This window comes from Eumetopias jubatus, unplaced genomic scaffold (genome assembly GCF_037043125.1).
Source record: "Eumetopias jubatus isolate StellerSeaLion01/CBP00866 unplaced genomic scaffold, mEumJub1_p1.0 scaffold_8, whole genome shotgun sequence".
NCBI classification, from domain to species: Eukaryota; Metazoa; Chordata; class Mammalia; order Carnivora; family Otariidae; genus Eumetopias; species Eumetopias jubatus.
The window spans coordinates 89,140,647-89,284,825 of NW_028274814.1; the positions used below are offsets into that span (position 1 = coordinate 89,140,647).

At 37.1% G+C, this 144,179-nt stretch overlaps 1 protein-coding gene across 1 annotated transcript; it reads right to left on the minus strand.

Annotated features, from left to right (window-relative positions):
* Positions 1 to 3,107: 3,107 nt before the first annotated feature.
* TAFA2 (TAFA chemokine like family member 2) lies at positions 3,108 to 119,916 on the minus strand. The gene is made up of 4 exons (XM_088025727.1): positions 119,811 to 119,916; positions 7,330 to 7,482; positions 6,114 to 6,238; positions 3,108 to 3,293 (listed from the first exon to the last, which is right to left on the minus strand). The coding sequence occupies exons 1-4, from the start codon at positions 119,914 to 119,916 to the stop codon at positions 3,108 to 3,110; spliced, it is 570 nt and encodes a 189-aa protein (XP_087881853.1).
* Between the last annotated feature and the right edge of the window lie 24,263 nt (positions 119,917 to 144,179).

Genomic DNA, 144,179 nt, shown 5'->3' on the forward strand with positions numbered 1-144,179 from the left:
TCAACCAGTTGCCCATGCTCACTCCACTCCAGCCACACCAGCATCATTGCTGACCCTTGACTGTGACATTCCCACAGCAGCGCCCAGGGTAGGTCCTTTGTAGCAGTTCTTCCCTTTACCTGGAGAGCCTGTCCTCTAGGCAGCCATGTGCCTCATCCCCTCATCCCCTGCAAGACCTCAGGCAAATATGCAAGCTCCCTTGCTCAGCGCTCTCCATTGCCCTCCAGCTTTCCTTTCTTCCATAGCACCTATCACCATCTACCATACTATATACTTCACCTACTTGTTTTTGTGTCCCTCTATGTGATAGGTAGAATTCTAGAGATTCTATCCCCTCATATTAAAATAAACATTAATCTAAATACTGTTGTGAAGGGACTTTGCAAGGTCATTAAAGTTACTCAACAGCTGACCTTAACATAAGAAGATCATCTGGGTTCTCTGGGTGGAATCAATGTAATTACCTGACCCTCAGAAGCAGAAGAGTAAGGCAGAAGAGAGATGGGGGAAGGGTGGTCAGAGAGGTTCAGGTGTGGTAAAGACTCCACGTGTCATGGCTGGTTTCAAAATGAATGAGTGTGACCAGGAGAGCAGGCATTTTGACGGAGGTGAGAGAGGCTCCCTGATGCCAGCTACTAAAGAAATAGAAACCTCATTCCTACCCTTAAAAGGAATGGAATTCTGTCAACACACTGAATGAGCTTAGAAGCAGATTCTCCCTGTACAACCTCCAGCAAGAAACACAGCTCTGCTGTGAAAAGATGAAACACCCCATGTTTTCGGCCTTGGGAAACCCTGAGCCGAGAGACCATGGAACCAGGCTGGGGCCCAGTCTTAAATACAGAGAATAAATGAATGTTATGGTAAGTCCCAGGATTTGCAAAGGCAGCAAACGAAAACTAGTATATGCTCTATGAGAGCACGGATCCCCATCTCGGAGTTTTCTTCACGCTGTGTTGCAGAGCCTAGAATAACACCTCACAACAACAGACAATAAATACCTGTTGAATGAATGAATATACACAGTATACGCAGTCTTTCCCATGAAATCTATATTTTACGAGATGATAGAATTTTTTTTACCCCAAAACATTGAATAAAAAATATTAAAAATGTAAAAGGTGAGTTGATTTGAAAACGGTCTAATCAGTAGTTTGTATTGCAAGTTAGTGGTGGCTGGCTACCACCTCCTAAAGTACTGGTTTTCAAAATGCATGTTGTAACATATTGGCAGGTCATAAAATCAATTTATGGGGTTGAGATAGGTAAGAAGGAAGGAAATAAAACAAAGAAAACCTTAGAATTTTAATTTTAGTGTGGGGTGTATGAGTGTGTGTGTACACTGGATCATACTGTAAGATGTATTTCTTACTGTAAGTACCATCAAAATAATTGGAAAACAAGGGCCCTAAAGGTCACCATACTCTATACTGTGGACCAGGATACAATTTAGGGCCTGACCAGAGGTGAGATGAAGACAAATGAATGGTGAATGTGTCTGTTAAGAAAGGGCTGATCGGGAAAGAACTACACTATCCCGAGTCTGTGATTAAATTTGCAAGGCAAGAGAGAGCACTATGGTTGAAGAATTCACACAAATTGCACCATCTTAAGGTGAGGAAATGAACTTTTTTCCTCCTGCTTTCTTTTTTTTTTTTGGCCTTGGGGCTGGAATAGTGCCCCTGGACAGTGTTCAGAGCGCCCCCACCCCCAATCACAGAACAGTCGCTGAGTCTTGGTATAAAATCCACCAACATCTGGACAAGGATGACTTGAGGCTTTAATCAGCAAAGCATCCTAAAATGCTGTTTCTTTTCTCCCTTACAGGGAAAGGATTAAAAACCCAAATACTTATCTATCTTCTGAGATTAGCCAGTTATTAGTGTCATATAAATTTAGCTGGAGAGGAAGTTAGAAATGTCCTTGGCACGTGGAACCAAAAAATAAATCCTGGTTAAAGGAACTCGAAATTGAATCTAACTCAATATCCTCATTTATTTTGCAGATGAGGAGGCTGAACTAAAGGCTTATACTATCCCCATCATTATAAAAATGTTATATTTATCCATGATTCCAGTGTTTATTGTCAGTGGACTGCATATGGATAACTAGAATAATGCAACTGTACACTATCCATTCCCCTACTCTAGGGCATACGCCTGGTTGGCAGGGACCATACCATACATCTTTGTACTCTCATTAGTGCCTACTGTGCTTTGGGAAATTAAATAAGATAATACCTGCAATACACTTAGATTGCTTCATACACTCTAAGAGCTAAGTGAATGCCTTCATATATGCTTTTGTTGCTTTGATTATAATAAGAGCATTATTATTATTACAGGATGTTTATGCAGGGGAAATTCTTAATACCTGTTGATTTTCTTTGCATTATTTGCCAAAATGAAATCATATTTTATGCACTTAAAATCCACTTATATTTGAAGAGACTTTAGAAAAATAGAGTTCTTATCTGCTTGAGGCACTTTAAATAGTAAAGATGAAAGAATTCCAATTAGTTAAAAGTTACCCAGAAAATGTCTTAAGTATATGAAAAGTAAATAGACCTAGGATTTGTGATTCATAAAGATAATATCTCTAATGAAAATACAGAATCTTGCATACTCTGAAGGTCATCTTTCTTTACGTAAGAACCAGACTTAAGAGCTGCATGACCATTGGTGTTTAGAACCCATACGCATGGCCACGGACTGTGAATTCTAAAATCAAAATGTGACTTCCTTTAGGAGATGTTCCACAGAGAAAGAATATCACAACATTCAAAGAAATGAATCACAGTCTATTTTTTCTGAGGATCCAACAATGTTATCAAAGATTTTTTTTTCTCAAATCTTATAAGCTCTCCAGCACCTTTCCCCCCTGCTACTTTTGTATTATATAATTAGAGTATAATTATGTGCTCTTTCACACTGGAAAGAGTATTCTTTTACTAATGACTCTGAAAAGTTTATTATTTATCTTTGAAAATGAGTTTGAAAGCAAAGGGCTCTCATGACTTTTCCTTTCTTTCTTTTTAACTTTGGAGTTCTTTAAAAGTAATACAATAGATGGTTACAGAGGTCATAGGCAGTCATAAGTTTCCACCTTTAAGGTAAGAAATAGGGTTCAGGAAACAAAGGTTGCATCCTCCTCTTCCTCCAGATTAAGTGTTTGGGGTACTGAAGAACATGATTGCAAAATACTGATGTTCCAACAAAGGTTGTCTTATTCTTTGCCTTTTCTCCCTTGTTGGGACAAATAGAAAATGGATCAGAATAATAAGCTTCCTGAATCTGGTACAAAGAGAGAAGGGGGGTATAATTCACATTTATAGTAGGAAGTACAATGTAAATTCCAAATTAGTTTTAAATGCGGAATTCACCCAGCCCATAATCTGTAGCCAATTCTGGAAAGTACCACCACATCTCAGCTGAGGCTAAGCAAGTCTCATCGCTGTTTTTGGCTGACTGCTTTTTTTCTAACATTCGGCTTACCAGAGCACTCCAGATTGAATATGGGCAATTAAAAGGAAGGGTGTACATTATTGCAAATTTTAATAATTTCTCGAGCCATTTTGCTTGCAGTCATAATCCCACAAGACCAACATACCTTGCATAAGAAACTCAGATGACTTTTGGCTGCAAGCAGCTCTTCAGTTACTTTGTAACCTATTCATGCTTAACTTCTGGACTTTCCCCATTTGTGGCTGGAACCTGCCAAATAGGACTGCAGTGGCTGCTTGGCTTCCCACAGCCATGGCTAACTTATTTAAGCCTGGCAAATGAACAATAATGCCAATGAATCAAATAACGATCAGAATTCTTCTCGATTCCACTGCTGCTATTTATGTATGGCAGGAGCTACCTCTGTCCAACACTTCCATGGTGTACAAAGTAATACTGGGCCAGAACTATTTCAAAAATTTGTATCTCCTATACTTTTTGTACTATTTCAGTAGAGATAGCAGAACAGTAATAACCTGATGACCTCAGAAGCTTTGTTTTTTGAGGCCTCAGGGAAAAGTAGCCAAATTGTTTTGTAAACCAAAAATACACTCAAAATTGCACATAATTTTGCCTAGCCATTTGGAATACCATGATGTCTCTTGAGTTGGAAATGTCTACACAGCTTCCTACTCACCAGCAATCTTTTTCTTGTGAAGAAAAACAAAAGATAATCATTTACTTTAATTGTATTCAAGAAACTCCATCTCTCCGGAGGATCTAGATATGGTCTTCCTCACAAGTTCTCAGCCTCTCATCCATCTTGTTTAATAACAAGATGAAAAGCAGTTAAATGTGAAGAATTGCGGAGACTAAATTTTAAGTTTGGACCGCTGAGAATATGGCACAGCAGGGAGGGAAGCGGCACTTCTAACACAATTTACTGTGGGAATTTAGATCACATGGTCTTGACCTTTTCAACGATCCAGAAAGTTAAAGGTAATTTTAAAGGTCTACCTAATATGAATAGAACGGTAGGAAGCTTTCCTCACTATTACTTAAGAATAAGTTAAATTATCTAGTTTAAACTACAGGTTAAGAGATTACGTTCTGAAATGAGCCTGCTCGGTTTGAACCCTGGCTTCCCTGGTTCATTAGCTGTGTGACCTTGGGAAGTCACTGAAGGTTTTGAAACTTTGGTTTACTCATCTGTAAAAAGGAGATAATAATATTATCTTCCTCACTGGGCTGTTAAGAGGATTAAATGAGCTCATTCGCATGAAGTACTTTGTTCGGTTTATGGCATATGTTTTAAGTATCCAATAAATGTTAGCTTCCTCATGTCCACTGAAGTAACAAAAAACAGAGTTTAGTCGTAGAGTGCTATTTTTTTTTTTTAATTTGCTTCAGAATCTCAAATCTTCAGTGAATTTCCATGAGTGCTATTTTGGACTAAGAATTTATAGTGTTAGGGAAGGAAATATTTTCATGCTATAAAAAACCTATAAGGAAATTTCATATTGCCAGGATGTTTTTAACAAATCAATATGGTTTATATCATGTGCTAACTGAATAATACAATTATTCTAATTAACTGATCATGCACTCTGTGGGTTTGGGAAAAGTATGTCACCATTTAGCCAACAAAGAGTCATGAATAATTTGACAAAATATGAAGTTATTGTTTATGCTATTAGAAACTTAGTTACTTTTGTGTATGTCTGAACAGTCAATTCACTAAACATATTATTCAGCAAACTGAATTATATATCTGATAGGATTTAAAAATAATGCTTTTGAATATGTCCAGAGAGGTTTAAAAAAAAAAAAACTGCTATTATTAAATAATGTGGTAAATTAATCAGTCTCTGGTTTTGTTACTTTTTATAAAATATCATATCATTATTCTGTTCTCGTCCCCAATTAACCAATTCTGATCAATAGTCTGCTTTCCCCTAAAAGCAAATAGCAAAACAAGACAGAACTTTCGTTTGCTGATTCTACAGAAAATTTAAATTCTGCCAATCCAGAATATCCATGGAGCTAATTAGGAAAGCAAAGAATAAAGCTAACCATTTTTCACTTCTCTCCCATGTCCCAGAAGTCAATCAGTGCAAGCTGAAAGACGTCATTGTCTGAAGAGTATTCTTTTCGTATTGACTGAGATTTAGAAACTCCTCTCGGTAACTCATTACAAAGTTAACCATTAGAAAACCATTTATTGACCCAGAAATCCGGAAGATCAAAATAATTACTTTCATAAAAATGAAAGACTCCTAGTTGCGAAATTGTACTGAGTCATATGTAAAACAAATTATTTTTCCCAGAATATATTCAAATTATTGTCCATTAGAAGAGTAAGGGATTGAGGTCACCTTCTCAGCATTTAACATGCATCCTTGGGGGGTTTCACATTACTGTATTTCATGAAAGAACACACAACATTAATTTATTAAATAACATGACAGTTGATGGCAATCTATAGAAGATGCTATTCTGGGCAAAAAAATGTGCTATGAAAAAATGAATTAGGAAGAAAATGGGGGGAGGATGTAGTATGGAAAACTATACTCTTCATTCTACAACCATCATTTAACGATGTTATTGCACACGTCCATGCTCTATAAATTCAGAGACATGTTTGCTTTCCCAAGCTGGCTGTCCACTTACCCTAGTTGTTTTCACTTTATTCCCAGAGGAACAGCTCCACCCTTTCCGATCCGGAAGAACTTTACATTCCTCTCCCTCAAGACATGGCTGCATATGGCACCACCATTTCTGTTCCACTATTGAAGCTACAGGAGATTAAAAAAAAAAAAATCAATTCAGTGTTTTCTATTGGGCTAGTTAATTCTCTGCGTGCACATTTAAAGAGGAACAAAGGGCACCGATTTTTCCCACCACTAGGTAGATTGGGCTTTGAAGCATGCTTCCCTTTTTGCCCACAGGGGCTAAATCTTTCTAGATATTCTGACTAAAAGAATTTGTATTTTCTATTTTAGTTTATTGTGGTAAGAACACCTAACATGAGTTCTACCCTATTAACAAATAGTATTGTTAATTAAATGCACATTATGGAAGGATTTTTTTTTCATGTGAACGTACAGGCTTCATGAAAACTAATATATTGGAAAGAAACTTATGTAAACATACACATGCACTGATTTACCTAAACATAAAAGAAAATCAACCTCTGACCAGTTTAGAGTCAATGTAATACTTCCCACAAGTAGGCTAAAATTAGGAGGATACTAGAGTTAATGTAATTTTTTTTTTAACTGTGGGCAGTAACCATCATCAAGGAATGAGCCATGCTAACAGGAATATTTAAATTATTATTTATGGTAACAGTAATTAAATAGATCCATACAAAGATGTATGTCCTATTGTAATTAGGTGAACCCTCCAATAAAGAAATTAATATTTTGATGGATCTCCATAAATATCAACATTTCATGTGAATTCAAGGTACAATTACAAATTCGCTCATTTGTATGGTGCTTATTTTTTCATTCTTAAGAACCATCCATGGGTTTAGGTCACCATACTGTTTAATCCTCTATTTTCATCTCTCCTTTCCCAATTAATTTACACACACATGCCCTCCACAGGTAAATCAGTATTTCATGGAATCAAAGTAAGAAATACATGGACTTGTTGGAACCTCACTAGAATGCCTTTTATTACAAAACTGCATAAGGTCTTAGACCTTCTTCAGGAGGATTTTAGATTTCAGAATGCCCCCCCTAAATAAATAATCTCATCAACCACATGATTTATGGAATGGTCCCTCAGGACTGACCACAGTCAACAGCATTATAGTGGAGTTCCAGTTCTAACCAGTCCCCAGCTACATGACCACCATGAGCAATGGAAGAAGTCGCACCATCCACACAAGATGGAGCAGCTCGCGTGGTGCCTGCCACCTGCCCAGGGAAGCAGGAGCACTTGACTGTCTGTGATCGCTCTTCTATCTTGTTCTTATTACAGCATCTGTGGAGTGCCACCACCTCGCAAGTGCCCGTTTTAACATGGTGAGCTGCACAAACAAAAGAGATAAGACAACACTGAGAAAGTTTTGGCTTCTCCCCCCCCTTTTTAATTAGAAGTACATTAAATATAGCTCTATAAGGGATCCACCATGCATGAAACTAGAAATACAACGATGCTGACTCCATATGCAGATTTGATTTCTTTTCTAAATGTGCAAGGACCATTTCTGTCAGTAAATGCTTGGTGAAGCAGGAACAATTAGTGACCAGATTAGAAAGAGCTGTTCGAACAGTCTGAAATATAGAGACAATATGTGGCGCCATCAAAAACATACTTATTTGCATATGACTTTTTTGTCCAACATGTTAATCAAAGAAAGGCTAACCCCTTGACAAGGCGCCCTGCAATGGGGCTAAGAGCAGACCTCTTCTCAGAGTGGGGGAGGGCTAAGGTTACATTGTTCTTCTAGGGGTAAGTGCAAAGGTCAGACAGGGGACCTCTTTTCAGAAAGCAAGGAGGTAAAGGGTGGAACCCATCTCCTCAGTATTCCTCTGCCCAGTTTCCCTGGGAATGAACTAATTGGGAATTCTTGAAATTGCTGCCATTTTCCTGAAAGTCCCAGCCAGTTTCAGTCCTGAAAATGTTTTCTTCCCATATTGCCTTGAGGGAACAACTGCCACCAATAGCCAACAACTGTAGCCAGAATGTGGATAGATTTATATCTGGCCTGGGAGCCCCAGCCATAAGCTGTGGGGCTCCCCCCACCCAGCCCACTAACCTGGCAGAACGGTTTCTGAATGCTTTGGGTGCTTGAGACTTGTGGACCTCACTTATCACATTATGATAGGGTTCTAGTTTGCCTTTATTTTTTTTTTTTTTGGCACCATTTCATCTTCAGAGTATTAACCCTACTTTGAAACAATAAAGCAGAAGTTTCATCTGCTAAAAATAAAAAGTTTAAAAACAAACATTAGTTGAAACACTATGCTTTCAGAAATTTAAAAAATGTGATATAAAAACCAGATCTGAAATTGTTTAACGTTATAAACATATCAAGGCCCATTTTGTAAATGAGATCAGTACATCATGTATTTATATTAATCTTCCCCTTGGGGATGAGTATCACTGTGCAGAACTCAGGTTAGACAGCTTGCTTAGATTTTTCTTGTAAGAGAAAACAAATCACACATTGTCCATCCCTCCATGCGAGACCAAGAAACGTGGGTGTGACATATGGCTTTGACATGTGATCCTCAAAAGAACTTTCAAGAAACAGAAACCATTTCCATTGCCACAGAGATTTTCCTGCCACGGTAGATACAAATGGGGATTTCTCTATGTTTGACTCAAACATAAGGCTATCTCTGTAGAAAGTTTAAAAACTTGAGAGCCAGACTTCTTTCTTCTTGTGCTCTAGAAAATATTTTCTTAGCTAAGGATGATTCAGTTTGGTTTAATTTATTGAATGCTTTGCATTATATCATACAAGTCAATATGCTGACTTTTTGTACTGCACTGCACTTAATCACATTTTGATTGAGTCAATACCACACCTCAGGTATGGTTCTGAGTATTGGGGATATAACGATGAAAAGGAGGGACATAGAGTCTGCCCTCAGCTCATATTCCTGTGTAGAAAACAAATTATAAATACCTGTTAATGATTAAGACAATACTAGATTTTTAAGCTCCTTGAAGGAACTGCAGTAGAGTAAGGGGAGAGTAATCAAACAGGGTGGGGAAGTGTATTTTTGTGAGTGTCAGAGAGGACCCCTGTGAGATAATCAGAATGATGACCTGAGTGCTGAAAGGGAAGCATCTGTTATGAGGATCCAAGAAAGGAAGAGCATTCCAAAGAGAAGGAGCAGCAAATGGTAGGGAGCTGAAACGGAAAAATGGGTGATGTGTTGCCAGGACAGCAACATGACTAGTGTGGCGATAGTGCGGTTGAACAATTGAGAGGTCTAGCGAACTGTGTCCGAAATGTGGGGAGATGGAGTAGGGGCTGGTATGCTGAATAAAGGGACTGGATTTTACTCATGTCACAAGGGAAACAGTCTGGGTGGATCTGGTATCATCTCATTAAATGCTTTAGAAGTTTGCTCATACCGCTCTTTAAAGAATGGATTGAAGAAGCAAGAGTGGGATGAGGGAGACCGGTTATGAAGAGGTTGCAAGAGCCTAGAGGATAAGGGATGGGACTTAGTCTATACTCACAGCAGCAGAGTTGGGGAGAAGTAGCAGGTTAGGAATATTCCCCTGTAGAGCTGGTTTGACTCGCTATTGGAGTGAACATGAATTCAGAGAGAAGGAGGAATTAGGATTACTCTTCAGCTTGTCCTGAGTAATTAGAAGTGGGTGGTTCTGCAAACTGGTGTTTGCCAGAGGGAGAGGTGGATGGGAGTTGGATAAAATAGATGGAGAGCACATTAATCATGATGAGCACTGATCAACATGTAGAATGGTTGAATCATTATATTGTACACCTGAAACTAATATAGCACTGTATGTTAATCATACATGAACTGTGTGTGTGTGTGTGTGCGTGTGTGTGTGTGTGTGTGTGTGTGTGTGTGTGGTGGTGGTGGTGGTGGTGGTGGTTCTGGCAGATAGAGAAGGCCTGGGAATGGGGAGTTTGGCAGAAGCTGGGTTGGGTTAAACTATCTGTAGTTCTTGTTGTCAGTGTTAAATCTGAGACTATTACAAGGTACCCAGGTAGCAATGTAAATCAGGCAGCGACATTTATGAAGTGGAGCTTAGGGAAGAGATTTGGGCTGCAGATACGCACTTAAGAAATCCAGGCTGATAGGTGATATTTAAAACCACAGACTAAACCACATTACCATGGAAAGGCCGCCAATAGAGAAGAAGGGAACGAATAGTCCAGAACCTCAATCTGAAATGGGGGAAGCCAGTAATAGAGACTGGCAAGGAGCAGCACATGAGGTAAGATAAAAAGAACATGGAATGAAAGCATGGAAAACCAAAGAACAAAATGTTTCAAGAAGAAGGGGATCGATCAGCTGTGGTGAGTGCTGCTGAAAGGTACAATAAACCAAGAAAAATCACTGTCCCTTAAAAAAGTAAGATCATGTACTAATTAAGAGCATAGCCTTTGAAACCAGAGTAGCTGGGTTCAAATCTGAGCTCCCCCTAATAGCTGTGTGACCTTGGGCAAATTATTTAGGATATTAATAGTACCATCTTTATAGGGTTGGTTTGAGGATGAAATGAGTTAATGGGTATAAAGTATTTAGAGCACTGCCTGCCTCATAGTAGGCCCTCTGTGTTAGCTATTCTTAGCATTTGATCCAGTAAAAATCATTTCAGTGGCATGATGAAAATAAAAGCATGATTCAAGTAAGTTTATTAGAGAATGGGATGTAAAACTGCAATTATACAAATTTCTTCCAAGAAGCTTTACTGTTAAGGGAAGAAGGAAGTGAGCAATAACCAGAATGAAGCATGGTATCAAGGGAATCTTTTTTAATGAATGCCATAAAGGCATGCTTGCTTGCTGGAATGATCTGGTAGAGAAATGCACAATATAGGAAAGAAAATGGGTAATTACAAAAGAATGTTCTTGAGAAGGAAAATGGAATTGAGATTCAGGGCACTGGGGGGGGTTAACAATAAATTGATGGAGAAATAATCCATTTTAACAAGAGCGAAGGTGGGATGTGTAGCTATAGAGGCAGGTAGGTGTGAATGGATTAGGTGGTGAGGAGAGGAGGCAGTTTCTTATCTGACTTCACCTAATTTTGCTATGAAATAGGAGAGATGTTTGAAAAGAAAAGGGATATAAAATAGGTCTCTCAGAAAGAGGCAAAGTACATTTCCTGGGAAGGAGTAGTAGGATGCCTGCAGGGAGTTGGCTGGTACACACTGTAAACTCCAGAGGATGGAAAAAGATGAGGGATTTCAGAGCAGAATGGAGATGAACATCTCTGTGATGATGACTGGGGATGCTTGGACCTCTGATAGTGATTTGGGGAAAGAAAGATGTACATCATGAGGTCAGTCGTACAAGTCTTTGGATGGAAACCAGGCTGGAGACAAGAGATTATTAGGGCTTCTTCAGATACTGACGCTGTTCAGCCCAGCACTGAGCTGAGACAGCTCCGGGGACAGCCTGAGGTGGCGAGGGTTCTGCTCTCTTCCAGAGGGTTCTGTTTTCTCCCAATGCCAGGAGCACACAGTGACAGTCCACTGACCTCTCCCCTGGGAGGAGAGGCACTATTTTAGCATCCACGAAGGCCATTTTACTATTTGTTCTAAGGAGATTTTATCGTACATTGGAAAGGAATAGGGGAAAACTCGGCATCGGGTTTCCCCTTCCCAATGTCAGTATCAAAATTCATTTCTACTTTTACTGACAAAAATATAAAAGGATAATGCAGTTGTGGTAGTCATTGGTAAACATTAGTGCTGTTTGCCAAATATTTCTGGCTCTCTCCCTTCTGGACACCTGGTAATATTGTACCTCTTCACCCCGATCATTAACCTTTGACGTGATCATGTGACTTGCTTTGGCCAATGAAATGAAAGCTAAAATATTAGCAGTCACTTACGAGCAAAAGCAAAGGATATCAGTTTGTGTGGCTGCTTTAAGAGCTAGTGTGTAATTCACCACATTTTTCCTACCAGCCCAAGCAACCAAGTATGTTCTTGATAGTGGAAACTATATCGACCTGAGTCTTCAAGTGAAGAGACATGAAGCAGAGTTCCACCAACTATGATGGACTTCTGAGTGAGAAATAAGCCTTAAGCTGTAAGCCTCTAAAAGTTTGAGGTGGTTTTTTTTTCATTTTTTTTTAAATTTTTTAAGAGGTGGTTTTTATTACTGCTTCAAAACTTAGCCCACCCTGAGGACATAGTAGTACTTTCTACTGCTTCCTAGATTGTATAGTAGGATTTATTTTTTCCAAACGCATTAATTGGAGGATAAGCCAATGAAGCATGGTATCTCAAAATATATCATTCTAGCTTGTGTGAGTCAATGCAAAATGAATATTTAAAAGAAAAATGTTTGGGATGTCTGGGTGGCTCAGTCGGTTAAGTGTCCTGCCTTCAGCTCAGGTCATGATCCCAGGGTCCTGGAATCAAGCCCCACATCGGGCTCCTTGCTCAGCAGGAAGCCTGCTTCTCCCTCTGTCTGCCGCTTGCCTGCTTGTGCTCTCCCTTTCTCTCTGACAAATAAGTAAAATCTTCTTTAAAAATTAAATAAAGGAAAATGTTTATATATTATATAATTTAAAGGATTGCAAAGAGTTATTCCACAATTGGATAATTACTTTGGCTAAGTTTGGTATGTGAGGACTCTGGTGAAGAAAGTATGTTTTCTTGTTTGAGGAAAAAGGAGGTAAGAATGATGCCTGTATGGTATAATGAAGAGGAGGGTAAAGTAGGAACTGCAATGGGAAGGCTGACAGACATGCCCTCCCCTTCAGAGCACATGGCACTAAATGTGAAAAGATTAATAATAAAGCTGACCAGGAAGAGCAAGCCTGATAGACACAGGCTTTGCTGCCTTGACTTTCTCTTCATTGAAGAAAGAAAAGAAAATGTACAGACATACAGGTTGAGTTTCCTGGTGAAAAATGGGACTTAGTAAAAAAAAAAAAAAAAAAAACTCTCTCGGCCTCTGTTCTTATTAAAATTGAAGTTGTAAAGCTTTTTTTGTGGAGGAATGAGAGAGGGATAATTAACCTTTTTAAAATAGAACAGATGATAGGCAAGTAGATGGATGAGTAATATTATCCTCAAAGAGTTTGAAGGCATGGGCAGGAAGAATATTGACTTCAGTATGTTTTGATATATGCCAAGTGAAACCAGATACCTCAAAACAGAGAAATGAATCTTCTAGCAGAATTTAGTTCACCTAAGCATGGCATACGTAGACATATGTGTAGTTTTCTTATTTGTCTGTGTATCTTAACTTCTTAGGATAACCAGATTCTTGTAGACAAAGTAATTTTTCATGTAAACTGTTCAGCATATGGTATGTATTTAATAAATGGTAAACAAGCAATTTAAGAAGGTAAAACTAATTCCCATGGTTTTCCTTTAAAAGGTTAATGAGACTGAGGAAATTCCAGCAGTTACTACAATTCTCTATATGGATTCAGACAGAGCTCATGATAAACTAACCTAATCGAATATTAGGGCTTTCCAAATTAACAAAATAGGCTTCACAGACAGTTAGCATCATATTAAAATGATGCAAGACCCCCTGGAGAAGATTTAAATGAAAAAAGAACAAACAATTTTCCTCATGTCACAATTCCCAAGTCACAAACAAACCAACTAAAACCACCTTTCTTCTATTCTTCTATTTTATCCTCCCTGGATGTGATGCATAAACACCAAGGGTTGCCCCCTACATTTTTGTGAAAGGATGCTAGAGACACAGAGGTTTTATTCTTATGAAAATGGGGATACCAAGTTTTACCCAGCTCTAATTGTGGCCTTCTGGGATTATTACCCTATGTCTCATTTCAACAATAGGATTATTAGCCTTTGCCCCCAGAAGTGAGGCCTAAGATACTGCCTCTTAGAGGAACCATGAGAGACTATGGACTCTGAGAAACAAAGTGAGGGTTCTAGAGGGGAGGGGGTGGGGGGATGGGTTAGCCTGGTGATGGGTATTAAAGAGGGCACGTACTGCGTGGAGCACTGGGTGTTATACGCAAACAGTGAATCGTGGAACACTACATCAAAAACTAATGATGTAATGTATGATGATTAACATAATAAAAAAAGATACTGCCTCTTAAACCATGTCTCAAGATTTCTGAAAGTTTTCTTTTTTTTTTTCTCTGAACGTTTTCTAAAGCTACTGTGACTGGTATATTCTGATATGAAGTCCTATAAGGCATTTTAGCAAAATGTTTGTTGTTTTCAACTGCTTTTTCACTGACTGAAAGGAACTTCTCCAGAGGGAAAAATCTGAATTAAGTAACATTTGGTTCATATGCTTACATAGATTTTTAAAAACTATATACCCGCATACATAATTATAATTTTATATATACACACACACACGTATGTTTATACATGTGTTAATATGATCACATTTTATTCACCTGTGAACTATAAATACATAGGTATGAAAATTGGTACACAAGAGAATAATATTTATGCAAATCATCTCACCTTGAGTAGTGGTTGCTGGCCTTAGGTTAATAAGAACACAAAACTATGCATATCACATTCTGTACATATGAATCATTCATTCACTCTGGAAATGATGTATACAATAATGACAGCTGCTACCATTTATTGAATATTCACTGTATGCCAAGCATATGAAACTTTTAAATTGTATAACGTTACTTAAATATTAATTCTCTTTGTTTTTACTATTAATATAATTAGTGAATACAAAATGATGGAACATATAAGTTACACAAAGACATAGCTGCTAGGGAAAATTATCTACATTTTCTAAAAGTTCTAATTTCATATTTCAAAAAATCTCTAGGGGCGCCTCAGTCATTAAGTATCTGCCTTTGCCTCAGTTCATGATCCCAGGGTCCTGGGATCGAACCCTGCAGCGGGCTCCCTGCTCCACGGGAGGCCTGCTTCTCCCTCTCCCACTCCCCCTGCTTGTGTTCCCTCTCTCACTGTGTCTCTCTCTGTCAAATAAATAAATAAAATCTTTACAAAAAATCTCTATATATACTTAATTGTGTTGACATGAGATGCATGTAAAAAAATATTTAATTTGACACTTAAACTACAGAAGAGAGTAAATTCAGCATCAAGTTGTGAATTTGTTCCTACTTGGTTTCCTTTCCATTAGATTTCAGTTCTTATTTGTATTCTGATTTGTCTCACTGATTCTAAAATTTTGTTTGTCTCCGTACACTCCTATTTAATAGTTTTACCCAGCTTGACTAGCTCCCCAGAGAGTCTGCATTACACCTTCTAAGCAGAAATAAAGCATCACCTACATGCACCAATAGACATCTGAAATGCAAGCTAGTTAGTGGATTTGGGTTGCTGTAAATCACTTTGAATGGAAAAAATGTGCTGAAACAAAACTTTTTGAGACAGCTAATTTCTCACTTTAATTCATTACAATGAGAAAATAGGGCACATTTTTAGACTTTCATGCTGAAGCAATCTAATTAAAAGAAATGGTTAAAGAGCTCAATGAAATTTCAAAAGTTCACATAATTTATGAAGTCAAAATGATCAGGGAGGAAACAGCCAAGTGCAGATGACATTTTTACAGAGCCTGTTTTCTAAAGCTGCTCCATTTTTATATGAAAAAAAATAAAGTCATTGGGGGAAAAAAAGATTGTCACTAAAGGATAATAACCCTAATAATGATGGTACAGTCTCTATTAACAAAAGCAAGCTCTCAACCACAGGATGTGCCCCAGTCTGTTTTAAGAGAAAGAGGCATTACAGAAGATTCACTCTTGAGAGAATTTTAGACTCATTGCCCTTCAGCTCAATCATGAACATCTTCTACTTCCTCATTCTAAATGAGAACTGATGTTGAAGAAGGCAAATCTCACGGAATAGAGGGCCCTTTATAAACTACCAGAACTTCTGCTTGTAATTCCTGCTCTGAAAAACAGAGACTGGACAAATCAAATCCATCTGTCTGGAAATTTGAACCGAAAGTCACAGAATTGCCACGTGGAAATGGGCACGTGGCATTAGAAGTCAGGTGACTCGTGGAGAGATGGGTCTATGTCTCATGGTGGTGGGACTCCAAGGAAGCAGACAGAAGAGGGAGCTGAGCCCAGAAACAAAGAGATGTCAGAGATAAGAGAGTAGAGAGTCCACAGGCTGCCCTGGTGTTTGCCCTTCCTCCGGTCTTCCTGAAGTTTTCCAGAATTCCTGAAGTATTTTATACAAGAGGCTTCAATGAACCTCTTTTTTCCTGAGGTAATTCGATGTTGTTTCTGTACTTTGACCCAAAAATGGGCTGACTAGGGTATTTCTCCTTTTTTAAATTAAAGTTATTATTAACAAAAGCTAATTATCAGGCAGAAGCATCTCTGTCATGACTTTTAAGTGCAGGAGACAAGTTTCTACCTTCAAAGTAGGATCCAGGAAATGCACAGATCCAACAGTTGCACTTTCTACATTTCCCTCGGAGTGAAAAGTGACATTTCTAGTGATGACCCCCAAGGCCATCTCAAATTACTCAGACAGGAAAATGCCCGTTGTGCTTTTTAAAATGTTTCTAATGTCAAAGGTTTAAAAGCAGATTTTCTGCTTAATCCCAAATTACAAACACAGAAAAGATGTGGAAAATCAGAACATCCCCAATTCCTATAAACTGTGAGAGTCATGCTGTTCTTTTATGATAATCAGATTCCTGTAAGTGCCCCTTGGAGGGAGGGCAGTGCAGCCCAAGTGCTTCTTGAGGAAAATGACATGGTGAGTGGAAGAAGCAGTAAAAAGAAAGATGGGATATTTGGGCTCTCCTGCATAGTTCTCTGTCCCTGGAGAGTGTACTATGGAGTAGGTCATTAAGGTCTCTGGGTATCTTTCCTCTTCTGCAAAGTGAAGAAATCAGTTCCTTCCACTTCTAAAATTCTGTGAGTTTACAAAATGATTAATTTTCATTATAATGGGTACAGTATATTAGACCCAGCAGAAAATGAGAGTCTAAGTAAAGGATTTTTGAACTGCTTCAAACTAACAAATTAATTTCATTAAGTCACTGAGTTTAATGAGACACAGAGAAGGGAGTTTCTAAACTTTATATTTTGAATTTATTTCCTATCTGTATGAAGTTACAAATCTTAACTACACAGAAATAATCCGCACTATAAAGTCAACCTGCCTCCTTCTATTGCTTTATGTACAAAACCATTTGATTACTGTCAATTCTGTAAGAGCAATCAAGTCCAAAGTGTAATAGAGCACAGTGATTTGGGTGAGGATTCTGATGCCAGATGGTCTAGGCTCAAATCCCAGCTCCCAAAGAGAGTGCCTAACTATTAACCAAGCCTCCTTTTTTTTTTTTTTCCTTCTGGCCATACAACTGGACTACATTTTTTACTCTTTCTTGCACGTGACACATGGAAGGTAGGCAGAAGTGAATTATATTTCTTTAGGACGAGGCCTATAAAAACCTCCTACTGTGTCAGCCACTCTCCCTCTTCCTCTTTCAGACAAATGTCAGTGCCAAAGGTGGCCCTGAAGAGCCACCATCAGCCTGGATCCCTGAATGACTGTATCACGGAGAGATCCAGCCTCTGACACTAACTGGTTTCACATGCACAAGAAATAAGATGTGTTAAGTCAATGAGATTTAGAGGTGTATCTGTTACAATAGCAAGTATTAATGAATATGCAATGATATTCCTATTAATGGACTAGGAAGGAGTCAGGTATATGCAAATGCTTCTTAAGAGAATTTATACAGTGAATAAAAAGAGCAGTGGTACAGGCTGAATGTGTATGACCCCACAAAATTCAGATAAATGTTAAAAACCTAATGCCCAAGGTGATGGTATTAAGAGGTAGCAGCTTTGAACGGTGATGGAGTTTATTGCTGATATGAAAGAGGCCCCTGAGACTTTGCTCACCCTTTCTGCAATGTGAGGATACAATGTGAAGTCAACCGCCTAAAGGAGGGTCCTCACTGCACCATGCTGGCACCCTGCCCTTGGACTTCCAGCCTCTGGACCTGTGAGAAATAAAGTTCTCTTGTTGTAGGCCACCCAGTCTCTGGTATTTTGTTCTAGAGCCTGAATGGACTGATAGAGAGAGAACAAAAAGATAGGATCTGAAAAAATTATTTCAACTCTACACTTCAGCTCCCCATCTGTAAAATGATAATTATAGTATCATCTACCATAAAGGGTTGCAATGAGGATCAACTGAATCAAAATTCATAACAATGCTTATATTTGATGAAGAATAAATGTTAGGTATAATTATTATGGAGGCTAAGACAACCTTACTTAGACCCTTGAGTCTATTTATGTAATACAGGTATCTAAGAGAGAATCATCAATTTGTAGAGACTTAAAGAATAATAGAGCTAAAATCCTACCTTGCCATTTTACAAAAAGGAAATTGATGGTTAGAAAACATCTACAATTTTCACTAATTCAAGATCACAGAGCTAGAAAGTGGAAGATCCATAATTAGAACAAAAGAACTCAGCTCTCTTGATTTCCAGCTCAATGTCACTTCGATTACCTAACCCCCACATCTCTGTTCACCACATTCCTCTCATTCTACTGCCATACTCCTCCTCAATTTCCATGCCCGCCACATCTTCACTTATACTGACTTAGCTTAAGCATCTTTAGCATCTTTTCCTTGCACAACCACAAGGGGCCCGGACTGGTCTCTCTATTTGTTAGCATGTTCCCTTACACACACATAAACATATGCATTTTACTATGTAGATCTTCCTAGAGTTAAGCCCTGAGTATAAACCATTCCTGGCTCTTCATTTTTTTGTAAGATAAATTCACACTTTTGGCACAGCACAAGCATCCTTCCATAGGCCCATTTCTGACATTTCCGGCCTCAATTTCCTAGGCACTCTTGTTGCACACCCCACAAAGATCCTATAAACTATCTTTAGAATCTTATTATATCTTTGCTCAGGCTACCTACCACTCTTCAATCCTGGCCCACTTTTTACCTCCAGGAAACATCTACCCCATCTTTCAAATTCAGAACATCACAATACTTACTCTATGAATCTGTTAATCAACCCCTCAGGTAGACTGAACCACTCTGTCCTCTGATTAACACTTTTTTACTTATTTTGCAATACCTGTAACAGTTTTCTATATTTACTTTTTACATCTCTGTTTCCTTCTACTAAATTGTGAGACCCAAATTCATGATTATTCATCTCTGAATCCCCAGCTTGAGGCACAGTTTGAGATCCATAATAGAAAAATCAATATGCTTAATGAATAAATGAATAAATAAATGGTTTACTACAAGGGTTCTCAAAAGGGAAAAAAAAAACAGTAAATTTAATCATTTCTCCAAGTCCAGGCTTAGGTGAACTTATTAGAAATTATAAAAACATTTGACCTTGCTATTTTGTGGCTGTGCGTGTTTATGTGCTTAATTTGTTCTACTGGAGAGCCAAGTCAGGTTTCAGGAGGGGAGGTACACTCAGTAAGCCCCAGACTGGGAGGTGGAAAGCCCTAGCTTCTATTTTTGTACTACCATGAACTGACTATTAAATCTTTGGTAAATCGGTTAATCTCCCTACATCACAATTTATCATCTGTAAAATAAGGAAGTTAGCCATATATGACAAAAGATTTAGTATCGCGTAGTAAAGAAATAAAGTGTGATGTCAGCTAAGAGTATCTCAACCAGTAGCATTTGTACATAATAGAAGAAACTCCCAACATGGTCAATGAAAGCTTATTCATCTGAGTAGCATGACATTGTACTCTGCCCCCAGAAGACCTTGGTTTTAGTCCCAAATTGGTCAGGACAGTTCTTTGAAAAACCACTTTACTTATTTGGACTTTAGTTTCCTCAACTACAAAATTCAAAGGATCTCTAAATATCTTTTCCTCTCTAAAAATGTATTCTCTTGTGCGCTATGTAGAAATCTAGAGGGATAGAGGCACAAAAGTCATTTAATTTTAAGAGATGATTATCCCCTAAGACAAGGACAACCTTTACTGTTTCCTATATCTAATTTTGCAGATTCATAATTCTATAACCTACTGTATACTAAGAGATTTTCTACATCTGGGGTACTCTTCAAAGCTATAAACAGAAGAAATCAGTATCATTCAAGAATGAACAAAATCTTTGCCTTCCAACAAAATCTTTCTCACACATGGAAGATTTGCTTTGCTCCCAGTGATTGACATGAAAAACAAGTTTAGATTATCTTTCCTCTACACTTCAGCAATTTCCATATGGAACATCCAGGTTCTGAGTGTCACTCTAGATCAAAAGGATATAAATCTTAAGTGAAATTATTAAGGAACACTAGATGAGGCTTTCTTTTAGTTTTTAGAAGATGCTAGTAACTCTTTGAGAAATTACATGCCATACTACCCATTCACTGGATAAGGATTTTACATTGTCGTATCAATTAAGCTTTCTGTTGTTGTTGATAGCTTCTGAAAATGTCCTCTTAAAAAATGACTTTAGAATTCATTAATGATGTGAAATACAAATTAGAATAGAGAAGTCACGAAGTGTAATGAGAGGATCGCTGGTCGATGAGTTGGAAAATCTACACCTTCATTTGCGCTCCATTACTAACTAACCAACAGAGCTCTGCCAACTCATTCACACACTGAAGCATCATCCAGCACTGACTCGGTGCCATGAATTGTGCTGTCTCCCCAGAATATAAAACTAAAGGAAAAACCCTTCCTGCTTTCAAGGAGCTTAGAAGGCTGTAGAGGGAGGGCACCATATACACAAAAAGTAAATAAAGTGATAAAGGGGCCATGATGCAAAGAGCCACGGAATGTACTAAGATTTTTTTAAAAAGTCAGTTCCACCCAGTGAGGGGCAGCATAAGAAAGGAGATAGGAAATAATTTATAAAGAAGATTAAGAAATAATTTTTAAAGAAGATGATGCTTAATTTGAGTTTTGCAAGATGCCTGAAAATTGACAAGTGAAGTCAGCAATATTGGCCTCACTCAGTTTCCTGATCTAGACTACATGATCTCCAAGTTACCTCTGCTTTTAAATGTATATAATTTTATGTACATCCTTAGTAACAATACAGAAAGGTATATATTTGTGTTTTGTTTACATATGTGTACATTTAACCATAGAACATATACCATCCCAAAACCGACTGTTTGGTTTACATGTGTGTATATTTAACCATCTTACATACACTATCCAGAACCCTATATTGAAATATTTCTAATATAAAACTTTCTAAAACACTTATCTTGCTTTTTTAAACAACATCTCCTAAATGTCATTTAACTTTTCAGTATTAATTTCGGTCATGATTATAAGCATCCAGTCCTCACGTGTGTTAAGTGTAGCTTTATACAGATTAAAAAAAAAAAAAAAAAAGCCTACAAGGCATAGTGTGAAACGTAGCACTAAGTGGATACTGACCAAGTGGCGTCCCAGGAATTTATTTTCTTGAAAGCGTCTCTTGTATTCTTTTGTATTCAGGCAGCATAAAATGGACACCCCCCAGCAAAACTAATTAATGAATCAAAAGCTAAAGCAGCCCTCTGTGGGAGGCTGCAGAACGTCTGGTGCTTTCAAGGGGAAAATCTGACTGAAGCCAGCTTTTACACAGCTGTTACTGGCTGTGTGACTGAGCAAATTAACATTCAAGCTTCAGTTTCCTCGTCTGCAAACCAAGAACATTCATCCTGCTTCACATTATTGTTGGGAAGATTAAATAAGTAAGAGCAGCATGTGTAGATAGTGCTCAGTGGTTATGGGCTGTTCTTATTACCATTGTTATTACTAATCCAGAGACTCCTATTATCCTTGTGAGAACATTCATTAGGATGAGAGATACAATAGGTGGCAACGGTTTTGTTTAAGTGTAGCTAACTTAAGGATTTAGTCCTCAGCAAGTTACCTTTTTTAATAAGAATCAGTAAATAACAAATAGTTGCATAGTAGTTGAAAACACGAATTCTAGACTATTTAGATTCAGATTCTGGCTCTGCCATTTACTTCCTGCGTAACTTTTGACAAGTTCTGTGATCTCATCTCGGTTTTGCCGGCTGTAAAGTAAGGCAAAATCATAGTGCCTGCCTCATAGCATTGTTTTAAGGACTTAATTAATATATCTAAAGCACTTGCAACAGCATCTGGCCACAGTAAGTATTCTATAAATGTTTGCTACTGATAGAAATGACATTTTGCCTAACAGCGTTTGGAGAAGTAGGAGTGAGGGGGACACTGGTATTGCTGGTAACTTCTTACCTCGGGGGTTACAACATTTTCATGAAGTACCCCGGGAGGAAAAAGACAACTGAGAGAGCTCATTCTCTAGGGTCAGACAGACCCAAACTGGAAAACTGACCTATTATGCATGATTTTGCTCAAGTTATTTCACTCCAAAGTCTCAGGTGATTCAGTCATAAAAAAGGAATAGCAGTATCTACCTCATAAAACTGTTGGGAGGATGAAATGAGATCCCGAATGTAAAATGGTTACCTCTCTACTAGACTTGAGGAGATATTTTTAAAGGGCTCAACCTTAGGGTTAACTCAATTTGAAGCTCATACCTTGACCACTGCCCTGCACTGTCTCTAAGGGGCAAGGAAACTATTCAGAAAAAGTGTCAAACCGTTCTACCACCAAACCCCTCATTCACGGACCTTATTACCTCATTATATCCATCCTCCAGGGCTGGACGGTTCTCATCCAGGGCTCTTAGTGAGTGTCCTCCTGATGCCTTGTGAACACACACGGACACTTGCCACCATCCTTGACCTTGTCTTTCACGTCCGTGCCTCCCACCAACTCCAGCTTTCATTCTTATTCCCTTTCCTTCTCATGTATGATTCAATCATTCATATACTTATCAAACACCTGTGGTACGCTAAACACAGGGAAGCCAAGATCCCTGCCCTCCCAGAGAAGACAAACATTAAACAAGCCATGATGGTGGATGGTGGTATAGGGAGGGGACTGGTTCAGGACACAGGCTGTGGAATTAGATCAAGCCGGATTTGAGCCTCAGTCTTCTTGCTTCTTAGCTGTCTGTTGAACAAATTAGGTAATTGCTCTAAGCTTCAGTTCCTACTTTTGGGAAATGTGAATACCAAAGTCCACTTGTAACTAGAAGAATAACCCTCCTGTATCACCATCCATGCCCTGTCTGCCTCTGGGAATTTGCTGCTGACCAAGAAAGGAAAATAAATCATTTTACGGGTTACCTTTTGCTTACAGAGACTGGTGGGAGAGGATAACTGGCTTTAAAATGTGATCAGTTAAAAAGGAGGGAAAAAAAAAAGGAAAGTTATGTTTTCAAAGCTTTGGCCAATTTTTCTGTAATAAAAGGTCACCACCACATCTCTGTTTTTGGAGAACACAAAGCAGTGAGCTCCATGGGAGAATGAACTGTGCCTTGCATCCTTATGTGAAGCTCTGTGTTCACAGTGAACAGGGACGTTTACATATCAAGTTGTATTTAAGACAACATTTTTCTTCTTAAATTAAGCTTAAAATGTAGTCAGTCTAAAAAACACATTTTTCCCTTGGAGTAGTGGTGTGCACATGTGGGGGTGTGTGTGTATGTGTGTGACTGAGACAAACACGCAGAGAACGAGGTAATTTAATCCAATAGCACATCTGAAAGCTAGATTGAATAAGGAGGTACACCTTCACTACACACTGGGAGAGGGCCCTCAGAAGGGATCAGTGCTCAGAGTGACCAAGCTCAAGTGACCATATAATTTATTATCCAAATCGGGACACTTTTGAAAGTAAATGGATTTGCTATTAATGATTATGTTGGAATAATAGGTGTTAACCGAAGCTGTCTGGATGCAAACTGGAACATAAAATCACTGCCAATGTTCCCCCTGAACTGTTCTGCTAAAGCTTGCCCTTGCTAACTATGGTCTTATTCTAGGCTACACACCCAGGCTTTTGAAAGTGTGCTACTGTGCATCATTATGTCCTATGAACTTTCCCACTGGGGATAGGGGGAGACTAAAATCCTAGGAGAGACTTTTGATACCAAATCAATTGGTATAGGGTGCCTGGGTGGCTCAGATGGTTAAGCGTCTGCCTTCGGCTCAGGTCATGATCCCAGGGTCCTGGGATCGAGTCCCGCATAGGGCTCCCTGCTCAGCGGGGAGCCTGCTTCTCCCTCTGCTTCTCTCTCTCTCTCTCGTGAATAAATAAATAAAATCTTTAAAAAAATAAAATAAAATAAATAAAATCAATTGGTATGGAACAGGTTTTCCTACATGGACACAGGGGTCTTGTACTCTGAAAAATCAGCCACATGCTTTCTCTGAAAAGCCTAGATTGTATCTGCTGGGCTTGATGCTTTCCAGATACAACACAAGTGGTTTCCTCTTGCTCTGCATCTCCTGAGGTCCCCTTTTCCTTTATTTTGTGACTATAGATACTAATCCCCAATATGATAACATCTCTATTAATGAAGGGAATGCAGCCCGATATTATGTTGATTTGAGACAAAACCTTATAACCAGAAGTATAAATAACATTATGCTTAGAGGTGTGTTTGAGGATATCAAATGCAGAAAGTTACAATATGTCAAATCATTAAATGCAAATGAAAACAATGTCAAGTATCCCAGAACATAATGTATGTGATTCCAAGCCAGAGGGCATATGGAACAGATGGCAGAGCTTAGATTAAAACCAGGAGAGAAGGTACACAAGGTTCTGAGGTAGGATAAATGCCAACAGGCATACCTCTGCTAGGGCAGGACCTGTATCACAAAGGGAAGAAGCTAATAATGCGGAGATATCAGGTCAACTTCAGTCAATTTCAGTAAGAACCAGACACTTCACAGTGTTCTTCAGGGGGCTGGAGATCTTGGAGGTGGAGTTACAGAGGGGAAGAGTGTGGAAAGTGGATGACCAAGACAGACTTAAGGTTCTCTTCAGCTTCACTAAGCGTGAGACAGGCTTTGCCCAGACTATATGCCTCTGACCTCCCTTTTCTTATAGCACTTATTTTAGAAAACACACAATTGTAGATTCTTTCTCTGCCCCTTTGAGATATAAATCTTCTCCCAGACTCTTGCCCATTTAACAACCCAAGAACATTTTCCTCAAGGACCCTGGAGCCATCCCCCTTTGAAATGTAATCATCAAGGAAGATAGAGCCTCTGTCTCCCAGTCTCCGTGAGAGGGTAGGAGCCTAACTTTGATATTCACCAATTAACAAACACAGGTGACCACAGATAATCACATTGACCAATCTCCCCACCATGTCCTCTAATACTTTTCCACTAATTCACCCAGTGTTTAAAAATCCTCCTGCCTTTTATTTCAGTAGAGTTCAGTCTTTCCACCCTTTCGCCATAGTCTTGAATAAAGTCTTCCTTGCCATTTTCACCAAGTGTCCAGTGGAGTTTTTCTTCTGTGGGGGCTTTCTGTAGAGCATCTGCTTGGACAGCTGAAAACATCATAAACTCTAAATTAAATTTGCTTGACTACGACAACGGTGATTTCAGGAGCTCCAAAGAGCCTCCTCCTACCTTACTCCCCAAAAACAATCTCTTCACCAGTTCGCAAAGGAAAACAAAATTTTTCTAACAAGGAATCAGCCTCTCCTACGATGGGCGATAAAAGTCTGGTTGAGGTAATGCTTCAGTGTGAAGGCGTTTTAGTGGTGGTGTAATCAGCCAATCAACAGGTAAATGGGTCATTAGGAGAGTCTTTCCTGTTTGGATTGAGAAGCAGGAAGCCTGAGAAGAATGAAAGACAAGGGGGTCGGGGGAGGAGGTGCAGAGGAGGAAAAAAGGCAGAAAATGAGGGCAAAGAAATTTCACAGGATATACAGCTTTGCCTAGAGTGCCTCATCTACCTCCAACTGGGTTAGGATAAAAAGATGTTGGGGGCTGAGGTATTTTTGTCATGCAGCTGCAAACACAGGCAGCCACACTTGGCTTGATTAATGAAGATGTTCGGGGTTTGTTTTATTAAACGCTTCTGACTTCTTGTAAAGTAGCTTAGATTTTAGAATATCACTGTACTTGAAATCTGACATTGTTTTTCTGCTTTTCTTTCTAGGGCATGCGTCAAGTTTGTGTGTGTGTGTGCGCATGTACATGTGTGTGCGTGTGTGTGCCTGTGTCCATACATACACACACATCCTAGCCTTAGTCAAGGCAAGAATTACCAATCCCCCTCCATTCCATATATTGCTATTTTGAAAAAATAAATAAATAAAAAGCCCTCAGTGATAAGAACGTTAGACTGCATGGAGCACTGGGTGTTACACGAAAACAATGAAGCGTGGAACACCACATCAAAAACTAATGGTGTATTGTATGGTGACTAATATAATAAAATAAAATTAAAAAAAAAAGAATGTTAGAAATAAACCACAAGGGCACCTGAGTGGCTCAGTCGTTAAGCGTCTGCCTTCGGCTCAGGTTATGATCCCAGGGTCCTGGGGTCGAGCCCCGCATCGGGCTCCCTGCTCCGCGAGAAGCCTGCTTCTCCCTCTCCCACTCCCCCTGCTTGTGTTCCCTCTCTCACTGTCTCTCTCTCTCTCTGTCAAAATAAATAAGTGAAATCTTTATAAAAAAAAAGAAACCACAAATATGTATTTTAAAGTCATTAATAAAGCTTTTAGGAAAAATGTAACACAATTATATATTGATTCCAAAAAAAACAAAAGATTTTACTAAATAACCTACAACCAACAAAGTAATTGAGCTAACAGTAATTATAATTAAAAATCAAGAAGACCAGCAATTTTTACTTTTGCATAGGTATAGTTGCTAATAAAAGAAGTAAAAATGCAAATTTGAGATTTCATGCCATTCACCAACCAGTGAAGCTCATAAAATTCTTCCGTGTCTTTGGATTTTTTCTCATACCTCTTGAACTGGGATAGCCCTTAGGAAACAGGGAATTTGAGACCAAGAGGAATTGTGTGTTATACATAGTGGTGTAAATGACTGTTAAAAATGTCTACATTTCCAATTAAATATTTGAGCCCAAAGGTGTAAGTTTAATTCTAGGCCTAAAAAAATAAGCTTGCAAAGATTTCTTCATCCTTTTTTTATTTAATCAGGTTTCAAGCTCCTCTGTAATTCAGAAACTCTTTAGAAGAGGTTTCAACTAAAGTTGCCATTGTATGTGATGCAGTATTTATGAGCTTAGGTGAAGTAAATGTATTTATTTCCTATTTAAGATATTTAGCAAAGTCTTGAAATCTGCTTCCCCTAGGAACATTCCAAAGAGCTCTTTCATTTTCTCATAATGAAGAGCACAGCTGACATATAATTTTTTTCTAGGAAGTTTAAGAATTTAATCTTAAAGCTTGAGGAAAACATTTATTTTGGGGGAATTCATGTTAAAATACTTTACATATTTAGTTTTCAATATACTTTTACATCAAAGGGTCAGTAAGTTGTTTGAAAACTACTTACATAAAATACTGCTTACAGATCATTAACTACCTGATGGACAGCCCCAGGCAAGGCAGTCTGAAGTGCTTGGAGCCCACAAAAGATCAATCAGAAGTGTGAAAACAAAGCCAGAAAGGGATATTGTAAGGAATACAGAAATTAGTATTCACTTTACAGAGAATTGTTGAATAATGCTTCCCTATTTTGATTAAGACAAGTTCATGTGAATACGCTTTGATTTCACATGTCTAATTATACATGACAGAATCAAGTTTATTTCTGGTAATAAAATTAAGAACTTGTGACAACTCCTCTTTTGTCCCGACCCATGTGCTCAGGCAGATAGCAAACTGTATTGTAAGAACTCGCTTCCTCAAAGACTGAGATTTCTTGAATTTGGCACAGAGTAGGTGTTCAATAAACATCTACTGAATTAAAATTAATGAACACTAAGCATATGCCAGACAGGAAGTCAACAACATTGTTCTTCACTTCCTTATCCCAGGCATGATATTACGTACTTCGGTAACAGAAAACGACTTCCAAAAAGGGAAGGGGTCAGGAGGACCTGCTCTTTAAACTAGTAAAGAAATAGATGGCTAGTATTTTAAATTCTTTTAAATCTAATTCACTGAGACTTCAGTCCTAAGACAAAATGAACAAGACCTCATTAAAACTGCAAAATTCAACACCCTATATTTATATTTTCTAAAGAAAATTCAGTGCCATTAAGGAGGGAAAGAAGCATGTCTTTTATATATTTATATAGCTTAATGTTCCATTTCAAGGCTTGTATTAACAGTTCATTTAGTCAGAGGAGATTCATATACTGGTATATTTACTAAAATAACCCAAGACAATCAACTTCAGATCATGCAGAAGTGGAAAACTAAATGGAAGTCAGAAGCATACAAACAGGATGGCTCCTTTATGAAACCAGGTTTGTTTGGGTGGTCATGCTTTCTCCTGTGAGACTGAGTCCTTCTCTGGAAAAGAGAGGGAATATAGGAAAAGGAAAGGTCATAATCTAATTCTTTTAGATAGTTTGGAAATAAGCACACCCCATAGAGAGATACGAAAGCGAAGAGGGAAAAGGATATTGAGTAAGAGACTCAGGAGGATGTCTTACTTTGGTCTGCTATAGCAAGAAGATCATGGACCAGCTGGCCTAAGCAACAGATACTTCTCACACTTCCAGAGGCAGGTCTGGTATCTGGTGAGAGCTCACTTCCCTGTTTGTAGACACCTAACTTCTCACTGTATCCTCAAGTGGCTGAGAGAAGTCCTCTGTCTCATGTCTCTTATAGTATGAGCACAATCCCATTCATCAGGGCCCTGCATTCATGACCTAATACCTCCCAAAGGCCTTCTAATACCATCTCCTAATACCACCACACTGGGGACTAGGAGCTTCAATATATGAATTTGTGGGAGGAGAGAGGGAGGACACAAGCATTCAGTGCTTAGCAGAAACTCCCTCCCACTTTAAGTCATGAAGCTTAGGTGACTGGGGAAGGTCTCAGAAGTTATTTTTCTTGCTCAAACAGTAATCAGCATAACAAAAAACTGCCAAGTATATTGAGAGCTATAAAAGAAGCCTCCTCAGAAAGGGGTGAGGCATGACTCATCCCTGGTCCTCATAGTGTCTCAGATCAGAAATAAGAAGAACGCTTTCTAGCTTCAGGTTTTAACTGCTGAGTTTCACTGCCACAATGTTATCTTCATGGAAGTGGTTCCAAACCACAGTTTGGGAAGAAAATTTATGGAGAGAATTTCTCACAGTCCAGTAGAGAGAGAGAGAATATGCTAGAGATGAAAGTTTGGAGTGTTCAAGAATTTTTTGTCATCAAAAGACAACAAAGTTATGTGTGAGTGTATCATTAACTCTAATTAAACTAAATGGGGGGGTTCAGTATGTCTTGTAATATCTTCTCCCATTTTTCAAAAAATTGTATTTTAAATTTATGTAATAAAAGGGAAGCTTTACATATTTAGTCTTAAATTCTGTCATTTTTAATTATTTGATTTTATCTTTCCTTTTTAAATTTCATTTTGTGATTCTTAAGGAAAGAATCAAAGGAAATGAACATTTTACTATAGTGTAGCTTTTCTATGATACCAAAGCCCAGATTATTTCTACTTGTTGGCATAAAAAAAAACTGTAAATATAAAAGGTACCAATCATGCCTTGAACTTTCTGTAAGAATTTGGAGTATAATATCTCTGCACTTTTAGTATATGAGCAAATTTGCATTATATTGTTTATTGACTCAGAGACAGGTGAAAAATGAATGCCTTATATACACATACATGATTTCTCTCAAAATCCTATGTAAGAAATATTGGAAATAGGATATAACTATCAATTAGAGGAGATATTGGACATGTGAGAAAATCAAAAATTGAGGACAAAAGAAGAAATAAGTGCTTTACCAAAATATATTGTTTATAAGAGGATTGAAGTCTTAAAGATACTTTTTCAAGTTACAAGAAATATAGATCATATTATCAGGACTTGCTCTTCTAGCACAGAGATAAAAAGCACACATAAGGGTAACTTTCATCTCTAAGCCTCTGCAACAGTCACTCATATGTAATTGATTTGTAATGATTGAGTACTTTTTCATATTGTGATGTAAATGAGATCCTTTTCCTCAACTGATACCCTAAAAAAAACAATTAACTTTACAAAGAGTCCAGAATAGCAAAATACATTTCTTCTCTTATTTCTGTTATCTCGTATAAACTTCATAACTACATAGAGGCATAGGCAAGGAAAGCCTGGCACACTTTACACTTTTAGAAACTGAAGCTTAGAGAGGTTTAGCAATTTGTTCAAAGTCCTATTGTTTATAAGTCATAGAGCCAGGACAGAAACTGAGGTCTTCAGGTGCCAAATCCTAGTTTTACACAATTGAAAAGGATTGATTCATTTACTAAATGGCCAGGTATTTGTTATAAGCCTGATGCTACTGTGGCATATTTAAAGTTACCTAAAAATTTTTAGGTGACCAAAGAACTAAAGTTTCAGTCTTTCTTCAAAGGAAACTAATTCCCATTCTAGGAATAGTTTAATCCCTAGGAGAATCTCATTCAGAATGAAATCTTGAAGTTAAAAGACAAAAAACCAAACTAGGGAGGAGAAACCCAGATGGGGCTTGGCTGACGCCCTGACTTGAGGAGATGGAGTTGTGAGAAAAAAGCAGCTAGAATTCACAGAGTAGTTTAGCCGGGAGCACAAGTTGTACAGAGAGAGCACTTGAGTATTCAGCAGAGTACTGATCACCACATGCTTCTGAGGAAACTCTGAGGCAAGGGGAAGAAACACCCAATCCAACTATATGATATTCTAGAAAAGGCAAAACTGTGGAGACAGTACAAAGACTAGTGGTTGCCAGGGATTCGTAGGGAGGGAGAGATAAATAGGTGGAGCAATGAGAATTTTTAGAAACTATTCTGTATGATAGATACTATAATGGTAGGTACATGCTATTATACATGTGTTAAAACCCATAGAATGCATAACACAATGAGTGAATCCTCATGTAAACTATGGACTTGGGTGATGATGATGTGTCATTGTAGGTTCATTGACTGTGGTGGGAGAGGCTGTGCATGTGTGGGGAGAGTGGGTATATGGGAACTTTGTGCTTTCCACTCAATTTTGCTGTGAACCTAAAACTTCTTTAAAAAATAAAATCTATTTAAAAAAAAAAAAAAAGGATTAAAGGAAACAGTAGCCAGAGATCACACAGGACTGCGAATAGTGTCTGGTTTCAATTGCCAGACTAGAAAACATTGTAATTCTTCAAGCACTGAATAGAGTACAAGGTCTTGCCTCAGTAGTAGGGGCTGATTAGTTCTAGATTAAATACTGTTCTGGTCCTGCCTTCCTAATCTTAAAAGCAAGACCCAGAAAGAACAAAACTATTTCCAAGCAATTTAACTGTGTCCCAGAATAATATTTATGATAATTTAAAAATCCAGCTCTGAAAAGAGGTAAAATTCACAAGATTGCCATCCAGTCAAAAATTACCAGACATTCCAAGAAACAGGAAAATACAATCTATAATAAAAAAAACTAAAACTAAAACTGATCCAGAAATGACAGAAATATTAGAATAAGCAAATAAACCGTAAATCAGCTATTATTACCCTCATTCCAATATGTTCAAGAGGTTAGGGGAAAAAATTGAACACATTACATAGAGAAAAAGAAAATATAAACAAAATCTAAATTGAACTCTGAGATAGGAAAACTACAAAGTCTGAGGATGAAACAATACACTGGATAGGATTAACGGTGATTTACACATTATAGAAAAAAATATCAGTAATTATGAAGACATAGTAACTGAAGATATCCAAAATAAAACAGAGAAGAAAAGGACTAAAAAACAAACAGAAGGTCAGTGACTTGTGGGTGTAAGGTATGTGTAATTGGGGTTTCTGAAAGAAAGGAGAGTTATTGGGGTATAGAAAAAATATTATATTTATAATATTTATAAGAGCTAATGGACAAAAATCCCCCAAAGTTGATAAAAATATATATAAACTCACAGATCCAAAAAAGTTCACCAAATCCAAACACAAAAAATATGAAAGAACTTCATTTAGGAATGTTATAAATATATTATCCTTATAAACAGAAAATCTTAAAAATTGCCAGAGAAAAAATACTTGTTAGGTAGAAAGGAACAAAGATGAGAAGTAGTGGCACAAGATCTTTTCAAGGCTGAAAGATAAAGACTGTAATCCCTAATTCTATACCCAGCAAAAATAGCTTTTAAAACTGAAAGCCAAATAAAGACATCTTTAGACATAAAGCTGTTGAAATAATTCATCACCAGCAGAGCTTTACCACAAGAAATCTTAAAGGAAGTCCTTTAGACATTAGAAAAAGGCTACCCAATAGGAATATGGATCTATACAAAGGAACAAGAATCCTGGATGTGGTCTTAAGTGAAAAATATGTAAGTTTTTCTGATAACTAAATTGTCTTCAAAAGGTAGTTGACTTCTTAAACAAAAATAATAACAGTGAGGTTTGAGGTATATATAACAAATGAAGAGGTAAAATGTATGACAGCAATACACAGAGACCAAGAAGGGGAAACAGAAGTACATTATTTTAAGATTTTAACCTGCACATAAAGCATCATATCACTGGAAGGTAGAGTGTTAAAGATGTGCACTGTATACTCTAAAGCATCCACTAAAATAACAGCAGCAACAAAAAGTTACAGTTAACAAGCCAAATAAGATACGAGGGAATCATAAAAATTAATCCAAGAGAAGTCAGAAAAAAGAAAAAGAATGAAGAACAGATAGAACAAAGAAAACAAAGAGCAAGATCAGTGATTTAAACTTAACCGTATGAATAGTAACATTAAATAAAATAGTCTAAGTGCTCTAATTGAAAGTCAGAGATGATGAGATTAGTTAAAACCACAAGACACAACTATTTTCTGCCTATAAGAAATCAACTATAAATATGGAGACACAAATAGGTCAAAATAAAAGGATGGAAAAAGATATACTGTGCAAACACTTTTTAAAAAGCCTGATGTATTAATTTCAAACAAGGCTGACTTCAGTGCAAAGAATATTAACAGGGATTAAAAAAGAATATGGACATGGATATAGAAGTCAGCTCATCAATAGGATATAACAATCAAGTTATATTATTTGGCCACATGGAACTGAATTAGAAGTCAACAGCAGAGCTATCTAGAAATTGCCCAAATATTTGGAAACAAAGTAACACACTTTTAAATAACTCATGCAGCAAGGAAGATATCAAAGGGAAAATGAAAATTGTTTTTAGCTAAAAATATAATGAACATATGTCATTATATATTCGTCCAACTCAGAAAATGTACAAAACTAAGAGTGAACCCTACAGTAAACTATGGACTTTGGGTGATTATGATGTGTCAGTTGGTGTTTAACCATGGTGGAAAAGATACCATTCAGGGGAATGTTGATAATGGGAGAGTCTATGCAAGTGTGGGGGCAGTAAGTATATGGAAATCTCTGTATCTCCCTCTCAATTTGTTGTAAACATAAAACGCTGGAATAAACTGACTTAAAAAAAAATAAAAAACCAATCTGTTCTCTGTATATATGAGTTTGGTTTTTGTTTTTGTTTTTAGATTCCACATATGAATGAGATCATATTGTTTTGTCTTTCTCTGTCTGACTTAATTAATTCACTTAGAATAATACACTTGGGACGCCAGGGTGGCTCAGTAGGTTAAGCATCTGCCTTCGGCTCAGGTCATAATCCCAGAATCCTGGGATCAAGCCCCACGTCAGGCTCCTTGCTCAGCGGGGGGCCTGCTTCTCCCTTTGCCTGTGGCTCTCCCTGCTTGTGCATTCTCTCTCTCCCTCTCTCTGTCTGTGTCAAATAAATAAAATAAATCTTTAAAAGAAGAAGAAGAAGAAGAAGAATACCCTCAAGATCCACCTACATTGTCATAAATGCCAAGATTTCATTCCCTTTTTTAATGGCTAAATATCGCATTTTTCTATGTATATACCACATTTTACCTATTTACCCATTCATGAAAACTTAGGTTATTTCCATATCTTGGCTATTGTAAATAATTCCACAATAAATGTGGGGTGCATATATATTTTTGAGTTATTGTTTTCATTTTCTTCATGTAAATACCCAGAAGTAGAATTGCTGGATGTGATAGTTCTATTTTTTAAATTTTTTGAGGAACCTCCAGAGTGGCTATACCAATTTACATTCCCACCAAAGGTACACAAGGGTTCCCCCCTTCTCTCTACATCCTCTCCAGTATTTGTTATGTCTTATCTTTTTGATAATTGCCACTCTAACACATGTGAGGTGATATCTCATCGTGGTCTTGACGTGCATTCCCCGGATGATTAGTGATGTTGAGCATCTTTTTAGGTACCTGTTGGCCTTCTGTATGTCTTCTTTGGAAAAACGTCTATTCAGATCCTTTGCTCACTTTTTAATCAGATTGTGTGACTATAGTTAGTAATACTGCATTGCATATCTGAAAGTACTAAGAAAGTAAATCTTAAAGTTCTCATCACAAAAAAACAATTGTAACTATATAGAGATGAAAGTTGACTGGACTCTTTGTAGTGATCACTGCACAACATATAAATATCAGATCATTATGTTGTATAGCTGCAACTAATATAATGTTATATGACAATTATGTCTCAGTAAAAATTTTTTTTCAGTTAAAAAAAATCAAGTCATACAAAGCATATTTTCTGGCCACAACTGAATTAAATTAGAAGTCAATAATAGAGAGCTATTTAGAAATTGCCCAATTATTTGAAAAAAAATACATTTCTAAATAACTCATGGGTCAAAGAAAACGAAAAAAACAAATAAAACTTGTTTTTAACTGAATCTTAAAATGAAAATATAATCTATCAAAATTTATGGGATGCTGGGAAACATAACAAAAAGCACCAATATTATAAAAGAATAAGGATCTCAAATCAATGACCTCAGCTTCCATCTGAAGGAATTATAAAAAGAAAGGGAAATTAAAACCAAAGTAAGCAGAAGAGAAAAAATAATAAAGATTAGAATTAAAATTAGTGAGCCAGAAAATATAAAAACAATAGAAAATATCAACAAAACCAAGAGCTAATTCTTTAAGCAGTTCAGTAAGATTTATAAACTTCTACCCTGGGTTATCAGAAACAAATATGAGGGGGAAAATTACCCAAAACAAAATGAGAAAAGTGATATCACTATTGTTTTTATAGATATTAAAAATTAGGGGAAAAGTAAATAACTTTGTGCCAATAATTTTAACAATGTACATGAAATGGAAAAATTCCTTGAAAAATATAAACTGCCAAAGCTCACTCAAGAAAAACTGAATAACCCAAATAGCCCATATCTATCAAAGAAATTGAATTTTTAGCAAACACCCTTCCCACAATGAGAACTCTAGGCCTAGATGATTTCACTTAATTCTACAAAATATTTAGGGAAGAAATAATACCAAAACTGCCAAACTCTTTTAGAAAAATGAAGAGGGGAGACCACTTCTCAACTCATTCTATGAGGCCCTGCCCTCATTATCCTGGTAACAAGGCCAGCAAACACATTATAAAAAAGAAAATTGTATCAGTGAGATCATATGTTGCTCGAGTGGTGGGGGGTGGGAGGGATGGGGTGGCTGGGTGATAGACACTGGGGAGGGTATGTGCTATGGTGAGCGCTGTGAATTGTGTAAGACTGTTGAATCACACACCTATACCCTCTGAAACAAATAATACATTATATGTTAAAAAAAAAAAAAGATAGCTGGAGGGGAAGAATGAAGGGGGGGAAATCGGAGGAGGAGACGAGCCATGAAAGACTATGGGCTCTGAGAAACAAACTGAGGGTTCTAGAGGGGAAGGTGGTGGGGGATGGGTTAGCCTGGTGATGGGTATTAAAGAGGGCACATATTGAATGGAGCACTGGGTGTTATATGCAAACAATGAATCATGGAACACTACATCAAAATAAATTAATTAGAAAAAGAAAACTATAAAAAACTGTTCTTCATGAACATAGAAACAAGAATTCTAAACAAAAATTTAGTAAAACAAATCTAACAATATATAAAAATGATAATATAGAATGACCAAGTGGGGTTTATTTTGGGAATTCAGGGTTTAGCATTTGAAAAAATCAATGTAATCTGCCCTATTAATAAACTGAAAAATGATTTCAATAAATATAGAACAAGCATTTAACCTATTCATGGCAAACTCTTACAGCAAATTAGTAATAGAAGACAACTTCCTAACCTTGATAAAGGATATTTATAGAAAACCTACAACTACCATATGCAACTGTGAGAAACTAAATATTTTCTCCCTAAAATCAGTAGCGAGACAAAGATGTCCCATTTTCACCACTTCTACTGAACATTTTACTAGAAGTTCTGGATAGTTCAATCAGACAAGATAAAGAAATAAAAGGCATCCAGAATGAAAGAAATAAGTAAAACTGTATTTGCTGACAACACGATCAGCTATGTAAAAAACCCTATGGAATCTACAAAGAAGATTCTAGAACTGAGTGAGTTTAGCCAGGTTACAGAATTCAACATTAATATATAAAAATAAACTGTGTTTCTATTTATGAGCAATAAACAATTAAAAACTGAAAATGTTTTTAACAGCATTTAAAATAGCATCAAAAACTATGAAATACTTTAGGGATAAAACTGAGGAAAAAAATTGCAAGACCTATACCCTGAAAATTATAAGACATTTCTGCAAGAAGATAAGATCTAAATCAATGGAGAGATAGTTCTTGTTCAAGTGTCAAAACACTTAATATTGTTAAGATGCCAGTTTTCCCCACAGTGATCATTAGACTCATTGCAATCCTAATTAATACTAAAATCCTAGCAGGAGATTTTGTAGAAATTTACAAGCAGCTTCTAAAATTACTACAGAAATGAAAAGGACCCAGAATATTCAAAATGACTTTGAAAAAGAAAAGCAAAGTTGGAGAACTAGTATTTCCTGATCTCAACATTTCTTACAGAGCTACATTAATCAAGACTGTAGAGTACTGACTGTTAAGACAAATAGGTGAGTGAAACAAAATAAAGAGTCCACAAATAGATCCCCATATATATGATCAATTGATTTTTGACAAAAATGCAAAGGCAATTGAGTGGGAAAAGACAGTCTTTTAACAAATGGTATTGGAAAATATGGCCATCCATATGCAACATGGACACTTCAATAACAAAAAAAACATATGAGTGGTGGATGTGCATGTGAAAGGATGTTCAACATCAGCAGTCATTGTGGAAATGCAAACTAAACCATGATGAAATATCATTACCCACTATTAGAACTGCTAAAACTATTGCTTTAGACCAAGTATTGGTGATAATGTGAACAAAATGGAAGACACTGATGTCTCACACATCCCCAGGATGTTAAAATACAACAACTACTTTGAAAAGTAGTTTGACAGTTTCTTAGAAGGCTCAACATACAATATGACCCAGTCATTCTACTTGGAGTATTTTCCTGAAAGAAATAAAAGCATGTGTCTGTATAAAGACTTGTAAATAAAATGTCTATAGCAGATCCACACATACAGTAATCACAAATGGCCATCAGCAGGTGAATAAATAAATCGTGGTGTAACCATGTAGTATAATACTACTGAGTAATGAAAAAGAAATGAACTATTGATACAAACAATAATATGAATGCTTCTCAAATAATTATGTTGGGAAAAAAAGAAGCCAGATTTATAATAAATTATAGAAAAATTCTAACTAATTTATAATGACAGAAAGTATATCACTGGTTCCTTGGAACCGGGAGCTAGAACAAGATGGGGAGGGGCAGAAAGGAGAGATTTTTAAAAAGAAAACAAAGAAAGAATTATAACATTATTCTAATAATCTGAGAAAGGAATTTCTTAAATGGAAAAAAAAGAAAATCAAGAAATGAGATTTGAAAGTTATTATTACAAGCATGCTTTGACTTGAAAAGTCATGAGTGTTTAGTAATTTTTGTGTTCGTGATGAATAGATGAGAAAATGGTGGCTTCATTCATCTTGTCTTAACTTCAGTGAACAATTCTGTCAAACACCTGCTTGTTCCCAAATTATGGGAAGTGGCAGGGAGTCTTTGTGAATCTGAAATTTACTGACCTCACAGTTTGACATAAATAAAAATGCAGAAACATATCTAACAACTAGCAAGAAATACAGGTAAAGGGGATATGCTTTATCATACCTTTTTCAATTAGCTGTTACAGAACTCTCTCAATCAGACTTCTAATTCCAGGGAGAGCAGTTATGAATTCAAAGAATTCTTGGTAAGTGTTTACTATATAGATATAAGGCCAGTTACATCAGAGGAGCTGATTCCACCGAGCACTTAACCCATTTAGTCCAGTTGGATGTAGAATGTTGAACAGAATTCACACAGAATCACACACCAGCAGCATCTCTAGTAGCCTTTAAAAGCAAAGCTAACAAATGGTTTGCCTGATCCACATTGCCAAGCGCTCTCCACTGCACAATGCCAAAGGAAAAAATTCTCACCCATCAGTTTGCCTGCCAGCCACCAGTAACAGCCATCTGTCAAGGAAGACTTTTCCTCTTTGGAAAAAAATCCAGGAAAACTCAGATGTAAGCAATTCTCTAAGGAGTTTACACACTAATGACCTAGTGAAATTAAGCCCCAAGTAGTCCCAGGACCCTGCCCATGAGTTGCAATGCAAGTGGGATGGATTTATATCTGCTGAGTCGGGAAAAGGTTTATACAAATTACAATGGCAAATTGGCCTAGACTCAGCTGGGCACAAAAGTACATTTTAAACCGCCCCCCAAAAAAGTAAAAAACATAAAGCCACAGATGGAATACTCCATGTAGACACTCTAGGACGTGGCCAGTTTTCAGTCATATGACTTCAGCCTCCTGGCTTTACAAGGACTCATTTTATTCAATCAGTCCTTCAGCACTGGGGAAAGCATGTTTCTCTGAATAGGTGATCTCATTCCACAAAATCAGGACCCCTCCATGGCCACAGGGACAGATAAAGCTTTATTGCCAATGCTGTAATTAAAGGTGCAGGCACGGGCTGACACCGATTCCCTATACCTGTCGATACAAGAGTCTGCTGCCAATTAGACTTTCTCCAGTCTGGAATTTTTGTCTTTCAACTTTTTGACTCTCAACCACAATAAGGAATATATTTTATATCATGATCCAGTACACAATACATAGAGAGGTGATTTTCCAACTACTTAACAGTGTGTTATAGGCATCAATCTATTAGAGTAAGGCATTAACTAAAGAGACCAAAACATCAGCCATACACAGGCTATTATCATACCAGTGTCGACTGGGTAAATTATCATGAAATGAAGTTTGAGCAATACTTATTCTTACTATGAGCAATGCGTTTATAGGTTGTTTCTTGTTTCCATTCTACTCTTCCTTTTGTTTGTTCAAATGCTGATCATGACCTAATAAATTGCTGTTAGGATCAACTAATGAATTGTGGCTTGCAGTTCAAAAAACACTGCTCTTGACAATGGGTTTCTTTTTTTTTTATTGTGGTAAAATACATGTAAAATTTACTGTTTTAATGTGTACAGTTCAGTGGCATTGAGTGTGAGACCAGCACCACCATCCATCTCTGGAACTTCATCCTCCTAAACTAAAACTCTGTACCCATTAAATACTACCCTGCTCTTCCCCCTCCCCTGGCAAACACCATTCTACTTTCTGTCTTTTTGAATTTGACTACTTTAGGTACCTGTGACACATTTTTAAGGCATAATGGTTCTATGAAATAGGACAATCAGAATATATGTGCAGTGAGGATAAAGTGAAACTGGACAAGGAGTGAACAACATATAATAGAACCACCACCAAAATGCAAAGTTCTGTCATACTTACATATTGTATAGTTAAATGTCTTATAAAAAGATATTAAAGATCAGTGATACAGAGATCTACTAGGATACATGAGATATTTAAAATGCTCTAGAGAATGCTGTTCAAGATAACTAACTCAGTGATCTTTCAGGAGAAATGCCCAACATCAACAGTGTTTATTCTCCATTTTTCCTTACAGGGCCGTGTCAAGAGTTTGAACCCAACAAGCAGCAGCATATCCTAGGACAGCCTTCAGCCAAGAAACAAAAGCAGACAGAAAACACAGCTCCCTTCATTTCAACTCCAATGGATCTCTATACAACTGGCACCAAATTTGCACATATGCTTTATTACCAAATGTGTAAGATGCACTTTTCACTTTTAAACTCATGGGACAGATAATAATATCTTGTGGACAGAGAACAGTATTATAGAGTCCATTTGTGATTCTAACAGCATGTGTTTGTTCCCCTTTTTTCTTCTTGTAACAAATTAATATTTTGTTTCTAGTTCACTGTTTCAGGAAAAAGTCACATAATAGGTGTTATCAAGCATTTAGACTCTGTCATCTTTGTCATTAAAGACATTGGTCCTACCTTGGGATGTTTTGGTATGTGTGATGAGAGGGGCTTGCATGAGAACTGAGGCAAAGGAGAGAGCCCTCCGAGGGCCCAGAACCAAGGCTCTTTTTGGGTGGGACCCCTGTCTGAAGCTCATCAGACCTCTCTGAGGCAAACAATCAAAAAATACTTTCTATCTCCAATTTAGTGGTGAAAAATTAAAAATCCAGAAGATAGAGTGATTCACCCAAGTGTTGGAATCCGAACAAATGCAGAGGTTTGGGGGTTCTAGTACAGTTCTCTTTCCCTCTGGAAAAGGATCTTTCTATTCCTTCTAGATTAGCATTGCATAAAACCAAGGAAATTACATTGCTCACAAATAAATACTACCATTTGGAATTGTAAGCAAGTAATGGATATTCTTATATAAATGAGAACTGAGAAGACAGAGAATTAATTTAAATGTTAAGAAGCAAATGTATTTGGGGCTCCTGGGTGGCTCAGTCAGTTGGGCATGCGCCTTCAGCTCCGGTCATGATCCCAAGGTGCAGGGATTGAGCCTCAACATCGGGCTCCCTGCTCAGTGGGGAATGAGTCTGCTTCTCCCTCTGCCCCTTCCTTTGCCCCTCCCCCTGCTTGTGCTCTCTCTCTCTCTCTCTCAAATAATTTTTTTTAAAAAGAAGCAAAGTGTACTTGAATTAATAAAATTAATAAATTAATTATAAAATAATTAATAATTAATAAAATCAATCAACCATCATCATGAATAATACATTGGCTATTCTGTGTGCCAGATATAATGTTGGTCACCTGTACCTCTGATGTCTTTGTCCATCTTCACTACAACCCTAAGAAGCTGCTAATATTCTTGGCCAGGTACTCTGTATTCAAATTTAAAATTTGCTGAAGAAAGAAAGTGCATAACTGAAACCTTCTTTCAGAAGATGAATTTGACAGATTTATGCAATTTATATTTATTAGGAGGAAGCTGCAGGTGAGAACCTTTGATTCAATAACTGAAATCAGGAAAACATGAGAGGGCTTTATCTAAACATATTGAATTAGTGGTAACAGCCAATACTGGAAGAGAAATTCATCAAACACTTGGGAGCAGGGGGGGCAAATTTTCAGGAACTTGACTGGCCTGAGAAATGAGATGGGAAGACATTTGCTACAAAGGTGCAATCTCTGACATTTTAAGAGTACAGAAGGCATGAGCAATGATAAGGGTTAGGAAGGCAGAATTTCAGAAAGGCAGGAGAAGGAGCAGCAAAAGAGAAGGAATGTTTAGAGATATAGGAGAAACAGGATAATGCCAGGTAGAGAAAGAAATGGAAGACAGATTTGAGAAGGAGGCTGTTGGCACAGAATGTCAAATGCTTCAGAAAGGCTAAGGAGGACCCTATGGAAAAAGAGTTCTCTGCTGACCCACAAGAGAACACTTACAAGTTATAGGATCAGAGCTAGACTCTACATGGAGCAAAAAGATAAAAGTTAATGAGATGCCATCTATCACCCTCTTACTGTAAGACAGCAAGGGTCACTGTAATACATGTCCATTATGAAGAATGCCTCACAGGAGTCCACTGGGCTGGATATTTTCAGTGAAAGAGACCTCCTGTGTGTGTTCTATACTGCAAGCAATTATACCTTGAACCTTGAAACTTGAATCTCTTAACAGCAGTTTAGCATATGAAATCTAAAAACAAAAACAAATGAACAAAAACAACAAAAAGCCAAATCAGATATGTAAATACAGAGTACTGATGGTTGCCAAGGGGAGGGGAACATGGCTCTAGGCAAAATGGATGAAGTAAAGGAGGAGATACAGCCTTTTGGTTACAGAATGAGTAAGTCATGGGAATAAAAGGTACAGCATGGGGAATAAAGTCAATGGTATTATAATAGCATTGATGGTGACTGATGGTAGCTACACTTGTGAGCATAACATAATGCATAAACTTAACAAAGCATTATGTTGTACACCTCAAACTAATGTGACTTTGTGTGTCAACTACCCTCAAAAAATTTTTTTGAAACTTCTTTTTCACAAGTCCAGTGATAGTAATTAAAATGTTAACCAAAAAATAGATAGCATGAATAAAATAGTACTCTTCTTCCTATGGAATATAGATATGACCAACAGTTTTATCTATGGATTAAGTAATGATAAGTAAGACAAACAAACTGATAAGAATAAAAGACATTAAAAGGCTGGCAAGACTCACTATTGAGTATGCCTACTATTTCATCTCTAAGGCCCAAATTTCTATTACTTCAGAAGCTCTGACTGGAGAGAAGCTACCTTGGAGTTGTAAGTCTATCATGCAATAGAATTGGAAGTATAAAAGAGAAATCATTAGTGGAAAACTAATAAAATTCATTGTCTAATAACACAAAACAATGTCTGATTTCATATAGGGTGGACTGCATTCAGATTCTGCAACCAACTTTGTGCCCAGCTTTAAGCAATGATGGTCCTTTCCATCTATATGTACTAAATAAGAATTTTCTATTATTAAAAGCGACAAACTCTGTCAGTTATTATACATCTTATGGATAACAAAATTAGTCTAAATTCCCTTATGCGTGTTATATCAATCACCTCTATAGTGGCATAAATACTTGAATAGAACATAAAAAGAATTGTTTTTTTTTTCTAAGATTTTACTCAACTTTTTAATGCATAACTATCATTCATTGACTTATTCAAATTAATATGTTTATTAATTTTTAAGATATGAAGCATAACTTCTTCCTTTATGGCTAGCTAAATGAGTTCTCAAGAGATTTGCTATTAGAAATCACAGATAGAACAAAGGGCACGTACTCTAGAATAATGAGAAAAACAATAGCTAAGATTTATCACTCCCTAAATGCCAACTGTAATATTATGCATCCTATATATATTAACTCTTTCAATACTTATAATAAGCCTACAAGAAAAGTATTATTATTAAATACACTCTTATTCACTCAGTAAACTTGAGGAAGAAAGATAGTACTGAACTCAGTGCATTTGTTCAAAGTTTCCTACTCAAAAGACTCAACATCTTCAAGTGACAATGTGAAGACTTCTGAGACCTGGAGTACCATTCCACAGTTTTCCATCCAAGTCAAGACTAGAATATAATAGCCTTGCATACTTCAAATTTAAAAACGTGTAACTCATATTTCTCTTTCATGAGCCTTCAATAATTTAACAACAGACACAAATGTTCCATTCACTATTAATGTTGCTAACATATAAGATACTATGTCCATCTTCAAAAACATTTGTCACTAATTCCAAACATTTACAAGCATATCTGTCAAGAATTTGCTATAAACAAAGCCATATGGTTTATGCTGCCCCCTTCTCACCATATCAAATTCAGAGAGACTCGAATTAGCTCAGCAGGCACACTCTCCTTGGTCCTCTCTAAGAGAGAGAGAGAGACAAGAACAGTACTTCAACTACTTCCTGCTTTTTTAAATTACTGAAGTAGAGTTGACATATGTTATATTAATTTCAGGTGTGCAATACAGTGATTTGACAATTCTATACATTCTGCAATGTTCACCATGACAAGTGTAGTTACCATCTTTCACAATACAAAGTTATAGCAATATAATTAACTGTATGCCCTATACTCTGCTTTTTGTCCCCTTTTTCATTATTTTGTAACTGGAAGTTTGTACTTCTAAATCCCCTTCACCTGTTTTACACATCCCCCTACCCCTCCCCACCCCCAGCAACCACCAGTTTGTTCTCTGTATTTATGTCTTTTTCTGTTTTATTTGTTCATTTGTTTTGTTTTTCTAGATTCCACATATAAGTGAAATCATACGGTATCTTTCTCTTTCTGACTTATTTCACTTAGCCTAATACCCTCTAGGTTCACCCATGTTGTCATGAATGGCAAGATTTCATTCTTTTTTATGGCTGAGTAATATTTGGGTGTGCGCACGCGCGCGCGCGTGTGTGTGTGTGTGTGTGTGTGTGTGTGTGTGTGTGTAGCTCACATTTTCCCTATCCATTTGTCTATTGATGGATGCTTAGGTTGCTTTCATATCTTCAGTTTTGTAAATTAGGCGGCTGTAAATATAGGGGTGCATTTATCTTTTTGAATTAGTATTTTTGTTTCTTTGGGTGAATACTGGAGAGTATGATTTTTTTTATTTTTAATTTTTGAGGAATCTCCATACTGTTTTCCAAAGTGGCTGCACCAATTTACATTCCCACAAACAGTGCATGAGGGTTCTCTTTTCTTCACATCCTTGCCAACACTTGTCATTTCTCGGCTTCTTGATACTACCCATTCTGACTGATGTGAGGTGATATTTTATTGTGGTTTTGATTCGTATTTCCCTGATGGTAAGTGCTGATGAGCATATTTTCATGTATCTGTTGGCCATCTGTATGTCTTCTTTGGAAAAATGTCTAGTCAAGTCCTTTGCCCATTTTTTTTTAATTAACTTTTTTGATGTAGCATTCCATGATTCATTGTTCGCGTATAACACCTAGTGCTCCATGCAATACGTGCCCTCCTTAATACCCATCACCGGGCTAACCCATTACCCCATGCCCCTACCCATTTTCTAATCAAACTATTTGTTTGTTTGTTTGTTTTTGGCATTGAGTTGTAGTTCTTTATATATTTTGGATATTAACCCCTTGTTGGATAAATCACTTGCAAATCTCTTCACCCATTCGGTAAGTTGCTTTTTCATTTTATAGATGGTTTCCTTCACTGTGCAAAGCTTTTTAGTTTAATGTAGTACCATTAGTTTGTGTTTTTGTTTCCCTTGCCTGATGAGACATATCCAGAAAAATGTTGCTAAGGCTGATGTCCTATATTTTATTTTAGGAGTTTTATGGTTTGGGGGCTCACATTTAGGTCTTTAATCAAATTTGAGTTTATTTTTGTGTAATAGTGAAAGAAAGTGGTCCAGTTTCATTCTTCTGCTTGTAGTTTTTCAGTTTTCCAAACACTAGTTATTGAAGAGAATGTCTTCCCCATGGTATATTTTTGCTTCCTTTATTGTAGACTAATAACCATTATAAGCATGGATTTCTGGGCTCTCTATTTGATTTCATTGATCTGTGTGTTTATTTTTGTGCCAATACTACACTGTTTTGATTACTATAGCTTTGTATTATTGCTTGAAATATGGTTCTTTTTTTTTTAAAGATTTTATTTATTTGATGGAGAGAGAGACAGCGAGAGAGGGAACACAAGCAGGGGGAGAGGGAGAGGGAGAAGCAGGCTTCCCGTGGAGCAGGGAGCCCGATGCGGGGCTAGATCCCAGGACCCTGGGATCATGACCTGAGCCAAAGGCAGACGCTTAACGACTGAGCCACCCAGGCGCCCCTTGAAATATGGTTCTTGATACCGCCAGCTTTGTTCTTCCTCAAGACTCCTTTGGCTATTCAGGGTCTTTCATAGTCCCGAATGGATTTTAAGATTATTTACTCTAGTTCTGTGAAAAAAATACTGGTATTTTGATAAAGATTGCATTGAATTTGTAGATTGCTTTGGGAAGTATGAACATTTTAACAATATTAGTTCTTTTAATCCATGAGCATAATAGATCTTTACATTTGTTTGTGTTTTCTTCAATTTCTTTCATCAATGTCTTACAGTTTCAGACTACAGGTCTCTCACCTCCTCTGTTAAATTTATTCCTAGTTGTAATTGTAAATAGGATCATTTTCTTAATTTCTCTTTCTGCTACTTCATTATTAGTGTGCAGAAAACGGATTTCTATATATTAGTTTTATATTCTGCAACTTTACTGAATTCATTTATTATTTCTTGAGTTTTTGGTGGTGTTTGTAGAGTTTTCTATGTATATTACCATGCCATCTGCAGATAGTTCCTACTTAAAACTTGTGCTAATACCATCCAGGAAATAGATTAGGTCAAGTTTGGAGCAGAGAATCAAGTGAGAGATTGCATTTTATATTACAATGATTCTGAGTGCCATTTATAGAATATATGTGGGACAAGATTTTTAGCCAAGTTAAGTTCCTATGAAACAAGCTTCTACAATAAGTGCTCCATAAAATCATTACTCCTGGAACTCTTTTAAAAATTAATAAACTCTAGGTGGAGCAAGATGGCGGAGGAGAAGGAGACCTGGATTTCGTTTGGTCTCAGGAATTCAGCTGGATAGGGATCAAACCATTCTGAAAACCTATGAACTCAATAGGAGATCAAAGAAGAGAGTAGCAACAATTCTCTGAACAGAGAAGCGACCACTTACTGGAGGGTAGGACGTGTGGAGAAGTGAATCCGGGGTGATATTCGGGAGGATAGACGCTGGGGGAGGGGGCCTCCGTCGGCCGCTTTTGGCAAGTGATAGAGCAGCGGAGCACAAAATCGTAACTTTTAGAAGCCAGCTCCGCTGAGGGACGTCGCTCCAGTAGCTAAGTGGGGGGTGGAACCCTCACGGGACAGTGTGGTCTCAGGACCCTTGGGGTCACAGAAAGACCAGGGGTGCCTAAGTGCGGCAGAGCTCCCAGGTATCGGAGTGGGGAAGCCGGCTGCAGAGATGGAGCCAAGGCGCGGGCTCTCAGCTCGGGGTGGCCATAAACTGTGATCCGCGGCCCAGTCGGGCCACTGCTCCTCCAGCAGGGACCCAACAAGCGGCAGAGCCAGAGAGACTCCCCTTCTTCTCCCGGGGAGGAGCGGCGCAGGAGCACACCGCAGGGATCTGCTGGGTTTGGAGACTCCACACAGGGTCGGGTGCAAGAGATAGAAACGCTCGGTCACAGGCCGGGTGAGCACAGAATGTGGCCGGAGACCGGGGAGACAGGAGTGACGGACTGCTTTTCTCTGGGGGCGCACTGAGGAGCGGGGCCCTGAGTTCTTGGCTCCTCCGGGCGGAGATTGGGAGGCCACCATTTTCACCCTGGGCCTCCAAAGCTGTACTGAGAGCTTGCAAGGAACAAAAGCTCCTGAGAGCAAACCTGAGCAGCTTGCTTAGCCGGGACCGACAAGGGCGGGGCAATTCCACCTCCGCCAAAGACATTTGGGAACCACGGCAACAGGCCCCTCCCCCAGAAGATCAGCACGAACAGCCAGCCAAGACCAAGTTTACGGATCAAGAAGAACAGGAGAACTCCAGCACTAGGGGAATACTGCACATAGAATTCATGGCTTTTTTACCATGATTCATTAGTCTTTCAAAGTTAATTTTTTTAACTGTTTTTTTAATTTTTCTTTTTCCCTTTTTCAACCAACATCTTATCAATCCCTTTTTTAAAAAAACATTTATTTTTCATTTTTAGAGTCATATTTTATCCCTTCATAGTAATTACCCTTATTTTTGGCATATATATATATAAGTTGTTCTCTCTTTAAAATTTTGAGATACAATTTCTTCTAACAGATCAAAATATACCCTAAATCAATACTGTATGGCTTTGTTCTAGTCTCCTGCCTGATCACATTCTCTCCCTTTTTTTTTCTTTTCTTTTTTTTTTAAATCTTTCTTTTTTTCAAACAACTTCTTATCAATTCCTTTTATAAAAACTTTTATAATTTTCATCATTACAGTCATCTTCCATCCCTTCATTGTATCAACCCTTATTTTGTACATATATAAGTCTTTCTTCCTTTAAAATTTTAGGAGACACTTTCTTCTAACAGACTAAAATACGCCCAAAATCTAGTGTGTGGCACTGATCTATGCACTAGCCTGATCATATTTGATCATATTCTGTTTTTTTTTTGTTTTGTTCTGTTTTTGTTTGTTTTTATCTTTTTCTTTTTGTTTTTTTTTTTTCTCTCTCTTTCTTTTTTCTTTCTTTCCCTTTCTTTTCCCCTGCTTTCAGGTCTTTTCTGATTTGTATAGAGTATATTTCCTGGGGACGTTGTTAACCTGTTAGCATTTTGTTCTCTCATTCATCTATTCTCCTCTGGACAAAATGACAAGATGAAAAAAATCACCTCAGCAAAAAGAACAAGAGATACTACCATCAGCCAGGGACCTACTCAATACGGACATTAGTACGATGTCAGACCTAGAGTTCAGAATCATGACTTTAAAGATACTAGCTGGGCTTGAAAAAAGTGTGGAAGTTATTAGGGAAACCCTTTCTGGAGAAATAAAAGAACTAAAATCTAACCAAGTTGAAATCAAAAAGGCTATTAATGAGGTGCAATCAAAAATGGGGGCACTAACTGCTAGGATAAATGAGGCAGAAGAGAGAATCAGCGATATAGAAGACCAAATGATGGAAAATAAAGAGGCTGAGAAAAAGAGAGATAAACAATTACAGGATCAGAGGGCAGAATTCGAGAGATAAGCGATATGATAAGACGAAACAACATTAGAATAATTGGGATCCCAGAAGAAGAAGAAAGAGAGAGAGGGGCAGAAGGTATATTGGAACAAATTATAGCAGAAAACTTCCCTAATGTGAGGGAGGAAACAGGCATCAAAATCCAGGAGGCAAAGAGAACCCCTCTCAAAATCAATAAAAATAGGTCAACACCCTGACATCTAAGAGTAAAACTTACGAGTCTCAGAGACAAAGAGAAAATCCTGAAAGCAGCTCCGGAGAAGAGATATGTTATCTACAATGGTAGAAATATTACATTGGCAACAGACCTATCCACAGAGACCTGGCAGGCCAGAAAGGACTGGCATGAGATCTTCAGAGCACTAAACGAGAAAAATATGCAGCCAAGAATACTATACCCAGCTAGGCTGTCATTGAAAATAGAAGGAGAGATAAAAAGCTTCCAGGACAAACAAAAACTAAAGGAATTTGCAAACACAAAACCAGCCCTACAAGAAATATTGAAAGGGCTCCTCTAAGCAAAGAGGAGCTTAAAAGCAGCATAGATCAGAAAGGAACACAGACAAGAAACAGTAACAGTCACCTTACAGGCAATACAATGGCACTAAATTCATACTTTTCAATAGTTACCCTGAATGTAAATGGGCTAAAAGCCCCAATCAAAAGACAAAGGCTATCAGATTGGATTAAAAAACAAGACCCATCAATATGCTGTCTGCAAGAGACTCATTTTAGACCCAAAGACACCCCCAGATTGAAAGTGAGGGGGTGAAAAACCATTTACCATGCTAATGGACACCAAAAGAAAGCTGGAGTGGCAATTCTTATATCAGACCAATTAGATTTTAAACCAAAGACTGTAATAAGAGATGAGGAAGGACACTATATCCTACTTAAAGGGTCTGTCCAACAAGAAGATCTAACAATTGTAAATATCATGCCCCTAAATGGAAGCAGCCAAATATATAAGGCAATTAATAACAAAAGCAAAGAAACACATTGACAACAATACAATAATAGTGGGAGACTTTAACACCCCCCTCAATGAAATGGACAGATCATCTAAGCAAAAGATCAACAAGGAAATAAAGACATTAAATGAAACACTGGACCAAATGGACTTTACAGACTTATTCAGAACATTCCATCCCAAAGCAACGGAATACACATTCTTCTCTAGTGCCCATGGAACATTCTCCAGAATTGATCACATCCTAGGTCACAAATCAGGTAGGTATCAACCAGTACCAAAAGATTGCGATTATTCCCTGCATACTTTCAGGCCACAATGCTTTGAAACTGGAACTCAATCACAAGAGGAAAGTCGGAAAGAACTCAAATACACGGAGGCTAAAGAGCATCCTACTAAAGAATGAATGGGTCAACCAGGAAATTAAAGAATTAAAAAAAATCATGGAAACCAATGAAAATGAAAACACAACTGTTCAAAATCTTTGGGATACAGCAAAGGCAGTCCTAAGAGGAAAGATTATAGCAATACAAGCCTTTCTCAAGAAACAAGAAAGGTCTCCAATACACAACCTAACCCTACACCTAAACGAGCTAGAGAAAAACAGCAAATAAAGCCTAAACCCAGCAGGAGAAGAGAAATAATAAATATCAGAGCAGAAATCAATGAAATAGAAACCAAAAGAACAGTAGAACAGATCCACGAAACTAGGAGCTGGTTCTTTGAAAGAATTAACAAGATTGATAAACCCCTGGCCAGACTTATCAAAAAGAAAAGAGAAATGACCCAAATCAACAAAATCATGAATGAAAGAGGAGAGATCACAAACAACACCAAAGAAATACAAACAATTATAAGAACATATTATGAGCAACTCTATGCCAGCAAATTAGATAACCTGGAAGAAATGGGTGCATTCCTAGAGATGTATCAACTACCAAAATTGAACCAGGAAGAAATAGAAAACCTGAATAGACCTATAACCACTAAGGAAATTGAAGCAGTCATCAAAAATCTCCCAACAAACAAAAACCCAGGGCCAGATGGCTTCCCAGGGGAATCTATCAAACATTTAAAGAAGAATTAATACCTATTCTGAAACTGTTCCAAAAAATAGAAATGGAAGGAAAACTTCCAAACTCATTTTATGAAGCCACCATTACCTTGATCCCAAAACCAGAAAAAGACCCCATCAAAAAGGAGAATTACAGACCAATATCCTCGATGAACATGGATGCAAAAATTCTCACCAAAATACTAGCCAATAGGCTCCAACAGTACATTAAAAGGATTATTTACCATGACCAAGTGGGATTTATCCCTGGGCTGCAAGGTTGGTTCAACATCCGCAAATCAATCAACGTGATACAATATATTAACAAAAGAAAGAACAAGAATCATATGATCCTCTCAATAGATGCAGAAAAAGCATTTGACAAAGTACAGCATCCTTTCTTGATCAAAACTCTTCAGAGTATAGGGATAGAGGGTACCTACATCCATATCATAAAAGCCATCTATGAAAAACCCACAACGAATATCATTCTCAATGGGGAAAAGCTGAGAGTTTTCCCCCTAAGGTCAGGAATGCGGCAGGGATGTCCACTATCACCACTGCTATTCAACATAGTATTAGAAGTCCTAGCCACAGCAATCAGACAACAGAAAGAAATCAAAGGCTTCCAAATTGGCAAAGAGGAAGTCAAACTCTCACTCTTTGCAGATGATATGATACTGTATGTGGAAAACCCAAAAGACTCCACCCCAAAACTGCTAGAACTCATACAGGAATTCAGTCAAGTAGCAGGATACAAAATCAATGCACAGAAATCGGTGGCATTCCTATACACCAACAACAAGACAGAAGAGAGACAAATCAAGGAGTCGATCCCATTTACATTTGCACCCAAAACCATAAGATACCTCAGAATAAATTTAACCAAAGAGGCAAAGGATCTGTACTCAGAAAACTATAAAATACTCATGAAAGAAATTGAAGAAGACACAAAGAAATGGAAAAACGTTCCATGCTCATGGATTGGAAGAACAAACATTGTGAAGATCTCAATGCTCCCTAGAGCAATCTACACATTCAATGCAATCCCCATCAAAATACCATCCTCCTTTTTCAAAGAAATGGAACAAATAATCCTAAAATTTGTATGGAACCAGAAGAGATCCCGAATAGCCAGAGGAATATTGAAAAAGAAAAGCAAAGCTGGCGGCATCACAATTCCGGACTTCCAGCTCTATTACAAAGCTGTCATCATCAAGACAGTATGGTACTGGCACAAAAACAGACACATAGATCAATGGAACAGAATCGAGAGCCCAGAAATGCACCCTCAACTCTATGGTCAACTCATCTTTGACAAATCAGGAAAGAATGTCCAATGGGAAAAAAAGTCTCTTCAACAAATGGTGTTGGGAAAATTGGACAGCCACATGCAGAAGAATGAAACTGGACCATTTCCTTACACCACACACAAAAATAGACTCCAAATGGTTGAAAGACCTAAAGGTGAGACAGGAGTCCATCAAAATTCTAAAGAACACAGGTAGCAACCTCTTCGACCTCAGCCACAGCAAGTTCTTCCTAGAAACATCACCAAAGGCAAGGGAAGCAAAGGCAAAAATGAACTATTGGGATTTCATCAAGATAAAAAGCTTTTGCACAGCAAAAGAAACAGTCCACAAAACCAAAAGACAACCGACAGGATTGGGAGAAAATATTTGCAAATGACATATCAGATAAAGGGCAAGTATCCAAAATCTATAAAGAACTTATCAAACTCAACACCCAAAGAACAAATAATCCAATCAAGAAATGGGCAGAAGACATGAATAGACTTTTTTTCCAAAGAAGACATCCAAATGGCCAGCAGACACATGAAAAAGTGCTCAACATCACTCGGCATCAGGGAAATCCAAATCAAAACCTCAATGAGATACCACCTCACACCTGTCAGAATGGCTAAAATTAACAAGTCAGGAAACGACAGATGTTGGCGGGGATGTGGAGAAAGGGGAACCCTCCTACACTGTTGGTGGGAATGCAAGCTGGTGCAACCACTCTGGAAAACAGTATGGAGGTTCCTCAAACAGTTGAAAATAGAGCTACCATACGATCCAGCAATTGCACTCCTGGGTATTTACCCCAAAGATACAAATGTAGGGATCCGAAGGGGTACGTGCACCCCAGTGTTTATAGCAGCAATGTTCACAATAGCCAAACTGTGGAAAGAGCCAAGATGTCCATCGACAGATGAATGGAGAAAGAAGAAGTGGTATATATACACAATGGAATATTATGCAGCCATCAAAAGGAATGAGATCTTGCCACTTGCAACGACATGGATGGAACTGGAGGGTGTTATGCTGAGTGAAATAAGTCAATCAGAGAAAGACATGTATCATATGACCTCACTGACATGAGGAATTCTTAATATCAGGAAACAAACCGAGGGTTGCTGGAGTGGTGGGGGGTGGGAGGGAGGGGGTGGCTGGGTGATAGACATTGGGGAGGGTATGTGCTATGGTGAGCGCTGTGAATTGTGCAAGACTGTTGAATCACAGATCTGTACTTCTGAAACAAATAATGCTATATATATTAAGGGAAAATAAAAAAAGAAGAAGATAGCAGGAGGGGAGGAATGAAGGTGAGTAAATCAGAGGGGGAAATGAACTATGAGAGACAATGGACTCTGAAAAACAAACTGAGGGTTCTAGAGGGGAGGGGGGTGGGGGGATGTGTTAGCCTGGTGAATAGTATTAAAGAGGGCACATTCTGCGTGGAGCAGTGGGTGTTATGCACGAACAATGAATCATGGAACACTACATCAAAAACTAATGATGTGATGTATGGTGATTAACATAACAATAAAAAATTATTTAAAAAATTAATAAACTCTAATATCTTTGAAGCACTTCCTAGGTCCCATTCTTCTAAGTGTTTTATACCTATTATCTTATTTAAACCTACAGTAACCTTTCACATCTATACCTATTATTATTCCACTTTTTTTAAAAAAGCTTTTATTTATTTACAGAGTGTGTGTGTGAGAGCAGGGGGAGGGGCAAAGGGAGAGAGAGAACCTCAAGTAGACCCCGCACTAAGCACAGAGCCCAATGTGGAGCTCAGTCCTACGACGCTGAGATCATGACCCGAGCCAAAATTAAGAGTTGGACACCCAACAAACTGAGCCACCCAGGCGCCCCATTATTCCCACTTTTCAAATGAGGAAAAGATCATACAGTTCATATTTGGAAGAACCAAGACCCAAATTAACAAAATTTCAAAATCCCAATGGTATTTAGAAAGTTACCTATACCATTCTTATTTCTACAACTCTTACTTGACCTTGTAAACCAGGTAGTAGGACAAGTTTGACTATGCACTTTCACATGTGACCAATTAAGCCTAAAAACAAAATTGGCATATAGCATGAATGCTAAGATTCCTTGCACAAAATTAAAAATTTTATCTATCTATAAAAGGGTATATATCCTGAATTTATAGGTGATAACACATATTGTGACCAAAATTTTATTTTAAAGATGATTTAGTAATTTAATTTAAAATAGTGTCTCAAGAAGAAAATGGATAGAATAAAGGCAAAATTCTTTCTAATATATAAGATTTGGCCACAGCATTTAACCACTAAATAGGCATTTGTCAAAACACACCAGCAGTTGGCATTTCTAAGGATTATTACCTTATAGCAACAGAGACCTATAGCACAATACCAGTGATAGAAGAGATTCTGTTCCTTCCCCCATTCATGATTTATGTGAAAATATCTCATTTTAATTCAAAAGCTAAAACTTCAATGAATATTAAGATTTCATATTGTAAGACTTAGAATAATATATTTATTATTTTTAAAAAATGCTCTACAGTGCATTTTTATTTTTGCCAATAGTTTTTTAAAGCTTATTGCTCAAATGTTAAACACTGTTTAATATTGTGATAGATATTATGGCAACTTCATCACCATGCTAAGTAATTCTTTTGTGCAGGATATGTCCATCAAGATGCCCTAGGCAAAACTTTTTTTAATTTCCAGAGTGGATTCATACCTGCAGAAATAAGAAACCATATTCACTAGAATGTGGAAATAGCAACTTATTTAATTTTACCTCTTAAAAGTACAGAAATACTAATAAGCAGAACTCATTAATATGTTTTTAGTAGGAAAATAATCTACTTATAGACCCCAAAGCTGGGATGGGATTTTACCCTAAATTGCTGATGGTTTCATCTTGGTGGAGTTAACAAATTAATAGATTAAACTGTTTGCTATTATGTACTATAGTGCTAAAACAAGCATCCTTAAGATATAGTCCCTATAATTGAAACACGTGGAGAAGAAGAAAGAAGGGAGGAACAAACTATTAACATTGGTTACTTGGGTGTGAAGGATGGAGAGGGTGAAGAAGACAGCTGGTTTCTCCCACATTGTGTTATATTTTTGCAGGGAACATGTATGGTTTTTATTGTTCTATTTTATACTTTATACAAATATACACCGTTTAGAAAATAGTATATAATTATATATGTGTGCATTGCCTGTTTTGTAGGGAATAGCAACCCCATGGGAAAACCTTAAAAGATGATTAGAATTTAGATAAGCTGAAGAGTAAAGCAATGTATGAAGGCATGAAGGTGGAAAAGAGAGGAAAGGACATGTCGTTTAGCCCCTAATTAAGATTGGATCAATATTTTAAAAACCCATTAAGTTTGGGGCTCCTGGGTGGCTCAGTCGGTTAAGCGTCTCCCTTCGGCTCAGGTCGTGATCCCAGGGTCCCAGGATTGAGTCCCGCATTGGGCTCCTTGCTCAGTGGGGAGCCTGCGTCTCCCTCTGCCTTCCACTCCCTCTGCTTGTGCTCGCTCGCTCTCTATCTGACAAATAAATAAATAAAATTAAAAAGAAAAACCCATTAAGTTTAAGCAGAAAAGCTTAAATTTCCAGAATGAAAGCAACATTGAAAGATTGTTGATCTGGAAGGAGTAATGCTAGATGGGTTCTAGGAGGGAAAGACTGGAATCAATGAATCAGTGTTTTTCACAGCAACCTCACATCCCTACAGCATGCCTGCAGCACAATATGCAATCAGTAAGTATATACTGAATGAAGGCATAAATGAATGAACTATGATATCAAGATGGAAAGTCTGGTAAAGATATCTAGAAATGGTGGTTACAGGAAATCGATGAATCACAGACACTTGAGTTTAAAAGCATGTGTGCACAAGACCACACCTACAGAAAGGCAGAGAGCACAGGGTTCAGTGAGCAACTCCAAAGTAAGGCTTCCTGTTTATCATATTGGAGCCCTGATACATACATGTTAGCTAATATTGAGCAAGTTCTTTAACCACTGTGAGCTTCAGTTTTATCATATTTAAAACACTGATAATGATAGTAACCTCCTTATCTTTGAAATGGCATTAAAATAGTACTTAGAAGATCAGTTGGAATAATAAAAGTATTTGTCAAATTGTCTTACACATAGTAAGCATCAATAAACATTAGTTACTATTCTTGACATTTTTTTTTCTTTTTTCAAAGAGCTATATTCACGTGAAGATTGTTCTTTCAGATGCACTTCAGGTATAGTTGTTTGGGTCTTAGAGCATATGTCATAATAAAACTATGCTTTTTAATTTTTTAAAAAGTAGCACATGCACTGACACGCATACATTATTATCTAACCTATGAAACTAGCAAGAATCATGATAAGAGCATTTTTTAATTAAAAAAAAAACATTACTCCTACAAGATTTCAACTGATAGTATTACTGGATTTTCTTTCTACTTTTACATCTTAGTTTTTTTTTACACTAAGGGAAACCTAACTTTTACCTATGGTTGAGTGAGGAAAGCCTATTGAGGATAAATGTGTGAACTTACTTCACCCTACTGTCATCAGCGCAAAGCGCCAAGCTCATCTCAGCCTTGACAGCCACCCTGCCCCAGAAAGGCAAATTGCAAGACTTCCAAGCACAGGTGACTTAAGTTTGATAAGTTCCAACATTTCCAGGTGGTAATTTCCATACCATTTCCCATTCCCACAGTGTTCTCTGTACACATAATGGGCCAACCTCCCCCTACATCTGCAAGGGAGTCATAAGGAATATTAGGGTCCTCCTGGGAGCCTCATTTCTTCAATCACCTTTGCCATCTGATCAAAGATTTCCATTCTATAAAAAATACATATAGATTTCCCATTCCTATTCTTCTATCTTTTCAAGTTTTTGCAAATATTGGTAAGTGAACATTTAATATTTTTCCTTAAAATGAGCCCTGCCCAACATTTTAAGAATTCTGCCTCTGATTTTCAGTGTATCAGACTTAAACCTAGCTTCCTAAAATGAGTTCTGCTTTTCCTCTAATAGGGAAAAAAAAAAAGTGTTTTAAAAGAGGCATCACCATTATTTCGAATTTCTTTTTTTTTAAGACATTTAACTTTAGATCATGACTTCTGTGTTTTTAAAATGTAATATATTTCCACTTAAGTATATTTAAAATTAAATGTAGCCTCAGATAAAATTGTATGATTAGGAAGGTAGTGCTTGCAATCAAGAACAGATTAGAATTATTGTTTCACATGATTCCTACTATTTTAAGGTGACTATTCTAATAACATCTAAATATTAGTAAAGTTGAAATAATATGACAGAGGGGCGCCTGAGTGGCTCAGTCGTTAAGCGTCTGCCTTTGGCTCAGGTCATGATCCCAGGGTCCTGGGATCGAGCCCCACATAGGGCTCCCTGCTCTGCAGGAAGCCTGCTTCTCCCTCTCCCACTCCCTCTGCTTGTGTTCCCTCTTTCGCTGTGTCTCTCTCTGTCAAATAAATAAATAAAATCTTTTAAAAAATAAAAAAAATAAAAAAAAAGAAATAATATGACAGAAATAGCCTGACTAGACACTCCATTTCCCAACTTCCCTTGTGTCTTGGAGGGGTAGGTGACTAAATTGCAGTTAGTGGAATCAGGGTAGAAATGAGGTTTTTTTGTTTGTTTTTTGTTTTTTGTTTTTTGTTTTTTGAAATGAGGTTTGCTACTTCCAGTCCTGGGGCATTACAATCTCCTGTACAATCCTCAGTGATCTTTCTCTCTTCCACCAACAGCCAGATGGAAGTATCTGTCTAAAGTGACCCTGTAAACCAGGTACTGCAGAAGGCAGAATTTACTCAGCCTGGGTTTCTGAAAGACTGGGTGAGAATTAAAACCAACCTAACACTATTCCTGCCACTGGGAGGAAAAGGGGTGGATAAACTTTTATTGTATTAACCTATTGAGATTTGGTAGTTAATTCTTTATAGCAGCTAGAGTAACCCTAACTAGTCCATGTATTTAAATGACTACACAGTAAAGGAAAATTATATTAACGCTATATAAGTAAAAATAAACATTTCTCTCAAAGGGAGATTTCTAAATGGTAATGTCAACAGATTAACACACAATTACTATAAACAGCACATAATGGAAATTATTATAATTTGTCTAACATGTATTGACTGCTTACAATGTGCTGCTCTACATACATTACCACATTTAATTCTGAAAAACCCTACCAGTGAAAAACATAAAGCATAGAGAGGGTAAGTGACTTGCCAAAGATTATATTGGTATTAGTTGGTAAGAGAGGGAATTTAAAACACTCCTCAAGTAGAAAATAATCATGTGGCTAGTGAACAAAGAGAATATTAAGAAACCCAAACCAAAAGATTAAAGCAAATTTGTAAGCTCATTATTCATTCTATTAGGAAGTTTTTATGTGCAGGGCATGATAATATTCAAGGACTGTGGGAAATAAGAATATGTAAAGGATATGAACCATGACATGAAGCATATTAAAAACTAGTTGGGGACATAAACCATGTACAAAAATAACTGCAATAAAATTTAGTATATAGTAAATGTCATAATACTGCAGAATATTATGATAGTTCAGATGAGAAAGATCATTTTTAACAAAGAGTCAGATCACACCGTAGAAAATAGCACTTAATCGGCCCTTCATGAATAGGTAGAATTCAGTAAGCAGAGATAGGAAAAAAACCTTTCAAGTGGACAAATATATAGCATGATGGAAAACAGGAAATGAATGTGCAAAAAGCTAGAAAGACAAGTTGGGATCAGTTCATAGTGGACCTTGAATATCAAGCTAAGTTTTTACTTTATTAAGTATGTAACAGTAACTATTAATAAAGTTCTATAGTAGCTAAATAAATGTAATGATTGAGTATGGATTGAACTAGAGGATTAGAATCTGAAGAGCCTCATCTTTTTCTCCCTATTAGTGTAATGGCTATTTTGTCTTACATTTTACCTTTCTTTTTCATAAATATGTACTGAAGACCGTTCAGAAAATTCAGATGAATAAAAACCAAAACATACTCTCCTAACTCGTTTGCCGCATCTCCTTCCCTAATCTTCCCTTAAAAATATACAGAGAAAAATATTTTACAAAAATAGCATCAAACAACACATACTGCTATGTAACCTTCTTTTAAAACTTCATCATGATTGTATAGCATCCCATCAATTGACTAAATCATAATGTTTTAAACACCTTATTATTAGAAAATTGGTTTTTACTCATTAACTATCATTGATAACTGTGATAAACAGTAGAGTAATTCCTCTTCTCCACAATGATGTCCACATCCTCATCTGCAGGACCTGTCAGTATGTTACCTTATATGGCAAAGGGGACTTTGAGATGGGAGTATTATCCTGGATTATCTGGGTTGGCCCAATGTAATCACAAGAGTCCTCTGAAGAGGGAGATAAGGAATCAGCATCAGAAAAGGCAATATGATAATGGAAACACAGGAAAAGAGACTGGAAGATGCTATACTGCTGAGCTTTAAATTTACAGAATGGGGGGTGGGGGGGCGGCGCCCGCGTGGCTCAGTCGTTAAGCGTCTGCCTTCGGCTCAGGTCATGATCCCAGGGTCCTGGGATCAAGCCGCACATCGGGCTCCCTGTTCAGTGGGAAGCCTGCTTCTCCCTCTCCCACTCCCCCTACTTGTGTTCCCTCTCACTGTCTCTCTCTCTGTCAAATAAATAAATAAAATCTTTAAAAAAAATAAAAATAAAATAAAGATACAGAATGGGACCACCAGCCAAGGAATGCAGATGGCTTCTAGAAGCTAGGAAAGGCAAGGAAATGGACTTTCCCCTAGAGCCTCCTGAAGGAACAAAGCCCTGCCAACACCTTAATTTTAGCCCAGCGAGACCCATTGTAGGCTTCTGACCTCCAGAATTACAAGATTATCAATTTGTGTTGTTGCAAGTCACTAAATGTGTGGTTATTTGTTAGAGCAACAATAAGAAAAATAATACACAAGACTTTTACATTAAGTAATTAATGTGGGAGATGACAGTGTCCTGAAGTGGAGTGGTGGTGGCAGAAATAGTAGAGAAGTAAATAAGCCTGAGATATATTTATTTCTAGGCAGATCTGATAGGATAGGCATTGGATTAGATCTAAGAGTTTTGACTCAAACAAGTAGCTAGGTAATGAAGATATGTGTTAAGTTGGGAAAATTGTAGAAGAAACAGGTTGGGCAAAGAAGGAGGGAAAATACAGTTTTATTTTGCAAGTGTTAAGTTTTTGATGCCTATTAGATATTCAAGAGAGGATAAGAAGTAGGCAGTTGGTTATATTCATTTGGGGCTCAGTGCAGAGGCAGGGGGTGGAGATTTAAATTTTCTTTAGGGGGCACCTGGGTGGCTCGGTCAGTTAAGCCTCCGACTCTTGATTTCAGCTCAGGTCTTGATTTCAGGGTTGTGAGTTCAAGCCCCGCGTTGGGGTCCATGTGGGGCATGGAGCATCTACTTAAAAAATAAAAAAGTAAAAATAAATGAATTTTACTTAGAATTTGGGAGTCATCACTATTTAGGTGGTATTTAAATCTATGAGGCTAGCTAAAATTACTCCTTCAAGCACTAAATATTCATTAAGCAACTGCTTGTCTAAGATCAGGACATACAGTAGTGAGCAAGACAAAACTGTCCCTACTCTCATGAAGATTTTATTCCAGTAAAATGAGTCATATAGTAAATAAACCACTTAATAAATAAGTGTATAAGTAGGAATAAGTGTTATAATGAAAATAAAGCAAGATGGTGGGGGTCTTGAGACATTTTAAATAAAGCAGTTGGAAAAGGTCATTCTCCAGAATTGGCAAAATATATTAGCATATGGAAGAGCAGAGCATCCTTAGAAGACCAGAGACTTCTTTATTGAGAAAGCATTTAAACTGAGACTTGAATGACAGTAAGCAGCCATACTTATTATCTTCTCCCATGACACTGAGCACTTGGAGAACAAACATATCGCCTTTTCTTTTTTTGTATGCAGTCTGACACCAAGGAAGCTATTATTATGATATATATTATTATGTATGCCTTTGAAAAATTATGAGCAAATAATAAGTATTTACTGTCTACAAGGTTTGGGAGACCAAAAGAAAGAAAAAGACTCTGTTGCCATTTCCAATAGCTCACAATCTATTTGAAGAGACTATACATAAACACAGTGATCCAGATGGCAAGACATCAAGGAGCATGATGTGTACCTGCTACAGTGTGTGCTAAATGAAGACATCCTGATAAAGTGAATGAAAAATGTACTTGTATTAAGAAGACAAGATTCTCAAACCTGACCTTGCACATAAAAGGACTGGAGACCTTGACAAGTAACTTAACTTCTGAGGCTTAAGTTTCTAGTCTGTAAATAGCAGTAAACCTATCCTCCCATCCTACCTGCATGTGACAGGGCCAAGTCAATCACCAAGTGAAAATAGTAATTATTATCATAGTAAAAATAATTCCTATTAGGATAATCACTAGGATAACACCATTAAGAACCTAAAGAGCCAAAAAATGCCCTGGAGATATAGACTACCTGATGAAGAATTGATATTATATGGTTTTGATTTACTAGAAATCTTAAACATACACAATCAATTCCTAGACACGAATTTTTCCCCCAAGAGAGAGCTTTTTATTTTTTCCTACTCAAAAGTCATCTTAAAGTTAGTGCTTTAAAGATTTTTTGTGTGTGTGTTAAGTGGCAGCTAGGTATGCCCTGGGTCTTTGAAGACTGATTTCTTAGCTCTTTCCAGTTCTGATGCAGATTGGTGCAGCACAGAGCAGCCATAAAAAGGCCACAATGAATGAATTTTAGCAGAAAGCAGTAACAGCGATATATAAAAATGGCTAAAATAAGCATAAATCAGCTACCTCAAAATGACATACTGACACAATTCTGTGGTCTACTGAACCAACCTCTACCTTCCTGTAGGCATTTTTTCCTCCCAGTGCTCCAAACTTCATTCTCAGAAACTTTAAATCACAATGATGGCTCTGGGGAGCCTCTGCTATTCAGTTACCTTCTCTTCTTGCTTCCATCATTCTTCAGCAACACCCAAGGCTGCCAAGTAGCCAAAACAGGCTCTCCCAAGCGTCCAACATCAGCTACATCATTCCTCCTCCTAAGTCAGCAGCAGGATGCCTGCCATCCTCACCACAAAAATGGAATGCACATCTTCCTCCATTGGGACTTTCAGCCAGTTGACTCTGATCATTTTTTATGAAGCGCCAACTTTCTCTATTCTTCTTACCTGTCATTAAATCTTCAACTCATTCTCTCTGTTCTATATTGTCACATCTCTCTTTTCCTTTACCAAACAGAATCTGCCAAAGCCCATTCCATGTACAAAAAAAGTATACATTTCCGTGCTCATGTTCTTTTCCTGTGTTTAATAGGTCATGTGCTAAAACAGTTATTCAATTTGGGTAAGTAATATAACATCCCTGGGTCCTTCTCATCAGTAAAATTGGGGTGGAGTGGACTAAAATTACTGGATTTCACACTTATATTAAATAGTGAGATTCTTTCTTTAAATGCTATTGTATGCCTATGTATATAAAAAAATCACTCAAATAGAGCACCACCTGATACAGGTTGGAATGGGATTCCAGAGCCCTGCCCCCTTGGTGTATCATCACCCTTTCTTATGGTGGTCCCTGAGATACTTCCAACCCAGAAGACTCCAAGGAGCACATGGTCATCTTTGAACTAAGGGATCAATAAGTCACTTTCTAGCTCAACTATCCAAAAATTCTATTCAACATAGTTACATAGCAAGAAAAATTGAGTGGGAGAGGTGCCTGAGTGGCTCAGTCGTTAAGCGTCTGCCTTCGGCTCAGGTCATGATCCCAGCATCCTAGGATCGAGCCCCACATCGGGCTCCCTGCTCCGCGGGAAGACTGCTTCTCCCTCCCTCTCCCACTCCCCCTGCTTATGTTCCCTCTCTTGCTGTGTCTGTCAGATAAATAAATAAAATCTTTAAAAAAAAAAAGGAAAGAAAAATTGAGTGGGAAAGAAACCATAATATTGTTGAGTGCTAACTTTTGCTTTATTGAAATGTTCCATAAGCAGTATTTCATTTAACTCCCCTCAATAATGGTATCATACTCATTTTAACCAATGGAAAGACAGATTAAGGACTGTACCTTAAGTTAACCTATTTTGTAAGAAGTCTGGGATGGGATTAAACCTTTTCTTCTTCCACTATTGTTCATTACCTCTACACCCAATCACCTCTTCCTAACCTAGGACTTATCCAACAATTATCACTAGTTATATTCTCCTACATATTGTGTCGTGAAGTTGTTCAACATATCTGATCCATGGTGGATGTTTATATTTACTTATCCTAGTAAAAAATAGAACAGCAGCAATGAGTAGCTTTGCAGAGATCACTAAGAAACCACTGTTTTGAATGAAAGAAATGGGGAGGAGTGTATTGATAAATTTATAGTTAGAAGTTTTCAAACCTAACATTGCTCTTAAAAAAAAAAAAAACTAAGGCTTTTAGATGGACTAGACAAATTCTGATTACCTGAGCATATTACTTCAAAGAATATATTGTTAATTCATATTAACCCATCCAATACCATTGGGTCCATAGCATAGATTGGATTTCTAGCACTTGTAAAATATTTCCAGTAATAAAATATAAAAATAACCAGGTTTCTTCTCATAATCAGCTGAATTCCATGTCTTTAGAACACCTCTTCTGCAAATCCAAATACCTCTGGATAATTACAGAAATAGCATAGTTGTGGAAAATATACTAGGGATCCGAACTCAAAAACTTGTTAGATACTGCATTATCATTCCCTGTTTATCAGTTTATATCTTTCCTCAGATTCTATGTTATCTTTGCTCTTTTTCCTCTGGCAGATGTTCAGGGTGAATTATACAATTTAGAATCCAAAATTCCACTCCGTCCAGATGCTTAATTTGCTAACTATTCACTTGTCAAAAACACATGTTTACTGTCTATTACGTAATGACGACAGCTCAGAACAGCTTCTGGTTTCCATTTCATGAATCGATACAGAGAATCTGACAAATGTCCCGGAAGGCATTTTTCACTGCACATTTCCATGAAATTTTATTAAATTTCATAAAGGCACCAACATCTGGGATAGAAAAACTTCCTCCCCAAAAGTTTTAAGTTTCAAAATTATTGTACATTTTTCTTTTCAAAAATCCATGGACAAATTTTTGGAATAATGATAAAATTTTACCGAGTCTCCGAGTTTTGTTAAAAGTTTAGCTGATCTTGAAAAGAGCCATTCTACCCTACCCTGAAAACATGAAAAAAAAAATGTGTGCATAAGTTTTATTGGTGATTGTTGGAATTTTTTAAAGAAAAGTGCATTTGTATTAGTTTCTCCTACTCCAATAGTTGCTAACACCCTTCATAGTATTAAGGATGACATTACTCTGTGGATCAGTGATGACATAGTGATAGAGCATCTATGTAATTTACTTTAATGTGAAAAATTTATAAAACAGTGGTGGGGGCATGGGCAGTTGAAATAAGTGGACACTAACAGTAATTCTATATTGTGTTCTCACCTTAAATCTGTTTCAGTATATCTAAATAATATGGGAACAGCTTTTGTTGACTGTAACATCTACCTTTACTCCCTCATTGATTTTCACTAAACTCTAATAAGCACTAATATAAGTAATGTAAGAATAATAATATTCTTTCTATCTATCTACCTTCCTACCTGCCTACCTGGCTTTCTTGAACTCTACCTAACTGTGAGTTTTAGAAACTCCCAATACCCAGAATAATGTCAGTTAGAGTAAGTAATTCAAAAAGAGGAAGAGAAGTTGGAGGGAGAGAGACAAGGAGGGAGCGATATCAAGCTTTATTATACCACCTTTTCCGTCCTACTAAACAAGGTACTCACTGATTATTTGATGACTCCGTGAATAAATGAATATGAAAATACAGTGAAAAGAATTCTACTTGGGAAAGGAGATGGATTTTAATCCAAGGTGTTTTCTCTAGCAAGAATATTCAGAAACTCATTGGCCTCTCTGGATCTCATACACAACATGAAGGACTGAGACTACATGACTTGTAATTCTAACATTAACATTCTATGAGGGTGTATATATATGGGGATATATGCATATATGGAAACTCCTGTTCTTTGTTTAGAAATATTATGCAATCACCGGGTATATCTATATACCAAACCTTGGGAAGATGTCTGTACCTTTGCTAATTTGTTGGTGGGAGAGACAGCTTTTCTTATTGCCTGCACACATTAGGCATTCATTCAATGATTAGTTAGTTCCTTTTATTTCCTCAAGAATTACTACCTATTTGATAGAGCTTTACACACACACACACACACATCACATAATTAAATGAGTTCACTAAAACATCTCATTGCAATTTGAACTAATTGCTGTATGTTAAATGAACATATATCCTACCTTACTTCCTTTAGCTAAAGGATAAAATGTTGACATAGTCATAATGATGACTCAGTATTTATAATACAAGTGAATGGCTTGAAGATTCTCAAATTTTTATTAGGTGGAATCTTTTTTTTATTAGTTCTTTTTAATATCCAATTTAGGAAGTAGTTAGGAAATAAAATCAAAATACATCTACAGTTAAGTAAGAGTACCCTTTCAGAACCGAAATTGAAGTTTTCACTTTGAGATAGCTTACTGAGGGTTATCTTTTAATAAAGTGGATTGCAAGAAAGAGGGAAGAAGAAAGACAGGGAGGGGGGAAGAGAGACCCTTAGAAACAAGTGTTATTTAAGAGCTGTTCTAGGAAACTGTGTGTCATTTGGACTGTGACTCATATTAACATAAATTTGCAAGTAAGAACTCTAATAAGAACATATTTATCCTCCATCCTTAAAATTCCACCAGCACCTCTCCAAGAGAATGTTAATTATAACAATGTATAACTGACTTTACGGGATTTAAATTCAGAGAAAGTTTTTTTAAATTAACTCATTTTCTGCCATGCTTAAAACTTGTTCTCAAAACTTAAGAAATGAAAATTCTGAACTCATATTTCTAAATTTTGAATGGTTTTCCTTTTTGTAGAGCTTTTAATTTGTAGGGAATTTTCCTAACCATGATCTTTGAGTTTCACAATCCACCTACAGGGTAAATCAGAGTTGTTAGCCCCATTTTATAGATAATCACAGTTACAAGTGATTAAATGAATTAATTTAAAAATTAGCTACACTTTTATAATTGAATATCAGTTATAAAGCCACAAATATAAGAAATTTTATATATTTTTATGAATAATCTCTCTTTTGAATATATTTTGCAAATTTAATTTCTTATTCATTCTTAGGGAGTCATTTGCACTAAAAGATATAATTTGTGTACTAATTCAGTCTGTGGCTACTATATGTAAAAACGTTCATCTTATTTTTCACTGATGATGAGAAAAACATGAATTCAAGATACTCAGAAATGGTTCTCTCACCTCTAAATCTCATAACTTGAACACCATAGATCTAAAATAAATCACCTATTTATTAGGCACATCAGTGTATATACCCATTTGCTATGAGGTCATGAATAGCATTAAGTTGGAAGCAATATCAAGTTGTAAGGGTAATAAGTGGTGCTTTCTTCCCTGTCCCCCAACTCTAATCTGTCACAACTTCAATGCCACCTAAATACTCTAAATCAGGATAAATATGCAACCATGAAGAGGCAAAATGCAGTAAGGTAAAACTGCTAGAAAATTAAGAAACCAGTAGGGAAGACAAGATACTTGTTCACCGTGCACCTTCCCAATGTTAAATGTCACTTCTCTGAAGGTCTCTAATTCTTCAGACACAGAAGATTTGCCTATGGATTTGTACCAGGGTTAGTTCATATCACCACACTCTGAGCATACTGTATAATAATTTTGTTTATGCTTCCTTCTTCCCCACTAGGCTATGAAATACTTAAAAGGACTGAGTCTTGACCTTTTTATTCCTAGGGCTAGCATAATGTCTAGGATATAGTATATACTTAAGCTACATTAATATGTAATTAAGTAAATGAGTTGATGATTTACATGTGGGAATCACAAATACATTCTCTAAGGAGTAGAGCCTAACCAGGATCAGAAAAAGAACCAGGAGTATAATCAAGATTCAGATCAAGGTATTTCATGTATTTATGATTGATAATTTTGACCATTCAGAATGAATGGTCATATTTTTTCACTCTATAAATAAGCTAACAGCTATCATATGCATAAAATATTATTTAAAATTGATGTCAAAGAATCTCTTTATTCTTTGTGTATCAAAATAAGCATAGTATGTGTATAATTTTTACTCTATTACGCCATTTTAAAAAATGTTTATCAAAAATGTTCCAGAACCTGTTTCTTTGGATCAAAGCCAATCTCCATAAACTATATTTAACTGAATTAATTTCAGTGCAGGTACTCATTAACTTTGCTATCTCAGAGCTCAGCTCAGGGTCCCCAGGTAGGTCACATTTTCAGCTTCAATCCTAGACAAACCACTCAACCTCTGAGTACTTCTGTTTGCAAGTCAGTAAAGTGAGTAGTTGTATCAGACGACCTCACAGGTTCTGTCCTGCTCACAGCACTCTGTATTGACATATCCTTTTCAGGAATCTTAGTATGACTTTGCAGTAGTTTCAGTTCTTAAGCTATCAGCAAATAAAGATTATCTTCCTGCCCCCTGCAAACCTATCAGGTCCTTTGATTTTTATGTCCTTTAATTATAAATCCATGCATAAAATTTTAAAAAACACAGAGGTAGGGGAGAGTTTTTAGAATGAACTTACAATAGAACTTGAAGCAGGACTTATGCATGAACAAACGGGAGCCACATGCCAAAACCATCATTGTGGTGAAAGACTTGAAGTTGGCCCTGAAGATAGCCAACTATTGGTGCTCCCAACCTTATAGATTCCTCTCCCTTTGAATGTGGGTGAGACCTGTGGTTTGCTTATAACCAGAAGAAGATGGCAGAAGTAACAGGATGTCACTTCATGACTATGTTATGTAAGAAGATCTTGTTAGCAAAGTAGCTGTACAATCTCGTCCTTGCCAGCTGTGAAGAAGCAAGCTGCCATAAAGTAGATGCTCGTGCTGCAAGGAACTGCTGGTAGTCTCTAGGAGCAGATGGTAGCCTCAGCCCTAGGCTGCAAGGAAATGAACTGCCAATAACCTGAGCGAGCTTGGAAATAAGTTCTTACCCAGTTGAGCCTCTGATGAGACTAAGACCCAGCCAATATCTGGACTAAAGCCTGATGAGATCCTGAAGCACTGAACCCAGTTATATCCTGTCTGGACTCCTGACCCATAAAAACCATGAGATAATAAATGTGTGTTGTTTTAAGTTGCTAATTTTGTGTTAATTTTTCATGGTGCAATAGATAACTAATACAACTATGAAGGTAACCTCGGTCTTTTCATGCTTGCATTTTGTGTAGGGTGCTCATTAGTGCCATACACTTAGGAAGTAAAAAGCATACTGACCCATTTTATCTCCTCTAGAAAAAAGAATACATATAGCTATTTTATTTCTTAAAAAGTCATTACATTTTATTCTCTCAGAAAACTGAAATAAAACACATCTTAGAAAATGAATGAAGAACTTATTCTCAAAGTAACAATGAGGTCTCTGGCCATTCTTTGCATTTAAGGTCCAAAAGTACCGATAGTAACAAGTCTTAAATGCATTCACTCATTCATTTATCAAATATTTAGTGCACTTCTATTTTGTGGAAATTGTAAAAAGTGCTCTGGTGAATACAGATATGAATAAGACATGGCTCATGCCCTAAGAGAAATTACAAGTTATTGTGCTAAGTCTTTTTTTTTTTTTAAGATTTTATTTATTTATTTGACAGAGAGAGACACAGCAAGAGAGGGAACACAAGCAGGGGGAGTGGGAGAGGGGAAGCAGGCTTCCCGTGGAGCAGGGAGCCCGATGCGGGGCTCGATCCCAGGACCCTGGGATCAGGACCTGAACCGAAGGCAGACACTTAAGGCCTGAGCCACCCAGGCACCCCGTTGCGCTAAGTCTTGAGAATATGTTGTCAATATTAGAAAGTTTAAGTTGTTTGTAATACCATGTATCTTAAAGGATCATAGCTTCAGAACAGCAGAAAGTAAATTCATTATAGAAAAGCAAAACTGCTTGTATGAACTGATCTATACCATCTTTGTGGAAAAATTGGCTTCAGTTAAATGACCATAAGTTTTATGAAGGGATGGGTAATATTTCAACAACTGGATATATGGAAGAGAACGTTCTATTTCCCGTAGAAAACAGTGTATGAAGGCACTTAGAGGTAAAAAAAAAAAGGGGGGGGGCATGTTCAGAGAATAAGTGATTTTGGCTAGAAAGGCATCATCGTTTATTGGAAAAAGCAAGAGCACAGGATATAGCATCAATTAAAAAATCATGAAGGCTTGAACCAGGCTGGAATGGAAGAGGATATCCCGATAGAAGAGAAGAACATTGTGGACCTGGACCCTGCAAGAAGCAGGACAACTGACTGCATGAGACAGATGATAGAGACAAACTGAAAATGACTGAAATTTCAAACCTGCATGAGAGGGAAGAGAAGCATCATTAGAAGATGTGGAAGAGATAAGAGGCAATACGGGTTTCTACAGAGGGAACAGGTGGATCTGGTACGTGCTGGACTTAAAGGAAGACCTGAGTGAGAAGAGAGGTGAGGAGAAGGAGGTCAAGGAGGTCTGGCAATGAGGAAGCCTGGTAAACACAGTCTCACTTGAGTATTGGGTGTAAAGTGAATAAAGACACAAGTTCAGAGAGAATGTGGACATTCATTCGCTACATATAAGACACTTTTAAGGCAGCAAAGCAACAAGGATCTTGAATAAGAACATGGAAAAAATAAAAGGAGTTTGGAGTTACTTAAATGCTTTTCAGGGTATGTCTTCCTACAAGTCAAAGGAGAGTTCTGGTCTGAGTATTTTCAAAAAATGAGAAGTATTGTATCTGGAAGAGTCCATTGAAATAAATACACACAGCAAAAATCTTAAATATAATTTGGTTATTTTTGATACACATGTCCTTTGGTACATAACAGCTCTCTTGTCTGTTAGGGAAAGTTAAAGGAAAAAATAGACGTTCGGTCCTGATTTTGGATGTAGTATAAGACAGACACATCTATAAAAATGGAATATACGCATAGCCGTTATGAGTGTAAAAGGATTGGTGAAAGTTCAGAAAAATATGGAGATATTTTATATATATCTTCTTTGGGCAATTTTCTGACATGCTTTCCATTTCTTAATACAGCACCCAGAATTGAAGCAATGACAGTTAGATGTAAGATTATAACACCTATGTTTTCAGTTATGAAAAGCAAGTTATTTCTTGATGATGAGTGTTAGGTCCAGACAAGCAGATAACACCATGCCTACTAGTCCTATAATTTGAATTTTGTTTTAGAAAATTTTGTTTTCTATGCTATTTTTAGGGTATTTGTGGCACACAACCTAACAGTGACCAAGTGCTACCTTTTTTCACATATTCCAGAGCATTTAGCACAATTCTATACAGAGAAGGTGCTTACAACTACTTATTAGTTTATATATATATAAATATATGTTTATATATACATTAGTTTGTATATTATAGCTTATATATATCCGTTTATATGTATATTACTTGATGGTTTATATATATTAGTGTATATATAGTTATAAGGTGTTTATAACCACTTATTAGTTTATATATGTATAATATAGAATGTGCATATATATATACAAATGTGTATGTATTGGTAAATTTGAAATTGTGTGTTCAGTGAGGAAATGGATGTCAAATAACAGGCAAAGTAATTCTTCATTAAATACTTAGAAGAAACATGCAATCTTAAAAATACTGAATGACAAAAAGTTTTGAAGTTTACAAAAAAATTAGGGAACAGTCCTAAGCTTAGAATCAATGCTATGTATAATACAAAGTATTAACACCATCATAAATAAAATAATTTATGAATATTTGAGTGGCTAGGAGTCAGACAGCACATGTGGCCTTTTGAAACAGAACATATGAATTTTCCAGTGGCCAGGGATCTTATATGCAACATGTTACTCTCAGCATTGACTCACAGCGAGATGCATTTTGCATGTTCTAGCTAGTGCTCCCCTTATTCATTCATAATTTCATTTGTTCATTTCCTCTCTTGTGTGTTTGCACATTCTCTCTCTCTGAGATCTACTATAACATTGTATATTTTGCTAGATTTTCTTGGATTTTAGATGTATACTTAAGGGAATAATAGAAGATCAGTAAAGAAATATAGTTTTAATTTCTAGGGGCAATGTTTCCTTACAAATATTATGTCATCAAGATGGCCAACAGACACATGAGAAGATGCTCAACATCACTCATCATCAGGGAAATGCAACTCAAAACTACAGTGAGAATCACCGCACACCTGTCAGAATGACTAAAATTTAAAACACAAGAAATAACAAGTGTTGGCAAGGATGGGGAGAAAAAGGAACTCCGCTGCACTGTTTTTGGTGGGAATGCAAACTGGGGCAGTCACTGTGGAAAACAGTACAGAGGTTCCTCAAAAAATTAAAAAGAGAACTGCCCTACAATCTAGTAATTGCACTATTGGGTATTTACCAAAAAAACACAAAAACACTAATTCAAAGGGATACATGCACCACTATGTTTATTGCAGCATTATTTATAATAGCCAAACTGTGGAAGCAGCCCAAATGCCCATCAATAAATGAATGGATATAAAGAAGATGTGGTGTATAGATACAATGGAATATTACTCAGCCATGAAAAAGAATGAAGTCTTGCCGCTTGCAACAACGTGGATGGAGCTAGAAGTATAATGCTAAGTGAAATAAGTTATTCAGAGAAAGATAAATACCATATGACCTCACTCACAGGGGAATTTACGCAACAAAACAAATGGGCAAAGGACAAAGAGAGAGAGAGAAACCAAGAAACAGACTCTTAACTATAGAGAACAAACTGATGGTTACCAGAGTGGAGGTGAGTGGGAAGATGGTGAAATAGGTGACGGGAATTAAAGAGTATACTTATCATGATGAAAAAAAAATTTTTTTAATTTAGAAAACAATAAACGTTACATCATCAGAAGGAACTGCACTGACAATATGGCTCATTCAGCAGAGACTGCAGGTTGTTCTCCAACATCCATGTTCTCCTACTTTTATAGTAAGAGAACATTCTCAATCCTTGGCTGGGCATATAATCCCCCAGAATAAACCAGGTCCAGTCCATTGATTGCAGTTGCAGGTAGCTATAAGATGCAGTTGTAGCCAAAAGGATGCCAGTACAAGTATTATCTGCAATTTATAAGCTGTGCCCATAAAACAAAGTGGCTATCCTCTCCTTCCCCTTTTCTCCTAGCTTAGACCACAGAGATGAAGGGATTGCAGTAGGAGGCTGGAGTGACAAGGCAGAAGAATCCTCAGGCTCAATAAATTCCTGCAGCAGATCTCTAATACCATTTCAGAATGTTATGAAATAACCTTCTCTCTTGTTTAAAGCAGCATTATTTTGGATCTTGTCATGTTGCTGAATGTCTATCCTTTTAATTCTAAAAAGCTCATGAATATGACTGAGGAAATTAGGAGGTTCTCCATCATTATTTGTTCTTAGACACCATGCTCATTTTATTTTCCTTCCAAATTCACAGTTCCACTTTGAAAAAAAAAAACTATTCTATTCAAAAAATCTTAGAGCTGTAAGGAGCTTTATGTAACATGCAGTCTGGTGTTTCCTGATGTGTATTTAATTGGGTAGGCAGTAGCCTCATGAGACACGAATAAAGGGCATCAAAGTCAAAAAAACTTTGGAAAACACTTAAAATTAATTCCCTTCTTTAAGATTCACAAGGCGTATTAGCATATCAAAAATATGAGCATTCCTGAAATAAAGGAACATGTTTAACTTTTTCCCCCTAGCAATGGAACATAGAAACATTTTAAACACAAAATATATTAACATTTTATAACTGCTATTCTGCTTACATTCTTCAGGGAATTTTTAATCACTAGATAATGCATAAGTTCCTACATGTTCAACAAACAGTTCTTCAACTCTTGCTAAGATAACATTCCAATAACAGAAGACTTGCTACTTCACAGGATGGTCCATTTCACCCACTTTTCACTTCTCAAAGTGAAGACATGAATTAAAACAGATATTAATTGGTTCTGTTAAATGTGTCCATGTTTACCCTTTTTTGGCCACAATGTAGCAAGGATTATTTGCTAGTTCAGTGATGGCATCTGAAAGTTCAATGAACACACTTGAAGCAACTAGCACCTAATCACTCTAATGTTCCCAACCCCCTGCTGCAGTGTTTAATCAATTGATGTCAGTTTCATGGGCATCGTACAGGCCAGACAGAAAGGAGTAAATTGAGGAAATTTTGCTTTCATTCAATCATCTAATAACATAACAAATATCATTGAAAGAAAGTCATTATTTTCTGATAACCAACATGATCAGTTTCATTACTTGCCATTTGACTAGAAACTCAAGAATTGCAAGACCAAAGAATTATATAACCAAAATACATTTAGTCTTCTACATTCATTCTCCTAATCAATAATTGTTGCCTCAATACACACTCATAAATTCATATGTGTATGGGCTACATTAATATTTCATTAGTCATGTCAGTAAAGTATAGTCTCTTAGAAATTTTAAAACATAAATCTACCAAAATGATAGGATTTACAGTATAACTAACGTTATTTATGTAAGTCTACAGAGTAATATGTGTGGCAGTAGAAACTAACTATACAATTAAAAATTGCTTTACCAAAATAACGAATTTTTGAAAAACAAGTATCTAAATTATTTGTTGTGACCAATTTTCCAATAGTATTATTGTCTTGGCTAGTTTGTGTGTGACCAAGTTGCTTTCAGTCAAATCATGTGCTACCCTTTCATGAATTAACCAAATACGCAGTTCTCAAAAAAAATTTTTTTAAACTGCATTCACTAAGTTTAAGTAATCAAATTGATTTCAATCAAATCTCTTGGACCTCACTAATGGTAGCTTTTAACATTAAATGTCAGAAGTTTAATGAAACAGAGTTAATAGTGATTCCTCTGAGCTCTGAGTAATATGTAAACTTTTGAATAGCTATCTAATGACTCCACATGGACAGTATGATTCTGAATATGAATATATTCTTGAATAAATTAATAGTGTTCTTGTTTCTTTTCCCGATTATAATTTCAAATTAAACTTACTCAAATGTCTTGTCACATTGGTAAGATATTTGTGGATATTAATTAATTCTATTTAAAAGAAAAAATGGTCTCATGATACATTTGGTTCCTGAGCTGTTTGTTTGATATTTAATGTTTTTACAAGGAGATGGGCACTTAAAAGGGTGGACTAAAGTTTAGCATCAGCCTCAGTATTACATCCAAATCTGCTATTAGGTCTGGCTTGAGACATGACCTTGCAAATACCAAGGGGTCAAAAGCCTACTTCAATGCCATTTCTGGCCTCATTGAACTTGTATGTGATCAATGATCATGTAGTGGGTAGATAACCATAATTTCTAATCATAATATTAATATAAATTGATTAAAGACAAATCATTTCAAACCATTGTTACTATGTGAATATGTAACTTGGAGGAAATCTTCTTTTGTGCTTTTTATTTAAACTATTTTCTAAAAGTAAAATGCTGTAACAATTTATATTGAATAATGAAAGTGGCTAATTTTATGTTAAAAATGATTAAAAAACATCCAAAGAGTTAAACAGGGAAATACATGTGATTAATAAATATCAGGGAAAAACACAGTAGCTAGATAATTTTAGGAAGAACATATCTTCTTGATCCAAAAGTTTTTATGAAATGTACATAATAATAATGTAAAGAATAAGGTAGAATAGTACAGCTGATATCATCATTCCAATCTCTCTAGAATTATTTAGTGTATAAGCATTGATACCACTAAAAAAACTGTAATTACTTCAAGTCATCTCCCATCCAAACATAAATAACACAAAGTACAAAAAAGAAGAAAGTCTGAGAGAAAAATGTAGTACTCTAAAATATCTTGCTCCCCCACCTACTTCAGTTCATGTTCTAACAAAAATAGAGTTCAAAAACCTTTAGGAGCACAGTTTGGAAAAAAAAGTCAAAACAAAACACAACATAACACAACCATGTATTTATTGCAACTGATTGCTATGAATAAAATACTTGTTTAGGTGTAAAAATTCTTATGTGTCTGGTAGAAGTGCACTGCATACACATTTGGCCCACTGAAGCCAAGGCCAAAGTCATATTTCACAATCACAGAATTAAATTAAATTCTGAGGTGTGATCATAAATCTAAAGTTTTATATTGCATAAAACAGTTGACACTCACTTATAGGAAAGTGAAGATTATTCTACTGAATGTGAAGTGGACCATGCAGATTTCTGTATGGTCTCAGTATGCAGCACAAGATAATGAAGTCTTTTGTGAAGAAGGAAGGAGGAAAAAAAAGAAACTGATTTAGTTTTGAATCACTGAATGACACTAGACAAGCGATCTGAATTATTTGAACCCTTTGGATAACACCTATTTTGCAGGAGTGAAAGGATTTAAAGGGATCACATCTGTAAAGACCCTAAGTCAGTGCTTGGTATGTACAGATCTGCAACAACTGGTACTTTTCACTTTCTTCTTCCCTGGCCTGTCCTCAATGTTTGGAATTGCTGTCAATGTCAGTTTGTGAACCATATAGAAAAACAGGAACATAGAGAGTTGGAAATGAAGAGAATTTTGAGAACATCTACTTTGTTGTTTTCATGTTTTTTTAGCAGCAAAATACAATCCCAAATGAGACCCCAATATAAAACTGATCAACTCAGAGCTGCTCTGGTTGAAGAAGAGATGGAAGGCCCTGAGTCCACCTTTACCCTGACCAGAGCAGATTCTGGATCATAGAACTCCTACAGAATTCCAGAGTATTACAATGGAATGGGAAATCAAAAAGCATGAGGGGTTCTGAGTACTGCTTTCTGGAAACTGGCTTTCCTCCAAATTGTGTGCCCTCACTCAGGTCACTTAATCTCTTTGGTTCAACTCATTGGTTTTTATTACTATTATTATTATTATTTGAAAATAAGAAGTTGGAAATATTCCATTTAAGTCTAATCCAGCCCATCTCTTTTCTTTCTTCTACCACCAAACTTAGAGAAATCTATATACATAAATAGTTTCATCAAAAAGTTGTCAGTTGTGGCAAATTGTATTTTCAAAGATGGTAGCAGTAAAATCTCCCTCCCCACATGCCCTTTTTCACTGTGGTCTTGCCACTTGCCAATCAAGAGATGGAATCTCCTACCCCAACCCCTCAGTTTTGAGTCTAATTATCCTCTTTCATTTGCACTGGTCATAGTTACTTGATTATACCCAACATCATGCAGCAGCACAATGACACTGTGTGATTTCCTAAGATCAGAAAGGCCATGCAACTTACATCTGCTTCTCTTGGAAAGCTCACCTACCAGATGTTCCCATTCTGGACACTTCCTCTCAGAGACAACCCTGGCACCAAGCTATGATAAGCCTACAGGTGCCCTGGTCAATAGTCCCAGCTAAGTCCCATCTTCAAGCTATGCTAGACCAGGCACCAGACATGTGAACGAAACCTCCAGATGATTCCAGTCCCAATCCTTAAGTCACTCTAAGCCAATCGAGTATTTCCAACTGAAACCCCAAATAAGTTATCCCCATTATGCCATGTCCAAATTCCTAATCCAAAGAATTGACGAGCATATCAAAATTATCTTTCTGCCACTAAGTTTGAGATGGCTGATTATGCAGCAATAGGTAACCAGAACATACATAGCTTTATTACTTAATAAGCCCAATGTCTTCTACACATTTTTCATCCTCTTAAACCTTGCAAGCACCCAGGCTTTAAATCTCTGTCCTTGCGATGCCTGGGTGGCTCAGTCGGTTAAGCATCTGCCTTCAGCTCAGGTCATGATCCCAGGGTCCTGGGATCAAGCCCCACATTGGGCTCCCTGCTCAGCAGGAAGCCTGCTTCTCCCTCTCCCACTCCCCCTGCTTGTGTTCCCTCTCTCACTGTGTCTCTCTCTCTCAAATAAATAAAATCTTTAAAAAAAAAATAAAACTCTGTCCTACCTTTACATTCATGAGAGAATCAGATACTACATTCTGATTCTCTCCCTACCTCAATCTTTTTCAGTGGTGCATTTCCTCTAACAAACTCTTGAAAGAAGGCATCCCTAGAGGTCATTTCTTTAGCCCTCTTCCCTGCCATCTCCTCTTCATTAGCTCATCCACTGCTAGGATTTAAATTATCACTTCATTTATTCATTAATTCATTCAATAAATATTTATTGAGCACCTACAATGTGTGTCAGACACTATTCTAGGACCAAATATATATAGCTATACACCAAACAGATAACATCCTTCCTCTGATGGTGCATAAATAGAATAATAATTAGAAAATAAATTGGCATACAATAATATAATAGCCCAAGTAGAAATAAGTGATATGAAGAAATATAAAGCATGTTGAAAAGGACAGAGAGGTACTATTTTTATATAGAGTGGTAATGGAAGATATTTTTTAATAGGATGTATTTAATCAGAGACCTACATAAAATGAGGGGTCCAGTCCTATACATATAGAGAGAGCATTCCAGGAAGAGGTCTGTGACCAGAGCATTCAAAAATAACAAGAAGGCAGGAATAGCTGGAGTGGAGTTAGGAAGTGGGACAGTGGCAGAAGATGTAGCTAGAGTTATCCGGGAAGCAGATTATATGAGATCTTTTGGCTATCACAAACTATCACTTACTTAGATTTTATTCTGAGTAAGATGATGTGTGAAACGTTAAATATATTCATGAATCTCCAGTTTTTCTCTCCTTTTTGGGTCACAGAAAATATATTTCTCAGTTGGGCAAGACCTTTTGACTAGATGTCGCCAACTGAATATGAGTAGGAGCAACAGGTTACATTTCAGCTGAGAAAGCAAAAATGTCATGCAGAATCTTCAGCCTCTCTTTTCATCTGCCTGAGCCACCAAGATGGCTGCAAGTTCCAGGTGGTTGAACCACAAGGTAAAGTCTCTATTAGCTTGGGTCCCTGACAGACTATTGGGAACAGAGATCACCACTGCGTTCCCCAGACAGACACATAATGGACATGGTATAAGAGTGACAATGTTTGGCAGGGGGAAGGGGCTCATCACTGGGATGTATTTCTGTAGTATAATCTGGCCTACCCTAAGGATGAAAGGCACTGTAGGGCTTGAGGAGTGACTTGATTGTTTATATTCTAAAAAGCTCATATTGGCTACTGTATGGAGAACAGACTATAAGGCAACAGAATAAAATCAGAGAGACTAGTGAGAGTCAATGGCAATAGTCCAGAAGAGAGATGATAGTGATGTGGGTTAAGGTGATAACTAAGATGACCATTAACCAAATTAGGTCACCTTTGAGAGTAAAAGAGAATGCTATTAACCCTCATGAACTAAGAATACCTTGGAAATCAATGGTAGCTGTACAGGTGATGAAAACAAGAATCTAAGAATATATTTTGAAGATGTCAACAGGATATGCTGATGAATTGAAAGTTGAATGTGAAAGAAAGAGAAGTGTCAAGGATGATTCCAAGGCTTTATCTTAGCAACTGGAGAATGGAGATGGGGAAGACAGAAAAGAGTAGATTTGGAGCAAGAGTTGTGGAGTCAAAATATGATATTAGAAAAGTTAGGTTTGAGATGCATGTTAGATATAAATGGGAGATGTCACTTAAAGAGTTGGATGTATGACTATAAATAAGGGGAAAATTTGGGGCTAAAAATAAAAAATTTTTTGGAAGTCATGAGTGTATAGTATTCAAAGCCACGGGACTAGCTGACCACACTGTAGGAGTCTAAACAAAGAAAAGAGGAGATCCAAGGACTGAGTGAGAAAGATGAAGAGGATTCTTCAAGGAAATGGAGGAAAGATGGCCAAAGAAGTCAGAAGAGAACTAAGAAAGAAAGGGTCTCCAAGAAAAATAAGAAAACATCTTAATAGAAAGTGTGTTCTGTGTCAATATCTGCTGTTATGTCCAGTAAACTGATTGCTGGAAATACACTATTGGTTTTAGCAGCATGAAGATCCTTGGTGACCTTGATGAGAGCAGATTCAAAAGACTGATGGGAACCAAGGCCTGACTGAAGTGGTTAAAAGAGAAAATAGAAAGATAAAAGGCAGAGCCAGCACATTCAAACAACCCCTTCAAGGAATTTTGCTCTAATTTGGAGCAAATAAATGAAGCAGCAAGTGAATATGGGATGTGGAGAAGTAAGTGTGTTTTTATGTTAATAAGAATGATCCAATAGAGAGGAAATAGTTGATGATGCAGGGGAGAAAAATAAAAAACTGAAGAAGTCCTCAAGTTGGTAAGAGAGGATTTATCTAGTGTTTATACGCAGAGTCAGCTTAAAGAGGGATCAGGGGCATGGCTAGTTCATCTGCTCTAGGAGAAGAAAAAGGATTGTTTTTATTTTCTTAAAAAAAAAATAAAGAACAAAGCCAACACCCAAAAGTCATGAGGTAAGAAGAGGAAGAGCATTCAGAAAGAAAGAGAAATTGTGAAATACTTGTACCAGTATCCAGGTGAATTGACTATGGCAGAGGTTCTCAAGCCTGGTTGCAAAGTAGAATCACCTGGGAAATCTTCACTCGCTTCAACACCAACACTCCATGACCATAACAATTATATCAGATCTTCTGGGATTGGGACCAGGGCATAGTTACTGCTTATGAGCCATCAATGAGATTATTAATTGCAACTAAGTCTTAATTAATTTGATAACCATGACTTTAAAGGCAGCATTGTTCTTCCTACCCACCCTCAAGAAGTGTTCAAATTTATATTCCTGATTCTCAGGACCAAGAACATCACTCTTAATCTCTCCTCAATCTTCAGTGAATCTCTATCACCTAGCCAGTAAAGTCACATCCCTCTGGCATAGCACCCAAGATCCTTTATATAATAACCCAAACTACCTTCTCGAATTTGTCTTCCTCTATAGTGTTCCAGAACTCTCTTCCTCAAATAAACTGGAGTGACTCACTACAAACATCACACAAACCTCCACACTTCCTTGCATTTCATTATGCTGTTGTTCTCCACCCACAGCTCCAACTTCAATGATCTCAAACTGGGCTGTGCATCAGAATAATTAGGGGAGGTCTAAAATGCACAGGATATAGCCTTGTTGCAAGATCTAGGGTAGAGCCTAGAGATTCTCCATTATTAGTAAATTTCCCATGTGATTCTTACACAGCCAAGGTTGGTCCATACACCAAGGATGGAAATCACTGCACCTACGGAACCCATTAAAATTCTGCTCATCCTTCAAACCCAGGAAATATCCCTTTACCATGATCCTTTCTCACTAAAATTTATTGCTCCCTTTTCTCACTTACACTGTTTATTTCATATGCCAAACACTGATCTAAACACTTTCATACACATGATCTCACTTGATTCTCACAAGCACCATGAATCAACATAGCTTAGCTATGGCTTCTGCCCTATTTCATCATTTTGCTCCTGGGTCCAGCTGTGGACATGTGTCTCATTTCCAGAGATCTGCTGCTTCTTGCTACTCAAGAGAAATGAAAATTTGGCAGCATGAGCAGGAAGTCAGTAAGATCAATAGCATTGGGCTGTCTGGTGCTGTGGCTTGCTACTGGATTCCTTACCTGCACATTAGCTCTTGTTTCTGCTATGAATAACGGCTCTGATTCACAATGTTGACCTCAGTCTGACCCAGTGACACTGGCTTCTGCAGAGGGAAATCTGGCTGACTGATAGGGCCTTCAGGCCAGTCTGCAGCTCCATTTGCAACAGAGCACACCCGCAGGTGGTAAGTCTCTTTACGGTTGTGTACTGACCTAGTATACGGAGCTTTGTACAATGTTTTGCTAAGAGGTCAGTACATGTTTTCCCACGTCCCTTCCTGGGAAGACATCACCTCATGGGGGAGTATCCTAATTAGATCATTTCAAACCATGCACAAACCCTGCAGATAAAAGTAAGTGGGAAAAACTGCAAGAAATATCCAACTTTAAAATCCTACCAACAGTTGATTTTATCATTTGACTGGAGTCTTATTCTTTCTGGATGAAATGACAGCCATTTCTCTTTATTATCACTCTCTATTCAATAAAATCAATAATACTGTGTAACTTATTGAAGCCACAGCAATTATTCCTTACGTCAAATCATGTAATTTATTTCTGTCATGGTTCTAGTCACTCCAAACTTAATTTTTGGAACACGATCTTTTTTTTTTCCTGTCACTTTGTTAATTTTTCTTTCTCTGTGACTGTGATCCTCCATAATTGCTTTTGTTGTCTCAGCTGCTCTGTCTTGACTGTTTTCTGCATTTCTAACTAAAGGCTAATCCATTTCCTCTCTTTGCCTGAGGAAAAAAAAATCTGTTCTACCCCCAAACTATTTTCTTCTTCTGACTATAAAATAGTACATAAAACCTGTGAACAGGTCTCAAAATGAAAATTAAAATTACACACAACCCAGACTGAGCCACTGTTAATAGTAATATGTTTTGCATTCTAGGCTTTGATATATGTAGATATAAATGTTTATTAGAATTAGGATAGTGCTATATACAGTTTTCACTGTAATTTAAAAAAATATATATCCAATTTTGAGCATTCTCCATGTTCTTTGAAAAAAAAGGACTTTAATATTTTAAAAACAATTTATTTTTAATGATGGTATAATATTTTACCAGATACTACCACAATTAATTTATGTTAATACCATTGAATATTTAGGATATTTTCTATCTTTTAGTCTTACAAACAGTGCTTCAGTGAGTAAGGATATAGCTATTTTTAAACTGTCAAAAAAAAACTTTCAATAAACATTTTGAAACATAGATCTCTGCCACAGGTCTAAATTTTTCCTAAGACAGATTTATGGAAGTGCAATATTACTGAAAGAACAAAGACATTCTGTTTCCTTCCTTCATTCAACTTAAAAAAATAGGTAAACACCTATTATGTGCCAGACATTGTAAGAGGCTCAAGAAATATAGCTATGGACAAAAGGGGACATCCATGCTGAAGGGCTCCACAGTTCGGCAGGAGACAGAGGCAACTGTAACAGTGCACTTCGCATCTTCAGTACTGAAATAATGGTAAGTACAGTGGATGTTCCCTTAACTCATGTCCACGTAGATAACTCTGGATGATCTGGCATCATCCATTCCTAGCCTGTGATTAATGGATTCCTCAACAGCAAGACTGCATACTTAGTTAATGGCTACTTGCTTTTCCTACTGGTTAAATTGAGTACCTATCAGAAATCCTTGCATGTGTACCCAAACACGTTTATATCAGTTGTACATGCCACCACACTTAGGTCATTTCATTATTATAAAAAGTGATGCTCTATGAATGTGAAAAGCTGTGGTAAGATTCAAGAAACACAAGTTACTAAAAATGTATATCTGAGGAGTGAAGTGTGAGTGAAAAACTTTTTTTTCAAAGATTAGTGAGGAGGGGAGGAGCAAGATGGCAGACCAGTAGGAGACCTAAATTTTGTCTGGTCCCAGGAATTCAGCTGGATAGGGATCAAACCATTCTGAACATCTACAAACTCAACAGGAGATCGAAGAAAAGAATAGCAGCAACTCCCTGAACAGAAAAGCGACCACTTTCTGGAAGGTAGGACGTGCAGAGAAGTGAATCCCAGGTGATATTCGAGAGGATAGATGGCGGGGGAGGGGCCTCCATCGGCCACTTCTGGCAAGTGATAGAGCAGCGGAGCCCAAAATCAGAACTTGTAGAAGTCGGCTCCGCTGAGGAACGTCGCTCCAGTGGCTAAGTGGGGGGGGTGGAACACTCACTGGGACAGTGTGGTCTCAGGACCCTAAGGGTCACAGAAAGACCGGGGGTGCGTGAGTGCGGCAGAGCTCCCAGGTATTAGAGCAGGGAAGCCGGCTGCAGAGATGGAGCCGAGGAGCAGGCTCTCAGCTCAGGGTTGCCATAAACTGTGATCCGTGGCACAGTCAGGCCATTGCTCCTCCAGCAGGGATACAACAAGCAGCAGATCTGGGGAGACTCCCCTTCCTCCCCCAGGAGGAGCGGCACGGGAGCGCACCGCAGGGATCTGCTGGCTTTGGAGACTCCACACGGGGTCGGGTGCCAGAGATAGAAACATTCGGTCACAGGCTGGGTGAGCTCGGAGTGCGGCCAGAGACCAGGGAGATGGGAGTGATTGACTGCATTTCTCTGGGGGCTGAGGAGTGGGGCGCCGAGTCCTGGGCTCCTCAGGCGGAGATTTGGAGGACACCATTTTCACATTTTCATTCAAAGGTGTATGTAAAGCGTGCAGGGAACAAAAGCTCCCGAGAGCAAACTCGAGCAGATTACTTAGCCCTGACCCAGCAAGGGCAGGGCAATTCCACCTCCGGCAAAGACATCTGAGAACTACGGGCAAAAGGCCCCTCCCCCAGAAGATCAGCAAGAACAGCCAGCCAAGACCAAGTTTACTGATCAGTGAGAACAGCAGAACTCCAGAGCTAGGGGAATACTGCACATAGAATCCATGGCTTTTTTCCCATGATTCTTTAGTCTTTCAAAGTTAATTTTTTTAATTTTATTTTTTTCTATTTCTATTTTCTTAGTTGAATTTTTCTTTCCTTTTACAACCAACATCTCATCAATTCCTTTTTAAAAATCTTCTTTAACTTTTCATCTTTACAGTCATATTCTATCTATTCATTGTATGTAACCTTATTTTTTGTATATATATAAGTTTTTCTTTAAAATTTTGGGACAGAGTTTCTTCTAACAAACCAAAATATACCCCAAATCTACTGTATGACGTGCTAGTCTCCCACCTGATCACATTCTTTTTTTTCATTCTTTTTTTCAACCAACCTCTTATCTTATCAATTCCTTTTTAAAAATCTTATTTAATTTTCATCTTTACAGTCATATTCCATCCATTCATCGTATTTACCCTTATTTTTGTATATATATATGTTTTTCCTTCTTTAAAAATTTGGGAGGCAATTTCTTCTAACAGACCAAAATACACCCAAAATCTAGTGTGTGGTTCTGATATTTTCACCAGCCTGATCATATTCTTTTTTTCTCCCTTTGTTTTCCCCCTGGTTTCGGGTCTCTTCTGATTTGTTTAGTGTATATCTTTTTGGGATTGTTGTTACCATTTTAGCATTTTTTTTTTAACATTTTGTTTTCTCATTCATCTATTCTCCTCTGGCCAAAATGACAAGATGGAAAAACTCACCTCAAAAAAAAAAAAAAAAAAAAAGAACAAGAGGCAGTACCGACTGCAGGGACCTAATCAATAAGGACATTAGTAAGATGTTGGAACTAGAGTTCAGAATGATGATTATAAAGATGCTAGCTGGCCTTGAAAAAAGCACAGAAGATACTAGAGAATCCCTTTCTGGAGAAATAAAAGAACTAAAATCTAACCAAGTTGAAATCAAAAAGGTTATTAATGAGGTGCAAACAAAATGGAGGCTCTAACTGCTAGGACAAATGAGGCAGAAGAGAGAATTAGTGATATAGAAGACCAAATGATGGAGAACAAAGAAGCTGAAAAAGAGAGATAAACAACTACTGGATCACAAGGAGAGAATTTGAGAGATAAGTGATACCATAAAGCAAAACAACATTAGAATAATTGGGATCGCAGAAGAAGAAGGAGAGGGGCAGAAGGTATATTGGAGCAAATTATAGTGGAGCACTTCCCTAATTTTGGGAAGGAAACAGGCATCAAATTCCAGGAGGCACAGAGAACTCCTCTTAAAATCAGTAAAATAGGTCAACACCCCAACATCTAATAGTAAAACTCACAAGTCTCAGAGACAAAGAGAAAATCCGGAAAGCAACTCGGCACAGGAGGTCTGTAACCTACAATGATAGAAACATTAGATTGGCGGCAGACCTATCCACAGAGACCTGGCAGACCAGTAAGGAAGGCATGATATATTCAGGGTGCTCAATGAGAAAAATATGCAGCCATGATTACTTTACCAGCTAGGCTGTCACTGAAAATAGAAGGAGAGATAAAAAGCTTCCAGGACAAACAAAAACTAAAATGATTTGCAAACACAAAACCAGCCCTACAAGAAATATTGAAAAGGGTCCTCTAAGCAAAGAAAGAAACTAAAAGTAACATAGACCAGAAAGGAACAGAGACAATACACAGTAACAGTCACCTTACAGGCAATACAATGGCACTAAATTCATATCTTTCAATACTTACCCTGAATGTAAATGGGCTCAATGCCCCAATCAAAAGACACAGGCTATCAGATTGGATAAAAAAACAAGACCCATCGATATGTTGTCTGCAAGAGACAAATTTTAGACCCAAAGACATCCCCAGATTGAAAGTGAGGGGGTGGAAAAAAATTACCATGCTAATGGACATCAAAAGAAAGCTGGGGTGGCAATCCTTATATTAGACAAATTAGATTTTAAAACAAAGACTATAATAAGAGATGAGGAAGGACACTACATCATACTTAAAGGGTCTATCCAACAAGAAGATCTAACAATTTTAAGTATCTTTGCCCCTAACATGGGAGCAGCCAATTATATAAGCCAATTAATAACAAAGTAAAAGAAACACATTGACAATAATACAGTAACAGTAGGGGACTTTAACACCCCCCTCACTGAAATGGACAGATCATCTAAGCAAAAGATCAACAGGGAAATAAAGGCTTTAAATGACACACTGGACCAGATGGACTTCACAGATATACTCAGAACATTCCATACCAAAGTAACAGGATACACATTCTTCTCTAGTGTACATGGAACATTCTCCAGAATAGATCACGTCCTAGGTCAGAAATCAGGTCTCAACTGGTACCAAAAGACTAGGATCATTCCCTGCATATTTTTGGACCACAATGCTTTGAAACAGGAACTCAATCACAAGAGGAAATTCAGAAAGAACTCAAATATGTGGAGGCTAAAGAGCATCCTACTAAAGAATGAATGGGTCAACCAGGAAATTAAAGAAGAATTAAAAAAATTCATGGAAACAAATGAAAATGAAAACACAACTGTTCAAAATCTTTGGGATGCAGAAAAGGCAGTCCTAAGATCAAAGTATATAGCAATAGAAGCCTTTCTCAAGAAACAAGAAAGGTCTCAAATACACAACCTAACCCTACACCTAAAGTAGCTGGAGAAAGAACAGCAAATAAAGCCTAAACCCAGCAGGAGAAGAGAAATAATAGAGATCAGAGCAGAAATCAATGAAATAGAAACCAAAAGAACAGTAGAACAGATCAATGAAGCTAGAAGCTTGTTCTTTGAAAGAATAAATAAGATTGATAAACCCCTGGCCAGACTTACCAGAAAGAAAAGAGAAAGGACCCAAATAAAACAATCATGAATGAAAGAGGAGAGATTACAACCAACACCAAAGAAATACAATTATAGGAACATATTATGAGCAACAATATGCCAAAAAATTAGATAATCTGAAAGAAATGGATGCATTCCTAGAGACAGAGAAACTACCAAAACTGAACCAGGAAGAAATAGAAAACCTGAACAGACCCATAACCACAAAGGAAAGTGAAGCAGTAATGAAAAATCTCTCAACAAACAAGAGCCCAGGGCCAGATGGCTTCCCAGGGGAATTCTAGCAAACATTTCAAAGAATAGAAATGGAAGGAAAACTTCCAAACTCATTTTACAAGGCCATCATTATCTTGATCCCAAAACCAGACAAAGACCCCATCTAAAAGAAGAACTACAGACCCATAACCCGGATGAACATGGATGCAAAAATTCTCACCAAAATACTAGCCAATAGGATCCAACAGTACATTAAAAGGATTATTTACCATGACCAAGTGGGATTTATTCCTGGGCTGCAAGTTTGGGTCAACATCTGTAAATCAATCAATGTGATACAATACATTGATAAACGAAAGGACAAGAACCATATGATCCTCTCAATAGATGCAGAAAAAGCATTTGACAAAGTACAGCATCCTTTCTTGATCAAAACTCTTCAGAGTATAGGGATAGAGGGTACATACCTCCATATCATAAAAGCCATCTATGAAAAACCCACAGCAAATATCATTCTCAATGGGGAAAAACTGAGAGCTTTCCCCCTAAGGTCAGGAACACGGCAGGGATGTCCACTATCACCACTGCTATTCAACACAGTACTAGAAGTCCTAGCCTCAGTGATCAGACAACAAAAAGAAAAGGCATCCGAATCGGCAAAGAGGTGAAACTCTCTTTGCAGATGATATGATTCTTTATATGGAAAACCCAAAAGACTCCACCCCAAAACTGCTAGAACTCATACAGGAATTCAGTGAAGTGGCAGGATATAAAAGCAATGCACAGAAATCAGTGGCATTCCTATACGCCAACAAGACAGAAGAGAGAGAAATTAAGGAGTCGATCCCATTTACAATTGCACCCAAAACCATAAGATACCTAGGAATAAATCTAATGAAAGAGACAAAGGATCTATACTCAGAAAACTATAAAATACTCATGAAAGAAATTGAGGAAAACAAAGAAATGGAAAAACTTTCCATGCTCATGGATTGGAAGAACAAATATTGTGAAAATGTCTATGCTACCTAGAGCAATCTACACATTCAATGCAATCCCCATCAAAATACCATCCACTTTTTTCAAAGAAATGGAACAAATAATCCTAAAATTTGTATGGAACCAGAAGAGACCCCGAAAAGCCAGAGGAATGTTGAAACAGAAAAGCAAAGTTGGTGGCATCACAATTCTGGACTTCAAGCTCTATTACAAAGCTGTCATCATCAAGACAGTATGGTACTGGCACAAAAACAGACACATCGATCAATGGAACAGAATCGAGAGCCCAGAAATGGACCTTCAACTCTATGGTCAACAATCTTCAACAAAGCAGGAACGAATGTCCAATGGCAAAAAGAGAGTCTCTTCAACAAATGGTGTTGGGAAAATTGGACAGCCACATGCAGAAGAATGAAACTGGACCATTTCCTTACACCACACACAAAAAGAGACTCAAAATGGATGAAAAACCTAAATGTGAGACAGGAATCCATAAAAAATCCTAGAGGAGAACACAGGCTGCAACGTCTTCAACCTCAGGTGCAGCAATTTCTTCCTAGAAACATCGCCAAAGGCCAGGGAAGCAAGGGCAAAACTGAACTATTGGGACTTCATCAAGATAAAAAGCTTTTGTACAGCAAAGGAAACGTGAACAACACCAAAAGACAACCGACAGAATGGGAGAAGATATTTGCAAATGACATCAGATAAAGGGCTAGTATCCAAAATCTATATAAAGAACTTATCAAACTCAACACCCAAAGAACAACTAATCCAATCAAGAAATGGGCAGAAGACATGAACAGACATTTCTGCAAAGAAGACATCCAAATGGCCAAGAGACACATGAAAAGTGCTCAATATCACTCAGCATCAGGGAAATCCAAATCAAAACCACAGTGAGATACCACCCCACACCAGTCAGAATGGCTAAAATTAACAAGTCAGGAAATGACAGCTGTTGGCAAGGATGCAGAGAAAGGGGAACCCTCCTGCACTATTGGTGGGAATTCAAGATGGTGCAGCCACTAGGAAAACAGTATGGAGGTTCTTCAAAAAGTTGAAAATAGAGCTACCATATGAGCCAGCAATTGCACCTCTGGGTATTTACCCCAAAGATACAAATGTAGTGATCCAAAGGGGCACATGCACTCAGTGTTTACAGCAGCAATATCCACAACAGCCAAACTATGGAAAGAGCCAAGATGTCCATCGACAGATGAATGGATAAAGAAGATGTGGTATGCGCGCGCGCGTGCGCACACACACACACACACACACACTGGAATATTATGCAGCCATCAGTAAATGAAATCTTGCCATTTGCAACGACATGGATAGAACTAGAGGGTATTATGCTAAGTGAAATAAGTCAATGAGAGAAAGACAAGTATCATATGATCTCACTGATATGAGGAATTTGAGAAACAAGACAGAGGATCATATGGGAAGGGAGGGAAAAATGAAACAAGATGAAACCAGAGAGGGAGACTAACTATAAGAGACTCTTAATCTCAGGAAACAACAAACTGAGGGTTGCTGGAGTGGTGGGGGGTGGGAGGGATGGGGTGGCTGGGTGATAGACATTGGGGAGGGTATGTGCTATGGTGAGTGCTGTAAATTGTGTAAGACTGATGAATCACACACCTGTACCCCAGAAACAAATAATACATTATATGTTAATTAAAAAAAGTTAAAAAAAAAAAGATTAGTGAAGATGATGTCTGGAAATATTCTACAGACAGATTATTCTGCAGATGCTTTAGATTCTTGAATCCCAACCTGGAAATTTAGAGGATGCATTATGAGTGTTGTTTACACAGGGAAGATAAGGGAAAACTCTATTTAGAGGACCCATCTCAAAGAAAAGGCCTTAGCCCTCCATAACAGTTGGGTGAATTAATATGTATTTTTGCCAGTTTTAAATTTTATAATTTCCTCCTTAAGCCAGCTGTTCAGCTAGCTAACCACTGCTGGGTTCAGTGACATTGAATAAAAAACTATTCCTTAACAAAAGCAAAGTTCTTACAAAATAGTGCCAAAAAGCTTCTTTGAAAGTTATTCTAATTATATTCCTCAAAATTAGTTTGTGTCTTTTTACCATAATTTAACTAGCACTAAGTATTCAGATTATTTGCTAACTATATATATAATATCTAATATAATTATAATTATTATATTATAATGTTAAATTATATTATATATATCACTGTTATTCTTTTAGCAAATTAATCGTGAAATGGAACCAATTTCTGTATATTTATATGTTTATTGGGAATTTGTATTCCTTCCTTGGTGAACTTCCTGGTAATCTGTACAAGTATTTGCAGGGGTTTTTTTCCTTACTGATTTGTAAAAGATTCTTATTAAGCTATTACCCCTTTATGTCATAAATATTGTTGAAATCTGTTTCATGTATTTTAATTTTATTTGTGTTGCATTTTTTTAACTGACCAAAATTTTCACTGTTCATGTAGTCAAATCCATTGTTCTATAGCTTTCATCTCTAAACTTCCCTCTACCTTATCTGTATCTTGTGAGTAATACAACAACCAACAGATTTCATTGGGACAGCAAGCAATATTCTTTTTTTTTTTAGGGGGGAAGAGGCAGAGGGAGAGGGAGAGAGAGAATCTTAAGCAGGCTCCATGCACAGCACCAAGCGTGATGCGAGGCTTGATATCACAATCCTGAGATCATGACGCTCTGCCGAAATCTGGAGTCAGACAGTTAGCCAACTGAGCCACCCACGTGCCCAGGGATGGCAACCAATATCTCAGAGTCATTTAAATTTTCTTTTATTACTATTTGAGTTTTTAACAATCAAAGATTATGTGGTACACCTTCTTATGTCCATATGAGATTCCTTCTCCAATCTTTAGCATCCTTCTCTCAAGGATAAAATGAATGTTGTTCTTTATTCACATCCTAACTTTAACCTACTGGTGCTACCTTAACAGTCACATAAATTGCAAAACACTTCTGGTATATAATCATCTTAGCAATAGTATTTAAATATGAGTCATACTCTTGATGTAGACAATGTATATATTATGTAGAATCCACTAATATTCCTGTAAGTGACTAATTTGGAATCTTTGGGCAAGTCCTTCCTAATATATCACTTCTATGTCTGATTTGCTAGGTTTGAAATTTTGTGACTCAGTCCAGGAATTCATTCCTATATTCAATAACTACTAATCAGACATGTACTTTTAGCAAGACTTTGTGCTGATTGCTGAAAATAACACAGGACAAATAGATATGGTTGCTTTGTTCCTGAAGCTTGCATTTTAGTGGGGAGGAGAGATGGCAAACAAGTCATACCAATAAAAAAGTAATTATAATTTTAATAAGCATTATGAAGAAGTGAAAAGTGCTCCACGAGCTTGTAATTAGGGTTCTTTGAGGAAATGATATCAGAGATGAGCACTGAAGGATTGGAAATAATTAGCCAGTGGAATAGACAACATTGGAGTTGGCTGGGTAGCTCACAAAATCTGGAAAAGAACCCTGTGCTGCCACATCTGTTTTACATGAGTTTAGCTCACAGCCTGAGCTGACTAAAGTAGGCATGGACATTTGATCTAAGGTAAGTCAATTCTGAGGACTAAACCTAAGAGCAGAAAATCAATGCCTCACAGGCGGTAGAATAGTCAACACAGGCAGGAGACTCAGCATACCACTGGGGGGTGGACAGGATAGCAGAGGGGTCAGACAGGTGAATGCAGGCAGCAATTAAGTTTCTTATGCCAGTTGTTCCCACGGCCCAATGACCCTGCTCTTCATACAGTCTTGTGAGATACTGTAGCATGCCTCCAATGAATCCTTTTTCCAAAGCTTGTTGAATATAAATTTCTGTAACTTTCAACCCAAAGCATGCTAACTCACATAAGCAGGTAAAGGGGTCAGTGTATTCCAGACAGAGAAGACAACATATGCCAAGGCTCAAGGCAGACAAATGATTGACACGTAGAACAAAATCCTTCAAGATGGAAACAAAAACCATCTGAGATGAGAGTAGTCAGGTAGGAAGAACCGGAATCATCTGGGGCCTTATGGGCCACACACAGTATCTAGGATGTAATCTACAAGCAATTTTCACATTGTTCCTGCTGAAGCAGAAAGAGAAGCAAACGAACAAAAAAAAAAAAAAAAGGAATTCAATGATTGAAAAATCTGTTCTTCCCAGGCGTTTTTAATACTTCCAGCAAACATTTTTGAGCATCTATTATAGAGCAGTTGGTGCAAAAGTGTATCAAAGAGTGAGGCAACAGGGAGAAGGATAGGCATTGGATTTTCCCAGAAAACAGTATTTAAAAAGTACATTTTCCAATAGTTTTGAAGAAATAGCAAGTTTGTACAGATTAAGATGAATAATCTTAGAGCAATGATTCTTGACTGAGAGAGCTCCACCTCTCAACCCCCAGGGACACTAGGCAATGCGTGAATACATTCTTGGTTGTCACAGCTGGGGCAGGGGACTGCTTGTATCTGAGGGATGGAGATCAGGAATATTGCTAAAATCCTACAGTGCACAGGACAGGCCCCCACAACAAAGAATCATCTAGCCTCAAATGTCGACAGGGCTGAGGTTAAGAAACCCTGCCTTGGAAGAAACAGGTGATATCAAAGCTATTAAATATGAAGACAAAGTAGTCGAAGAGTAGAGACTTCACTTAGGCTTCTTGTGCCAGATGTTAAAACTTGTCTACGCCAGGGGCGCCTGGGTGGCTCAGTTGTTAGGTGTCTGCCTTCAGCTCAGGTCATGGTCCCAGGGTCCTGGGATCGAGCCCCGCATCGGGCTCCCTGCTCCATGGGGAGCCTGCTTCTCCCTCTCCCACTCCCCCTGCTTGTGTTCCCTCTCTCGCTGTGTCTCTCTCTGTCAGATAAATAAATAAAATCTTAAAAAAAAAAAAAAAAACTTGTCTACGCCATTACGGCCCTGAAGCAGGCAGTTGTTTGCCCTCTAGAAACTTACGTCTAGGGGCACATGGGTGGCTCAGTGCATTGAGCAACTGACTCTTGATTTCGGCTCAGGTCATGATGGAGCCCTGAGTTGGGCTCCATGCTGGGCGGTGGAGCCTACTTAGGATTCGCCCTCTCCTTCTGCCCTTCCCAACCCCCCTCTCTAAAAAAAATAAATAAATAAATAAAATAGTTTAAAAAAAGAGTCTCTCTCTCCCTCTGTCCCTCCCTGCACCGTGCATATGTGCTCTCTCTCTAAAAAAAAAAAAAGAAAGAAAGAAACTTACAGTCTAGTGGGGAAACACAGGCCAGAAAGACAGGAAGAGGGCAATTCTGTCAATACTAAGATACGGAGGAGCACATAGTCCTATAAAACAATGAAGTGAATATCTAACCCAGTCTGGGGAGATCAAGGAACACTCTTGTGGAGGAGAGAGATCTTAGATGCTGCCTAAGAAGGTAAGAGAAGAATCGGAGTCATTATCAGGAGAATGAGGTGGAATTAGCCAGGCAAATTTGGCATAGATACGGAGAAAAGATTTCCCAAACAGAAAGAGCCTTATATGCAAAGATCGGGAGTCATGATTCAAAGATCTGGAGCTGTTAAAGCATACGAAATGCCCATGGTGCTCAGGTTCTCAGGATCTCTGAAGCAGAGAGCCCCAGAAGTGGCAAGGCTAACAGAGATCATGCTGGAGGGGTAAGTCCTTGCTGTACTTGGAGCAGCAAGTAATTCAAAACCGAATGCAGTGCTGCACTAGTTGAGTTAACAAAGCGGAGTTGTGATCTGGTATATGCCTCAAGTCTATTTTTTTATATGTGCCTGAAGTGCCTTGGTTCTGTATTTCACTGTGCCTGGGTATTTATATTGAGAGTGTGATAAATCAGTGATAATGTTATTTGGCATGTTTCACAACCAGTCAGTTTGACTGACACAGGGAATCAACCTTGCATATTTTAAAACTTCTTAAATTTACTTTGGTTATATGGTTGTATATATTAAACATCCACCTCCACTGTTCCTTGACAAACCTTCCTTTAATTTTATATACATGTTAATTTATAATATACACCATTCAACCGAAGAGTAGACAATAAGCTGCTCACATTCTCGGAAGCCTTACTAAAGGGATTGGTTGAGAGACGACAGAACGAATGAGCCAGCTGGAAAAATCTCAGGTAGAGAGCAGAACAATTTGCTATCAGTTGCCAGAGAATTATCTATGTTTCTAAGGTAACTCCCAACACAGCTTGTTGTCTTTGGTATCTATTATCCTGGGGAAAATTTTTCAGGCTTGTTTCTTTTTCTTATAAGTCTTTTACTCTTTTAAATATTCAAGACCTTTCGTTAAACAAAACATTTACTACTTCCATGACCAGCCTCCTAGTAAAGGAGCAAAGTAAAACAATGATGTTTCTTTCCTACAGGGTTTTATTTCTGTTTCTCTTCTGAGAATGTCATATCGAGACAGTGGGAAAGTAAGGATGGTGGCAGACACTTGAGGGATCAGGAGCTAGAGTCATGAGGGAAATTTAGAATTTAGGTAAGGGCAAGTCCAGCAGTCAGAAGCCAAAAATTATAGAGGTACCTGAAACCAATGCTAAGCATGGTCAACCATCAACATCAGAGCCAAGATCCCAGATATAAAAAATATCTTATACTGGCACAAAGCCTCTTTCCATTTAATTCATGGAGTCCCTAACTCACACATGTATATCCATGTTTCCTGCTGGAACAAGGATCAACACTAGTGAGAGGTCAGCCCACAGTTGGCTTCTACCAGTAGGTGAGCCCCAGGATAAACACGGCCCATAAGCCATCTGCCATGGATAGTGCGCGACCATATCAAAAGCAGCTGCTGTCAGAAGAGCGGCATTACACTCCATCAGAGTGCTCTCCCTTTACTCAAAATCAGAAGAGTCAACATCAGCCTTCTTTTCTCAAAAGAAGGGTATTTTAGAAGAGCTTGTCTCAAACCAGTGCACTTCTTAAGGATGAGCCTGATTGGAAGAATAGAAAGATAGAAAGTTAAAAGTCAACTGGCTGATTCAATTAGAATATGCAAATTGGTCAAAAAAAAAAAAATGATACAGAGAGGTGGAAGGCCAAATAGAGCCCAGATAAGCCAAGTCATGATTTGAGTTCTTTGGTCAGTGCCAGATAAAGTTTAAGCTTTAAGAAAACTACCAGGAGATTTTATTGCCACAGTCTTCATTGGGAATCTTTTTTTCCTTTTTGTTCATAGTTCAAAGGTGTATAGAAAATAATTACACTTAACAGTAGATCATGAATCTTCTCAACCACCTCCATGGATTTACTAAGTACACAGGGACGAAAAATAGGAGAGAAAGAAGAAAAGAAAATATGGTCTATTTTGTTCTATCAAAGGGCTCCTCCAACATGGGGCAACTTGCTCTTTATTTTGGGGGGATCAAAATATTGAGTGCAACTAAATGCCTTCATTCTAAAGGCAGATGCTATTTCAGCACAGTGTGTTCCTGACTTTTTTTTTTTAAGTTGAACTCTGTTGTTCTTGAAAATGTCAGGTACAAATCCTCTGAAATGCCTGACCTTTTCAATTTCCAAACAATGGATCACATAAATCTGTATGAAGAATAAGAGGGCAAGAACCTGAGTTTATTCAGGTTTGTGAGGTTTTTATAATGAGCCCATTTAAAGGATGCCCACGCCAAGGCCCAATGGATTCAAATGAAATAGTCTCTAGAAGTCAAACTAAAACATACACTCTAGGTCAGGAAAATTTGGATGATACTCAATTTTTCAAACACCTCTAGCGTATGAGAAACCCTCATTAAATAATATTTTAATTTCATCAAAAATGAAAAATATAAAATAGTAGTAGCCATGGGCTGAATATTGGAACAAATCAAGGAGCTAGTCAACATTAAAGCAGATACTCTTTCTCTTTGAAATGTCCTACACAAATTAAACTTCAGCCACGGTTACTTAGGGCAACTCTCTGAGGAATTTTCACTTGATATTGAAATGCACTAGTCTCAGATTCAATGTGTGGCTGCATCAGATGTTGTATAAACTTGAGAGCTCATGGGTGGCCATATATGCCTGGAGAAGAACAGCAGGTTCCTGAAAGGAAGAAGGAACCAGAGGAGGGCTGAGATTAATCCCCATGTGAAGAGAGAGAGTAAGGGAATGGCTGCCTTTGTATCACCAGGCCTGGCAGGAGAATGAGACTAACTTTAGAACAACAGTTAACCTCACATGAGGAAAAAGAGGGCAATCATGAAAGGTTATTATTTCAGTGAAGTCTTTTCTCTCTATAACTACAGGTCTGAGACACCTGAGTCAGATAAGGAAATTATTTCTTTGCTGAATTACTCTACTACACTCTGTTCTTAAAACAAAGTTGGCATACTATTTAGGAAGCGCTGGAACTCAAGAAAATGGGAACATTATATTTGAGGGAAGCTGGAAACGTGAGGTTGACCAAACAATCACAGAAAAAGCAATAGAACAATATTCAGAGTACTGTTATTTCCCATTTACTCTGCTTTGAACAGTTCTCAGCCCATAATTAATGCATTCTGTAATACGCAGCGCTGAGTCCTCAAAGGATCATAAGGAAAAGAGTTTGTTTTGAAGATTAGTTGAAAAAGTTGGGGGATGTTCACTCTAAACAAGAGAAGATAGATGTCTGAGATATTTAGAGGACCATTACATAGAAGCAACAGTCATGTGATGCCTCGTTATCTATTTTCAATTGCAGTGATGCAAATGTTATTACTTCTAATTTCCAAAGTAGATATGGACATATCATGTAAACAGGTAAGCAAATACGTAAATATTTAGACATGAGACAGAACTTCCAAAGAAGTTCAAACAATTTGATGGTTCAAAAAATAAAGTAGGTGGACTTTGTGAAGTTGTGAAGCAAGCTGTGATAATACATAGAAAGAGATGGAGACTAGTCAGGAGTGTTACAGAAGGGATTCACGCACTGAATTAGTGGTTAGAATATATGACCTCTATGTTTTTGAACCTGAAATTCTGGGTCAGTTGGTTACCTGGGAGAAGAAAATATTTAATGTTAATAACAATATATACATGGCTTATAAGAGGTAATGCTAAAAATATTTAGGGCGTGCCTGGGTGGCTCAGTCGTTAAGTATCTGATGTTGGCTCAGGTTCCCAGGGTCCTGGGATCGAGCCCCACATCGGGCTCCCTGCTCGGCGGGAAGCCTGCTTTTCCCTCTCCCACTCCGCTGCTTGTGTTCCCTCTCTGGCTGTCTCTCTCCCTCTGTCAAATGAATAAATAAAATCTTTAAAAAAAATTAAATAAACTAAAAATATTCAGTAATTTATGCAGACATGGAGATCATTGAGACAGGTGGTGCTTTACAAGATGAGAGTTTTATAAATTTCTCATTATTCGTTTAATAATTTCTTCCATGGAACAGCCAAATGAGACTCCATGAGAATTTCACTTTAAATTGCTTCTACACTTTAGCCAATAAAGAAATACTTTAGCCTTGTGCTTAAGACTGATACTGAGTAGCAAGCATCTCCAGTTTGAAAAAGACTTTTATCTAAGTGGTTTTCTGGAAAATATTTCAAAGAATTTGCAGCAAGACTGAGAACTGGTCAAGTCTAGCTTCAATGTTTCAGTATTCAGAACTGAATATGGAGTCATTTGTAAAAACAGAAAGAAAAGTTTGCTTTCTTGTTACAAGAGTACCAAAAAACCCCAGCATTTTCTGCATATTTTCAAATATTTTTATTTCTTTGAGATACAGAAATTTATACTACTAGGTCTTTATTATTTGGGCTAAAATGGATCATTTTTATAGGAACTAAGTTTTAAAGCTCATTACACCCAAAGATTTTCATTATGATCTAATTTGAAATGAAAGTAAACAGAAATAATTTTGTTCTGCTAAAAGAAGTCATTGTGCTTTAATAAAATATCACAAATCACAATTACAGAGAAGTAACAAATTGACTAAAAAGCACGATTCATCAACAATTATCAGCCATGTGAAAATCTATTATTAGTTTACAGAAAATCATCTCTGTCTATGAGGAATAACTAGCTATTTTCTCATTCCTAGATGGTATATTTTTGCCTTCCTTAAAAACAATCCACAAAGTCAACTCATCCGGCAGTATCACAAAACTTAGAAATATATATACAGTGTACTTTTATATGTTAATATACATATAGACAACCAAAAATCAAAGAAAGTTACTATCATGTTGAGCTCAGGACCAGCTACAGAAATGAGTCAAAGTCGTAAGGAATTAAGTATAATTAAATGGGCTGTTTGACATGGCAGCTATGGGTTTCTGGAAAAACAGGGAGCAGAGAGCAAAGATATTTCATGAAGAGACAAAAATCAAATAATAAACTGAGAAATTTACAAGGCAATTAGTTGAGTTGGTATTTTAAATTTCTGGTGTCTGAGAGAGCTCCAGCCTGGTCATGTCCACAGCAGTTGTAGCACTAACAAAAATAGAGGAGATTCTTCACTGTGACATCATTCAGTGAGACTATAAATAAATTTCTAATATAAATTTGAATTTACATTATTAATTGTTTTTCCCTATGTTCCCTTGTTTACTCAGTCAGAGATATTGTCTCTCAATAAAAGGAAAAGCATAGGGAGACACCAAATATGCCCAAGAGCTTGGTCACCTCCGGATTCTAGATCCTAATATCCAAGCCCAAAACTTCTCATTGCATTATAGGGCCAGAACAGATGACACAGAGACCTTGAAACATCGCAGCATATGAGACACTGTGGCTCCACAGTCAACCTCTGATTTATTAAGAATTTCTTTAGCATGGAAATTTTCTCTATGAGGAGTTGGTATTAGGGCTTTGAGAGAAGCCAGTTTTGAAACATTAAAGAAAATCCCCTAGAGAATTGAGATAGGTCAGTATCCCTCTGGAAAGATTACCCATTTTCCAAAGAGAGTATCTCAGCATTTGGAATTACAACTTCATATTTTAAAGTTCCCCAGTGTGTCTGAGAAGTATAAGCAATCATTTGATAACTCTAAAGTCTAAAGCCCTTTGCCCCTAGCACTCATGTAAATGATCCACAAAACATGATTCTATAAAAATACAAAAAACACAACATACCATACGGATAGAGTCCAGGATGTTCCTATTGGCAGAATATATGGTTGCCTGATCCCATTTTATAAGACCATAATTCCTTCATTAACAGTTCAATGCAATGTTTGTGTTGAACTAACCAGGCAATTCATTATATAAAATAAGCTTTTATAAAGCTTATCTTACATAAACTTTCATGATGTTATTAGTACTATCAATCTATGTTTTGAAATAAAAATAATAGGGGTGTCTGGGTGGCTCAGTTGGTTACACATCTGCCGTTGGCTCAGGTCATGATCGTGGGGTCCTGGGATCGAGCCCCACATCAGGCTCCCTGCTCACCCGGGAGTCTGTCCCTCTCCCTCTGCCCTGCTCATTCTGTCTCTCTCTCTCTCTCTCAAATAAATAAAATCTTTAAAAAAAGAATAAAAATAATACATTTAAAGCCCAGATTGGGAGTCCAGACTCTTTCTGAAATATGAAACTTTAGCTAAAGAACAACAAAGGGAATCTTGAAAAATAGCAATTCTAGGACTGATCAATAGTAATTAAGAGTATCTTTATAGGTGCTGCCATTGCTTGTCTGATATACCAGATGGAAAGACTTTTTTCTATACTTATTAATATATTGTAAATATTATTGTGGCTTGACATCTCATATTCCTTAGCATACTTTCTTCAAGTTATTAAGATTTGGGGCTCATTTTTCTTTTGATCAAATATACATATTCACTTCCAAGAGCATTTTCTAAATTATTAGATCCAAGTTCAAAAATACTTCTGAAAGATGAGTGGGAATCATTCTAATACTTCTACCAAGGTGATACAAGACAATTTCATAGAAGTTCATGACTTCCTTGAGGACTCTGTACTCTGATAAAAGAAAATCATAACCCCAAAACAAATTCAAGTAAGAAAACCATAAAGGATAACTGTTTTTAAATGTTTCTATGATATAAAGGTTGACTTTGTCAGAGCTATAGTCTTTGCTTATATAACCGGAATATTATTTCAATTAAAAACTTGATTTTTGGTTAAATGAGAACTCTAATTGCAACCTAAAACCTGACCAGAGACAGCTCTGAGAATGGCAGTCACATTTTGATAGAGATATTTAATGTCCTCCATAAAAACACAAAGAGATTCCAACAACTGTTCAGTTAAAGTGGTAAAAGTTCTACAATTTCAAATTCCAAGCTGTTACTCCAGAAAAACAAGACTCCAGTTCATCTCCCAGGGATGTTTCATCAAATAAGTTGTTTTGTGATCAAAGCTTTCAGCCATCCCTTCCTTCTTACTTCCCACACAGATTTCTCATCCTTCCCTTAGCTGCAGTCTCACCACCTACACTTTGCCTCCCACACAAGTCCTTTACTCATCCATGAACACATCAGCCATCTCCTACTTACATGGACGCCCTCAGGCTGACAGATTTATGCACTTTCTAGTAATTGTGCTTTTTGTTAACATGAATATGAACCTGTCTCTATCATTTCTTCTGCTGTTGTTATTATATACATGGGCACGTGCTTTGTCCTTAACTGTCCATGAATAGGTAAGATTTTATTAAATATTCATGGTGTTCCTACTTTCCTTACACCAACGTGTTTTTCTTTTAGTTGATGAGTTACTTAAGAGCACAATGATCTAATTCATTGTGATGATCTCCTGGTGCCTAAGTAGTATCTGGCATACAATAAATGCTCAACACGTTTGTTTGATGAATGAATGATAAATAATCTACTGAGAAACAAAATGTTTGGAAGAAAAAAATTCAGAATTTGATATTATTTCTGAAACTTGTCTTCAATATTTGATATGTATAAATTACTTAGGAAAAAACCCATTATGTATAAAATATGTAGGAGAAATATGTTGGGATATAATTACATGTCAACATGAGTGACCTAGAAAGAATGAAATTTCTTCACTGTTTATTTAAATGACCTTGCTTACAAAGTTTATTTAACAAATTTTAGGAATATATAAGTGGCAAAGAAACGAAGTGCTTCACCTGTCTTTGATCTAAATGTCTAGCCGGCACCAGCAGCCTGGAGGAGTATTTCCTACAGTGTTTTGTATTGATGTTAGAGTAGCATATCTTTGTCGGGAAACAAATACAACAGGGTAATTTTACTGAAGTAACATCTATTTTGAGATAAGACATTTGCAAAATTAGAAAATACATGTAAGCTAAAAATACTACATAAATAACCTAATAACTTATTAGTATATTTTCTCCCTGAATCCCCTATTAGTGAAGAACTGAATCCAGATAAACAATATTTATCTATTGTTGATTTTCATTTCTTTTTTAATGCAGTTTGTTTTAAATCAAGAAAAGATTTTCTCATCAACCTTCCAGTGACTAGTTATAACTTGAAAATACATTACAAAACAACATGTAACACTCTACTGACAGGTAACAGTTTCCTCAAAATACTCCCACAGATATATATTTGCAAAAGCATATTAATTTAATGTATGGGCAAAGAATTAAGGGACTGATCATTTTATGAATCCTATTTCAAAAGGGAAAGAAAAATGTTCCCTCTATGATTCACACTTTAATGTTATTTCCCAAGAAATACCTTTCAAAACAATCAGTATTTATAAAAGTATTATCAGTAAAATTTAAATTTTATATACAGTAAAAACTGTAATAACATATTTTATGGCACTTTAAAAGAAATTTCATATGCATTATCATTTTTTATCTCTCTACCAATCCAGTATAGGAAAATATGAACCTATCATTCCTACTTTATGGATAAAGAAACTAAAACGTCAGAGATAATATGTTTCACCCAAGGGCATTCAGCTCAAACCCTAAATTCTTCTGACTCAAATTTTTTTCTCTTTTCACCACTCTGATCATGTAAGGATATTAAGCACCATTTCAAATTAGTCTTTCAATCTGTTACCCAAACATGCAGTCTCACATAGTCATTGTGAACTTATAAATGATTTATTTGGAAAAGTAGAAATGTTCATCATGAGTGATGAGCTAAGTAGTCATCTTGTTTGGTAATTTAATATCTAGTTTTGTGTCCTGATTATTTTATTTTATTAACATCCAGATATCATGACTAGACTTAAATTACTAAGTAAATGACTTCCTATTATATGGACATCCACTATGTTAGTGATACAGACATGGAACTCACAATATGAAAAAGTAGAAACTAGAGAAGATGCTAAGAATATTTCCCAGTGGCCTGATAACTTATATTATTATAAAAATTATAGAACAGTATGGTTTGGTAACTTGATAAGAAAGGTGTTCACAGGACTAAGGTCAGGAGGCTGGTGCGATTAAACAAATATTCTAGTACTTAATAGGCCAAAATTTTTTCTTACCACACTCACAAAAGAAAAATAGAAATAAATCATATGATATATGAAACTTTTTCCCTCAAATACATTGTCATATGAACTCATTAAAATGTTGATTATTGATCTACTAGGTTATATTAGCTCCTCCAAGTCCTTAAAAGTCTGTTATGTCAATATGTTATTGGGGACTTTTAAAAAAATGATGATTAATGACAGGAGAATAATACTATGAAACAGGTATCATAGTAAGAAAAATTGACTAACTTTGGGTCATGCATTTTCAATAGGGGTGAAAACTGATTCATGAGAAAAAAATCTTACTCTCTAACTATAAATCATAGTCATATATACAGCACATAATAAACAGATATACAGTATATCTGTGATATTAAAATCTCAAAAGAGTGGGGATCAACTAGGAAAAAAAAAATCTAAAAAGCTCCTTAGAGGGCAAAAATGAGAAAATGGTTGAGAAACACTCCTCTAAGTAAACAAGGATTAGCAAATTCTAAATTAAATTAATTCAAGATATCTCTGACTTCCTTTGATTATTACTACATGATGAGGGTCAGTCATAGGAATACATTAAATAAATTCCCCCAAATAAGTTATAGAATGTTTTTTGATAGCTATACAATGTCCAATGTAGGCCTGAAAATAACTACATATTTTTTAATTAATGAATTATTCACAATCAAAAGAGAATGAATGCTTTATGATTTTCATCTTTTTTAAGCACGCAACTATGCAATAATGACATATAAATTCATCCAGTGACTATTAAACCCACCAATACCAGAAAAACTATATTGTATTTCTTGAAATAGTAAGATTTATTCTCCTCATAGTAGACTGTTCTGCTTCAGGTTTATTACCAAAAAATTCTTGAATGCATGAGATAGTGAAAGCCCAAGTAAATAATGTATTGAGGTCATACTAAAAATAACAAGGATTATCAATTTTTAACTTTAAATATTCAGAATTTCTCTAATTCTACACTTCCAAATACATCCTAAACTGAAAGCAAAACCCAATACCTTAAAATAATAAGAGAAAATATAGCAAAAAAGATTTCTTAAATGTAATTTTTAAACTATTTTTTAAAATCAACATTATACTTAATGCTGGAACACAAGACCTACCACGATTAAAATAAAATAAAAAAAAAACACCAAAGATATCTGCTATTGCTATTAATTTCTTAAACTCTTTTGTAATTTTGTAAATTTGTAAATTTCTGTTCAATGTTTTAAAATATGAAATCTAAATTAAGAGCATATTTAAAAGAAGAGATCACATTAAAATTTTAGTTATGTTAGATACTGTTAGGAACAGGCAATGCTGATCTAAGAAATATACTTGGATCTATATTCATAGAGCTTATAGCTAAGTGGAAAAGTAAGCATTAACAAATAATGGTACAAATAATCAATTACAATTACGGTGAGAGATATAAAGTGTGCAAGGTACTATTTGGCCATATGACAGAGAAACTAACCTACAAGAATATGAAAAGCTTTCTGGGGGAGATAATAAACATGAATAATGGCTTGCAGTTAGCTAGACAAATAAAGCAATAAAATGCAAAAAGCTCACAGAGGCAAAGGTCACATAAAGGAACCTGGTGCTTTCAAGAAACTGCAAAAGAGAATGTGTCTGGACCATACAAAGAGGGAAGGTACCTAAAGAAGACGACAAGAGACAAATCACACAGGGCTTTGTCAATCATGTTAAAAATTTTGAACTTTATTTTAAGGGTTCTAAGTAAAGAAGTAAAATTGCCAAATATTTACTTTTAAAAGCTCACTTCTGTAGCTGTGTAGATAACGGATCAGAGTCAGGAAATACTGGATGAGAAGTGAATTGCAGTAGCTCAAAGAAGATAAATACCATGGAGATGGGGAACATTCAGATTTGAAAGGCAGTTAGGAATTAAAACTAATAGGATTTTACTATCGATTGGATGTGAGTAGAGATGGCAAGAAAGCTGTCAAAGATAATGCCAAAGACTCTGGCCTGAACAACTGAGAAGAGAGCAAGAGTAAGCCGTGGAGTGGAGAGCGTGCTGTTGAGAATGCTTTCTAAGCTTTCAGGGTTAAACAGATGTCCTGAGAGGCCAAATAGAAAAACCAGAAGGATAACGGTACCCTCCCTTGACTTCACCAGTAGCAGCCTTCAGAAGAAGGTGGGAATGTCGTGTGTATCTAGTAAGGCAGCTTTACCAATACCAAGCCCCCAATTAGATGCATATATCTGGTGCCTATCACAACAGCTTCCACAAATACTAAGAAACCAAGCAGGAACTAATAGAACTAGCCATAGCTTCAGAATTCTACATTCTGAGAATAGAATTCCAAGAGAATACACATGAGGAGAGAAAATTCAAGACCCACTCTCCAGTTTGGAACAAATAATAGGAATGGATGAGAAAATAGGAAGAAAAAACAAGGCCTGCAGAATGGTATTTTTTAATGAAAGGAAGATATCATAGTTACTCTAAAAGCAATACCATAGCATCATATGAGAATATACAAGACATTTTAAAAAGTTTATAAAACTCCTGCTTTGTACTCCCATATAATTCAAGAAAAATGCACTTGATCAAAGCAAGGATGAAAAATGAGCTACAACAACAGAATGTGGAGCAAAAGTGTGGAATTGGAAAAAGAGATATATGGAAGTAAAACAAAGCCTAACAAGAAAAAGTATAAGAAAACAGAAAAGAAACTATAAAACATGATTAGTGTTCTGATTTAAATGTTGGATTGAAAAACGCATTTAAGTAGGAGGCAACAGCAACAAAATTTTAGAATTAACTTACTGGCCTCAAAAAAAGAGAATCTCCAGTCTGGTAGTGCAGAATTATCAGAAAATGGGGGACTGGAAGCAGCAGATATGCCTGGAAAGGGTATGGGATTGAGGGCAATAATTAGGAGCATTGGTGAAAGCTGTCTGAGAAGCAATTAAATCTTCGGTTATTCTCCATCATTTTTTGTCACCAGGCAGCTGTCCACCTGCCAACCTGGTTTACTACTTGGGGAGAGACACAGGGGTAATCTCTGGACTGGGGAACACAAGAGAGAGTAGAGGTTGCAGGCACCATACTGAATGAACTATAGAATTGAAGTGAGACATAATTCCTCACCCCACCCGCTTTTGCTTTTCAACTCTCTGACATTCCCAGCCAAAAGAGTAAAGGATTCTTCTCTAAGAAATCTGGCCAGTCCAAAAAAGGAAACTCAAATGTACTGACATCACTGGTCCTCCAGTAAAAGTTCTGACACACCATCTTAAATTGAATCTCAAACTCTACAAGCTCCATTGACATGCTCAGACCTTCCTGAGGAGACAGTTGGGGATTAGCTATCAGCTATCTGAGAAAAGCTTATAGCATGGAAGACAGAAACTAAAAGAACAAGGAGGGAAAAAATATTAGAAGACTATGCAAGAAAAAATACTTATAAATGGGGGGCAGGAGCACATTCAGTATACAAAATGGAGAGCACAGAAAAATCAAAAGCATCAAAGAAGATACAAAATTTTACACAGGTCTAGACAATAAACATAAAGATAGCCACACATACACACCCCCAAAAACCATAAAGCAGAAAGACAGAAAATCTAAGACTATAAGAAGACAAGTCCAGGCCAAACAACCAAATAATAGTGGATCCAGAAACAGAGGAGGGAAAAAACAAAACAGAACAAAAAGACAAAAGTATTATTAAATACAGAGTAAAGTAAGGTTTTCTTTGAAAACTGAAATCTAAGCTTGAAAAGATTCACTCCATAATTAAAAGAAATCAAACCTAGATATATATTGGCAATATTTTTTTTTAATTTAAGGTAAAGGAAACTCTCTTGGAAGTATCCAGATACTCTACCCCCCCAACCAAAAAAAGAAAGCAACATTACCTACAGTTAGTAAAAGAAGCCTGGATTAAAACAGACTGGGGCTCTGAGCTGTGCTCATGAACAATTCATGCTAATCCAGTGACGAGGCAAAATATAAACCACTGGTAACGTAACACCAAACATTAGCTCCTTATAAAGTGCTTTCATAAAGCTATAAAGAAAAACAGGGTCACCTAAGAAAAACAATAGACAAAACACATGCAAAGATAATAAAAATACTAATGGTCAATAAATCAATGATGATGTGTACCATTTTAGTAATTAAAAATTGCAAATTAAAACAGGATGAAGTTGACAAAGATCAAATAGAACAGTAAATCTCAGTGTTGAAAAGAATGTATAAATTCCGTGCTGATGGGAATGTAAATTGGGATGTTTGCAACATGACAATATATATCAAAATGCATACATTTAGCATATATAAATATTAATAAATGAACATCCTGTGAGTATATTAGATTGCTTTTGTCAGTGCTTCTTTTATATTTTACAAATATTCTGAAAGGAACACAAATTATTTTTATAGTTAAAAATATCACTGTCAAAACACAATAATATTTTAAAATTTAAGCCATTTGCCCTAGTAATTCTATCACTAAAAATCTAGCCTAATTGAACAGATATGGGGAAAAACAATTGCACCTACAAATGTTTATTGCAGGATTATTCTTACTAGAGAAAAATAAACAGATCAAATACCCAGTACTATAGTATGGTTAAATATTTTCACAGGAAACATGAAGATATGCTTGCAATATAAAAAGAAAGGGGAAAAAACCTATGGATATAATATATTCTTGATATTATTATATAAATAATACAATAAGTAATTAGTGACTTATGTATAGGATTACAGGTGTTTTAAAGTTTCTTTATATTTTTATACACTTTCTAAATTTTCTCCAACAGTGTAGGAATGCTTTGTGTTCTGAGAAATACAAACATTATTTTAAAACATTAAATTTGAAATTCAGTACACATACTGAAGATACACAATGAACATGATCAAGCTGTAAGAGTTATGTAAAGTTTCAAACAGATCAAAAGAAAGAAACATCGAACTGGCAAAGGAATTGATGAATAATTCAAAGGATAGAAAATGAAGAGTTCAAAACTTTATTCATTAGTACTCAAAAATATTAATTAAAACTTGAATAAAAGACTATGTCAGGACCTTTTGATTTAACAAAGATTTTTTTAAATTAGTAGCCAATATTTTCAGACTGGTGAGATGCAAAGTTTTATATACCTCTGTGAGGGAATAAAGAGTAATTTGACAATCTAAATATTCCTATATAAATAATATAAATTCCTATATAAATATTCCTGTGGTAGATATTTGTCATTTTCTTCAACTTTTTTTTTTAAGATTTTATTTATTTATTTGGCAGAGAGAGAGAAAGAGCAGGAACACAAGCAGGGGGAGTGGGAGAGGGAGAAGCAGGCTTCCTGCCGAGGAGGGAGCCTGATGTGGGGCTCGATCCCAGGACCCTGGGATCATGACCTGAGCCAAAGGCAGACGCTTAACAACTGAGCCATCCAGGTGCCCCTCTTCAACATTCTTTTAAAAAGATTTTATTTATTTATTTGAGAGAGAGAGAGAGAGCATGAGCAGGAGAAGGAGCAGAGGTAGAAGGAGGGAGAAGCAGGCTCCCTGCTGAGCAAGGAGCCTGATGCAGGGCTCCATCCCAGGATCCTGGGATCATGACCTGAGCTGAAGGCAGGTGCTTAAGCAACTGAGCCACCCAGGTACCCCTTCTCCAACATTTTTCTGTTTTCAGTCCTCTCTGTACTCAAAGGGGCTAGAAGCTTAGATACTATTGCCTTGTGGCTTAGATTTTGCCCATCAAGGTATGACAGCCATAAGAGGTATGCTTCAATCTCCCTCAAAAGAACCCATTGCAAAGAACATAGTTGACCTATGGCCTCCATCTGCCCCACCTGTAGATCCATTATAGGCTCCAACCAAGGCCACACATTCCCTGAGCCGCTACCAGTCAGTGACTAAGCAGGAATACTACAGCCCATTATGGGACATTCTCCAGAGGGTAATCTTTCCTCAAGGATTCCAAATTGGCTTGGATAAGACGTTTTCAAAACTGGGCTCGAGCTTTGAGGCTCTTCCTACTCAACCGTCCTTCCTTCCTTCTCTTCTTTCACAGGGATCAGAACTTCCTCATGGTCTGAAGGCTCACCCCCATCTACTCCTGCTTCTGCCCCCTTTGTACTTCAAAAATGTTTCCTCCAGTAAATTTCTTACATACTGAAATCCATCTTGGAGTCTGTTTCTAGGAGGAAGGCTCTCATAAGAAAGGGAGACACAACAAAACAAAGAGGCAACCCATGGAATGAGAGAAGATGATTGCAAATAACACTACAGACAAAGGGCTGATATCCAAGATCTATAAAGAACTTCTCAAACTCAACACCCAAAAACCAAATAATCAAGTCAAAAAATGGGCAGAAGACATGAACAGACCCTTCTCCAAAGACATACAAATGGCTAATAGACACATGAAAAAATGTTCAACATCATTAGCCATCAGGGAAATTCAAATCAAAACCACATTAAGATACCACCTTACACCAGTTAGAATGGAAAAAATTGACAAGGCAAGAAACAACAAATGTTGGAGAGGTTGTGGAGAAAGGGAAACCTTCTTACACTGTTGGTGGGAATACAAGTTGGTACAGCGACTTTGGAAAACAGTGCAGAGGTTCCTCAAAAGGTTAAAAATAGAGCTACCCACCCTATGACCCAGCAGTTGCACTCCTGGGTATTTACCCCAAAGACACAGATGTAGTGAAAAGAAGGGGCACGTACACCCCAATGTTCATGGCAGCAATGTCCACAGTAGCCAAACTGTGGAAGGAGCTGAGATGCCCTTCAACAGATGAATGGATAAAGAAGATGTGGTTCATATATACAATGGGATATTACCCAGCCATCAGAAATGATGAATACCCAACTTTTGCATAGACGTGGATGGAACTGGAGGAAATTATGTTAAGTGAAATAAGTCAAGCAGAGAAAGGCAATTATCATATGGTTTCACTCATGTGTGGAACATACAGAATAACATGGAAGACATTAGGAGAAGGGGGGGAAAGGGAAGGGGGGGAATCAGAGGGGGAGATGAACCATGAGAAACTATGGATTCCGGGAAACAGAGGGTTTCAGTGGGGAGTGAGGATGGGTTAGCCCGGTGATGGGTATTAAGGAGGGCACGTATTGCAATGAGCACTGGGTGTTATATGCAAACAATGAATCATGGAACATTACATCAAAAACTAATGAAGTACTGTATGGTGACTAACATAACATAATTTAAAAAAAGGAGGGGGGAGACTGAAGGGATAAGAATCATCTATTATTTTTTCCTGCTTCTGGTTTCAGAAGTACTAAGGGAGGATAATGTAAATGTCTGGGGGGTTTCACAGCATTAGCAGAGTCTAGCAGCACTGGCAGCATTCAGCCTCCCAGGCCCTGCAATATCATGAGGGAACTGGTGCAGGCTTCCTGCTCAGTGTCAACAGAAGTGATTCCTACAGCAGCAGCAGTGCTTCAGCGACCTCAACAGCAAATCCATCCAGGAGCCCTGGGTAATTCTGCTTCTTTATGCTCCTCCACCTCTAGGGGGAGGAATGGCTTTCTGCGGTTACCACTGTCTGAGTAGTACTATCATCATCCCTTGTTCCCTTCTCCTCCCCTTTCAACACTTTTGTAACCAATTCCCTATTTTAAACCACCTTAGTATGATTTCCTCATTCCTGAGTAAATGTGGAATGATACAAATCTGTTTCATTCTCTTTTTGACCCCAGAAATTCTCACTAGTGTTAACTCTATAAAGAAATTAATAGGAACAAAATTTATTAATAAACCCAACAATTAAATATTAAATGTAAACAGTTATTGCACAAAAATTTTATATTAGTACTAACAAAAAAGTCCCAAAGAAATCTAACACTAGAGGTAAGTAATTTACCAAAGTAATTTAAAGTACATTATTATGTTTTCTTATGCCCCAATTAAGATATGTGCTTATTAATAGTTTTTAGATATATAAGTAAAAGCACATCATTTACTGTTAACTATACAAAGTAGGAAAAAAAGTTAAATATGTGGTTATCATATGACTCATAAATTTCCAATCTTAGAAATATATCCTAGGGAAATTTTGTACTTGTAAACCAAAATACATATACAATAATGTCCACAGCAGCATTGTCAAAGACAACCAACAACTTGAAAGACCCATATGTCTGTCAACAGTAAAAGAAATAAACACATCACAATATTTTCATAGAGTGCGGTCCTATGTCACAGCATAGATGAATCTCTAGAGAAAATCTTCAGGGTAAGCAGAAAATCATACTAGGATTCCATTTTTACAAAATTAAAAACCAAATAAAATTATATTCTATTGTTTAAGGGTAGAAAGTCAGGAAAAGAGTACAGTATGTCTGTGGGAGGAGGGGTTAATCAGGGTGAGGCATGAGGGACGGTGAGGGTCTGACATTCTATTTCTTGTCCTGGTTGGTAGTTGCCCAGTTGTTTGCTTTATAATTATTCTTTCATGTGTACATATATGTTTTATGCACTATTCTGCAATCATGAGGTATCTTAAAATAAAAGAGAGGGGAAAAAAGATCAGGATATAAAGGGGTAAACTCCAGGAAAACAACACCCCTACCTGCATGGTTTAAAACAGAATCACCAGCTCATTCTCTCATACGCCTAAGTCCACGTGAATAAATGTGTTTACGTAATACGTAAATGAATGAACATCAAGCTCTCAGACATTTTAATATGTTCATAAAGTAAACCAGAAAAAAATACACGCAAATACCATCTAGTAATCACTATGTGGAAAAATTATGGGTGTCCCTGTTTGTCTTCTTGATACTTCTCTTTGTTACGAAAATTTCTCAAATAAACTTTTCTCTGAAAGCTTAATAATTAAATGTGTTGTTAAAAGTCCAGAATAAGGTCAGCTTATGTTCTGGCCATTTTTCTTTCTCTAGAAACATTAATCCAGTTGTTTTCACAAACAAGGTCCTTACAACACCATGAATTTTATCATTGTTTTATAGTTTTCAGAGTACAGGTCTTTCATCTCCTTTGTTAAGCTTATTCCTAGGTGTTTTATTCTTTTTGGTGCAGTTGTAGATGGAAATGTTTTAATTCTCTTCCTGCTACTTCATTATTAGTGTGTAGAAACTCTACCAATTCCTGGGTATTGATTTTGTATCCTGCAACTTTATTGAATTTATTACTTCTAATAGTTTTTTGGTGGCATTTTTAGGGTTTTCTGTGTGTAATATTATGTCATCTGCAAACAGTGACAGCTTAACTGCTTTCTTACCAATAGGAATATCTCATTTATTTTTCTTATCTGATTGCTGTGACTAGGACTTTTGGTACTGTGTCGAATAAAAGTGGTGAGAGTGGACATCCTTGTCTTGTTCTTAGGAAAAAGGCTCTCAGTTTCTCACCATTGAGTACGATGTTAGCTGAGGGTTTTTCATATGGCCTTTATAACGGTTGAAGTATTCCCTCTAAGCCCACTTTGTTGAGAGTTTTTATCATGAATGGATGTTGAAATATAAATTAGGGTTCTTAAACTTTGGTGTACATCATAATCAGGTGCAAACCGGCCCAAGAGAATCTAGTAATGTCATAGCTAAATTGGACCAATTTTAACTGTAAGTAAACTAGTATTCTGAAGATAGCCCCAATGAGCTACCCCAGCCACCTCTCCAAGCTGAACGAGCACCACCCACTTCCTCTTTTTTTCCCTACAGACACAGCAATCTTCAAGCTCCAGAGCATTCTGTTCCTTCATGTCTCAGCACCTTGCACATGCAGCTCCTCCTGCCTGGATGCCCCGTCCTCTGCCTACTTAACTCCCACTCCCCATTCAATACTCAGTTCGAGTATCTATTCTCTAGAAAAGACTTTCCTGACCACCCTCCACCCATTTTACAGTTTAGATACTCTTATCCTGAAATTTTTTTACAATACTTTAATACCATTTTAATTAAATATTTGATTATCAGATTTTTTCCTTGACTATATTGTAAGCTTCATAGCACATGGGGCATGCCTATTTTGTTAGGTGACACACAATGTTACATTAGTTTCAGGTGTACAACACAGTGATTTGGTAAGTTTATACCTTTTGCTGTGCTCACTGCAAGTGTAGCTGCCATCTGTCATTATATAATGCTATGCAATACCGTGGGCTATATCCCCTATGCTGTACCATATCTCCAGAACTTGATCTAAAACTCAACCCTCAAAATAGATTAGCAATCTCAATATAGATTGACAGACCCTCAAAGTAGATTTTGTTTATTGGGTAGTTTGGTTGGATAATTGAATAAACTATCAAACCAACAGCCAAAAAAAAAAAAAAACAACTTTTTTTTTGGTTAAAAAAAGTTAAATGGGCGCCTGGGTGGCTCAGTTGGTTAAGCGACTGCCTTCAGCTCATGATCCTGGAGTCCCGGGATCGAGTCCTGCATCGAGCTCCCTGCTCAGCGGGGAGTCTGCTTCTCCCTCTGACCCTCCCCCGTCTCATGTGCTCTCTCTCTCGCTCTCATTCTCTCTCTCTTTCAAATAAATAAATAAATAAATCTTTAAAAAAAAAAGTTAAATGACTGTTCTATCATCCAGGCTTTGAACTAAAAATCATCTGAATTTTTTTCCTTTGAAAAAATTCCATGTAATCAAAAGTCCCAAATCAGATGAGTACTTTATATGAAATGAGGATAATATGTACTCAATCTTAGCTAATGAATTTTGATTTTCTTTTTTATATATAACTCACCCATGTGTATTTCTTTTACACTAAATACAGATCCTTTACCAACACAAATATCCAATGATGACTCATTTTCTTTCAATTTAGTTTGGACGTGATGCATTGAGGAAGAAAAGGCAAGAAAACATATTAGCCTTCTAAGATTAATGACTATATTTTTCTTTTAGGAAAGAAATGTTTCCTCTCTGATCCCTAATATCTGAAGCTGGACCTAATGTAATTGTTTCCGATGGGGATATACAGCTTATGCCTTCTGACTGGCTGTCACAATGCTCTGAGTTAATCACCACCCCCTCCCAAAATGCCCAGCTCAGTACAATCATGAGAATTCTGAACTGAACCTCCGTGGCAGTTTAAGCAATAAACTTACTTATCTGTGTGTGAGGGACTTTTAGTTCCCAAAGCTAAGAATATTTTATTAAGCTGGTAACATTTTCTGATTTTTCAATACCTCATTTTTCAAATCCAAATGCTCTGGATTTCTAGTGTTTCTGTGTCGTGTTCAGAAAACAGAGTAACACAATTCTCCATTTGGTTGCTCTTGAGAGCACAATGCTATGGCACTGATATTTTCGAGAGGTATTTATTCCATTCTTTTATCTTCTACGTTTACCTGTTCTGTAATGACCTAATCTCCTACCACTGTCTTTCTTAGATACTCTACTCTCTGAATATCATCCCTCTTGCTATAACTCACTGTCTCCAAGCATGCTCCTACTTGAAAGCATTCACACTTATTGCTGCTTTGCCTGGAACATCTTTCCCCTAGATATTGCCGTGGCTGGCTCCACTGGAAACTTTAGGTCTTACCCAAAGGCCTTATTTAAAATTACAATCCCTCTTAAACACTTCTTAGACCTCTTCTTCTATTTTTTTCATAGAATTTATATGATAAAACTATTTTTTCTTTTTATTATCTGTTTTCCTTACCTCTAGGACAAAAACTCCATAAAGGCAAAGATTTTTGCCTCTTTTATGTGCTGCTATATTCTTGGGCCTTATTGCAGGTACTTGAAAATTACCAAGTAAAACGAATTTTCCATCAGAATTACCTAATCTTAATATTGCTATGAAAACTACCAAGAGACTCTAAGAGTCTAGGGGTACTGATTCCCAGGAAGGGGATGCCTTTACCAGGGGAAACAGTAAGAGTCCCGCTAAACATAAAGCTACCGCTGCTGCCTGGTCAACCCCAAAGACCAGCAAGAAAGAAAGGAGTTAATATTGATGCGGTAAATGACTCTGATAACCCTGAGGAAGAGAGTGGCTGCTGTGTGTGGGAGGGGGGAATGCAGAGAAGAGTATGTTAGGCTCTCGGATGATTCACTGGGCCATTTTTGGGCATCCCCATACCCAGTTATAACTATAAATTTTTAATAAAATTTTATTAACATATAATGTATTATTTCAGGGGTACAGGTGTGTGATTCATCAGTCTTACATAGTTCATAGCGCTCACCACAGCACATACCCTCCCCAGTGTCCATCACCCAGCCACCCCATCCCTCCCACCCCCCACCGCTCCAGCAAACCTCAGTTTGTTTCCTAAGATTAAGAATTCCTCATATCAGTGAGGTCATATGATACCTATCTTTCTCTGATTGACTTATTTCGCTTAGCATAATACCCTCTAAGTTCCATCCATGTCATTGCAAATGGCAAGATTTCATTTTTTTGATGGCTGCATAATATTCCATTGTGTGTGTGTGTGTGTGTGTGTGTGTGTGTGTGTGTGTGTATATACACACATTGTCTTTATTCATATACACACACACCCCACCTCTTCTTTATCCATTCATCTGTTGATGGACATCTAGGCTCTTTCCATAGTTTGGCTATTGGGGACATTGCTGCTATAAACATTGGGGTGCATGTGCCCCTTTGGATCACTACATTTGTATCTTTGGGGTAAATACTCAGTAAAACTATAAATTTTTAAGTACAACCAGAGCATTAAGAACATCCATGGCTCAGAGCTCTCAGGTATGAGGTCTGCGTAAAACATCAAGCAAGCCTCCCAGATGAGCAGAAGTGCTGGGTGACGGAAAGGGAAATCTAAAATGGCTATGGGAGTGGGCAGATAGGAGTATCATTAATGGACTTGGTACCAACTACATTATCAAGTCGGGGCCGGGGGGGGGAACCAGCCCTCCTCAAGTACATTTTCTTGGAAATTGCAACCAATTGTGACCAATTTGATAAGCTCTGCCTGGATGAAGTGAACTTATCTAAGCAGCAAACGGATCTGAGGGCTATGAGAAATGGAGTAGTGGAATATAGATGCTGATACATTACCAAGATTCTTTTTTCATCAGCTATGCACCTTTCCTCCATTTGCTGTGGAATGTTAGCAGATCACAGTTCATAGCTCTTCCTTTCCTTAGAGGTTTACCCTCTGCAAAAGAAGACCCACTTCCCCAGGAAGGCTATTTCCTGCCAGAGGGAATAGATCAACAGCCAATGACTAGTGAACACAAGGGCAGAAGATGCTGTCTATCTAATCTCAAGGAGAGGCTAACTCTATGGAGCAATTCATGTTTCAGAGCCCCTCCATAGGATCCGACCAGGCCGTCCTCCAGCTGAGACTCTATTTGTGTTTAGTTTTTTTTCCTGCTCTATCTGGCTGCCCTTGCTCTCCTCCTGAGAGCACTTTCAATAAATCACATAAACAAGAATTCCTGACTTGGCTCTGCTTTTGAAGAACCTTACCTAAGACATATGATAATATGCAAATCATCTGAAAGAATGCATCCTAAGCACAGCCTTAAAAATTCTCACATGTATGATTCCAATGAACATTATTAGCTCACAATTTTTTTTTAAATCACAAAACTTTAAAATAAATATGAGTGAGACTCACCAGGAAGAAAACACAAAAATTTCATAAAATAGAATCATCAACTCAAATATAAAATGTATATATAATATATATGAAACATATATACAAAATGTACATACAATATGTAATATAATTTTAATACAGTATATATCATAATTATATGTTTTAAATATTTGTATAAAATATATTATATATGACATATATATTATATATGTTTGTATGTTATATATTGCATATGTAATATATACAAAATATAAATATAACTTTAATATATATTATACAGTAATTATATATAACATTTAAAGAACTATATAACACATACAAAACATATATATCATATATCAAGTGTATAAAAAGAGGAAATACATAAATGAGAACAAAAATGTATCAGTATCAAAAGCCAATTCACCAAAAAAAAAAATTGTGACTAGCATATAGTAGATGAAATTAAAACTCAATATATGGATGAAAGGGCAGATTAGACTGAAGAGAACACAGAACCAGGGTGGTAGGAAGATGTGAATAAATATCCCAGAATTCATTGAGAGATTAAAGGTAGAAAATACAATGGTTGAAACACACAGAGGACACTGTGAGAAAGCTGACATCCACATATCCAGAGTTCTAGATGGTAGAGATATATCTAGATGGTAGAAGAAATATTTGATGAGATAATGCCTGAAATTTTTTCGAAGTTCATGAAAGACACCAATCCATAGATTCAGGAAGTCAACTAAACCACAAATAGTATAAAGAGAAATTCACTACCAGCTATTTATCATGGTTGTATGAAGCAAGACTGCCTAAATTTGAATCCTGCCTCCTCGTACTAACTAGCCAATCAAGGACAAATTATTTAACCTTTCCTTGCTGTAGTTTCTGATCTGGAAAGTGGGTTTAATGATAGTATATACTTTAGAGACTGTTATGAAGATTAAATGAGCTGATATCTGTAAAGCTCTTAGAATAGTGCTGTTGAGTTTTTAATATTCATCTTTATTACTTTTATCTTGAATGCTTATACAAGGTGCTCTGAATCAGAGATTTCTTGTGATTATCTCGTAATAAATAAGTAAATCGGCCTACTTTGCCCTATGCCTTACTCATGATGAAGGCCAGGTCATATGTCCTACATAAGTAGCTGAAAACTCTACAGGTGAGTAACAGAGTAGAATGGGTTTTTTTCCACTTATGTATAGGAGAGACAGTTATCTCCTCCTATCCTGAAAGGAAAAAAAATCTTTTGCTGCTTTGAGATAGGTTAGAAAGGATCCTGGGTTCTCACTCGAACCTTTCAGAATGTAAATACATCTTTCTAAGGGCCAAATAAACCCCAGGTGTCTCAAAGATCAGGAGTTTCACACACAGAGAGGTGGTGCCCCAATCTTTCTGGCACTTGAGAGCTTAATCTAGGGACCTAATCCAAGATATAACATTTAGCTCACTTGAGGAGATAAGAGGAGTTTTATTATCCTTTCAATCAAAGCAATTAACTACACAAATAACTATAGGTATGAAAAGTCTCAGGAGGCTAGGGCTTTTTGGAGCACTGAGAAATCCAAGAAGTTTCACTTCCCCACAAATACCTGGCATACCCTGAGTTTAAGTGCTTGTTATATAAATATAAACACAATTGATGAAATCATAAAGATAAGAGCAAAAGTAATGACATACAAGAAGAGACACAAGGGAGAGGATCAACAAAGGCAAAAGCTGATTCTTAGAAAACTAATAAAATTGACCAATTCTGGTGAGACCAATCAAGAAAAGAGATAAGACATGCTGAGCACTAATCACCCAGAAAGGAGAGAGATCTACACATACAGCAAGATTACAAATACAGTAAGAAAATACCTTGAACTACTTTATTAGTACTACCACTCTGGAAAACCATTTGGCATTATCTGGTAAGACTGAAGATATGCATGCCCCAAGACCCAGCAATTTTGCTCCTTGGAATGTGTTCTCAAGAAACTCTTGCACATGTGCACTGGGGGGAAGTGCAAGAATATTTATGGAAGCATCATTCATAATGGCAGGAATATAAAATACTAAGTGTTCATGTACAAGAATATGAATATATTAATTGTGGTGACTTCATACAATAAAATGTGGAGTAACAGTAAAAAAGAATAAACTCTAGCTATATGCCATCAACCCTAATGAATGTCCCAAGTACCTGTCGGGCAAAGTAGCAAATTGCAGAAAAATACAGCATAATACTATTATGAAAATTCAGTAACACTCATAATTAAGGAATATGCCTTATATATATAAAAATATATGCATATTTATATATAAATATATAAATATGTATATTTACATATATATAAATACATGGTGATATTAGAAATAAATGCCAAAGAATTATAATCACAAAATTTAAGAGTAGTGATTGTCTGGGGAAAGAGGCAAAGGAATGAAATCAGAGTGGCAGACATGGCCAGTTTCCAGAGTATTAGAAATGTTACATTTCTAAATTGGGTGGTGAGAGTATGAACCACATATTCATTTTATGGACATGACTTACATATACATTATACTTATTATTTTAAAGGTAAAATAATTTAAAACAAAAGGGGCATTTTGCATGGATCATATCACTTGGCTTTGGAGCTGAGAAAGCATCTTTATCATGAACCCTTGCCTCACCAGAGTGACACCCACCATTCCTATAAAACTCCCCCTTTCTCTCAATTCTTTTATATGCTGAGAAAGGGCATGGGGGTGGCCACCCAACACAGAAGGCATGGTGTGTCTTCTCTTGTTAAGCCCAAGTAGTTTGCAAGTCTTACTAAAAGGTGAGTATTTAACACTACTTTGTCCTTAGATTTGGTCCATTGTTGCCAATTTGGAGGCATGGGGAATAATGTCCTCCTCGACAACTTTTTATTTTTGAACTAATAACCATTATCAAAGAGGATTTGTGGATCAGTTTGCTATATTAAAGAAAAGAAGAACATTCTAAAATAGACCTATGATATAATTAATATTATATGTATACACAGGCACACACACACACACTCTGGGGTGAAAATAGGATTATGAAATATGAAGGGCCTCTTCATAAAATTCTCTTATTTTGAAAGATGTCTCTTTTTGGTTTTAAACACAGGGGAAAAGATTTTGCCTCAGAGGCATCACTCCCTCACACCATGTCTTCCCTCTCCCTGGTGTTAATGTTCCATGTAATGCTAATTAAATGCACATGTGTAACTAATTTAAGTGTTACAAAATTCAAGGCGCTCTTAACTCCCTCTTCCCCTAAAAATAAAATTTAAAAGTTGCTCATCTCTAGACTTTACAGAGGACTGAAAATTTAATTGTAAAATCGTATTTCACAGAAAAATCTAAATTGACTATTCAGGTTATGAATACTTGATTATGGTAGGAACAGTTTAGAAATAGCCCCATTTTAATTCATTTGGAAAAGGTAGTTATTCATTATACTGTCTTCAGCTCAGGAAAGAGAACAGAAAGGGCTGAACTGTCAGGCTTAACACATATGTATAAAACGAATATTCTCACTCTGTTCTGAACTGAGCCTGCTGAATATCACATTAGGGATAGAGTCCAAAAGGTGGTCAACAAGGTACTCTGGCATGAAGAAATCCGATCCACAAAAAGCATGGAGAGGAAATTTACATAGATACATATTATTAAGACACAGATCATTAAAGAGCTTTCATTCCCAGGATGACTGCAATTTGAAACTCATGTTTATTACATGGCAACCAAACATTTTAGCATCAATACCTTAAAAATGGAAGTGACAGGGAAAGGCAGAGTCACGATTCTATACTCTTTGAACACTATTTGCAGAAATGGCAGTAATCCTGGAAACAATCATGCTTCCCCCATCAAAGCCATATTAAGGATAACTCTCTCTGCATTTTTACTCAAAGAGAATTACCAGGGGGGAACCCATACCTAGTAAAACTAACGGACCAGTGAAGATAGAACATGATAGTCTGTGTTAAAGGAAGTCACCTTCCACAGAGAGCTGAGGGAAAAAAAAAAAAAAAAACAAAAACAGAAGAGCTTACCTTTATGATGGTTTGCACTGGATACAACTTTCCCCCACAAGGTTACAATAAATATTATTATTAGCAGCTTTCCTTTTGTTGCTTTCTGTAAGTATCTCTTACTCATCCTGCAAATAAAATAAAAATAGTAAAAATCCTAAGTATATGAAATCACTGCTTTTCCATTATAATTGTGCTACATTTAGAGCTTTCATGACACCTCAACACCTGAAAATGGAATTTATTGTATTTGAAATGCTGTTTACTGTATAAATTCCAAAGAGAAAAAATAAAAGTATTCCAAACAAAGTGCCTTGATATGATGCAAGAGATAAAAGAGGCCCTACCTCAGTCAGTCTTCATTCAATCAACAATAGTCTAAATCAACTGGGAAACATTACCATTTTTCTCTGTATAAATATAGATTTAACTTATTCACAAAATCCAAGGCATAGTTGTTTGAATAATCTTTAAATAAGTGACTTATCTTACTTTTTTTCTAAAAGATTCCTTCTTCAGTGCCAAGTCAAATGGTCAGAGTAAACAGTTTAGATAAAATGTGTTAAATGAATTCCTGTCCAGAATAAACTCATTTCAAATCTATTATTCCTAATGTGCTTTAAAAAAAAAAAAAAAAAGTCACCTGGTACAACTGCTTCTTACAATGCCACTACTGGAGACACACAGATATTTTAATATTATCGGAATCCACTGTTCTGTACTTTATCAGAAGTGGGAGAAAAAATGGAAAAACAGAATGAAAAATACCAAGTGAACATTTTCAAGTTGAACTCACAAAACTCAAGAAAGCAATATAGCTACCTATAATAAAAGCTCAGCACCTACTTTCTCTACCACTTTACGTGACAATGTTTATATTGTTCTTCACAACAAATGTGGGATATGTCCATCCCCATTTCAAAGATGAAATTTGGAATTTTGCCTAAGGTCATCTTTAATGATAGGCAATTCTGGATTTGAATTTTTACTCTAATTCTAAATTCCTTATATTAACTACTACTTTGTTAAGGGGTAAGTGAAACTAATATAAAATATAATTCATCTGTATTTATTTCTGAGGTATATAAAATATACGTCCATCATTTAGTGCCTTCTCAGATTCCAATCCTATACTAAACTCTATTCTTGTTTGACCTGAAGACTCTTGCCTTAGCTCTTAGGGCAGGTTTACGAGGTCCCTTTCTGACCTAGTCTGATTCCTCTTCCTCTTGAATTCTCTAAATTACCTTTCCCCTCACACCGTTACTTCCAAAATTCCATCTCTAAAAATATGATTCAGTGGTAACAATGATGGCTATAATTTGTATAATTCCGAAGAGGAGTCTTTCATATGGATAAATGTATTAAAAGTGAATTATATATTTTAATACAGATATATGCAAACATTTCTTGGCCTGGAAAAGCTGTGTGCACCAATTCAGATGCTGAGGAGACATTGTTGCATGATTAAGAACATGACTAACTCCTGAGTCTGACTGTTTGGATTTGAGTCCAGGCTCCACTGAATTCTGGATCTTCTACTTCAGTTTCTTCTACTATAATATGGGATAATGCCTGTGAAATGCCTGATCTATTGGTTGCCATGAAAAAGGGCTCAATGACTATGACATTAGAGAATATTCCAGTCATCTGGATGTTCCTTTGGTCCTTGAGGGGCATGAAAGGTCAGTCCCATTCATGAGATGGTTGAAGGGAGTTTTAGTCACACCAACAGCAACCAAGTCCTCCATGAACTTTGGTCTTATGACATGCTGAGATATTGCACAAAGGGTATGTGTTTGACCTTTTAGATTAGACTATTTGGTTTAAAATCCAGTTTCCTGCCTACCGACTATATTACTTTGGACAAATTACTTCATAACTTAAGAGTATTTTTGTTGTCACTAAAGTGAGGATAATAATAAATATCTACACCTGATAGTGTTGTCAGTATGAAGACTGAGATAGTCAATTAAAAAGAGTTTAACACTATGCACAGAAGATGATAAGCACTCAATGAACATTAACCATTACTATAGTCATTACTTGGTTAGTCCAGCATTTCCCTCGGAGCATTCTGTGAGGCATCAATTCCACAGCACGTTAATACAGTATTAGTAAACAACCTGGGGGGGAGGGGCAAATATATTTGTATAACTCCAGTTTCAACAAATGTAACCAGATCCTCTTCTAACAAGAGGCATATTTGAGTGTACATATTTTCCAGAAACCTTTCTCCACAGAGTAACACGGATACTAGTGTTCTCAGGAAGCCTCTGAGGGAAATAATCTGGTTTTGTATTCTCTCTCCGAAAATCAAATACTCATTTTACATCACCCGTTACGTAGCCTTTGTTAACTCTCAGCACTCTTACTACTAGTTTTGTTCTGAGATTCTACTTTTTCTAACATTTTTTTAGCCATCTTGCCTCCCCCCTCTACATTCGATCCCTGCAAACTTATTTTACTGCATATCATATAGCAGAATGAACAATTTAGCAAAACTCATCAGACAAGAAGAGCTGCTTAGCATAATTCTTGATAATAGCTTTGCCATAGCAAATGGCCTCTGCTACAAGGTCAATGACCCATTGTATTTTCCATACCACTGTGCACCCACCAAATGGGATGACAGAACTGACAGCTGGTCAAACTGATAACTAGACATCTGGAAATGGAAACACCCCAAAAGTCACCAGGCTGTCAAACTAAAAAAGGAAAGGGAATACAGTTCAACATGTGGAAATGTGTAGAGGCCCCTGCCTTCTCCCTCTCATCCCTCTCCCACCCCCTCCAGTCAATTACCACCTTCTGTCAGCACTATTTCCTGAATATCCCTTAAACATACACACTTATTTTCATCCCTACTGCAGTACTGTAGTTCAGACCACCAAAATTTCTCATGGGCCACAGCCTCTTAGCTGGACTTCTTACAGCCAATACTGTCAGCCTCTGGAACTGAAGACAAGGTCTGTATCTGCCTTTTTTCATTACTACCTTTGTAGTATCTAGTACTCAGTAAGTGCCTAGTACTATTGACTGAATGGGATACAGTGTAGCCAAATATGTAACTATGATCATGAGACACCCTTTATAGGATTAAAACCTTCACAAGATTTCCCTCTATGTTCAAAAGAAAAGACCCTTAACCCTCAGAAAGATATTTTAAGAAAACTGAATCAAAGTTACACATTTTTTTTTTTTTGGACTGTCTCTAATCTTATTTTCTGCCTTTCTTCCCCATCTCCCTCACCACACATACTCACGGTCTGTATTTTAACTTCACTACATTTCCTCGGTGTCCTCCCTCTAAATTTTACCTCCATGTCACCTGAAACATATCACCTACCCACTCCATCCCCCAGTCCACTCTCATTAATGCTAACTTCTATTCACTGTCCAGGGTGCAGGTTAGAAGTCCTTCCATAACATTTGTTCAGGACGAGGTTGAGCACCCTTCTTTATGCACACCAGCCACTTGCCACACTACTATAATTTCCATTTACTTATCGCCATCCTTCACTGTCCTCTAAGATTCCTGAAGAGGGACTGTGTTGCATACATTTGTGAATACCTAGGGCCTGACCCAAGAATAAGCTTAGTAGCTGGAAAATGATTCTTTCCTGAATGTTGGTGGTACCTTAGAGCCAAATATATTGTACAGTTGTCAACACGAGGAGGAAGCAAGTATGTTTCATTTCTTTAGGATAAAATTAGGAAAGGACAAACAAAAAGAAGAATGTGAGAAAGAGGTAGGGTGGGGGGGAGCACACTAGAGAAGAAGAAAAAGGGAGGAATCCAACCTGGAATGTGTTTTATTCTAACTGATTTTTAAATAACGACAAAGTTTAAGCAAACTGAAGTGTAACGGAGTGAAGGAGGGCTTTTTCAACAAAGGCATATTATCAAAAAGGAGAAGAGGTGAATGTCCATTTCTTTTTGACTTCCTATGAGCGCACAAAGAAGGAGGCATTCCCTTCTCATGCAGTGTGTAACCACCAGACCCCAGTTTAAACGTGTCTACCACAGTCAAGGACCAAACGCACTATCAGAATTGTCCCATTTATCTGTAAACATGACAAAATGTAAGTGAGTTTTTTAACAGCAAAATCTCAGGGAAGAAGAAACAGGAAACTGAAGGATAAATACACACAGAGGACAAAACCCTAAAATTGCTCCTCAAGCAGCCGCAGCTTGCAAGGAGCAAAAGGCAAACAGGATAATTGAGCAATGGTAACCTTGGCAGTGAAGGATGTTGAGAAGTTGTCAAAGTAGAAGACTGACAATTAAACCTTCAGACTTTCTCCCACCCCTTTCAGTGTTTCAGTCACATTCTCTGAGATTTGGTCTTTTGAATGACTGTGAAACCCTTCGCCTCCCCACCCATGTGAAAGTGCATTTAGTTGTAAAAAAGCAAGAACTGAAAAACTATTATGCTACTAGATAAATCATTTCCCCATAAAAACAGAAATGAAGTTTAGCTGATCTAAAGAGGAGAAGATGGGAGGGAAAGGGGGGTGATGGGGGGAAGCCTTATATACAAATATGGAGATAAAAGCTGGAACCTAGAATCCAACCACCCTTGAGCAAAGCCCTTGAGCATAAGACACTTCTGTGGAAATAAAGGCCACATAAGACAACATATATAAAGGTCTCTTTAGGAGTCTTCTCTACATTGATCTAGTATTTACAACAACCCAGTGTTGGCATGGACTTTAACAGCCCCATCTAGTATGGGAATTTACCCTTGAGGAGGATTACTACAATTTGTCAACACAATTTTCTCTTCACCAGGGACCAGAACGATGTTATAAAATTTAAATCAGATTTAAAAAAATTAAATCAGATCTTATTCCTGCACCCCACGCCTTGCTTTGAATCGCAGAATTTACTTACCTATTGAAACAAGAGTAAAATCTTAATTTCTTACTTGAAAGAAAGCTCAACATCATCTCCCTCCTTGGCCTCTCTGATCTCACTTCACATTCCTCTTCCCTTCCTTCCCTACACTGCAGCCACACTGGCCTTCCCTCTGTCCCTTTGTTGGGGGAGGTCACTGAGAGTACGTGACTGATCAAGGACCCATGAGCTGAATCCAGACAATCGGAGACCCCTCCCCCCTCCCCTGTCCTTGGAATATACCTTCTGCCCATCATTTATATAGTGGGAGCTGTTTCAAGGACATATTCTTGAGAGTGTAAGGTATTGTTGAGGTCATCTGGAATGGTATACATGACTGAATCCCATTAAGGACTCTCTATATACTTTTAAGAGTCTAGCAGGGGGGTGCAGAGATCTATTCTGCTTGCAGCCGCCCAAGACAAGCCTCATATGTAAGTTCTCTTGTTTATTAAATCTGCCACCTGCCAATCTGGAACAGCCTTTTTTTGCTGACCGGTGATTAGAAAAATCCTACTACATAGGACATCTAGAGCCACAATTTTCACAACATTGTTGGTTTTATCCAAAAATCATGTCAAACCTGACTAGCATTTTATGACAAATACTATGACTCTATCTAGTATATCCAAGTTATTTACTGAAATAGCAAATTATATTTAGGGTAGACAGTAATATCAACATTGAGATTAAAGTATTTTGCATATATAAGAATGTATGGCAACAAATTTAAGAGACAATCATGTCTCTCTATCAATAATCCTACACTATGCATTATATCATCCAGAAACTGCGGTGGTTGATTCTAGACATTTTCATTATTCTTATTTTGTTTTCATTTTGTGTCTTATATCCAGCATCGTCACAATACAGTACTTACACCACACTTACCAAGTACACTTAAATTAAAATCTCCCTGCTGACCAACTAGAATCTGGACATAATCTTGTAAATTATGATCACAAGTTTAGAGAGTTGCATTTTCATATGGTTAGCTTTTATTTCCTTAGGTAACCTCAAAACAAAGATTTTGGAATCTTAATCAGTTTCTCAACTCTTTCTGAATTAAAATAATTGCTTTATATTTTTCATTTTATTGGATACATCAGTGTTTCATGATGAATCTACATTTGGGATTTCATCCAGTTAAGTCAACCCTGGAGATTTAGCCAAAAAAAGCTCCAGCAGTTTCTTACAAGGTTTGCCTGATAGCAAATACAAGCTTCATTTAAGAACCACAACTGCCTTTTTCCTTCACCCAAATTTTATATTTACATTCATTTTGCCATAATACTGCAGTTTTGGTGGGTATAAAAACCCAGGAAGTACTTCTGCTTTATGCCTAGCAATGTAGAGCCAAAGTGTTTATTTTTTTTAGAAATGCCTTTGCCACCTGTAGACCATAATGATAGAAAAACAGAAATGTATTATCATTTAAATGATTAGGCTCCAAGCTCTAATAACCCAAACAGACAAAAATGCTGTAAGACAAAATAAATCAACCCCTGAAAGATACCTGCACTGCTTTGCATCTGTTATTACAACAGAATCACTTACTCTCCTTTACTATCTATAAAATAAGGATGTCGCTTTTTTCCCCAAGCAGCAACATCACTATAATAAACAAGAAATCATGTGAGTTTGAACTTAATAAAAGGTATATGATAAATCAGAGGTGCTACTCTTTCTTCTAAGGTCCTTCTCTTAGAGCATGGGCTTAGAAGTCAGAAATGCCTGCCCGCATGCAATACTCGCTCTGACACACAACTAAACTTGATAAATCCATTTATCTATTAACAACTCTGCATCTCAATGCCCACATATGGAATGCATGGGTACGATTACACATTGGCGGGACTGTTGTAAGAAATAAAAACAATGTATATAAAGCATCTTCCACAAACCAGAATAGACAGCGAAACTGTAGCCATTATATTATTAATATTTGGAGCATAGCTTCCTGATTAGGAACGAGTGGGAAATAAAGTCCTTGAGCAACAAATAAAAGCGCTCACACGTTTTAAACATAGGTGAGAAGTGAACCTACTTTTAGGAATTTATCCTAAGTCTACATAATTAAAAGGTGAGAATATTAAGCAACAGACTAAATATGGAGGCAGGGCTAATGAACAGAGATATCGGATGGTTCTGCAAAATGAACAATGATACAGGGATAATAGAGAATAGATATCAAATCTATATACACAGCATTCTCGGATCATTAGGGGTAAGGACAAATACTCTTCAAATGCCCGTAGGGATAAGTAGAGCACAGCATGCTAAATGAAGTTACTAATATTACTATATATATTTTTACAGTTTTAAATGTACTGGCTTAAAATAGATTGGCATCTTTAATGTATCATTAAATCCGCATGATAACTCTTTCAGCTAAGCTCTGCATGCATCAATATCCCCAGACTACACATTAGAATCCGAAAGAATAATGTGAAGACAAGACCTAAGTGGCAATGGAGTCTTGAATCCAGATCTGCCCAGTGGCTCAGTCCTCAGTGAGACAGTGGTTGAACAATGCTCCACACTCTCTGTAATGGGTCCCAAAAGTACATGGTGCATTTTAGGCAGGTGTGCACTGAAAAAGGCTAAAATGAAGTACTAGCTCTTGGTTATCTGGAAATTTTTTTTTTAATCACCTAAGTGCCATGATACCAGATAAAGGAAATACTATTGTATCTCATTACTGTGAGCTATAAATAAAACGACCAGTCTTTACATGGTACACCTTTTATCATTTATACACACTGCATAGTCTGATGAAAGCTGAGTTAACACTTCCAGAATTAAGTGTCCAACGTCTACCAGACACAAGCCTATTGAGATTAGACCTAATGGAATTGCTACATCAGGACTGGGACCCTTAGTTACAGTTGTCAGATAAAATACAGAATGCCAATTTAAATTAGAATTTATCTTTTTTTACAGGTTGAAATACTAATGATATACAAAAATACTGCACATATTTAATGTATACAATTTGATGCATTTGGACAAGCAAATACCCAAAATACCATCATCATAATCAAGGTATACACATATCCCAAAGGTTTCTTTGTGTCCCTTTGCTGGTGTGTGTCTGTGTTAAGAATACTTAACATGAGATCTACCCTCTTGACAAATTTCGAAGTGCACAACACCACACTGTTAACTATGTGCACTGTGTTGTACAGCAGATCTTGAGAACTTATTTATCTTCTATAACTGTAATTTTATAATCACTGAACAACAACTCCCCCATTTCCTCCTCCCCCTGACTATTTTAGATACCTCATAAAAATATAAGGCAATATTTGTCTTTGTGTGACTTATTTGACTTATCAGAATGTCTTTCAGGCCCATCCATGTTGTTGCAAATGGTAGGATTTCCTTCCTTCCTATGGTTGAATAATATTCCATTGTATGTGTGTACCCCATTTGCTTTATCCATTCACCTGTCAGTGGATATCTGGGTAGTTTTCATATTGTGGCTATTGTGAATAATTCTGTAATGAACATGTGAGTACAGGTACCTCCTTTGATCCTGATCTCAATTATTTTGGATATATTTCCAGAAGTGCTGAATCTCTTGGTAGTTTTATTTTTTTACTTTTTGAGGGACCTCCATACTGTTTTGTGGTTGCACTATTTTACATTCCCACCAACTGTATACAAGTGTTCCAATTTCTCCACATCCTCTCCAAGACATATTATTATTATTATTAGTTGTTGTTGTTGTTGCTGTTGTTGTTTATAATAGCCATTCTAACATATGGGAGGTGGTATCTCATTGTGGTTTTGATTTGCATTTCCCAGATGATGAGTGATGTCCAGTATCATTTCATAGATCCATTGGCCATTTGTATGTCTTCTTTGGAAAAATATCTATTGAGATCCTCTACCCATTTTTTAATCTTTTTTTTTCTGCTAATGGCTGTAGAAGTTCTGTATATTTTGGAAATTAACCCCAATCAGTTTTATCTGAAATTCACATTTAACTAGGTGTCTTATAATGTTAGTTGTCAAATTTGCTGACTCTACCCTAGTTTTCAACCATATTATTTTAAGCAAGAAACTAATATTAACTTCTAAGTGGAAACATGCTTGTCTAAAGAAAAAACAAGCTTAGAATTTGAGAGAGGATGGTAGACACTAAAATAATGAAACTTTGTTTTTTGACTATTTTCTGCATGCAGACTCAAGAAGAGATTACTAAAAACTATGTCTTCAATTTGGCTGCAGTTCTGCTATCCAATTTTGAAAATTCTGAATTGTTTATATGGTTAAAAATGTAGCATATTTAGTATAGTATGGCAATTAAGAGCATGTTTGAAGTCAGACATGGATGTCAAGACTTGGCCACCTACCAACTGTTAGAGACATGCTGTTTAATTTCACAAAGCCTCCATTTCCTCTTCTAAAATATGCAGATAATAATAATAACTGCCTCAAAGAGCTGTTGGGAAGGTAAATGAGTTCATTATGTAAAGTATTAAGCACAGATCCTGACACATAGTAAGCAATCTCTAAATGCTTGCTCTTATATAGCAGTCTTCTTGATTAACTCTTCATTAAATAAGAAAAAGCCAGTTGACTAATCTCCATATCTGGCTGATGAGCACCACAAGGCATGAAGAGGCCAGTACTAAAGATGTGTCCTTCATTTTTACATGTCCTGTTGAGGCATTTATTCTTTTTTCAGTGGCTTTAGACAGTTTGAGGGTTGTGTGCTCATCAAACTTAAATTTCAAAGGTCTTTGCACTTCACCATATTAACCTTTAGCTACATCCTTTCTCTGCATTTCTGTTTTGTATTCAGTGGCCCTATCCTTACCATTGTTTATTGATTTTTTTTTAATTATGGACTATCGCTTCTGGGATCCAAATCTGTTCTTCCTAAATTAAAAAATAAACAAAAGGCAGTATGGTTATATGGTATAATCAAAGTGAGATTTCATACTGAACCACTTGTAACAAGCAATATACGATGTCAAACAATAAGTCATAAGCAAATGTGAGTGTAATTAAGCTGAAACTTAAAATGTAATAAAGCCATTTAATTGTAAATAAACCTAGCTTATACCATTTAATTTAAAATGTATGTGTACCACCAAATGATGGTGCACTGATGATGTTTATAAAGAAGAGGCCTGGATAATTGAAATCTAGAAAACACAAAGCTTCATTTCATATTCAATCTCTTCTCCTAAAAAACTTCAGGCAAAAATGTCAACAAGGACCAATATGGATTTGCATCCTCCCGCCATCTTAGAGCAATGACTATGTTACATGATGGCTAAGAACAGGTTGTGGGAGAGAGGCAGTATGTAGACAACTCACAAACCATCCCCTCCTGAATGATATAGACATGGCTACATTTCATAATTGTTGGGTAGAGTATCACTAAATAGAATAAGAAAGAAACCTTCCAATCATATGTGGCTAAATCACAAGCCTACCATTTAATTTTGTGGGTATGTATGGTAAAAACAGAGCCAGCTCTGCACATACATCTAAGGTCCACATACAGGTTTCATAATAAAATATTTCCTTTCCTTATTTAATAAAACTTGTATAATTAAGAAAGCAAATAATTTACAGTCATGAAATCAGTTCTAACTTTTTGTCTACTCTATTAGCCCTGGGACAACTTAAGAACTTTTTTCCTTTTTACTCTAGTGGACTTGTTCTCTTGGGAAATTAAGTCACAGAAGAAATGTACTCCACCTCAGTTCCTTCTCCCTTACGCTAGCAAAGGAGTGAAAGAATGAAAATAATGAAAAAAATTAATCTTTAAGGAATTTTTTTAAAGATTTACTTATTTATTTGTCAGAGAGAGAGAAAGAGAGAAAGAGAACACGAGCACAAGCAGGGGGAGCAGCAGAGGCAGAGGGAGAAGCAGACTCCCCCCTGCGCAAGGAGTCCAATGCTGGTCTCCATTACAGGACGCTGGGATCATGACCTGAGCAGAATGCAGACGCTTAACCGACTGAGCCACTAGGCATCCCAAGGGTTTCTTGTTAGGATAAAGTTTGTGGTCCAAGAAGGACACATATTCTCACATGCAGAAGAATAACACCCTTTACCAAAAAGCCATTACAACACAGACCTTCCCCTCAACATAAAACCTTCTGTGAGGTAAGTGAACTGAAAGGCTAAAGTTGTATCCATGAAGGCCTCTCCTCACATAACCATCCCCGCAAGAACACCAATATTAACACATTTCAACCTTATCATCAAAAATTATAAAAGCAGGGTGCCTGGGTGGCTCAGATGGTTAAGCGTCTGCCTTCGGCTCAGGTCATGATCCCAGGGTCCTGGGATCGAGTCCCGCGTCGGGCTCCCTGCTCCTTGGGAGCCTACTTCTCCCTCTGCCTCTCTCTCTCTCTCTCTCTGTCTCTGTCTTTCATGAATAAATAAATAAAATCTTTAAAAAAAATTATAAAAGCAAACAAAACATGAAAGAGACAGTAACAGCTATGTGTTGAAAGGCATGCCACTCTATATCCTCAAAAGAAACCAACAGGAAGAGGTCCAAGAAAAGGCTGTTTAATCAAGAGTTCACCAGAATCCACGCTTTGCTCTAAGAATAATTCTTTAGCCAAGATTTTTGGACAAGGATGTATATAAACTCCACGCACATCAACCTCACAATGTATGATGAAAAAGATGGTGACACTGGGATGCGTGCATTTTTCTAACTACATTTTATATACACCCCTTGTTTGTGTTCGATACTTGTATATAACTTCATATATCTTAATGAGCTCCTTCTGAGGGAAGAGTGGAACATTATCAGATTTTAATATAGCAAAGTACTATGCTCAGCTTTCAGTTAATAGCTTAAATAGCTGTGAACTCAACTGATTAAGAATCAAAGCAGCAACCACCGTGTTCTATAAACTTCTGTCTACAAGCTCTATAATGTATTGCTTTCTGGTTTGTTCCCTTTGCAACAAGCTTTCAGCCCCTTCTTAAGTCTTATGTTTTCACCCTTCCCAATATCTGGGACTTCCTTTTCTGAATAACATCAATCATTTAACATGCCCTAACTCTACTTTATCCGACAGCAACGTTTCTATCTATCCCTAACATTTTCCTTACGGATGAATTTAGTTTTCTCAGTTGCAGAGCAGTATGTTTCCAGCAGGATGCAATCACACTGCAAAGCAGAAGTCGGGGGTTAAATGTTCATCTTGAGAAATTCTCCCAACAGTGAGATTTATTAGATTGTCAAATTATGTCCCAAGGTGGTGGTAGAAGCCTATTACCCAAATCTATTTTGAAAAAATGCTCCAAAAACACCGAGTAAAGTCCTACATTAGGGGAGTAAGACTGGTCTGAACTACAGCCATTGTCATTTCATACCTGCTGAAAACTACTGACCTAACTTTCTCCCAATTTACATACCCTCACTTCATTTTTGGGAACCAGAATTCAAGATACATCAGAATATTACACAAACCAAATGTGCCAGAAACCACTATGATTTTACAATTTAACCAATAATCCCTAAATTAACACTCTTCTTGCCATGTACAGTAGATATTAAAGTGCTTGGTAAAGTATTCTGCAAATTAGACCCATAACCAAATCATGTTAAAATAGGTAATATTGTCAAAGGATGAACATTGTGGTGTGTATATTCAGTGGACTATTATCTGTCCTTAAAAAGGAATGGAATTCTGATACACACTACAACATGGATGAACCTTAAAAACATGCTAAGTAGAATAAGGCAGATGCCGAGGTACAAATATTAATTCACTAATGTGAGATATATAGAATAGGCCAAATCATAAAGACAGAGAGTAGAAGAGAGGTTTCCAGGATCAGAGGTAGAGGGAGAAATAGAGAGTTATTGTTTAATGGGTATAGAGTTTCTGTTTGGGATGATGAAAAAGTTCTAGAAATGGATAGTGGTCATAGTTGTACAACATTGTGAATGTACTTAATTCTACTGAATTGTACAGTTAAAATTATTAAAATTAATAAAAATCAAGTTATGTGTGTCTTATCACAGTAAAAATAAAGAAAAAAGATAATATAGCAAGAGTCATAATGGGAATAATTCTGCTCATCAGCTCTAGTATATATCTACATTTATTTTCTTCATGGCACTTAATGGTATTTGAAATCATAATGCATATCTATTTCCTTTTTATTTTCCCTCTCTCCCCCTACTAGAACACAAACTCTAGAGCAGGAACCTAGGCTTTCTATTTCACTACTTTATCCCCAGCACTTATGATGCTTCTGGTCACAGAGTTGGTACAGAATAAGTATTTATGGCATAAATGAATAAATAAATGGAAGAAATACTATAAATATCCTTTTAATTTTGAGTTTGGTTAGCCGACATGATTATGCACTTTTTCTCATGTCTGATAATATTTAATACCTCCATCCCTTGTAGTCACTAGGATACTTTCAATTGTTATTTTATCCTGTATGTAAGTCCTGTCTCTAACACTAGATTCCAAGTTTTGGGAACCCATACGCTAGCTCTGCTTCCCCATAAAATATCTCACCTTTGCATAGTGCTATATGGTGTACTAAGAACTTTCACATCCATGATCACATTTGATACACATGACCACGAGCCTGGCAGAAATAATTACCTGGCAGAGATGAGGAAACAAACTCCGAGAAGCTAAATGACTTGTTCAAGGTCAAAGTTAGTAGGTGGCAGAGCCAAAACTCAAAACCAAGTCTTCCAGGTCCAAAATTGTTTCCATTAAAAGAATAACAATGAAAACAATGATATTAATGTCATATTTTCCATGCTTTAAAATAGAACACTTTAAACTAAGTCCTACTATATCTCTTTTTTTTTAGGCTTCTAAAAAAGGTACCCTGACCATAGATTTTTTTTTTAATCCTCAAAAAGATGCAAATTATCCATGTCTGGAAATAAATTTAGTGAACTATTTGCCAAAATAATACTGGGTGGAAGGAGGGAGGGCCTGTGGGGGTGGAGGGGAGGAAGGGTGAGAGGGAAGGAAGGAAGGAAGGAAGGAAGGAAGGAAGGAAGGAAGGAAGGAAGGGAGGGAGGAAGGAAGGATGGAAGGATGGAAGGAAGGAACGAAGGAACGAAGAAATGAAGGAAGGAAGGAAGGAGGGAAGGAGAAAGCTGTATATAGATCTATGATAGGGCCAGTAGGAGCAGTAAAGAAGTAAAATGACGGATCAATCTCACCATCTAATTCACCTCCAGAAACCACCTCCTGTCCGTTGGTTATATATGGAAATGTGAGCTTTGTTCTGTCATACCCTCCCATTTCTTATGAAGATCCCGAAATCCAGAACCATATATGAAATCCCTCAATTTTTAAATGTTCTCAATTAATTCCACTTTAAGAACACTCTGCATGCCAAATACAGCCCTTGAGCAGCCAGTATGTAGCTTCTGATCTAAGCCATCATTTTTCTAGGTAGGTAATAGAACAGAAAGCACTTTCTAGTCATATGCTATATAAATTTTGTTTGACTTGGATCAGAAAAAACAAAACAGGAAGGGAGCATATAAAGACAAAAATAACCTTAAACCAATTAGTTACTTTCTTTGTACTTATTTATCCCCAATTTAAAATTGTGCCTAGACTTAGACTTCAAGTGAATGCTTTTTTATCAAACAACTGAGCTTATAGGAATATTTTAAAGTCCTTCAATTTGAAGATGTTTCATTTGAAATGCATCTTAAAATTCAATTTTCATTCCATGCAAGAATCCAGAGGCTAAGAACAGAGTATTCATTCAAACAAGGACAAGATCTGACTCTATACTTTAGCAGTGGCACATAAAGATTGTAATCGGGAATGAAAGAAAGAAAAGGACCTACTGAAAAGCAGATGTCTTGAGCTAGAAGTAGCAATCACAGCATCTGCACTTTGGCATCGGGTAGAAAACAGTGGAGGAAAACAATAAAGCACAAGGTATAAAAATACCAAAGAAGTCAGCTGGTTCTTTTCAGCTGGTAGGAACAAAAACTACTGAGTACAAAAGGATATTTAGAAGATTTTGGTAAAAATGTGAAGCCTCAAATAGCTGGTAGTTCACACAAGCTGGAAAATAGAGGCCAAGGAAGTAAATGGAAAATAAAGTGTCTGTACTTAGTTTCCTCTCTAGTCTAAGGCTCAAAGACAATTCAGAACTACGTCAAATCCAGACTCTTTCACCAAAATCAGTAACATTACGTCCCTGGTGATACCATTTTTCAGATGCCAAAGCCACTTCAATGTATTACACATAACTTTCCAGAAAACACCTTAAAAGGCTATCTAATGTGGTTACCCTTGTCAACATTCTATTCTACATGAAAACATAGAAAGAATGTAGTATTTGCAGTAAGAGTGCTTGGATTCAAGTGCTGGTCACCAGCTACTGTTAGGTAGATGATTTTTGGAGTCATTTAATCTCTTTGAGCCTCAGTTGACTTTTTTTGTCAAATGAAGGTAATTATATTTGCCTTAACTACCTCATTCAGTTACTGTGAAGATCAAAAGAGAGAACCTATGTGAAAGTGCCTTACAACCTAAAAAATGTTATCCAGAGAGTAAAAGGTTCATCATCCACTGAAAACTACAACCTCACCCACCATTCAACAAATATTTTTAAACATCTACTGGCGATATAGCTGTGAAAATGATAGGCAAGATCTTTGTACACACGGAGCCTACATTCTGACTAAAGTTATAAATTCTTAATTTAAGGTTTGACAATAACATAGTAAACACAATAATTCACTTCAGCTAATAAAGGATTATAAATAAGTTTATGATAATGCATTGCTTGTTTTCCATTAATTTTCATAAAGAAAAGAATATAATAGCGTATCTTAATTAAATTCAAACAGACACAGCCTAAAATCACATAGTCAAAGTACTGTTTACTATACATGTGTCATCAGTACATAGTAATTATTAAGCAGTCAGCACAGACACACTTGCTATCAGGCAAACTTAAGGGAAATGCAGCTGCTTACTAAAAATTTGGCTTGGGGAAATACCCTGTATTCATCTAAAATAGCTATTATTAAATGCTTATTTTATGCAAGGCCCTATAGGGGGCATTGTGAGTGATACCAAGATCAGCAAGCCCCAGGGCCTTCCATCCTTCAAAGACTCATAATAGAGGAGAAATAATTTGTAAAGTCATGTAAGTAGTGAATGATGCATGGAGTTTTAAATGAAGGATTATAATGGTTTAGAGAGGTACACCCAACTTAGGGGTTAAAGATACCTTCCGAAAATTTTGACAAATAGGACAACGTACCAGACCAGTAGCCAAAATTCTGAGTTAGATCCTAATTATGTCTTCATCCAAGCCTGGTATATGAACTGAAGCAAATTATTTCAACCGAGTTTTCCTATCTAAAAAAAATAAAATGAGGGGCGCCTGGGTGGCTGGGTCGTTAAGCGTCTGCCTTCAGCTCAGGTCATGATCCCAGGGTCCTGGGATTGAGCCCTGCATCGGGATCCCTGCTCAGCGGGAAGCCTGCTTCTTCCTCTCCCACTCCCCCTGCTTGTGTTCCTGCTCTCGCTATCTTTCTCTCTCTGTCAAATAAACAAATAAAATCTTTAAAAAAAAAAAAGAGTCTCTTATAAAAAAAATAAATAAATAAATAAACAAATAAATAAATAAATAAAATGGTAAAACATTACTAACTTTCTGGCCTTCTCAAATCCTTTTGAAAAAAACTCAGGATAGAATAGATTTATCTGAATATCAGTTACTCCACAATTTTGGTAATTACATTAGATGATACCCTCACTCCTTCTGACACTAGAACATCCTCAATATGTGTTAAACCTGGCTCTGAAGTAGGAAATAATTGGACTAAACCTTGAAGGATGGGTAAGAGTTTAATAAGCAGAGATAAGAATGGCATGTCAAGTCAAGGGAAGAGTCTGGAGAAAGACATGGAACTGGAAACATGCAAGGAGTAGGTAAGGCAAGCAGTCTCATTTGGCTTCACTCCAGAGTCTATGGAATGGAACAGTAAAAAGAGTTAAATCTCGAACAATCTATTTCAAAAATAAGAAAACCAAAAAAGGTGGAGTGACTCTCTCAATAGGGACATACCCAGAAGGGATAGCTTTAGGACCCATATCCAGGTCCTCAGACTGCAAGGTCCTTGTCCCTAAAGCAATGGTAGTGGACATATTATGCACCAGACGAAGAGTTTAGAAAGAGTTCCTGGCTTTCACCTTAGCACCAGTTTGCACAAAGGAGGAACAATGACATGATGCCAGAGTGAAGGGCAGTACCGCTCCTTTCCTCCTCCTCTTTCATTCTGTACCAAGAACTGTATAACAATAATCATATTCACATAACCTCTGACACCATCTGCTGACACCACACTGTACAAAAATCAAATGAAAATGAAACAATTAAGTGTTCACCTACTGGGGGACATTTCCCAATTTGTGAATTATGTGGGGAGCATGTGTCCTCCACCTAGTTCACCCTCACTGTTCATCTGAATCTGGATTAACTATTTCCATTTTAAGTTATGAAGAATAAAAACTGATCACTATATTAAAATGTATTTAAGAAGGAGATTATATGCTGACAACTACACAATGGTCTCTAATAATAAAGAGCAGCAACTTTCAATCTCTGCTATTTGGGTTTATAGACATCACTCTTGTCCTCCATCCATGCCAGTGACTTGGCCAGTGACTTGACCACTGACGTTATGCCATGCCTAAACAGGCTTAATTCCCACCTTCTGCCAAAGGATAACATATTGATATAAAGGATGTTTCTCTTCTTTCAGAATGTTTATTCCTCTGGAAGGAAGACAATATGTCTATAAATACTGTTTTCACTCTTTCTCAAGAACCAATCAGGAAGGAACCTAGTAAGTACAACTGATGGAATGCACCTAAATCTAGAAATAACCCTTATAGTTATGACAAATAATTGGTTAACATTCGAGAGAGGATATGAATAAGGCCTTCCTTTGATATACAAGAAAGCATTTTTCCAAAGCCAGAACCTGTCTCCCCATCTCCTTTAGGCTCAGACCTTCCTCCAGTAATTAGGATCAGCCCTGGCATCTGGAATAAGAAATTTAAGGAGATATGACCCAACACCATGGGATTTGTATCACAATGGTCATTCTGGCTATCTCATAGCACTGCAGCTCTAGAAACTGAACTTCTACCATTTTCCCAGGCCTGACTTCTTCTCTCAGTTACCTATATAGGATCTCACTTTACTCTTGCTAACTACCTCGAGTGCTATCCCTAAAATTCAGCCCTAGTCTTTGCTCCCTCCTGATAGTCTTCTTTGACACTTATTTGTCTGCTTATACCCTCCGGCCCTCCCTAAGATTTCTTGGGCTTCATTGCCCTTGCCTTATCACTTAGATACCATGCCTTGCTTACCAGAATGGACCATCCCTTGAGACCCAAGCTAGACCAGATTCCATTATCAGGTTCTCATAGTGGCAAGATCTAGTTCTGGACTCCAACGGTCCTCATCTGTGTCAACTTGCTGATATTTATCACTCAGGGTTTATAATCTAATTGAGAGAGATCTACATAAGAAGAAAAGGTTGGTTCTTAACTTTGTTAGCTCTCCTAAGACATTGAAAATATCAAGGATAAAATAGTATGATTCATGAACTGGTAAGCTCTGGGGCATTATTCAGCTATAATGATGACTACCTTATTTGACATTGACATTGTAATGGCTATACTGAATAGTGGGTATGTAACTGAGGAGCCACTTCCTGGAACTGAACCGTAGGTTTTGACCTTGACCAACTTTGGGTCAGTGGACAGACTTAGCAAGAGCTTTCATTTCTTCAGCTATGAAATGGGAGGAAATAATGATGCCTTTCTTAAAAACCTGTGAGGACTGGATGTGTTAACACATATAGAGTGTTTACAATAGGGCCTCACTCATAATAGAGGCTCAACAAGTAAATATTTGTTAGATATGGCAGCCTCCCCCCAGATAACAATTAGAAGAGTTACAGAGAAGACCAAATGAAAAATCAGTGCCATGTTGAAATCAGCTATTAACTCTTCCAAGAAGGCATCTCTGACCCTCTCCAGGACAAGATGGATTTGCCTCCTACATCAGTCACTGTTCAGCAGGGAGGTTTGGAGTACTAGGTCTACCTTGGCAGCTTCCTACCTGTGTGAAAGCCCTGTATCTGTTAAACGTGGAACATAACTCTTGTCACTTAATAGGGTTAGCCTTATTATTAAATTAGTTAAGACACATAAAGCACTTAGATTGGCACCTGACATACAGAAAACACTGAAGTGTTAGCTACTCTTCATTATTAGTGTAGCCCACACAATAGGCAGGGAGATGAAATGATGGAACCAGAATGTTCCTAAGCCATTAAAGCCAGGAGGTATCCATGTTTCTGACAAACGGGCAGTAGGACTCTTCCCACCAAAAGTAAACTGCAGTATTAATTGCAGCCTAAAGAAGAACACACCCCATGGAAAAGATCACCCAAATCAGAAGGAAGCAATCACTGCCACATCCTCCTACAAACAAAGCAGGCAAAGTGAGCATAACAAGTATAGATAACAACTCGCATTTTTCAAGGCTTTTAAAGGATGCAATCTTTTTAGAAATTCAGTGAGAGACTGTACTTTAAAAGATCAAGTGGATAAAAGGACTCTTAGAATAAAAATGAGGGGCCCTAAGCAAGAAGGCAGCAATCCAATGCACAGCGGCATGAGGCAAGAATAGTGTGAACACAAAGGAGGAGCAAAAGAACTGAAAGGAAGAGAATTTCGCAGTGGGCCAAGGTGTATTACCAGATTCTTACTGACTACGCCCTAGAAATGAACACCGAGTTCCAGTCTGTACCACCCACGTGGAGTTGCCCATAAACATGTCTCAGTCATATGGTATATTTCGGAGTATATTTCTTATTCCAAAATGTAGATTCAGGAGGGTTACACTCCCCTGGGGTCATGGGTTGCTGTACAGCAGAGGTGTTTACAGCAGGTCGGCCTTGACCGCTAACTGCCTCTGTGACCTTGGCGAAGTTACTTCATCTCATGCTCCCCTGGCCTCATCTGCAACCTAGTAGGAGCAGCAGCATCGGCTCACACAAATGAAACATTCAGGATGGCACGTGGCACATAAAAAACATACACGGATTCTGTTGTGCCATAAGGTACCAAGTTAAAGGATGTCACCATTTGTTGTTTCTGAACACCTAGATGAACTGGACCCTACGGAATATTCCAGTCACTACTCTGGAGACCAGAGGGGGCGAAAGCAGATGAGTAACACTTCTCTTAGAATGTTGCATTCCACCCTGTTCCCCGGGATGCAGTCGGCACAACTAGGCTTACCAGTGTTCATTTTCTCCAGATTTATTTTACATTACGACCTGAGATCCTGGGAATGTGCTGCTTGAGAAGCCAGATGATGCCTTTGATCTTTCTGTGCCTTACATTTAAGCTAGCCCCAGGCACAAACCAGGGTCTCAGAAAATAATGATCAACAAATGAATATCAAACAAGAAACAATTATTACAAATCCAGGACTACTTGCTAACATCAGCAGACTTTTAAATTCACTAACAAAATTATTGTCATTTTAATGTTCTTTTAATAATTTACAGTTAAAGCATTAGCAGTGCTTCTTAAAGTGGATTGTGTAAACCCGTAGGTTGGAAATCTTGAGATGTTTAAAAATGAGTATTACCACCATTACCTTCTGTCACTTAAAGACTTTTGAAATTTTTTTGTCTGCCTCCAATGTTCTGAGAAGCTCTGTGCTCTCTATGCATTGGAGTGCCTAAACATAGAAAAATTACCTGCTTCCCCATCAACGAATGATTTTTTTCCATTACCAAATGAGAGGTTCTAAAGGCCCACAATGACGAGGATAAATCACTCCATTTCTTTGACTCTATTAAAGTAGATATTTTATGTCCCACTGCCACAAAATCCAAGATGAACACCAGAAATAGCCTGTGAGTTGAAGACTCTCATTTTAAAATGGCACCACAATTTATCCTATTTCTTACTGTACCATGAGCATTACATTATTCATTAGAAGTATTTGTTTTTTAAGCAGCCATTACTCAGATTTTGCTGAGCAGAGATTTCCCAATGTAAGGTGGTGATTTTGAGGGGTATCTTCCAGAGATAAGGTCACTTTGTGGAATTCCCACCTATGTGACCCTAATGTGTATGCATAAATATAAATTCGCTCTATGACATTCCTGTCATGTTTGCTCAGTGAGCAAGTAATTTGCCATTCTCATTACTCCAGGTACAAGGTACCTTGTAGAAAATCAATCTTCTTCCTGCTTCATACATCACAGCTTCCCCCCAGACATCCAGTGCAGTCTGACTCTGAAATGAAGCTGTGAGACAGACATGAGTCTGTTTCAGCAACCGCACTGTCCAAAAGGGGCTAATGAATGTTACACCTCACTGGGAAACCCCATCTTGGGGCAGGGGAAATGTTTATATACAAAGCAAAGATGCTGTTTCGTGCACAGCATGCATTTCCTATACCAGAGGGAGGAAGGTCTTAATAGTGGAACAAACAGGTAGCTATGGGGGGTTTAGTGCACAGCTTTTCAAAAATATTAATCTACCATCTCTTCAGGTCACAAATCATTTTCTCCACCTCTTGACAGGCTGAAATTTGACTTTGAAAGACAATACATTGCAAGATCCTGACTGGCTGTAATATGTCAGGCTTCTCCCCAGGGACAGAGCCAGCTCATACCAGCAGATGAAACCATTTTCAGTGTTTTCACTGGTGCTGATTGCTGTTTTTCTTCACCAGCATATCCAATTCAACATCATAGTATAAGTGCCAGTGAGGGGAAAAATACAGTGGAAATATTTTTATTCTACACCTATCTTCAAACCCACGGAGGGGGAATATGCTGGAATTTTCATGATATATTGTGGCTCACATTTAGTGCAGAAAACCACTAATTAAAATGTCAATGAATACTTATTGAGTACCTATTATGTTCTACCATGGAAACTGTAGATAATATAATCAACAACAACAACAAAAACCCAAGGTCCCTCTCCTCATGGAATTTATGTTCCAGGAGAGAGAAAATGAATGAATACCTAAATAAACCAACATGACAATTTCAAATATTGATCAATGGAGAAAAGAAGACAGAATCATGTGATAATTAATGATGGAAGGGTGGAGGTTATAAAGCAATATTAGGTAAGATAGTGACAAAGATATTAGTGATGATATTAGCCAAAGGAACAAGCCATGAGAAAAAAAGAGGAGAAAGTACCTTCTGGGAAAAATAAAGGGACACAAATAGTGAAATAGAGAGAAGGCAGTGTGGCTGGAGGAGGTTAGCATGAGTCAAAAAAATGGTACCAGCAACCGTCAGATCACGGAAGCCTTGTTGGCTATGATAAAGAATTTGGGTTTATTCAAAGTGAAGTGAAAAGTCAAAAAAATGGTACCAGCAACCGTCAGATCACGGAGGCCTTGTTGGCTATGATAAAGAATTTGGGTTTATTCAAAGTGAAGTGAGAAGTCATTGTCAAGTGGAAGTAGGTGCTTTTAAACAACAGGGCAAATGACATGATCTGATTGACATTTTTTAGGGATCACTTTAAAAAGCATTTTTGCATAGTTTGGCTATTGTGGACACTGCTGCTATAAATTCTATGGAAAGAGCCAAGATGTCCATCAACAGATGAATGGATAAAGAAGATGTGGCATACACACGCACACACACAATGGAATATTATGCAGCCATCGAAAGGAATGAAATCTTGCCATTTGCAATGACGTGGATGGAACTGGAGGGTATTATGCTGAGTGAAATAAGTCAGTCAGAGAAAGACATGTATCATATGATCTCACTGATATGAGGCATTCTTAATCTCAGGAAACAAACTGAGGGTTGCTGGAGTGGGGGTGGGGTGGGAGGGAGGGGGTGGCTGGGTGATAGACATTGGGGAGGGTATGTGCTATGGTGAGCACTGTGAATTGTGTAAGACTGTTGAATCATAGACCTGTACCTCTGAAACAAATAATACATTATATGTTAAAAAAAAAAAAAAGATGATAGTAGGAAGGGGAAAATGAAGGGTGGGAAATCGGAGGGGGAGACCAACCATGAGAGACTATGGATTCTGAGAAACAAACTCAGGATTCTAGAGGGGAGGGGTGTGGGGGGATGGGTTAGCCTGGTGATGGGTATTAAAGAGGGCATGTACTGAATGGAGCATTGGGTGTTATATGCAAACAATGAATCATGGAACACTACATCCAAAACTAATGATGTAATGTATGGTGATTAACATAACATAATAAGATAAAAAAAATAAAAAGTATTTTTGCATGGATAAAGAGTTGTCAGAGGTAGGGGTACCTAGGTTGCTGAGTCAAACATCCGACTCTTGATTTTGGCTCAGGTCATGATCTCAGGGTCGTGAGACTGAGTCCCATGTTGGGCTCCACTTAAGATTCTCTCTCTCCCTCTCTCCCTCCCCTCCCTTGCTCTCTCTTTCTCTCTCTTCCTCTCTTAAAAAAAAGAAAAAAATTAGAGTTGTCAGCAGTAGATGTAGTAGAAGCAGAAGGAAGAGTTAGGAACCTAGGGCATGGTCCAGGCAAGTTATCATGATGGCTTGACCTAAGAAGGTATCAGTGAAAATAAACAAAAGTACATATAGCTGTTTTGGATATACAAATCTTGGGAATTATTCAAAGGTTTGATGAGAGGATGTTAAAAAGAATATCAGTGTCATTAGTAAGATGGAGAGGGGGTAGAAATGAATAATTCTCTTTTGGACATATTGAGACGACAGATATCCAAAATGTTGATGAAACTGAGAGCACAAAACTGGAGCTTAGGGAGAGGTAAATTCTGGGGCATACAGATCCTATTTAACACCAAGTAACCAGATAAGCTCACCCAGCATAGCATTACAGATAAAATATAGGACACTAGTTAAATTTGAGTTTCAGATAGAATGAATAATTTATCAGTATAATAATTTATTAGTATAAGCATCTCTCAAACATTGCATGGAACATAGTTATACTAAAATATATCCCTATAGTTTATGGGATGGATGGATGGATGGATGGATGGATGGAAGGAAGGAAGGAAGGATGGATAGATAGATAGATGTGTGTGTATATTACATTGGAAAAACTTACACTATAAAAAGTTACCTGAAATTCAATTTTAACTGGGCCTCCTATATTTTTATTTGCTAAATATGCAACTAAATTGTTGCTAAATGTGGCACCCCTAACTCAGGGTAAGAGTGTACATATAGAAGACCAAGACCTGGTATACCCTGAACTTCAGAGGTGGATCAGAGGAAGAAGATTATGAAGCGTCTGTAAGGAGCCTTAGAAGGAGGGGTCAATAAGGAGAGTATGGGGTCACAGGCACTAAGAGAAAAAAGATGGCCCAAGAAGAAGGAGAAGCTTGACTGAGTCTAAACTTTTGACTGTTGCTCAGGGGTTGAATAACATGGACCCAACTAGTAA

Bases quoted from the DNA above. Each gene is read 5' to 3' on its own strand.
- TAFA2 (XM_088025727.1), bottom strand. From the start codon at position 119,916: ATGAGTAAGAGATACTTACAGAAAGCAACAAAAGGAAAGCTGCTAATA. The intron at 7,483-119,810 runs GTAAGCTCTTCT...TTGTTTGTGCAG, and splicing joins CAGTGCAAACCATCATAAAG to CTCACCATGTTAAAACGGGC. The intron at 3,294-6,113 runs GTAAGTGGACAG...TCTTTGTACCAG, and splicing joins ATAAAGTGAAAACAACTAGG to ATTCAGGAAGCTTATTATTC.